General features: G+C 36.2%; 6 protein-coding genes, 2 long non-coding RNA genes and 1 other non-coding gene across 14 annotated transcripts; 3 read left to right on the top strand and 6 right to left on the bottom strand.

The window, feature by feature from the left end:
* Positions 1–39,693: 39,693 nt before the first annotated feature.
* LOC133825836 (syntaxin-81-like) lies at positions 39,694–42,345 on the top strand (the record flags this gene model as incomplete). The annotated part of the gene is made up of 4 exons (XM_062258730.1): positions 39,694–41,056; positions 41,162–41,442; positions 41,891–42,034; positions 42,271–42,345. Coding segments are annotated over exons 2-4 (294 nt in total), but the record flags the coding sequence as incomplete, so codon positions are not given.
* Positions 42,346–80,856: 38,511 nt separating this feature from the next.
* LOC133824760 (uncharacterized) lies at positions 80,857–87,357 on the top strand. Of its 5 annotated transcripts, none has more exons than XM_062257737.1 (10): positions 80,858–81,684; positions 82,453–83,610; positions 83,812–84,963; positions 85,064–85,105; positions 85,317–85,393; positions 86,046–86,130; positions 86,229–86,312; positions 86,405–86,506; positions 86,606–86,704; positions 86,852–87,357. In XM_062257737.1, exons 1-10 carry the CDS (start codon positions 80,923–80,925, stop codon positions 86,885–86,887), a joined length of 3,597 nt encoding a protein of 1,198 aa, XP_062113721.1. In that variant the 5' UTR covers positions 80,858–80,922; the 3' UTR covers positions 86,888–87,357. The 5 variants fall into 5 exon arrangements, with proteins under 5 accessions (XP_062113722.1, XP_062113721.1, XP_062113720.1 ...); XM_062257736.1 differs by having other exon boundaries at positions 80,860–81,684; positions 82,456–83,610; positions 86,812–87,357; XM_062257735.1 differs by having other exon boundaries at positions 80,860–81,684; positions 86,812–87,357.
* On the bottom strand, positions 85,572–85,670 carry LOC133827652 (U6 spliceosomal RNA). Its single transcript, XR_009890303.1, has one exon. It is a non-coding gene; the product is annotated as a U6 spliceosomal RNA (small nuclear RNA).
* Positions 87,358–89,914: 2,557 nt separating the features above from the next.
* On the bottom strand, positions 89,915–92,170 carry LOC133824759 (cyclic dof factor 3-like). Its single transcript, XM_062257734.1, has 2 exons — positions 91,490–92,170; positions 89,915–91,160 (listed from the first exon to the last, which is right to left on the bottom strand). The coding sequence occupies exons 1-2, from the start codon at positions 91,604–91,606 to the stop codon at positions 90,156–90,158; spliced, it is 1,122 nt and encodes a 373-aa protein (XP_062113718.1). The 5' UTR covers positions 91,607–92,170; the 3' UTR covers positions 89,915–90,155.
* A 1,341-nt stretch (positions 92,171–93,511) lies between these two features.
* On the bottom strand, positions 93,512–100,380 carry LOC133824758 (uncharacterized). 2 transcript variants are annotated; one of them, XM_062257732.1, is made up of 14 exons: positions 100,160–100,380; positions 98,628–98,744; positions 98,489–98,535; positions 98,321–98,391; positions 98,111–98,224; positions 97,842–98,017; positions 97,664–97,752; positions 97,089–97,206; positions 96,794–96,867; positions 96,613–96,660; positions 95,319–95,487; positions 95,098–95,223; positions 94,681–94,791; positions 93,512–93,923 (listed from the first exon to the last, which is right to left on the bottom strand). In XM_062257732.1, the coding sequence occupies exons 2-14, from the start codon at positions 98,709–98,711 to the stop codon at positions 93,741–93,743; spliced, it is 1,410 nt and encodes a 469-aa protein (XP_062113716.1). In that variant the 5' UTR covers positions 98,712–98,744; positions 100,160–100,380; the 3' UTR covers positions 93,512–93,740. The 2 variants fall into 2 exon arrangements, with proteins under 2 accessions (XP_062113716.1, XP_062113717.1); XM_062257733.1 differs by lacking the exon at positions 100,160–100,380 and having other exon boundaries at positions 98,111–98,174; positions 98,628–98,737.
* A 9,962-nt stretch (positions 100,381–110,342) lies between these two features.
* Positions 110,343–111,505, bottom strand: LOC133821713 (uncharacterized). The gene is made up of 3 exons (XR_009887750.1): positions 111,220–111,505; positions 110,568–110,715; positions 110,343–110,462 (listed from the first exon to the last, which is right to left on the bottom strand). It is a non-coding gene; the product is annotated as an uncharacterized LOC133821713 (long non-coding RNA).
* Positions 111,506–117,598: 6,093 nt separating this feature from the next.
* On the bottom strand, positions 117,599–118,052 carry LOC133821711 (uncharacterized). The gene is made up of 2 exons (XR_009887749.1): positions 117,930–118,052; positions 117,599–117,835 (listed from the first exon to the last, which is right to left on the bottom strand). It is a non-coding gene; the product is annotated as an uncharacterized LOC133821711 (long non-coding RNA).
* Positions 118,053–120,896: 2,844 nt separating this feature from the next.
* Positions 120,897–121,927, bottom strand: LOC133821710 (uncharacterized). Its single transcript, XM_062253863.1, has 4 exons — positions 121,718–121,927; positions 121,566–121,658; positions 121,379–121,483; positions 120,897–121,300 (listed from the first exon to the last, which is right to left on the bottom strand). Exons 1-4 carry the CDS (start codon positions 121,886–121,888, stop codon positions 120,959–120,961), a joined length of 711 nt encoding a protein of 236 aa, XP_062109847.1. The 5' UTR covers positions 121,889–121,927; the 3' UTR covers positions 120,897–120,958.
* A 9,046-nt stretch (positions 121,928–130,973) lies between these two features.
* LOC133825835 (uncharacterized) lies at positions 130,974–131,840 on the top strand. The gene is made up of 2 exons (XM_062258729.1): positions 130,974–131,403; positions 131,488–131,840. The coding sequence occupies exons 1-2, from the start codon at positions 130,974–130,976 to the stop codon at positions 131,838–131,840; spliced, it is 783 nt and encodes a 260-aa protein (XP_062114713.1).
* The last annotated feature ends 12,339 nt before the right edge of the window (positions 131,841–144,179 follow it).

Raw genomic sequence — 144,179 nt, 5'->3', positions numbered from 1 at the left:
ATAAAGTTCTAAATTTCATAAAATTATACACTATATGTAAGTTTTATTATATCTAACAAAAAAATTCTTATTAATTTTTTTTGTTTGAATATAAAAAAAAAAATTATTTATTGAAATTCATTTTTCCCTCCTAAAATCTAATATATCTAAATAGAGGGTTAGTGTAGTTTTGTGATTTCTATATATTTGTTTTAGTAGTTTCCTAATGCATACTTAACTTTTTGAACACAATCTACATACTTATAACTTTGGAGGAATACACATTTATTATGTAATTAAAACTATTTATAGTGTATACATCCTATCGATCCCTATATTATATTACGAGTGGTGTCATTTTACAAACATACTTTATTCCTTCTTTGACTAATCTTAATTAGTTATAATTAAGTTTGTTGAATAGCTAATTAACTCAATAATACAACTGATGCTTGTGTACTTTTTTTCTTCAACACTTCAATAAATAAGAATAAATGTTTGGTAAAATATATTCTGATTTGTTATGATTAATATGAACTTTTTTTAAGTTTAAATGCACGGATAGCGATAAATGTCAAGCTAAAAAGTTTCACAATATTGTCGTTTACACACTCCTTTTGATCTTTAGAAGAAACATCCTTTTCATTATATATATATATATATATTTATATATATATAACAAGTAGGTGGTAGTTTACTTTTAATATGATATGAGAACTACTGGTTGTGTAGACAGTCTTTCTACTGTTACTACTGGTAGATTGGTCATCAAATCATCTTATTTGCCACTTGCTCTTTTCTTTTTCATCTTTAAGACTAAAATGACTTTTTATAGTGTTTTGATAAGTTCCTATAATAAAGCCTAAATTGTTTGAAATTAATAAGAGTTTTATATTCATATGATAGAGAGTATATAATTAAGGTGATAAGGTGCAAAAAGCCTCTCTTTAATAAACACCCTCTTTTTCTCACTTTCTTTATTTCTTTTTCTTCCCCATATTTCTTAACTAGCTAGGGAAGGAAGGCAATGGTACGTACTAGGAAGGAATAAGGCAAGTCATTGATATATTTATGCATATATATATATATATATGGGAATTATCCTATAGGGGCTTCACTTTAAGCCTTATCGGTGGGGCTCTCAGTGTTCTCGACCCGTGAACAGTGCTTAAAGTGAAGCCCTTATAGAAGAATTATCCTATATATATATATATACGAAAATTTTATATAGTAGGGACATAGCTTTTGTCCCCACCGGTAGGGACATTTCTATTTTTAACACGTAGAGAAATTATAACTTAATTTTTTTTATATGACGGAGAGGAAAAGAGAAAACGAAAAGTTTTTGATAAACTTTTTGCTGGTATGAATTAATTGCCTCAGTAAATGATTACTGTGACGCCCCGAATTCCTTAATACGGTTTAATGGCTGGATTAGTAGGCTGGGAGGGCCATAACTGTTTAATTATGCCATTAACTGATAATATGCATGTTTATGTGAATTATATTATAATATGATGTTATATGCATGCATGTGAGTCTACATTTGATTATTATGATATTTTGGTAATTTGGCCCGTTGATGGCATATTGTGTATTTTGGGTGCATATTGTGATTTGTGGATGAGATCCCATTATTATGGAGATATATTCGAGCTATTCGGCATGAGACGGTCTTATATTTCAAATTAGCGGTTTTGTCATAACGGGAGTCTTTTATTGGGATATTGAGTAATGGGAATGTTATTTGATGATAAATTTGGAGTTATTGAGATCATGATGAAATTATGGAGGTTTTGACTATAATGTTCCCGGGGGTGTTTTTGGGACCTCGAGCCTTAGGTTTTATTTGAGGTTACTTAAGCTTGAAGTAGCTTGTCAGATAGAACCGTACGTTAGAAAACCTCTTTCTCTTCTCCCGTTAGTTCATTTTACCGTTCGAGCCATTTTCGAAGAAATCTTGAGTTCTAGGAGTCGGAATCAAGCGAGGATCGAGGCATAGTAATCCTAGGAAAGATTAGAAGCTTCTTGACCAAAGGATTTGACGAGAAACAACCCAATCAAAGGTAATCTAAGTTTTAAGTATTGAGTTTTTAGAGTTTCTAAGCTTAGAATTGGATTTTGTGAATCGTTGAGTTTTTGGTACGTTTGAGCCTCGGGATTTGATGGTTTTGGATCATTGGGAAGTTTGGGAACTTTGATTTTTGGATTTGGAAGTGTTTAGATGTTTTTGGAGGGTTTGGGATGAAGGAGATCGAGTTGTGGCTGGTTTTGGGTTGGGGGCCGCAGCCCTGTTCTTGGGCGCCGCGGCCCTAGCTCGAAGAAGCAGGTGTAAGGTTTTGGCTTTGCTGGGCGTCGCGGCCCTTGCTCCTGGTGTGGCTGGGGGCCATGGCTCAAGGTGCTAGTGCCGCGACTCTTGGGTGGTTTTGAGCCCTTTTGAGTGTTTTGGCGTCGGGAACTTGGTTTTAGGCCTCGGGATGGTTCCTACTACCCGGATTAGTGGGGATTGATGTCCCGGAGGCTAGATTTTGGTTTGGGAACCTTTGATGTTCATTTTATTGATGGTGTCTGATATTTGGTTATGACTAGGTGACCGCTAAAGGACTAGAAGTCAGATCGTTCTCAAGGGTCGTTATTTTATTCATTCTCGCTCAAATCAGAGGTAAGAAAACTGCACCCCATATGTGACATGTATGATTATTCATGAGGCATGTTGAATGTGTAAATGGATTGATTATTGAATGCTTAGCAAATCTTGCTCACCTGTGCATGGCACTGACTAATTAGTCAGAATTGGCAAAGGTGTCAGTATCAACTGTGAAGCTGTGACTCATTAGTCAAGTTCGGCAGTGGTACTGGGCACTGGTCACACAGTGCTGACTCATGAGTCAGGAACGGCCTTAGCGTGTTCAATGTAAGCCATTTAAGATTAGATCTAATCGACATCTGCATTAGATGACTCAACAAGAGCATTAATGCCGGACCGACCTCAAGTTCGATGAAAACCAAAAACGCTTGTGTGACTTACCCATCAGTGACTCATCTGTTTAAGGTATGACTTACCCAGCAGTCACTCATCTGTTTAGGCTAGTGACTTACCCAACAGTCACTCATCTGTTTAAGTTAGTGACTTGCTTGTCAGTCACTCAGTATGGTTTACCAGAACCTCAAGTGTTGAATCACTCATTTGATTAGAGCTATAAGCTCATCCATGGTTATTGTAAACACAAAGTGATATTCACTCATCTTTTCAGAGCTATAAGCTCTGTGTGATTATAATAATAATAATCATTTGTTGATGTTTATATGCATTACTGTGTTTTCTTGCTGGGCTTTGGCTCATGGGTGCTATGTGGTGCAGGTAAAGGGAAAGAAAAGCTCACCCAGCCTTGAGTGGAGAGCTTAGGTGGTGATGTGTACATAAGCGGCCACTTGACCACCACAGCCAAGGAATTCTCAGAGGAACTAGGGGGTTTACCCTACTTTTGCCGCTTAGGTCGGCGGGTTTGTAAATTTGAAATAGTAATGACCATTCTCAGTTGTAAATAACTTGTAAATGTTTTTTATGGGCCCATGAACAGTTTTATGTTTTAAATAAAATATATCCTTTCCTTTTGATGAGTTTTTCACCTTAGCCTGTTAATAACACTTAAAAGCACGTTTTTAACCAAAGGACTCGGGTAGTGAGTTAAATTTCCGGTTCACCGTTCACCGTAACTGTTCTGGGGTAACCAGGGCGTTACAATTACAATGATTGGAGAGTATATATAGCAATAGTACATGTACTGTTCTAACTGTAATATATTCTTTACGGCTGTATTGATTTACACGCATATGGAAATCCCACATATTGTGGAGTATGTCTATTCTGGAATGATCCACCATAGGCATATTCGATAGACATCTTTAGTATATTCATTTTTCTATTTTAATATGCTCCCTTAAGCTTGACTGTGATAGAGGTAGCACAACAAGCTTGTTCTTCAAGTAGTCAAATTGATGTATGGAAAGAGGCTTAGTGAGCACATCTGCGATTTGCTCATCGATTGGGATGTATTTGACTTCTACCACATTTCTTTGAATTAAATCTCTTATATAATGAACAATCACCTCAATATGTTTGGTTCGACTATGATATAATGGGTTTGATGACAGCTGCTTTGCCCTAGCGTTATCACACCAAATGACCACAGGTAGTTGATGTTTGAGTCCTATTTCAGTGAATAACGATTTCAGCCAGGCTACCTCAGTGGCTATTTGTGACAGGGTGCGATACTCTGCTTTTGTGGATGAGCGAGCTACTGCCTTTTGCTTTTTGGAGCACTAAGTGATCAAGTTTCCACCGAGATAAACACAGTAGCCTGTAGTCGACTTCCTATCATTAATGGATCCAACACAATCGGCATCGCTAAAACATTCAATATTAAAACTAGTCACTGGTTTAAAGAGTATACCCTGTCCGATTGTCCCCTTGAGATATCTCAGCAGTCTTTTGCAAACTTGCCAATGATGTTGAATTGGGTTGTGCATGATCTGACTTAATTTATTGACAGTAAACGCAATATCGGACCGACTAAGCGTGAGGTATTGCAATCCCCCCATCACACTTCTAAAAAGTTTTGGTTGTTCAAATGGTGCTCCATCACCAAGACTTAGTTTTTATCCTTGACAAATGGGCGTAGGACTAGGCTTACAATGTAGCATGTTGGTTTTGGTAAGAAAATCAATGGTATATGAAAGTGGGTGTGCTACTTTAATGATTGTTTCAAATTACTTACAGTAATCAAAGAACCTAATACTCAAGGAACTCAATTATTAATTGACCATGAAACACTTGTAATCTTTCAAGAAGATTTATTATAGAACTGAAATTAATCAAACAGAGTTTACAAATACAACTTACAACCAGCAATATAGAATATAGATTGACTGTACAATCAAATCAATCTATGTACACCAATTAGTAACCAATTACGATCTATAGCAAAAACTTGACAGAGATCCTTCTTCGAACTCCCTTCAAAGAATCGACTGAACTCCCTTCAGTGAATGTCTGTTCCAAGCTTTAGCTGCTCCTCTTCAAAAGCCCAAGTAGATCACTAGCTTCTTCTCCACACTTATCTCTGCACCACAAAGAAAAGTCCAAGAAACAAGATCTACAATCTAGGGTTTTTTTCTCAAAGAGTTAGTTGTTCTGTTTAGCATAATGATCTATATATAGAAGGAACAGAAACAAGTGACAAGGGCTTGTCACGTGGACTGCCAGCTGGAAAAGACCATTATTATTTTAACTAATAACTAACCTGTCAAAACAGTGATAACCCTTTATACAGTTGAGATAAAACAGATCGAAAGCTAGACAAGACAACATGCATAATTTTTGACAACAAACAGCAAGAGCTAAAACTTGACATTAACAGTATATTTTTGCTGAGATAGATCACTACAAGAAAATGAGGTCATTACCTACCAATTGTAAGTGTAGGTAAAACTAGCCTAATGGTGGGTAATATGGTTTACCTACCAATATTGAATTGGTAGAGACTGGTAGGTAAATGTTAGTGGGGAAAGAGTCTTTACCTACACTTATTAATACTGGTAGGTAAAAGAATCAGTGGACCCCACTAAGTTATAAATCAATTGATGAGTCATCAGATGACGTGTTTGATGACTTGTCATCCCACGTGTTTGCTGACATGGTTTCCATAGTAGCATACACGTGGCATCATTTTATTGGTCTACGTGGTACAATATTATTGGACCACGTGAGGTCATTTTATTAGCCCACATAGCATGATTTTATTGGTTTGTTACACAATTTATATTTTGGTCAAATTTAATGGTTATGTGTAGGTAAAAGATAATAACAGTTATTTATAAATTATATATATTAGAAATAAACTAGAAAAAAACCATACAATCATCTTGTGACTCCCGAACCGAACTCAAATAAATTATTTAACTATAATAATAAAATAAACAAACATATATTATAAAATATTCATTGCTTATTAAAGATGAGTGTTGAACTAATTACATTTCATAAAAAATATTAACAAGTCTATTACAAATCTATTCTTCACTTTGAGATTATTACACGAGAGCATCCTTTTTCTTGAACTTGTGAATGTCGATGATGACTTTGTGAGGTGGACAACGACGATGGTTGAAGGTGGGGTTCGGGTTGGCAATAATGGGAAAATATAATTAATCTCAACACAATAATTATCCCCAATTTAATCATCATAATGATTTCAGAAAATATGACTTATTATTATGGGCATTTATGACACTTGATATACCAGCATATATTAAAAAACAAATATATGAGCACATCAAGTCCCATAATCACCAACATAAAATAAAATCATTTATCAACATCACATGCCAAATTTGAAAAAAAAAACTCAAAATAAAAAGTAGATGTCTCTTCTCCTTTTTAAAAAGAAAAACAGATTCATGTATATAATCAATGAACATAATATATAACACATCTCAGAGCCTCGTAACAATTGAAACAATAATCTAGACAATGAAACAAAACTCTAGAACACAACTTAATACCTTAAACCAATAAAGCACATAAACCTCTTTAAAGTACTTAATATATCAGCATAGCCAAATTAGGCAGTTGAGTCTATACCAAATTTATAAATCTAATTCATATATGAAAAAGAGCATTGGACTTTGGATGTGCCATATATTTATTAGAAATAAAGTTTCTTAATTACATATATAGATAGGAAGCATATAAATTAGTTCAAACAAATCCAGAATTATGTCAAATTCAATAAGCATAAAGATTATGATGTTACAATCAAAGAATCTCACCAAAATCAAATTTTCACCCATACTCAGAATCTCATATTTCATTCAAGCCAATTAGTCAAGAACATACAATATAATTTGACATAAATCATTTAATAGATTTGAATAACCATAGAAAAAACTAAAAAAAAATCATAGGGCTACACTCATTAGAAACAATACATCATAAGCAAGCATGAGAAAAGATTAAGACAGTAATGAATGAGTTACTCTCATTAGAAACTAACTGAACCCCCTTTGGATGAGGAAAAAATTAACCTACATAACAGTAGAATAAACATTTAATTTCTCACTAACATATATCACCCATTGATTCATTGAATCAAAATTTTTAATTTCAAAATCACACAAAATGCAAAGAACTGATAAATGTTCACCATCACAGTAGGCAATATTACACAAATAATAAAAACTCATCAAAATATCTAGATTATAAAAACTCATCAATATTAATAGCTATTGCTTTCAAACAAGATAAAAAATGAAGATATACAAGACATTCTAGAGTCACAAACTGTGACATTTAAAGTTTTTCATCTAAACACAACCAAGCTTGTAATTCATAAATACAAGAAGTATCCAAAGCACAAATGAAGACAACAATGAAGAAAATACAAACCAGAAAGCAGAGTCCCTAATCTGAATACAAATCATTTAAAGTCCCTTAAACATGTTCCTTAGTTTCAATTTTTGTTGTCCTCTTTTAATTATATTGTTTAAACTTCATTGACTATGAAGGTAATATGTTCTTAAAAAAGTATGACACATTAAGGTAATATGTTCTGAAAAAAGATAAATCATATCCAAAAATACTCAAGCACTGAAAATTTAATCTCATAAAGAGATCAAAGACCATATCTAAAATAAACCAAGACACAAGCTGCAAAGCATTGCTAATAGACACACATATATACAAATTCAAGCTAATAGACATTTAAGGAGAAAGAAGTATTGCTTCACTAGAAAACAGTACCAAGCTGCGAAGCCACTGTCAGAAGCAAAATGCCCAAAACCAACAACATAGCAAGATGTAAACAGAACCACTCGAACTAATTGTTACATCAGATCAAACACTTGCACACAATAAATCTGAATACACATATCAGAAACAAAGTACCAAACAAAATAATTAAATCAAATCCTTTCTCAAAAGAGATCCATTTAAAACATATTCATTGCTCAAAACAGAACCATACCTTAAAATCAAAGAGCAACACTAAATCTGAATACAAATATCATAATCAAAGTACCAAACAAAATATATTATATCAAATCCTTACTAAAACAAACCCCTTCATATATAGACATTAAAACAGATTCATTGCTCAGAATAGAACCAAACCTTACAACCAAAGAGCAACACTGAATCAGAATACAATTCAAAAATCTCAAATCCAAAACATATGGCAGTACATAAACATAGAAAAAATATGCCTCAGATCAAATAACAGAACCAAAACATACTCAAACACATAAAAATTGCCTCACAAATTACAAGTCATCATTAATCATTCAGATTTTGGGGATTTTCATAAATAGTATTATGAATATACCTCAACCAACAATCCACCCAGTCATTCAATCCACCAAGCCTCATCAATCCGCTACCAGCAGTTGTAAGCCTATTCTTGCAACAACACCATCTGAAGAAAAAAAATTAACAAAAGTAAAATACAACAATTTTGAGGCAGATAACACAATAAAAATAAAATCAATGGACTTACAAATTGGTAATGGCTGAAGCAGAGAAGACCACAACAAATAAATCAATGGACTTACAAGTCGAGCAAAGTAAAGGCAAGGAACGATGACGAAACCAATAGCAAGTATTGTTGCATAGACTACAACAACTACGGCAACAGAGAGCAAGAGGGATTTGACGAAGAGCGCGGCGACGGAGAGCAATGGTTGACAGGTGCGACAAAGAGGGAGGTGACTGGGTTTGATAGTGTTCGTCGATGGGGAGGCGGCTGGGAGTGACAGTGTTCGTCGATGGGGAGGCAGCTGGGAGGGACCTGGTTCATCGATGGGGAGGCGGCTGGGATGAACTTGGTTCATCGATGGGGAGGCAGAGAAGAGAGGTGAATGCTGAAGAGAAAGAGGGATTCGAGATTTTGAGTGAGTGTTTTTAGGTTTAGGTTTATAATAGATTTATTTATGTTTTTATTAAATAATATTTATATTTATATAATTATATTTATGTTTTTTATATATATAAATGTATATGATTATGTTTTTATGAAAAGAGATTGAGTATTATAATGTTAATGTTCTCCACATTAGTATTAATTTTAATTAAAAAAAAAAGAAATTTTTAAATAAAATTGATGGGAAAAATAAGCTCCAAAATCTGAAAATTTTCCCTCCAATATATTCGTAGGAAAAACTCGTTACCTACCAATATTATTGGTACAAAAAATATAATTCTAGAAGATTTTAATAATTACCAATATTTACCTACCAATAGTGCGGACAATTAAATTTTTGGTAGGTAAAAGTAACTTTACCTACCAATATATATATGTAGGTAAGAAATTGGTAGGTAAATGTCAGATTTCTTGTAGTGGATGAATGCCATGTGAGTCTCGAACAATTTCGAAACCAAGAAAATAGCTTATGGAGTTGAGAGTTTTCAAGGAGAAGTGTTGTTGTAACTATGAGATGATAGTCTTGATTTTGGTGTGATGATTACCAGTTAAGGGGATGTCATCCACGTATACTAGGAGATATAGCTCAGCACCAGTCTCTTTGAAGTGGAACAACGACGTGTCAGGGACTGAGTTTTAAATCCTAGTGAGAATAGAACTTGTTTGAGCTTATCAAACTATGCACGCGGGGCTTATCGAAGTCCATAAAGAGCTTTGTGCAGCTTGCACACATGGTGAGGATAGGACTGATGAACGAAACTAGTCGGTTAAGACATATAAAATGCTTCAGTTAAGGTGCCATTTAAGAATGCATTGTCAATATCAACTTGTTGAATATCCCACCCACAGGCAGCAACTAGAGTAAGTATGACACGAATGGTGGATCTTTAAACAACAAGACTAAGTCTCAAAGAAATCAACACCCAGAGTTTGTTGGAAACCTTTGGCAACAAGTCGAGCCTTATAATGTTGAACCGTACCGTCTCGATTATGCTTGATTTGAAACACACATTTGTGGCTAATGATATTCATCTCAGCTTGCCGAGGTACCAATGACCAAGTTTCATTTTTCATACGAGCCGAGTACTCATTTTCCATGACTTGTTTCCACTGTGGTGAGGACAACGCTTGTGTAACATTTTTGGGTTCAAGCTCAGTTATTAAAGCAAAGGGTGGTGAATGGGTGGATGTGTAAAGTTTTGGATTCCTAATGCTGTCTTTGGTTCTTGTGATCACGGGATGAGAAGGTGGTAGTGGCTTGGTCAATGGTAGGTGAGAAACCAGATGAGAAGGTGGAGAGAGTTGTTGCGTTGGAGAGATGGGGAGATCAATATATATGGGTAGTGTGGGTGGAGATGAGGGAACGATATGGCTAGTTGGAGGACTTTTGGTTTGACTAATTGAGCTATTGGATAGTTCTTTTGCAGGGGAAGAAGAGCATTGAATTGTATCATCAATCACTTTACTATGAGCTTGTTCTGAGGTCACCACTAGAGTGTAAGGAAGCCATTGGGGATAGTGAGTGGACTGAATAGCAACATCAGATTGAGTAGAGTTGTAGTTAAAACCAGTTGCAAAGGGAAAGTCATTTTTGTCAAAAACAACACTACTAGCAACATATACACGACTAGAGGAATGGAGACATAAGTAACCTTTGTGACTTGGACTATAACCAATAAATACACATCGGACTAACCTATATTGAAGCTTATTGGTGTTGTAAGGTCTAAGATACGGGTAGCAAGCACAACCAAAGACCTTGAGAAATTTGTAGTTGGGTGTAAGACCAAAAAGCTTTTGTATAAGACTTTTATGATTAAGGACTGGCGACGCTAAGTGATTGATGAGAAAAGTGGCTGTTTGGAAGGCCTCCCACCAAAATCTTTGAGGCATACTAGAGTGTGCCAAGAGAGTAAGGCCGGTTTCGACAATGTGTCGATGTTTTCTTTCGACCTTGCCATTTTGTTTGTGTGTGTGTGTGTGTGGACATGGATGGTGAAACTTAATTCCTAAAGCTTGAAGATGAGGTTCAAAAGTGTGATACTCACCACCACAGTCGGTTTAAACCATTTTGATTTTTGAGTTGAGTTGTCACTCAACCTAAGTGTGAAAGGTTTTAAAGACATTTAATGCTTCAGCTTTATTTTTAAGGGGAAAGAACCATGTATACCGCTTGTAATCATCTAAGAAGTGAATATAATATCTATAGCCATATCGAGACACAATGGGAGTTGGCCCCCAAATGTTCGAGTGAATAAGTTCTAAGGTACACTTTGATTCTTTGAGTGAGGGAGGATATGATTTGTGATGAGCTTTGCCTAGTTGACAACTTGAGCAAAAATTTAATTGAGAAGGCAGAAACTTCTTTTCATTAGTTAAAACATGTTTCATTACATTAGTAGAGGGATGGCCTAGCCTAAGATGCCTTAAACTAGCCTCATTAATAGAAACTTGAAAGCAAGACTTGACAGACTCTAAGTTGGGACTGACTCGATGACTGTTATTTGATGACTCTTGAGCAGAGAAGCAAGCTAGGTGGTGACTGTGAGAACAAAACTTTTGGTGATGTGAGTTGATATAATCCATTGTTAACCTTCCCTTGAAGTAGAACCCTCTTCGTAGCCATGACCTTCAAAACACAAGTGTTAGGATAAAAAGTGGCATAGGAATTGTTATCTTTAGTAATCTGAGATACACTTATCAAGTTTTTAGTAATATGAAGGACACATAAAATTTGATTTAACTTCACATATTTTTCACAACCATTTGATTTAATAACTGAGCTACCAACATGAGAAATGTCAAGTGAGAGACCAGTACCAACAGTGAGTTTTGACTTGCCATGTTATTCATTTTGAGCTTGCATATTACCAGCATCAACAGATATATGATTAGTAGCCCCGCTGTCCATTTACCAGTTTGCATCTTCAATGCAGCTTGGGTGACTTGAGTTGGCAACATATGCTTCCTGACCTCAACTGTGAGACTGAGGTGTGGAGGAGTTTAGAGCTTGCGTTAATATTATTGTGCTGAGGAGTAAAAGTGAGATCAAAACAATGATAACACTTTGTAGCAGGGTAGTCTGGTTTATTGCAAAGTTGACACACAACATGACCTTGAGAACCACGACCCCGCCCCCATCCTTGGCCATGAAAGGAACCAGACCTGCCATAGTTTGAAGAAGGAAAGAACTTCTTGTTTTTGGCAACATAGTTAGCTGAGGGGGCAGTGAGATCAGCTGAGGTGGTGGAGTTGATTTGCTCTATGCGTATTTCCTGGCTTTGAAGCAAATACTAGATCTCAGGAATACTCACATGATCACCATGAGAGGCGATATTAATGACAACTGAATCATATTTAGTACATTCTCTCTCTCTCTCTCCCGTTCCCTTTTTGACATCGTTGGCATTTTCGAAGGAAACTTGATTTTTAGGACTCGGATTCAAGCAAGGATCGAGTCATAGCAATTCTAGGGAAGATTAGAAGCTTATTAGCCGGAGGATTTAATTGGAGAATGACTCAATCAGAGGTAATCCAAGCTTTAAGATTTAAGTTTTTGAGTTTTTAAGCTTTGATTGGATTTTATGTCTTGATGAGTTTTTGAGTTGTTTGAGGCTTGGGATTTAATGGTTTTGGGCCATTGGGATGTTTGGGAACTTTGTTTTTGAGATTTGGATATGTTTCGATAGGTTTTTGGAGGATTTTAAATGGGAAAAAACTGAAGAAAATGACTGGGTTCGAGGTTGGGTCGCGACCTTGTTCTACCAAGTCGCGACTTGTGTGAACCCAGAACTAGGAGGGCTCTGCCTGGGGGGCGTGCCACGACTCTATAGGACCAAGTTGCGGCCCGCACCCTGAAGCCCAGGCAGAGGGCTCTCTGTCAGGGAGGCGCGCCGCGACCCCCAAGGCCAAGTCGCGGCCCGCCTGTGCAGTTTTGGCCAGGTTGGGTTTTTGGTCGTGGGAACTTAACTCTAAGGGCTCAGGATCGATCCTACAACCTGATTGGGTAAGTTTCGACGTCCCGGAGGCTAGGACTTGGTTCGGAAGTCTTTATTTACTCATTTTTTATGGGATTCTATATTATGGTTGTGAGTAGGCTATCGCTAGGGGCTCAGAATCAGGACCGTGCTCGAGGGTCATTAATTGGTAACCTGTGCTTGGACCAAAGGTAAGAAAACTGCACCCAGTAAGTGATGCATGTGATACATGTGATTGTGGCATGGGATGAATGTTGAATATGGAATCGATCAGAGCTTGAGTCTCTGTAAATGTGCATGATCATAATTATGCTGGTGATTGTTGATGAAGCATGTCGAGTGCTTTATATTTGGATATATGTTGCATTGTGAATGCTGGAATACATTGTTTATCTGAGCTACGCATTGACTTATTAGTCATAAATGACAATGGTGTTTAGTGCTGGTCGTGAAGCTCAGACTTATCAGTCATGATCGGCAATAGTACTGAGCGTTGGTCGTATGGAATTGACTTATGAGTCAAGAGCGCCAATAGCGCATTGAACGTTGATCGATATGATTAGATCTAATCAACAAGAGCATTATATGCTCGACTGACCTATTGGTCGAAGAAAACTAAAGCGCTTGGCTATAGTTACTTAGAGCAAGGGCTAAAAGGCTCAAGTGACTGGAATGTCACATGGCTTAGGTCGCAGAACCCCATAGGCTTAATAGTCATCTATTCAGGGCGCAGGACCCCAGTTTGACTTAACAGTCATTTACTCATGGCGTAGGACCCCATAATCATTTATTTGTACTTGCATGCATGCATGAATAGGGTTATTACTGCTTGGCATGCTTATTATGATTTGGTGACATGTTATTAACTGCTTAAGAGCATGTTTGAGTTTTCTTGCTGAGCCTCGACTCACGGGTGCTATGTGGTGCAAGTAAAGGTAAAAGAAAGCTGGACCATCCTTGAGTTGGAGAGCTTAGGTGACGATATGTACATATGTTGCTGCTCGACCACCACAGCTGAGGTTTAAAGAGGAACTAGGGTTAAACCCTATTTTGCCGCTTAGGTCAGCTGGTTGTAAATCTTTTATTGTAATTAACCTTTTAAATGTATTTTGGGATCCCAATGTATACAATAAACGTTTTAGTGAAACGTTGTAACTTTGACCAAAAATTTTAACCCTAAACCGTTAATCACTTTTAGTTACATGATTATGGCCAAATGACTCATTTAGCGAGTTTAGCACTATTTAAAATACACAGTGTAATGATCCCTGGGTAGTAAGGCGTTACAGACATCCTGCAAATGTTGTTTTGAGAAAAGTTCTAAATAAAATACATGTTGATTGTTCCAAATCCAATGTTTAATGCTGTGATGCTTGTCAATATGGTAAAAACCATTTAATGCATTTTTGCAGTTCTACTCTTAAAACAACAAAATCCCTTCAATTAATTCACTCTGACTTATGGGGTCCCTCACCTAACTTGTCACCTGAAGGATATCGATACTACATCTTGTTTGTAGATGATTTTACAAAATATTCTTGGATATATCCCTTACATCAAAAGTTAGAAGCCTTTAATACATTTTTAATTTTCAAAGCTTTAGTTGAAAAACAATTTGACTTATCCATTAAGGCTCTACAAATAGACTGAGGAGGTGAATTTAGACCTTTTCAAAAACCACTTCAGCAACTAGGAATTGTGTTTAGGCACCCTTGTCCCCACACACCTTAACAACAAGGTAAAGTAGAACGTAAACATAGGCATGTTACTGAGGTTGGCCTTACCTTGTTAGCTCAAGCCAAACTTCCATTATTGTTTTGGTGGGATGCTTTTGTTTCAGCTGTCTATCTCATCAATAAACTTCCCACCATTGTCTCTGAGTACAAATAACCTTTTGAGTCTCTATATAGTCCTCGTCATAAAGGATATAGATGTCTACATCCTACTGGCCGAATCTACATTGCTCGAAGTGTAAACTTCAATGAATCTGACTTCCCCTACTGAGCTCTTTCATAAGATCACTCATCCCTCATATTTCAAACAACATCATTCACAACCCGTGTTTGTCATCCCATCTCCTCCTTCTTCATTCTCTCATCCACATACTACATCCTCTTCCACTATACCTGGTTCATCTTTTCAACCGAATCTCTCAATGGATTCTCTAATGTCTAATTATTTTTCTCATACATCATCTCCTAGCTTAGCTGGTACCCCAATCAATACTGAAGTACAATATGTTCCTCGCACTGTTCGACACTCTACATAGGTAAATGTTTCTCCTCGTACTTCCTTTCAAAAATTAGTTTCCACTAATGAAACTTCTCTTGATATTCATGAACCTGAGTTTGTTCCTAATGCTCCGCCACCATTGCCCCATGGACATTCAATACAAACAAGGTCGAAATCCAGCATTTACAAGCCAAAGGTGTACACAGTAGCCACCTCATCTCAAGTTCTTTATGTTGAACCAACTTCAATAAAGGAAGCTTTAATCATTCCTACTTGGAAATATGCTATGATAGCTGAATACAATGCTCTCTCAAGAAACAACACATGGAGTTTGGTATCAGGCCCAGATAATGTCAATGTTGTTAATTGTAAATGGATTTTTAGAACCAAATACAAGGCTAATGGCATCTTAGATAAATTCAAAGCACGCTTAGTCGCCAAAGGGTTTCAACAAACACTTGGCCTTGACTTCACCGATACCCTTAGCCTTGTTGTCAAGGCATCTACAATCAGAGTGGTGTTTTCCCTTGCAGTCAACTATGGTTGGGATATTCAACAAATCAACGTGAACAATGCTTTTCTAAATGGACAACTCCATGAAAGATTGTACATGAAGCAGCCAACTGGTTTTATTGATCAAAATCATCCAACTCATGTGTGCCTCCTTCACAAAGCACTCTACGGACTCAAGCAAGCTCCTAGAGCTTGGTTTAAGCAACTCAAATCTACACTTATTCAATTGGGTTTCAAGTGTTCTACTTCGGATACATCACTTTTTTACACCACAATGCAGGGATCTCCTCTACTCCTTTTAATGTATGTTGATGACATACTAATCACATGAGGAAATTCTGGTTTAATTGCTCAACTGATCATTGACCTGAATTCTCACTTCGCCTTAAAATCCCTTGGCACAGTCAATTATTTTCTGGGCTTTAAAGCTGTTCGTACCAAAGTTGGTCTTTATCTCACTCAAACTCATTATGCCACTAAGTTGTTAAATAAGTCCAGCCTCTAAGATTCAAAACCAGTTCCAACACCAATGCTCCTTGGCAATAAACTTTGTCATGATGATAGTCTACTCTTTGATAAACCAGAGATCTATAGAAGCATCATTGGTGCTTTACAGTACCTCACACTTAGTAGACCAGACCTTCCTTCACAGTGAACAAGTTTAGCCAATTTGTCAAAGCTCCAACTCAAAACCATTGGAATGCTTGTAAAAGAGTACTGCACTACATCAAAGGGACACTTACTCTTGGACTTCACTTCAAACCATCTCAAGTATTGACCTTAGAAGCATATTCTGATGCAGATTGGGCTTCAAGCTTAGATGATCGTAAATCCACCAGTGGATTCTGCCTATTTCTTGGCGGCAACTTAGTCAGTTGGGCATCTCGAAAGCAACAAGCAGTGGCTAGGTCAACCAATGAATCTGAATATCGTTCTCTTGCCTCCACTGCAACTGAGTTGGTGTGGTTACATGCTCTTCTCAAAGAAATAGGTATCTCTATCTCCACACAAATTCCAGTTTTGTGGTGTGACAATCAGGGAGCACAGGCTTTGGCTCTAAATCTAGTATTTCATTCTCAGACTAAACACATCGAAGTCGATGTTCATTATGTTCGCTCTTTCCTCGCTGAGAAGAAATTAGATATCCGATACATTTATTCTGAAGAGCAGCCCGCTAACTTATTTACCAAACCAATCTCATATCTACTCTTTGAATTTCTTTGTAACAAGCTGCATTTAGCTTACTTTAAGTACAACTTCAGGGGGTTGTTATGCATATACCAAAAGCCGGAATTAGTTAGTCAGTTAGGAGGTTTGTTATAAGTTGTTAGGTCTGTTCCAATTCATATCAGATTAGTTGTTAAGCTCTAACTGATTCTTTGAGTTTCTTTAAGCTTCTTGTAATTTCCATTGTAACCTATATATATCTAATTCAGTCAATGAAGAAGATCAGAATTTCCCATCATTCTCACTTTTTCAATTGCCAAACTAGTATTTTCCCATTGTTTGATATTAATGAACACTTTCAGAGCACAAAATTCCAACAAATATCACACATATTCTTCTGGATATGCATATATTTGAGTATCTATATATTCTTATTGTTTTTACACATCACATAAAGCTATCAGATGTGCTTAAGTTGTTATATGTATACCAATTAGCTCAAGTAGATGTTGATGCAAATTAAAGGCATTAATCACTACTACAAAAACAGGATTTTCTGACAATTTTTAACTGTCGATATTGAGCAACGACGACAGTCGACTAACTGTCGTATTTGGCTATGCCAGCATAGGGGTAGCTACGCCAACATTTATTATTTGTCGTGATTGACTGTCTATGGTGACAATTTTTAACTGTCGTAAAGTTTCCACACCAGAGGACACTGCAAATATGTTGTCAATGCCCTCTGGTTTCAAAATCAACGCAGCAATTGCAGTAAAAGAATGCACATAAAAAATTAAATTAAATTAACATTGGTAACATTAACTTTATATTTGATTAGTTTTAACACTTTCTAAATAAAAGAAATATATATTTACATAATTTAGTTTAATTTTCAAATTATACTATTAATTCATTATAATTTTTTATTTGAATTTTAGTGGCATTTTATGACTGTCGACGTTGGACTTTTATTAACTGTCGGCGTTGGGGTCAATAGCGACAACGTTTCACTGTCGGTATTGGTCTTGAATTAACTGTCGGCGTTGGAGTTAATAGCGACACATTTTAACTGTCGGCATTGGTCTCAAATTAAATGTCGGTGTTGGGGTCAATAGCGACATCTTTTAACTGTCGGCGTTGGGGTCAATAGCGACAGTCAAAAGCAATGGTGACAATTATTAGCTGTCGACGTTGGTCTCTATGCCTACAGTTTTTAATTGTCGGCGTAGAGTCCCGCTAAGCAATTACGACAGTCAATAGAGTTGACTGTCGTAGTTAGGTGTCGGAAAAGCCCAATTTTGTAGTAGTGAATGTGTGTGTAAATATACATATACATACATATATAATAATAATATATATAAAACATATGGGGGAGGTTGCATAGGGAAAAACCGTGAAAGGGGAGGGTCAGAAGGGTAAATTAGTTAAGGGAAGGAAAAGTACAAAAGTGGTGTGAAAATGGAATAGAAATTTAGGGTTTTGTTTCTTTGGGTGAGTAAGAAGAGGAAGAGCTTGCATGTGAAGGAATGCGTGGAAAGATGGGTCAGTGTTTGGAGAAGCAATTAAAAAAATGGGAACAATCCAAATCGATGGTGTGTAATTAATTAATTAATAATTTATTACATATATTGTGACGTTAATCAAACACATGAATTACACTGCTGTCACTGCCAAACCAAACCAAACCAAACCCTCTTTATATATATTAAACGATCGAGAGGATCAAATTTGACCACAAATGTTGGCTTATATTACTCGAGCACCTTTTTTTCCCAATAAATGACATAATTTTGTATAAAATATATGTATGTTTGTTTTAGGATATGATGTGCAGTATTGCCTCTTATGAGTGCCCTTTCGTATCATCATAAATACAAGTGTGAATTTGTGTGTCAATAAATGTAGCTTTTGTCAATAGTGGTTTTAGATTGGTTCAACATTCTCATGATGAAACATTTGTCGAGTCGGTTTAAAATAATGTTTTATAACATTAATGTAGAAAGTAACAAATATATGTATATATATATAGTGACAACATAAACAAGTTTTTTTTTATTGTGAAAAAAAGTTACATATAGTCACAAATTTATGAGTGACTACTATAATATGTTGTTACAAATATAATAACTCTTTTTGTAGTGAGAAATAGAGAAAAGAAAAAAGAGATAAATAGATGAGAGAAAAATGAAGAAAAAAAGATGAGCCTAAGGAAACAAGAAGGAAGGAAGTAGTATTGTAAAAAAAAACTTCAATTCATAAAATATATTTTTTTAATGTATTTAATTTTTAAAGTTTATGAAAAAAAATTGAAGAATAATTAATTAAATAAGAAATTTATTGGACATGCAAAAAAAAATCCTATTTATTTATATTTATATATATAGTGATATATATCTTTCTTCTTCCTTTGCAACATAATTATTTATATGCAACTTAACTCCACTTTTTTGTCATACTTTAATTTCCTGAAATCTGGGTGATAGTGACCATTCAATCTATGAGTCTATGACCACTTGACAATGAAAAATTCAGAGTTTATATATATATATATATATATAGACACTAGGCTTACATATTTCCTACTTCAATGCATATATAGACATATTACATAATTATAGAAGAATTATTATGTACTATATAACCCTACATATAACTCTACAATTTGAAAGTTGGAACATTATTTGATAAATTATATATGATATAAATAGTATCCGACCAGTTAATTATTATTAGTTCGAATTTGTGTTTGTGTTTGTGTTTAATATATATATGTACTCATTTTTACCTCAAATATATATAGATATTAGATTTTAATGATTACTCAAATGTTAATTAAACCAAATAGCTTTGAATTTGGTGTTGCAATAACCTAATTAATGTTAACTTAATTAGTAAAATGACAATTTCAGCATATATATATATCAGCATTTATGACTTAAAAACAGAAAGAAACTATCATGTAGAAATAATCGTTTTATATATATTTATATATCAACGGCTTCATATATACTAACACACGTTCATATATATAGTAATTATACACACGTGTTACATGTAAATATATATATATATATATGTGTATATTCTGTATTTCATTGATTTCAACGTTGGAATTTAGAAAGAAATAGTACAGAATAATTAATCAACCCAAGTGTCTTTGCATGTGTTTGGAACGAGACATCTAGAATTCATTTTTGGTAGTTTTGTTTTCTCAATTAATGGTTATACTAATAATTAATAGCTATATATGGATTTTATTTAATAAAAATTCCAAAGAATCTGATATAAATTAATATATATTAATAATATTTTTTCCCAAAATTGAAATGGAAACCTTTACACTATTCTTGTAAAGATTTATATATATATATATATATTTGAAAAAAAAGGATTAAATTAAAATATTTGTGAGTGACCCTAGTTGCACGTGAGCTGTTTCAACTTTGTTGAAATTCGTTTACTACAAAAGAAAATTTTCAAAAGTAAGATCGAGAGAACTAAAAGTGGATATATAAACAATTAAGAACATTAATTATATATATATATATGTATATATATATATATACATTTATAGGACATAGTCAAAAGCAAGCAATATATATAGCAATATGGTCGAGCTTTCCAAGTGAAGAACCCAATGCATGTGCCCTAAAAGCATGTCCAGATATGAATATGATGTTGGTCGATGTCTCTTTGCTCATTTCTAAAACTTTGTTAAAAAAAAACTCTCACAAAGTTTATGATAATCGATAATAATATGAAATGTATTTATTAATTAATTAAGCAATATAAATTTACTACTTGTTAATAATGAAATAATAATAATAATATAGTATGCATGGATTTATTGGATCGTAGCTAGTGTGGAGATAGAGTTTGGTGGTTTACCAGTATACATGTGTTGTGTGTGCTTTAATTACAAGGTTTTTGAGGAGATTGGACTTTAGCCAGAAATGGAAAATTGCCTACTCATCGACAGCCCAATTCAAAGGGAATCTTTTATTATTCAATATAATTTAATAGTAATTTTTGTATTTATTTAACTTTAATTATTTTCTAAGTAAATTTATTATTAATATATACGTGCCGACTTCATTATTCATCAGTTTGTGTGATTAGGATGCATATAATTAAGTCGATCTCTGTGAATGTGAATTTATGAGCTTCCCCAGTTTGTCCTTATCAGTGACAGTGTCCCAATTATATATATATATAATTATACATATCCACCGTCCGGGATCTGTTCTGATGATTCTCTTGCATATCATATATACCTTAATTATTATTATAATTCCTCTCTCGTGATTTGTCTTGCCTATACACAGAGTACCCGTGAGTTAACATCCAGTAAAAAAAGTTATGTAGGACATAACTCCCCAAACCAAATAACATAAGCATAAATAACATCTTTATAATTAATTACATACGATGTAAACACAATACCACTGTAAACATCTCATGCGTGATGTACTTATACACATACATCACAGTCTCATATCGCACACATTGTACTCACATATGATAACAACTCACATCCATGTTGATCAGACAAGATTTTGTAATTTTCTTTGCCTTGTACTATACTCACACTTGACATTCCCACGAGACATCTCATTACCATTAACTGTACTCACCCATGATAATAACTGCAAGTGTTGTGCTCACAAGTTGCACTACCTAGTCAATTTAGCACTATTCTCATGCTAACATCACTATCATAAAATAACCAATTACATAACATAAGTAAATAAAATAACAAACCATAAACAAGGTTGTATGCCTAAACATACACACTGTACGCAGATGTCCACTCTTCTTACCTCAATTGATGTGGATCCCCTTGTTCTCCCTAGAACTTCTTGCTGAGTTTCTTTGTTGAGGACAAGACCCTTGACACTCAACAATGCAGCGAGTCAGCGACATGCAACTCAAAAAATACTCAAACAAGATAACTAGGGTTTCTAACATAGAAACTCTAATCTAGAAACCCTAATTCAAAACATACACCAATTCAGCAACTAACATGCTTCTTATTTATTTATACAAATAAGAAAACACTATAAACACTCCAAAACTCATGTACAATTTACCATTATTATGTATGCATAAAATCATATTTTTTAATGTATAAAATATCACCAAATTATCATATAATCACACAACAACCTAGCATGCTTCTAAATATGTAAATTACATCCTAATATATTGTAGAGTCCAAGAACTTTACTTAGCTAGTTAGATAGTAGTAACAATAGTAATAGTTGTAGTATTTTTATGACTGTGGATTTTGGTTCAGACCGGAATTTAATTGGAAACTCGTAGTAACACTCGTAGATTTTCTAAGTTTAACCTATAGTTTAAGAATATTAATTTTAACCTAAGGTTTGATTAATAGGACTGATATTGATGGTGATATTTATTATATTATAAGGTTTAGATAGACCCAATAAGATAGTAACACTTGTCATATGTATGCTTAATGAAAATTAAGTATTTTTGAGGAATAAGTTTATTAAGATTAATTTTTGAATATCCTAGGGTCTGTCAGCAGCTTTGAAATCGTTAGAGGACTTAGTCAAGGTTGTTTACTCAATTCAAATTAAGCTGAAAATGTGCAATTTTGTGTTTAAATATTCAGCGTATGCCGATATATCGCAGCTATAGGGGCGATATATCGCAGTACGGGGATACGAAAAACACGTAACTTCGCACGATCACCTCGACGAGCCTCGGGCATGCTGGCCCAGGCGATATATCGGCTCCTTTGGTATATTTTGGAATGTTTTTGAAAACGTTCTCATTTTAATCTTTAACCTCTTGATAAGTCCAGCATCTTTCTGGCCGAGTCTTCAGCCTCTGCTGAACGATAATTCAAATAATTTTCACTTAAAAAAGCCACTATTTTATTCAAGTTAAATGAAGATCTTTTCATTCTTGAACTCTATAAATAGGACCTAGTACCCAGCCATTTATTCATTCATCAAGCGAAGTTCAGAGGCTGCAAGCTGCTAGGTTATTTTGAGAGTGTAAACACTTGGGTTGGAGATTATAAGCTTAATCATTATTAGCTTACCAAACACTTGGGAAGTAAGGTTTATAGCACATTTCGATTCAAGGGTTAGATCGGTCATAGAAGCATTCAAGGTATTCCAAACTCTAGTTTAATTTGGTATTGTTTTGCTTAAGTTCTTATAGTTTTCTACTCAGCATCCTAACTTTATTCTTTATTCTTGGTTAGGAAATCTAAGATCTTGAGCATAAGATTCTTGGTAAGTATATTTTCAATGGTATAGTTCTTTCATTCTTTTCATCCCTTTCTCTTTAGTATACTCATCTTTCTTTGATGGTTTATAGGAGTGTTCCAAAGTCCCAAATCTGTTCTCATATCTCGGTACTTTTGGTAAGGAAAATAGGATAGGATATTATGTGTTATGCCATATGTTATCTTATGATTTATGTGTTATGTTAACTTATGATTTGTGTGTTATGTATGTTTGTAGACTTGGGCATATGACCTGTACAACTAACAAGCCCCAATAAATTTATGGGCATATGACTTGTTTAGCTAGCAAGCCCCACAAATCTAATGGGCATATGACTTGTTTAGTTTACGGGACCCCAAGTAATAATGGCCATTATAGTATATGTGACATATGTTATGATATGTTTTAGTATATGTTGATATGAATTTTGTGTATATGATTTATGTGTTAGATTTTCCTTGCTGGGCATTAGGCTCACTCCTTTATGTTTATATGTGCAGGAAAATAGCTTTGGTGGCGGGAAAGGTTCTTGGAAGCTTTGGGAATGTGTATTGAGGCAAGATGGAATCGATGGACCGAGCGTTCGATTTGAGGATGAAGTCTCTTTAAATTTTATATGTATTTTCCGCACTTTGTTATGTAATCCCTTTTATTTAGAATTATGTTATGTTTTTATTTTAAAAACAATGGGATCCCATATCCTACTTTAAATTTTATGTAGTTTAACAATTTGTTTTACCAGTTTTTAATGAAGTTATGATTATTTCACTTGTAAGTACTTTTAAAATTAGTGTCTATGTATAGTAGTTATTAATGGTCCAAAGTCTAGAGTAGTTGGGTCATTACATATATTTTCTAAATCATATAAACAGCGGTAAAACAGTAAGAAACACTCAATTACCACTTAACATAATTAAATTAATTTTATACTCCATTTATGTAATTAATTACAAAAAATAAACTTAAAAATTATAACTAAGTTCAAATGAAAACTTCCAATTCTAAATTAATGTAATGTCAGTGAACAAAATCACCAAAAATAAAAAAACAGTGACCAAAACATTATTTATGCAATTTTCATATTTAATCTTAGATTTTCATGAAATAATTATAAAAATTATAAAAAAAAAACCATTCAAACACTTAATCTAAACTTCCAGAACTGATTCCTATCAATAAATAACTCATTTAAAATTATCCTTAGCATTTTACAGTAGCCTAGGTATTTATCATAATTATCTTAAGAGATTACTCAATTAATTCAAGAAAAATACAAAAACTATTAAACATTCAATCTAATCATTCCAGAACAGTTCAATATCATTAACAAATAATTTAAAATTATTCCTTGATTTTTATGTATAGTGTAGGTATTTTTTATATTTATTTCCTAAAATAAATAAAATAATTCAAGAAAATATCAAAAAATTGTCAAACTTCACCAATCATCATAAAAAATCATAGAGATTCGGAAACCACAAAAGCCTCCACAATACCCAAATCGGATTTTGCCGAAGCTCCACCGGAGTTGGCATCTTCTCCAACATCGGCGACCCTAGGGCTTCGTTTTGGCTGCGTTCCGACCCTTTCTTTCACTTGTAATCCCCTCGTGTCCAGCACCTAAAAGCAATAAACCCCACCCGAAGAGCTTGTACGTAGCCCCTCGGATCAACGTCTCCTTCTCCAACTCAAGTGTACCGCCAACAGTGGAGCTCAAAATCGGTTTTCTTGCTCTGGACCGTTTCAACCCATTTCTTCACGTCCAAAGTGATCCTTGGGGTCCCCTAAGCTTGTACACAAGCCTCCATGAATCCAGAAACAATCCAAACCTTCTCAAATCTGAAACTGTCCAAGAACTTGCATTTTTCTTGGATAAAAATGGTGAATCTTGACTTGGTGCCTTATCCTTGCTTTTCCCGTGTTCAAGACGTTTATTTTCACCTCTAGATTGATTCTAAAGCATTCAATACTACCCATAATTTCTCAAGTGCATGAACTCAAAAATTTCACTTTCTTTAAAAAAAAAACCGATAATCTTTCTCTCTATCTTTGACCTGCTGCTTCCCTCTCTGTCTCCAAGATTTCTTTCCTTTAGATACTCATGGTAAACACGTTTTAAGAAGAGCAGAGAATAAGTTGAGGGTTTGAAGTTTCTAGATCCCCTTTCCAAGGAGTTTCTTTTATATAAAAAAATTAATAATAAAAAAAATAATGTGGAACAATTTCACAACTGATATCATCAGTTGGATTTTGAAAAATTGGCCAATTCTTTGTGGCTTTTAATCATATAAAATAATTAAAAAAAAAGTCTAAAATTCTCCTTGAACCAATCCCAAACTTAAGGGCATTATGGTCTTTTCACAAATTCAATTAGCTATTATTTTTTAATTTAATTAAATTATAATAATATCATGGAAAACTAAAAATTACACATCATATGATAAAATAATTTCATGCATATTATTATTACTATTATGTCCATAATAATAATAATCAATTAAATAAATAACAACCTAACACAAGTCGCTATTTATTCACTTGACATTATACGCATGACGTGTTTCCATAAAAATTCAAACATAAGAAACCATGCATTTTATTGTCATTGGGAACCATACATATCTACTACTCCATCAAAGGAAGAGAAAAACCAAAAAACAAAAATGCCTTCAATGGAAAAATTACGAATTGACCTTTCAGGAAAATGAATATTACAAAAGGTGGCTTTTCCCGGCACACTTGAAGAATTGCGCCGGCCAATGACACTGTTGACAGTGAGAACTTGTCAACGATATAAGGTCAGAAAAGTTAAAGCTTGTAATGAAAATAACGTAGATAGAACTTAGGAAAAACTTGAAGAAGAAAAGTGTAGAACAATAATAATTGAGAAAAGACTCGTGTAGGGCTTAATTTCTTATGTATAAATGAGATTTTTCAACCCCTTTACGTTGGAATACATTGTGGTATTAGACATGTACATTATAGTGGAGCTCTAATGGCTCTTGATACATTGTGCTAATAGGGGACAAGAACGTACATAGGTACATTGTACGGGTAATGACGCAGGACGTAGTGGTGCAGAGGGCTGTGGTGTCGACCCTAGTACATGGTCAGGGGTACTCAGGTAATGCCTCCACTTTTCGTACTAATTCGTACCACCACTAATTGTTTGATATGGATGTCAGAGTCATGCTTTTTCTCAGAGTCGTACATTTTGTACTCGTATGCGTGCCTCGTACCTAATGGTTGTTCCCACATGCCCAAGATATATATTTTCTCAAAATTTCCTTGCATTTTGTTATGTGTAGGAAAGCTTGCGAGTTATCATGAATGACATACTCTGTTGTATTCACCGATTATGACCTGGCACCAAATATGTAACGACCCAAATTCCCTAATGTGGCTTAATGCCTGGATTAGGGGGGCAGGAGGGCCATAATTGATTTAAAATGTGATTATGTGAGTTATATTATTATATGATGGTAATTGCATGCATGATGGGTCATTGCTTATTAGAAGGGCATTCTCTTCATTTTGGCCCGTTAAGGATATTTGTGTATTTATGTGCATGTTTGTGATTGATGGGTGAGACCACATTATTATGTGGATATGTTTGAGCCATTCGGAATGAGACGATCTTAGGGTGCAAGTTAGCGGTGAGCCTGGGGGTAAATTGGTAATTAGTACATTACCAGGAATAAATGGGTAATGGGATAGGATTTTATAATTATTTGAGGAGATTGAGAGTAACGGGAATTGGAGGTCGTTAATTATGATTAAGGGGATAGATAAGAAATGTTAGTTTTGCCCTCGGGTGGCTCTGAGGAATTAAATGACCCTAGGGGCATTTTGGTCTTTTGACCATTAAATATGTTTAAAGGTTGGAAGGCTGTGGATTGTTTTAACTTAGGCAAAACATAGCTTTTCTCTCTCTCACTCTCGATCATCACTCCCTCTCCTTCTCGGTTTGGATTTTTGAAGCTAGGTGGAGGTTTAAACTTGAGGATTAAAGCTTGAGAGTTTAGGGTTGTGTTCAACAGTTGGAAGGGTTCAATTCAAGTTTGAGGTAAGGAATTTTAAGCCTTAGTTTCTTGTTTTTACTCTGTTTTGAAGTTATTTATAGGCTTGAGAATCTTGGTTGTAGAATTGTGAATTTGGTGATGCTTCAAGAGGTATAAAGCTTGGGTTTTGTTGTTTGAATGGTGGTAATGTTGTGGTGATGATTGGTGGTGATTTTGGGATATGTTTGGATAGGTTTATGGAGAGGTTTGGTTTGAGAAAAACAGAGAAAAAAATCTGAGTTCCAGGTCGAGTCGTGGCTCTGTTCTTGGGTGTTGCGACTCAAGCTTGACGAAGGAGAAGATGGTGTTGCTGGGCTATTTGAGCCGCGACGCCAGTTAGGAGCGCCACGACGCTAATGCAGTCAGAGAGGGCTTTGGGCCCCTGACTTGAGCAGGGCTGCGACTCAAGTGCTTGGGGCCGCGACTCAAAATGGGAAATTTGGCCAAAATGGGTTTTAAGTGACCGAAACTCGAGCCTACTACTCGGTTTAGTAGAATTCGACATCCCGGAGGCTAGGACTTGGTTCGGGAACCTTTAATTTCTCATTTTATTGATGGAATTTCATATTTGGTTATGATTAGGTGGCCGCTAAGGGACTTAAGGACCGATCGTTCTCAAGCGTCGTTCTTTTATTATTTCACGCTCGAACCAGAGGTAAGAAAACTGCACCCAGTATATGACATGCATGGTTATTAGTGAGGCATGTTGAGTTCTCTATATATATGGATATTGGTTGCATTGTAAATGCATAACAGCTTTGCTTACTTGTGAATGAGACTAACTTATTAGTCAGAAACAACATTGGTGTCAGTACTGGCAGCAAGGTTCTGACTTATCCGTCATGAATCAGGCAGTAATACTGAGCACTGGTCGTATGGTATATGCTTATGAGTCAAGATCGGCATTAGCATGTTTAACGCAGGGTCAAAATGATTAGATCTAATCAACATGAGCATTAAATGCTTGACCGACCTATTGGTCGAAGAAAACTAAAGCGCTTATCTAGTCTAAAGGCTAGTTACTCAGAGCCAGGGCAAAAAAGGCTCAAGTGACTGAAACATCACATGGCTTGGGGCACGAGACCCCAGAGAGTGACTTATTAGTCATCTATCCAGAGAGTGACTTATTAGTCATCTATCCAATAAATGACTTATTAGTCATTTATCCAGAGAGACTTATTAGTCATCTATTCAGAGACCGACCTATTAGTAATCTACCCAGAGAGACTTATTAATCATCAACCCCAGAATGACTTATTAGTCATCATCTAATTAGGTTTGCAAGCCTCAGAATGATTTATTAATCTTGTATACATGCAGTAATAAGTTTTTCTGCTGAGCCTTGGCTCACGGGTGCTATGTGGTGCAGGTAAAGGGAAAGAAAATCTCACCCAGTCTTGAGTGGAGAGCTTAGGTGGCGATGTGTACATATTCAACGAGTTGTAATTTTTATACTGTAATGACCATTTTGGATTGTAAACACTTTTATGGGCCCATGTACAGTTTAACGCTTTAAATAAAATATATCCATTTGTTTTGGCTGAGAATTTCACCCTGGCCTATTAATAACACCTAGATGCACATTTTCAACCTAATGATTCGTTTAACGAGTTAAGCACTATTTAAAGTACACAGTGTGACGGTCTTGGGCTATCTAGGGCGTTACAAAATAATTGTTGGGCCTTTTCTAATTCTCCTCGTATGTATACTTGGGAAGCTTTAGACTTTACATTTTGTGAGAAGTCGCTATGAGGATGTGCCTCGCTGGTGGCACCTACTTCAGGGGGGGCATGGGTTGCTCGCTGGTGGCACCTACTTCAGGGGGAGCCTCTCATGGACCCTCGAGCTGGACAGACATGGGACCTAGCGTGAAGCCTCGGAAGCAAGACAAGGCACCCCGCAAAGTGAGGCTTTCACATAGCGAGACCCTTGTCGCTAGACATTCTCGCGCGCACGAATGGCAAGAGGCGGCATCTTATGTGAAACCTCAAGTGTAAGGTGAGGTGCCTCGCATAGCGAGTTTAGCTTCACAAAATGGAGCCTCGCGAGTCATGCGATTTTGGTGAATTTAGTCTCGTGTATTCCCTTTGGTGCAAGATAAGGGGCCTCATTTTGTGAGGCGCTCATGGGTCGTGGCTTTGCGTATGAAACATTTGGCAGCGAGGCCCTCTTCTCTAGGTGTGATCCTTGTGCGAAGGCCTTATGCCTAAGGCGAGTTGGGCCTCACTATCGAGGTTCTCTCCCATACGGACCTTGCGCACTTGGCAATTTTAAGGGTTCGGACGTGCGGGTCTCGGTTTTCTTCTACGGCCTTGCGCCTTCATCGATAGATGCTTTAAGGGATAATTTCTCGTATTCACACTTGTCGCTTAGTCTATATGTATACTTTTAAGTGCTCTTGTAGACTCATTCTTATATTCCTCATTCAATATGTATGGCATTCGATCTTCACTTAACCTTAAGAGGTATGGAAGGCTCAACATTGGTGTTTTATCTTGTGGTGTATGAAGAAACACAGGATGCATTTGGGTGGTGTGTTTCTTTGTAGCGTATAAAGAAACACAAAAATCAAATAGCTAGGGTGGTGATCCAACTACATCCTTGTGATTGAATGAGGGCTAATCATTTTTAGGTACGTATTCCAAAGTTTCCAAGGCTCTTGATCTCCACCATTCGCCCTAGATTTGATCCAAGGGCTAGGAAATCTTGGCTCTCCTTATAAATACATCAAAGCTTGGATTCATTTTTTCACACCGAAACTTACTCAGCCTAGCGTTATCTCTTTGAAGCTTTTTCTAAGGGCTCCAAGCTTCTATCCCTCATTAAAAACACTGTTGAGGAAATTTTCGCCCTTTTTAAATTTCCTCTTATTCTTCTTTTTTTTTAAAAAAAAAAAGTCATTCTTCCTTGTCCCATGTCTACATTGTAGGAAGCATAACGTGTTTCACTTAGGAGGTCATCTTCACACTTCCAAAGGTCCGCCCTTGCATACTCAAGGATTCCTTTTCGCACATCCAAAGGTTCGCCCTCGCATATCCAAGGACCCGTCCATGTATTCCTTCCTTCATCGATGAGCTATGTATGCTTTCTTTTGCTTTTATATGAGGGTAAAGGTCGTAGGTCTACAATAATTTGTTTTCTTAAGAATTCTCTGTGTCCTAGGTATACTAAGCATGGCATAGGGTCTTATTTTACCTTAATTGCACCCTTTTCATTTTGTAGATATAAGGTTGTTTTCACGCACACACATCCGTCGAGTCTAAGTTTGCCCATGGCATATGGACGGTCCTTTAAAGTCCATCCTGGTGTTGAACCAATCGATTTGTCATCATCTAACTTTGAAACCGATACCAACAAACCCTCTGCGAACACGGGTGTGTGAATGCTCTATCTGCAGGTGTAACACCCTGGGTAGCCAAGACTGTTACACTGCGTATTTATAAAGGTACAGGACTTGCTAATCAAGTCTATTAGTTGCAAACGTGTCACTAAAACATTAATGAACTAGGGTTAAAAAAAGGTTTTGGTCATAAAAGATACATATCATATAATTAAACATTTTGTACAAGGGATCCCAAAAGAGACAATGTTTGAAAGTCAATTTACAGAATTTCAAAGTATTAACAACCGCTAGCCACTCTAAGGGCAAAACAGACATTTATGGTCCTCCTGTCCTGTCCCTCCCTCAACCGTGGAGGCCGAGCAGCTAGTCATGTACATTCCCCCTTCAGAGCTCTCCAAATTAGGGCTGATCAAGCTTTCCATTGCCTTTACCTGCACCACGTAGCACCCATGAGCCAAGGCCCAGCAAGAAAACATAACATCATATCACAAACAATAGTAACAATTAAATAACTCCTTAAGCATGTTCATACATTTAGCAAACCACATTAATCACATAACTCATAGACATAACCAAGAATCCACAAGCTAAGACTCAGCTATTCGACACGTCATATTCAACAGTTAACAATGATAATTAGATCACACAATAATTAGGGTCGACGCCCTTAGGTCGCACCCTCTATTTACTCCACTGACTCCGGTCCGCTTAAACCGAGCTCAGTGAATAATAAGCTGTACTCAGCTACTAGTGACTGAGCCGCGCCCTGTGCGCCAATGTAAACTCCAGCACTCTTGGGCCGTTGGTTTAATATTCTCATGGCATAATACCATTCTCCATAACACATATAAGAATAGGGAACCTTTAGTGCCATTATAAATTCACAACCGGGTGCAGTTCTCTTACTTGTGTCCCGAGCTTCTTGAGCACCGAAATCCCAAGCACAGTCCTCTAACCCGAGCCTTTCCGAAAACCTAGTCACAACACATACAAAGCACTCTCAATACTAACCAATTCATAATCATCTCCCGGAATCAATCACATGCTCTCGGGACCTCATGTTTCCCTACACATGGTAGCGAAGCGTCCCCCGAGCCCCCGAGCCAAAACCCTAAAAACTCAATTTTCCCCTTTCCTGAAATTAGCCTAGCGCCGCGGCATAGCCCTATATGGGCCGCGGTGCCCAGAGTGATTCCCTCCTCCTAATTCAACCTAGCACCGCAGCACGGAAGAACAGGGTCGCAACGCTCATACGCGAACCCAGAAAACTGGGTTTTTCCCAGCATTTTTCCCAAGCCAAAACTCTTCCAAATCAATACCAAGGTACACCCAAGTCCTAATTCAACCTAAAACCCCAGATAAATAGTATGGCAAGTCAGTAACCACAGCAACAAACCCAAACACACAATCAAACCCAAGAATCACCTAATGGCTCAAAATTCACAAAACTTAAACCACCCTTCAGAATATTTAAACCACGCCAACAATTAAGCTTCAGAGATGCATGAAAATCTTACCTCAAGTAGAATTTCGATCTTGATCTTCTTTCAAATTCAATTCCAAGCCCAATTCCTCTAATCCCCAGCTGAACCTTGCCAATTCTTCACTCCAATGATCCACAAAATAAACACAACTCAGCTCACACCCACAACATATCTCAACAGAATCCAATCTAGAAAGTGAATTAGAACTTACCTTTGAACCTAGCTTAGTCTCCCAAATCCTAGCCTTGAATCCCTCCATTGATCTCAAGAAAATTAGCTCTTCTTCTCCTTCCTTCTAGCTTGGTTCTCTCTAGACTTCCAGCAGGATATTCAGTTTATGCCTAAATGAGAATAACGAATTGACTTCTCCTCAGCCAAAGTTATCCTCTCCTAAGACCAAATTACCATTTTGCCCTTTCCCTTAATAAAAGTCTTATACAACCTCAATGGCAATTCCGTCATTTCACCTAAATCCCACTAAATCCTTAAGTATTCCTATAAATCCACATTTAATCCCGACACGTCTAAACCATTACTAAATGACTAACCGCTACTCAATAATTCCCGAACACATTATAATATCCCCAAAATACCCCTAAGCTCCTCCCGAGCTGGGTATTTGACCCCGTTGTGACTTTCTAGCTAAACCGCTCTCTAGGACCGTTTCAGATCGTGCATCACAATTATATCACCACTCACACGTGGTATCAATCACAGTATATACAAATATCACATTTATGCCATCATCATGCTAAAATTACAGATATGCCCCTAGCAACCAAATGGGGCCTACATGCATTTCATATATTCACATAATCATACAAGCATGGTTAAGACAGAATCATGCATTAAACTACTTAATTCATACATAAACCAATCGTACCCTCCTGGCACACTAATCAAGGCCCTTAAGCCTTGTTAGTGATTTTTGGATCGTTACAGCAGGGGCTATCCGACCTGCAGCCTCGAGTCTTAGTTCATTGATAGAGTTTGTATCGTTGTCGGTCGATATAACACCTGAAAGTATTAATATGTTAATCATTTTAAGGTTTATTTTGTTGTTTATAAACAATAAATGTTTCAATTATTGTGTTCAGGTCATTGTAATATTTTAAAATTTAGATTAAAAAAATGAAAATTTAATGACCTTTACCACTGCAATTTTACTTATGCCAGCAAAGCAATTTTTGTCGGCGCAATAGCGAAATGCACCGACAAAAGCGTAGGCGGGAAAATTCCCGTCTGTCCAATTTAAAAGCCTCATGTTAAAAAAAAATTGTCGGTGCATTCCACCTAACATGCTAGCAATAGTCCCACGTTTTATTACCGTTGGATGGTGTAATTAATTAATTAATAATTTATTATGACGTTAATCAAACACAAGACTTACACTCGTGTCACTACCAAACCAAACCCCTTCATATATATAATTTGGCCGCAAATTAATGTTGGCTTAAACCTCGAGCACTTTTTTTGTTCTTTCTTTCTGTGGTCTTCACTTCACTATATAAGACAAAATTTTATATAAGATACAGCTAGTATTGCCCCTTCAGAGTACCCTTTCGTATAATTGTAAATATATGTATGAGTTTGTGTGTCGATAAATACAGCTTTTGAAAATTGGTTTTAAAATTCACATGAAACATTTATCTATCAAGTCGGTTATGTATATATATATAAATAAATATATATGCATATAAAAAAATTAACGTAAAAATTATTGATGTAATAATTGAAACAATAGGGATTTGAGTTCTTCTCTCCTTCCTATACACATTCACATACTTAATCACTTGAGCTAATTTTACGTTTGGACCGACTTAATACTTAATACTTAACTACGTTTGAACCGACTTAATAAAATATTTTTTATGTAGTAGTATTTACATATATATAATATATAATAATTAATCATCTGTTCACATATATGTAATGCATGAGAATATTTGAATAAAATTGTATAAATAATGGTATTAAGTATTTTAATTTGTCCAAAAAAGACTATCTGAATACATGTGTATTTGTATGTTTCCTACTTTTTGCAAATAAGCCGAAGCTTAATTATTATTAATTAATATTTCAGTATATATATATATACTTACTTATTATGCAACATAATATAATTATAATTATAATTATGCAAATTAATTAATTAACTCCACTTTTTGTCATTCTTTTCCTGAAATCTGTTTGGTAGCTACCGTTCAATCTATGACCACTTGACAATAATTCTGTGTTTCTTATAGAATAATTAGAAGATGCTTTGAATATAATTAGTATTATATATTCTTTGTTTTCAATTAGAAACCATCAATGTAATTATTACCCTATACATAACTCTACGCTTGAAATGTTTGGGAATATACTTTTACATCTAATTAAAAATATATATTTATTAATTATATTAATATAAATTCAAATATTATAAAATATTATTATTATAATAATATCTAATATAAAACTATATATATAATAATTATATTAATATATTTAAATTCAAATTCATATCAGGTGTTAGAAATATAATAATTATTTACTAATTATATTAATATAAATTTAAATATTATAAAATATCATTATAACAGTAATATATAATAAATAATTTATACTTTTATTAAAAAAATTATCTTTTTATATATCTCAAATACATTGAATATATATATAATAAAAGTTTAAATAATATACATTTTTGTCTAGAGTGATCAATTGTTGCTGGACACTACTATATAATTTCTTCCTAGTTGCACGTGAGGTGTTTCAACTTTGTTGAAATTCGTTTACAAAAAAAAGTAGGAGAGAACTAATTAAAAGTGGAAAAGAAATTTAAGAACATTCTCAAGCTATATATATATTATAATAATAAAACACAAAGGTTAAAAGTCGAGCTTAATTTCCAAGTAGCCAAGAACCCTCAATTCATGTGCCCTAAAAGCACAACCAGATGTTGTTGGACTGTGTGTTTGTGTTTTGTGTTTGTGTGGAGAGAGTTTGGTGGTTTACCACTTGTGTCAGTTTTGAAAGGTTTTAAAGGGTATTAATTGGACATTAGCCAGAAATGGAAAACTGCCTACTCATTCACCCCAATGGGAATCTTTTTTAATTATATAATATATGGTTATTTATTTAACTTTACTTCTAAGTAAGATTACTATTATTATATGGACACTGCCGACTTCATCAGTTTTAAGTGAGTTGAATTTGCTTCAATAATAATAACCCTAGCTAGCTAGGTATAGGTGTGTAAATTTATTATAAGCTTCCCCAGTATGTCCCTGACAATGTTGTGATTGCGTGTGAATCCACACCTACCAATTCATTTTGTCTCAAGGCTCGTCCTATTATTATAAAGTGTTGATATTTGACAATTTAATAAATTCAACACCATAAAATATGTCATTATATGATTGATTAATAATACCTTATATACTTATTAAATTAAAATGTGTGAAACTCGATATAAATTAGATTGTATCAATAACGATATGTTACCTCATTGCACTACAAGTTCCATTAACAATATCAATAATAATATAATTAAGAATGCAACTCTGTGATTCATCATAATTATATGTATACACAAAATTCTCCATCTATAGATTTTCTCCGGTAAATATATAAAAATAGAATACAGTCTCTTTCCTTCTACATGTAATATACAACGCTACTTAATTATAACTAATTTAGGAATAATATTGTGTATTACATGCATTATGCTAAGAGGGTACTTATAACGCATGGGATAGCCAAGACCGTTGCACTGTGTGTTTATAAAAGTGTTAGACTTGCTAATCAAGTCATTTAAATAAAATCGTGATGAAACTATAGCGGAACTGGGGTTAAAAGGTTTCGGTCTCGAAAACCGCATTTCTTATAAATAAACTGTTTCCGTTTACACGGGATCCCGAAAAACAACTAAATTAAAGACTGTTACAAAAGACATAAAATTTAAATACAATAACAAGCCATATTAAGGCAAAACAGACAGTTAGGCAATCTCTGTCCTGATCCACTCCTCGCCCATGGCGACCGAACAGCTGGCTATGTACATTCAACCCCGTAGTTCTCCATCTCAGGATTGGTCCAACTTGCCTTTGCTTTTACCTACACCACGAAGCACCCGTGAGCCAAGGCCCAGCAAGAAAACACATCAACAGTGCTTAAACAACCAACATACAACCAAATATCTCATATCACTTAAGCATGTCCTCATCCATATAAACATTCACAATAATCAAGTATTTAACATACTAAACATATCATGTCACATCAATCATCCATTTACAATGATAACTAGGATTAACGCCCTAAGGCCGTACCCTCTATTTATCCCACTGACTCTGGCTCGCTTAAACCGAGCTCAGTGAATGTTAAGATGTCCTCGGCTACCAGTGGCCGAGCCGCGCCGCGCCCTGTGCGCAAATATAGATTACGGCACTCTTAGGCCGTTTATCACATGTCCCATGGCGTAATACTATCTATGATATTATACAGATATCAGGAGCACTTAGTCCCATCACAAACACATAACCAGGTGCAATTTTCTTACCTTTGAATTTGCTAGCTCTGTTCAATGAAATCCTCAAGCACGATCCTTCTCGAGCCCTAGCGCGTACCTAGTCACAATCATAGGCCAAAATCATCACCAACCCTCGAGTCCATAACCTAGCCTCGGGACCAATCCCAAGCCCTCGGGAAGTCCTAATTCCACCAAACGGGGTGGTGGAATCAAACCCCAAACCCTTGGTCGAAAACCCTTGAAAATAACCCTAAAATCACTTTATAAAGACAGGGTAGCGCTACAGCGCTCATTGGAGGGCGCTACAGCGCTACAAGCAGAACCAAAATACCCTCAGCATGCATGGCCTAGTGCTATAGTGCCCAAAGGCTAGCGCTGTAGCGCTAGTCACAGACAGACAACACCTCATTTCCCCTTCCTGCGATTTCCTCGAGCCAAACTTAACCAAAACTTCTCCAAACCTTCACCAAACTCAAAAACAAGCTTATTAACACACTCCACTCATCCCAAGCATCCCAAATACTCAAAACCCAAGCGCATGCATCCCTAATCTCAAAATTCACCATAGTTGACTCTAAAATCAGAAACTCAGCAGAAACCAGTCAAAACCTCAAAGTTTAAAGCTCAGAATTTATACCTTTGATGGAAGTTCGATTTAAAGTTAGCCTCTAGACCTCCTTAGCTTGTTCTTCCTCAATTCCTTGACTTGAGTTCCCCTAAAATCCCCATCAACTCAGCTTAGATACCATAATTCAAACTAGCCAAACCAGAAACTGAAAACTCCAAAGGCTTACCTCAAGTATTGGTGTGTTCCTGCTAACCCCTTGCCAACCCTTCAAGCTTAGCTTAGTATTCTTGTAACTCAGCTTAACCTAGCTCCCTTCTGAGTTTTGCTCCAAGAAAATTGAAGAGAAATGGTGAGAGAACCACAAACCGACCCTAAGAAAACTACTCTGTTTTCCTTCCTTTTCCTTTTCTTTCTTTTCCTTCTTTTCTTTCTTTCCTCAGCCTTCTACCTTTTTCTACAATTCCCACTAAGTATAAAGCCTGAGAATACTTATCTCTTGCAAGCCAAATGACCATAATGCCCTCCCTTTTAATTTAAACCTTTAAGTGCATCTAGGGGCATTTTGGTCATTTCACCCCAATTCCCGCTAATTCCTCGAGTGTCTCTAATATTTTTCGCTTACTTTCCGATACCTAACTAATCACCAATTATATTCCTCAATACCAAATAATTGCCAATATATCACCTAAATTCCCATTTATACCCCCAGGCTTACCCCGAGCCGGGTATAAATCCCCACCGTGACTTTTCCGCTAACTCGCTCACTAGGATCGTCTTGAAGGACAGATTATAAACATATCCACATAATAATGTGGTCTCATCAATTTATCACGATTATTAACATTTATGCCCTAGACGAGCTAAAATTACGAAAATGTCATTCTAACCTAGTCAGGGCCTACATGCATACCAATACACCTAGTCATGCATCACAAATATACAAATAACCATATAAGCATGCTTTTCACTTAATCATGCATTTAACTCATTTTAATCACACATAATTCCCATTATGCCCTCCCGACACACTAATCAAGGCCCTTAAGCCTTATTAGCAAATTTGGGTTGTTACAACTATCCCCTCCTAATGAGAATTCCGTCCTCGAAATTTACCTGAATAATTCGGGATACTGATCCCGCATCGCTGTCTCAAGTTCCCAGGTCGCCTCCTCGACCTTACTATTCCTCCATAGAACCTTAACGAGAGGAATTGTCTTATTCTGTAGTACTTTGTCTTTTCGATCCAAGATCTAAACCTGTTGCCACTACAAGAAATCTGATCTTTACCTACCAATATATATTGGTAGGGAAAGTAATGTTTTGCCTACCAATATTTATTGGTAGATAATATTAGTAGGTAAATGCTAGTCCATTATATTATATTTTTTAACAGAGTTTTACCTACCAATAATATCAGTAGGTAATGATCTTTACCTACGTATATAATGGAGGGAAATTTTTTAACCATTCCCGCTCAATTTTCCCCCCATTTTTTATTTTCATTATATTATTTTATTATTATAAATGCTTATTTGGAAGCTTATGTGGAGTAAATAAGCTGACATTTGCCTACCAATTTCTTACCTACATATATATTGGTAGGTAAAAATATCTTTTGCCCACTAATATTTATTGGTAGCGAATATTCACTACTACAAAATACCCATTACGGGTCACCTTTTTAGGACATGCATCTAAATGTAAGTCCTTAAAAATGTATCTGGTGTTTTTAGGACACTTTTTGAGAGTCCTTAAAAAACACATTTTAGGACTCGCAATGAGTCTCCTAATAAAATATGTGAGTCCTAAAAAATTATGAGGAAATAAAATTTGCTAGTAGTCCTAAAAAAAACATTAAGGGCTTCCAATGCAGGCCCTAAAACATTTAATTAAAAAAGGCACAAGGGACACAATTTTTTTCGAATTGGGACTGTTTTTTATTGAAAAACTGAATTGAGGCTTTTTAGTATTAGGGTTCATTAACTTTTTCAGCTACAAGGAAAAGAGGTTGGGTTCTTCTCATTCGGCAAGGCCCTAGCCTGAATCTCCTCGACGGCAGACGACTATGGCGCAAGGCTTCAGGTTGGGTGGTTCTCGGCGACGCAGGGGCTCAACACACTGGGTTCTTCCCGGCGAAGACTTCTGGCTCATCGACGGGTGGTTCTTGGCTGGCGGTGATTGGTGGTTCTTGGCTGGCAGTAACTGGTGGTTCTCATAGCCACGAGCATATTCTTTGCCACCTTCTAATGTGCTTCTGATCAAGTGGATTCACCAGTGGGTTCTATTCATCGAGGGTTCTCTCTTCCTCTTTCATTTTATTCCCTTTAGTTGTCAATCTCTCACTGGTTTGATTTTGTTTGAATGTTTAGTTAGAACTTGCTCTTGCATCTGAATATTATTAATCTAGGGTCTGGTGTTTGGGGTTTTTGGACTCCTTTGTTCTGATCTCTGATATTTGTTATGTTCCTCTGGGTTTTGCTTCTTTTTCAGGGGAGTGTCAGTGATGCATTGTGGCCTTGCTGATATGTGTGATCTTCTCGTCGAAAAGAGTTTGTTGTTAAATCGATGTAATTGAAAATGAGCGTTTGAGAAATTCTTGAAGGCAATGGTTAATCGTGAATAAAGAGTTATAGCACATTATTCCTTTTTTGCTTATTCTTGTGTAATGTCTGTTGACATTGGCCATTTCATTCTGTTAATGAGTAGACAACAAGAACATCATAGCAATGAATCTTTCATTGCTAGTATTATTGGCATTCATCGTTGTATATGTTTACTTGTATGAATTACTCTCACATAGCATCCTTACTAATGAAAGGTTATGCAAAATTTGAAATAAACTACTGGTTTTAATCTTTTCCATGTTGATTTTCACTCATTTATTTGTATTTTTTCTGAGAGGCTAAAAACGTGAAAATCCCACTCCCGACCCTGGACATAACTTCATTCTAGGTTACCCTTGTTAGGGCTCCTACGGGAGTTTTACATTTTTTCCAATTCCAGTGTTGTTTTTCAATGCTGTTAAAGAGGGCTGAGTAAGGTAAATGCATGATATATGTCCAATATTGCCTGATCTCATGACACAGATGTTTCTTTATGATAGATGACAAGCGCTTGGACAAATATGAGCATTGCAATCATACATAGGGATATAGAGAGGGATGGGGAGATTCAATGTGGAGTTATGGGTGTTAGTTTTTATAATTGGAGATTCTTGCTCACTCTCAGAAGATCTATACATACATCTGCTAATATTCTGGAGAGGATGAGGAGATCAAATTTTATTTCAATATATTTTTTGCTTTGGAGCATCTTGGAGCAATGGAGCTTGTGGAGCACAGCTCACCTCGAGGATTGCTCTCTGGTTTGCTTCATAGTTTTGTTTTTGCTTTACTTTAGGTTTGCTTCATAGTTTTGTTTTTGCTTTACTTTTGGTAGCATCAACAAAAGAGTACATGCTGATGATAACTGGACAGACTAGTGGCTTTCTATTTTTTGTAATTTTTGGAAGTTAAAGGCTTATTCTTCTTTAGTCACTTTGCAAGATTCATTGATCTTATCAATTTAATGTGTTGTACTCTTTGATTTTTGAATAATTTTGGATTTATTAATGCTAGCAGTGCTGTTTGAATTTACTGAGATATTAGTCATTACTTTCTGAATTAATGATTTGAGCTGTCTAGGTTTTTTTGATTAGTTATAAGAGTTGTACATTGGACAATTAGATAGATTTGTTTGAAAACATTTTTTTTACCCAGAACAATTTTTTGCATACCAGATCGAGGGATAAAAAGAAACTATAGCTCTTTTATCATTTCTTATACTCTGTCCTTGCTGAGTAAAAGTGTTTGGTGGAAATTTTTGGGTTAGGTTTTGATTGATTCTTGATGATTAAGAATGTCAAAAGTCAGAGACAGGACTGAGGATTTTAAAGATGCCGTGAGGCGCACTGCTGTTTCTTTGGGATATGATGAGGTTTGGTTTTCAAAGTTTTTGGATTTATTCAAATTAATTTATAGCTCATAATATGGTTATGCTACAGTCAAATCTTTATGATTAACATGGTTTGCTTATTGACAGTCTAAATTGGCCACCATTTTGGCAAATTTTATTATCCTCAAGCCTCACCAAAGATCAGCTTTTACTAGAGGCGCACTGAAAACAATATGTGAATCATTGCCTTGCTTATTTTATGAGGAAATTTCTTATAAATTATGTTTCAGTGTTGACTCGTTTGTTTTTCTTTTCTCAATTAGCTTGAGAGCATTAAAACACTAGAACAGTTTATGTTGAAACATCATAAAGATTATGTGGATCTACATCGCACTACTGAGCAGGAGAGAGATAGCATTGAGCATGAAGTAAGTCATATTACAGTTTTGTTAAAGTATATTTTGTCACGAGGGAATTTGCCACTTAAATTTTTATTGTCTTTACAATTTATTTTATGCTTTCAACATCTTCTTTCAAAGTTTGTTTGAAGATGATTTATTCTCTGGGATAGGTAATTTTTTGCCTTACATTCTTTTATGGTTTTTCTTCCTCATAATTTATAACTTCATTAGTGCCTGTGCAAGTTTTTTAGATGCTTTGGAAATCTCCCAACTGTGGTAATTGTTTCATTATGTGTGCATTTATGTTGTTCGGTTTACACTTGCCTGGAGCTTAGCTAATTTTCTTTTGAATATTGCTGTTATGAAAATATTAAAGTAGAATTTTGAAATAAAAAACTAGGTGTGATGTGGGTTTGTACTCATATGAAAAATATTTAAAATGAAATTGTTTATTCAATCAATCAATTTTATGCAGGTTGGTGCCTTTATTAAAGCATGCCAAGATCAAATTGATGTTTTAAAAAACAGCATAAATGATGAAGAAACAAATTCAACGGGCTGGCTTGGCATTCAGGTTGATAAATCTAATGATGATACTGTAGCACACAAACATGGGGTGGTAAGTAGCAGTTTGCATATTATTAATCATTCATGTTTATATATCATATATGTTAACTGGTGTGCTTAATGGCAGAAATCATCCACTTCAACTCCTCAATGATGTTGTGGTGATAGTGGTGATAATAGGATCTTGTCACACTTTTATATCTTACTTGAGCTTATTTAGAAACTAAGATTGATAAATATTATAATTTGGTCAATCGCTATTTTCTAAATCTAATATCTTGATTGCAGGTTTTGAGTTTGAGTGAGAAGCTTCACTCTGTGACCTCACAATTTGATGGCACCGCCTCCACCACCTCCAACAGATGCAAATTTAAGAGAGTCGCCATCTATTTCAGTTCGGGAGTCACAAGATGATTCTTAGTTTATTTACATTAATTTACTAAGGAATGAACTTTATGAAGTTTTTTTATTTTGGTAGGGGTAACTTTAAAATGATAACTTTATCACTTATTTTAGTATTGAACATTGTAAAGAATTTTAGTATTGAATGGTTTTTTTATAGTTTATTTCTAATATAGAACATTTACAAATAACTGTTATTATCTTTTACCTACACATAACCATTAAATTTGAACAAAATATAAATTGTGTAACAAACCAATAAAATAATGCTATGTGGGCTAATAAAATGATACCACATACGATGCCACGCAGAATGCCACGTAGGATGCCATGTAGGATGCCACGTAGGATGCCACATATGATGCCACGTCATCAGACATGTAAAACTACAAAAACCATGTCAGCATACACGTAGGATGCCATGTCATCAAACACGTCATCTGATGACTCATCAATTGATTTATAACTTAGTGGGGTCCATTGATTCTTTTACCTACCAGTGTTAATAAGTGTAGGTAAAGACTCTTTCCCCACTAACTTTTACCTACCAATCTCTACCAATTCAATATTGGTAGGTAAACCATATTACCCACCATTAGGCTAGTTTTACCTACACTTACAATTGGTAGGTAAAGACCCAATTTTCTTGTAGTGTGCTCTTCATAAGCCAAATCTGTCTATAACTCCAGATCTTCATACCTCAACATATGAGTCACATCTGAGACGTACTTCCAAAGCATTGAAACATGAAACACGTCATGAACTCCAGACAATGATGGTGGCAAGGCTAATCTGTAAGCCACCTGACCAATCCTTTCCAAGATTTCAAAAGGTCCAATGAATCTAGGGCTTAACTTGCCCTTCTTTCCAAACCTCCTTACTCCCAGCAATGGTGAAACTCGAAGAAAGACGTGGTCCCCAACTTGGAACTCCACGTTCCTACGCTTGGGATCAGCATAGCTTTTCTGTCTGCTCTGTGAGGCGAGCATTCTAGCTCGAATCTTTTCTATAGCTTCACTTGTTCTCTGAACCATGTCTGGTCCCAAATACTTCCTCTCACCCATCTCATCCCAATGAATGGGTGATGTACATTTCCTCCCATACAACATCTCATAGGGAGCCACTCCAATAGTTGACTGATAACTATTGTTATACGAGAATTCAATCAACAGAAGATACTTACTCCATGAACCCTCGAAGTCAATTACACATGCTCTGAGCATATCTTCCAATACCTGGATCGTCCTCTCAGACTGTCCATCAGTCTGAGGATGAAAGGTCGTACTGAACTTCAACTGAGTCCCCATAGCCTTCTGTAAGCTACCCCAAAATTTGGAGGTAAAGATAGGATCCCGGTCTGACACAATAGACTTAGGAACCCCATGGAGACGAACAATCTCCCTCACATACAACTCAACATACTGATCCACAGTATATGTTGATCTCACTGGAAGAAAATGGGCTGACTTGGTGTACCTGTCTACTATTACCCACACCGAGTCTACTAACCTTCTCATCCTGCATCAACACACAACCTAAACCCAACCTTGATGCATCGCAGTAAACAACGAACTTCCCTTCTCCCAAAGGAAGACTCAACACAGGTGCTGTAATAAGTCGTCGTTTCGATTCTTGGAAACTATCTTCGCACTTGTCTCACCAGATAAACTTCAAATTCTTCCGTGTCAATTTTGTCATCGGTGTCGCTATCTTCGAGAATCCCTCTACAAACCGTCTGTAGTAACCTGCCAAACCAAGGAAACTCCGCACCTCCGAGGCATTCCTTGGCCTCAGCCAATCCCTAACTGCCTCTACCTTAGATGGATCCACCTTAATCCCATCTGCCCCCACTATATGTCCAAGGAATGTCACTTCTGGTAACCAAAATTCACATTTCTTAAACTTGGCGTACAAATGATGCTCCCTCAACCTCTGAAGAACCTATCGAAGATGAAGCTCGTGCTCTGCCTCTGAACTGGAATACACCAAGATGTTGTCGATGAAGACAATGGCGAACTGATCCAGAAAGTCCTTGAACACCCTGTTCATCAGATCCATAAAGGCTGCTGGGGCATTGGTCAAACCAAAAGACATGACCAAGAACTCATAGTGCCCATACCTCGTACGGAAGGTCGTCTTCAGAATATCCTCGTCCTTGATCCTCAGCTGGTGATAACCAGATCGAAGATCAATCTTCGAGAATACCATCTTACCTTGCAGCTGATCGAACAAGTCATCAATCCTTGGTAGGGGATACTTATTCTTGATGGTCAATTTGTTCAATTCTCGGTAGTCTATGCACATACTCAATGTCCCGTCCTTCTTCTTCACAAATAAAACTGGAGCACCCCATGGCGAATAACTAGGCCTGATGAACCCCAAATCCAGAAGCTCTTGCAGCTGTATTTTTAATTCTTTCAGTTCTGCCGGTGATATATAATAAAATTTATCCATTCATTTTAATAGATATTTTCACCATGGCCTATTAATGACACCTAGATGCATGTTTATAACCTAATGACTCATTTAGCGAGTTAAGCACTGCTTAAAGTTCACAGTAACAGTTTTGGAGTAACTAGGACGTTACACTAATAGTTGTCGTGTGCAAAACGCGTTGCTGATCTCGAATGCAAGGTTAACGCGCTTTCGAGATCGACCAAGACTTCGAGCTCGTTATTCCAGTCAACCTCCTCTTCAGCTAGTTGTTTCATCGAACTCAAACTTCAGAGACCAATATCTTCGAGCTTACAACTAAGGCTCGTATAACACCCATATGTGTCAGAGAAGATTATTTCTTTCGAGCTTGAACCTTAAGCTCGAGTTGTGACGTCCCTAAGGTTGGGTACGTCTGCCACATACTCGTAATTCCAGGGTTTACAAGTATGTTAGGCACTTGACCAAATGAATTAAATAAAATGATACTAAGAAACACAGAAAAAATTAAAACTTTTATATAAACTTATTAATAGAAATTATTACACGTATGAATACTTTAAATTTGATGTAGCAATATGAAAAGTCCTAAACCACTATTGTATTGCTACTAAGTCTGTGCTCCACAAGTTACTCAACATCTAAAGCCACACTTGGAAAAATGTTGGAAAATAACATAATGAGCTAACTCTTAGTAAGTAAATCTCATGCATACACATACACATGAATGTCGTGAGTTTGAAACGCACATATACTAATTTGCTAACTTATATACTTATGCATTTCATTTATTGCTCATGCACTTTCAAACTTTACTTTCGTGCTTTTTCTCCTTTTACTTTCACATTGTTATGGGCTCGTTATCTTATGTGCACACTGTTCGATTTAGCCAATGCATGTAGGGCTTGTTACACATATAATATAAAATCCCATGGGTTCTCCTCCAGCTAGCCATCATCGCAGCAGGGCTCATCATAAAACTCATTTCATAGATGCCATACTTATTACACATATAAATGGAGGAGAAAGACGGAAACATGGCAAACATATCTGAACGGTCAACTCTGACCTAGCCCACACTAGTGGGCAGCCACTATAAATCTTATAGACCTCCATCTTTTGTACTGAACTTACTTAATTGCTTCATCGAAACAGTGACACTTTTTTTAAACATCTTATTATCACTTTGCTTAAGTCTTGTTGTCATTAAAATGTTCAACTTCACATAAGACTTTTCAAGGCATTTCACAACTTTTCTCATATTCATATGCATGGTCTTATATCACATAATAATGTATCACATAAATGTACATGCCATGCATACATGCTGATGCTGAGATGCTAATGTTCATGTTCATGATTCATGTTTGATGGTATTCAATCAAGGCATTGCATCACATCTCATATAACTCAAAACATCTTTAGTCATAATACATGAAGCTTTGGGTTGGTGGCGTTGTTATACCTTAACGTAGAGCTATGGCTCAGGTCTAAGGTTTCCAGCCTAAAAACTTAAAGGCTTCATATATCATAACATGTAACAAAATCATGAACATAGAAGGTAATCCACGTATTCGCCAACATGAGAACACATACTTGCACATAACTCAGATCAAACTTAACCAATTAAGACAACTTTCACATATCACAAAATTCATCTATTATATATCATATAATCCATTATGATATACACACCACATATAACTTGTATAACGATTCATAACATAATCATCATATGCATCATCATCCCATACTTAACTCATCAGACATACATAATCAATGTATTCATGCATCTCACACTTAAGCACAAAATGTGAAATTTACTTACCTTAGGTCCTTAGCTTATTTTAAAACTGTTATTCCCAAAAATTGGAGATCGATGACGTGGCGATAGAGGTGACAAGTGGCAGTACATGGTCCGTAAACGACACATTAATAGTCGATAAACATATTGGCTCCTCAGAGTTGTGATAAAGTGATCTGGCTTAGGAGTGACCCGGTAGACCAATGAAGAATTTTAACTGGCCAGTCAAGTGTCATGACCGACCAGGCATGACCTTGTCTGACCAGTCATATGATTGTCTGCCCAGTTATGACCATGTCCGACCAGTCATGACCATGTCCGACCAGTCATGACCTGTCTGCCCAGCCAAGTGCGTGTTGCCTAGCCAAGTGCATGTCTGCCCAGCCAAGTGCATGTCTGCCCAGTCAAGTGCATGTCTACCCAGTCAAGTGCGTGACTGCCCAGTGAAGGTGTATTCGACCAAGCTTGAATGAGATATGGGTCGACTAGGTAGAGCAAAGCTGCGCAAGAGATCCCAGAAACAACTTCAGCAAGAATTGGTCTTGGCTTGCGCGGGAATCTCTCATTTATCCCACGAATATAGTGTACTGTTACATTTTGAATATTAATGTAATTTAAATATAATGAGAATAATAAAATATCCCGATTATGGAGGGATATCATCTGTACGATCCTGAGCCTATACATACAAGGCTTATGGCATCATAAAGGGCACTTTTTGACTTTTGGATTTTGGAGGGGACTTTGGAACTTTTGATTCGAATTCTTATTTTCTAGAGAGAGATAGTACTTGTATTTGAGAGACTTCTTGTATTCTTGTAATCTGCACTGAAGGAACTCAGTTGACTCAGGTTCATCTGATCTTGAGTGCAGATCTATACTCACAACTCTAAGTGGATTAGGCTATTACCAACACATTGGGGCTGAACCATTATGTTATCCCCAAAATTTGAAAATGTTGATGTGGCAATAGAAATGACAAGTGGCAAGGAATGGTTGGGTGATCTGGCTTAGAAGTAGCCCAGTACATCAATGAAGAGTTTTGACTGCTTGAGAGGTGTCATGACCGACCGGGTAAGTTGCATCCGACCAGGAATGACTTAGCTGCCCAGTAGTGACTTTGCTGCCCAGGAATGGCATGTCCGACCAGCACTGGCATGTCCTACCAGCATGCATATGTCCGACCAGCACTTGCATGGCCTACCAGCAAGTGCATGTCCTACCAGCAAGTGCATGACTATCCAAGTAGAGATATGGCATGCTAAACCAGAGTGCCATGTTAGACGAGAGACATGGCATGCTAGACCAGAGTGCCATGTTAGACGAGAGACATGGCATGCTAGACCAGAGTGCCATGTTAGAACAGACTACGTCAAGATTCCCAGAAATGGCTTCAACAAGAATCGGTCTTGGCATACACGGGAATCTCTCATTCTTCCCACGAATTGGGGGGTTCTGTTAAATTTTGAATATTTTTGTAATTTAAATATAATAAATATAATGAAATATCCCGATTCTGGGGGAGAGTAGGTGTATGATCCTAAGCCTATAAATATATGGCTTACGGGATTAGAAAGGGACTTTTGGAAATTTGGGGTCTGGATTTTCTAGAGAGAGAAAGAGCTTTTTCGTGAGAGAACTTTTGTATTCTGAGAATTCACACTGAAGAAACTCAGTTGACACAGGTTCATCTGATCTTGAGTGTGAATATACAATCAAATCTCTAAGTGGATTAGGCTATTACCAACATATTGGGGCTGAACCACAATAAAAATTGCGTGTTTTATTTACTTTCTGTTAAAAACTGTCTGTGTTGTTTTATTTCTCTTGAAGGCTGTATCGTTTTTGACGTTCTCACGTCATTGGCCAAAAACGTGGTCAACATTTTGGTGCTTTCATTGAGAGCCTGAAGAGAAAAACAGATAGTCCCTGAGGCATTATGGCACCTAAGAGCACCAATGTGGCCTCCAAGAAGACGGGCTCCTCTAAAGAGCCTGCTAGATCAGAAGGTCCTAGCCTTCAAGATCGTGAAACTGAGCCTAGAGTTGTGCTCGAAAACGTAACCCCAGAGGTTGAAGAGCTCCAGGAAGCCATGAACGCCTTCCAAGATGAGATGGCACAGTTCAATGCCAGGCAGGAGGCGTTCGCTGAAGAAATAGCTAGGCAGAATGCTGCATTCGAGCAACAAAGACGGGAAATGGATGCCAGGAGTGAGGAGATCTGACGACAACAGGAGGAGGCCGACAGGCGACATCGCGAGGCTGCACTCGCTCTGGAGGCAGCTACACAGCTGACCCGGCTCAATGCCCAAGCTGCACCTGGAGTGGCTGCCACCCCAGGAGCAAGGACCACAGAAGCTGGTCATAAGAACAATGATAGACCAAGGAGGGGTGGTAATAACCCGCCTGGTCGTGAGGAAGATGGAGTCCGATCGCATACTGCCTCAACTCAAAGGGGGAACTCAAGAACCCCCTCAAGGAGCCACCGATCAGAGACCTCCAGATCAGGAAGTCGCAAGCCAGGCAACAAGAAAACACCTCCTGAGTAGGAGAACAATAGAGCTCCTTGTGGCAATGAGACTTCTCACTTCAAATATGGGCATGGGCATGATGAAGGTGACAGTCATCACACTAACCATTCGAAGGAGAAAAATAATGATAACCATCGAGGAGGAGGAAATCGCCCAGCTCAGACAGGAAGACCACCACTGCATCCCAACCAGCAAACCTTCCGAGAAGACTCGAAGTACGGTGTTTGATCGGTTGGGAAAGCACACTACCCAGAAGGATCTGAGGGACATCATTGATGATAGAAGAAGGACCGTCCCAGTCGAAGGGCAAGAACCAATCTGTCCTACCAGTCGAGTAGAAGTACTCGATGATGGTGTGCCAGATAGGAACGCCCGACCAAGCGGACCCGAAAATGAGTCCCTAGCAGTGGCCCCAGGCATTCAAGCCCAGCTTGATGCTTTGACAGCAGCAGTTCAGAGTTTGTCAAAACAACCAGCTGCGATTGATCCAGTAGACCACAGAAGTGGCAGCCCTTTTTGTGCTCGAATTAGAGCAACTCAACCACTAGCAAAAGACAAAGCACCGATACTGCCAGTTTATACAGAAAAGGCAGACCCAGTAAGACACGTTGGGAAGTTCAAAGATCAGATGGAGCTGCTCGGGGTAAGTGATGACTATCGCTGCAGAGTCTTCCCCACCACATTGTCCGACACTGCCCAGGAGTGGTACTGGAAATTCAAACCAGACTCCATCACTTCTTGGGAAAATTTTAGGAAGGAGTTTTGCAGGCAGTTTAGTACTGCTCGGACCCCTCCTGTTTATGCCAATCACTTGGTGGATATTAGGCAGGGAAAAGATGAGTCTCTCAAGAACTACATTCAAAGGTTCATGAGAGAAGCTAACCGAGCTACTACGGTTGGAGATGAGGGGAAGATGGTGGCGATATCTTCCGGCATTATCTATCGAAGTCCTTTGTGGGACAGCATCCATCGCCATCCAATTTCAACATTACAACAGTTTTTAGACCGGGCGGACAAGTATATGAAGTTGGATGATGCAATTGAGAAGGGAGAGAATGGACTGAACAATCCGAGCGGGTCGAATGATCCCCCCAAGAATGATGGAAACGATCAGAATGGTGGTAAGAAACATGGGAATAACGGGTCTGACCGCCACTATGAGAAAAAGGCTAAGTCGAGATCAAACGACAAGCCGACTAAGTATGAACCTCGATTCACCAACTACACCACTCTTTCGGCGAGTCGAGTAGAGATCTACTTGGCCAGTCATCAAGAGGTCCCTTACCGGAAACCCCCACCTATCAAGAATGAGATGAGTAAGAGAGATATGAACAAGTTATGTCGCTTCCATGGAGACAATGGTCACGACACGAATGAGTGTAATCATCTCAAAGATGAGATAGAGTTTCTCCTCCGGTCGGGGAAGCTGAAAAAGTATCGAGCAGAGAAGACCCAAGGAGAGGGGAGTAACAACAATCCTGGGTTCAAGCGGTAATGATCCCCACCTTTGCAACCTGAACCTGTGGACTTCACACTAGATACTATATGTGGAGGACCACATCTTGCTGGAGATAGAAATAAGGCTAGGGAGAGGTATGCTCGCACCCTTCGTCATGAGTTTGATGCAGCATCCACCTCCGAAATTATGACAGTAGAGGAGCGACCACCAAAGAACCCGAGATACGAAAGTGAGTCTCTCACTTTCACTGAAGAAGATGCTCGACATGTGAGATATCCTCATAATGACCCTCTTGTTGTGACGGTCCAAATTGCCAATATGAAGGTGAAGAGGTGTTTGGTCGACACTGGAAGTTCTGTAAACATTATTTATAAGTCATCCTTCGAGAGGATGAAGCTATCCATCAGTGACTTGAAGCCTTGCTCTCAAGTCATTTATGGGTTTACTGGAGATAGATTTTCACCGACTGGAACAATTAAGTTACCAGTCACAACAGGGGAAGTTCCCAAACATGAGACAATAATGACCGAGTTTTTGATTATTGTCTGCCCGTCCGCCTACAATGTAGTTATTGGTCGACCACTGCTCACAAACTTGCATGCGGTAGTTTCAATCTGGCACCTTTCCATGAAGTTCCCGACCAGTGCTGGCATAGGCTGTGTCCAGGGAGACCAGAGGGAGGCTAGGGAGTGTTACAATGCCTTAGTAGCTAAATCAAGGAAGGGGGCCAAGGAGAACAACATGATTATATGTGCTGAGAGAGAGGAGGTGGACAAAATGGAAGTCGACCAAAGTTTTGCAGTTGTAACTGATTAAGAAGAGATGACAAAAGAGTTTGACCAAGAAAGCACTCTTGGTTTAAAAGAGCAGAAAACCCCATCCGATGATGAAGTCACCAAATAGGGTGTTGCCCAAAGCGAGGAAAGGGACTTTGATCCTCGCTTTGGGGATTATGAAAGTGATGTGGGACCATCCGAAGAGTTAGAGGAGGTCCCGATAGATAAGAATGACCCGACCAGAGGGGTCAAGATTGGAAAAAATTTGAAAGTAGAGGTGAGAGCACATCTAATAGAATTCTTGCTAAGGAATCAAGATTTCTTCGCCTGGTCTCACAAAGATATGGTGGGTATCTCACCAACTGTGATCAGCCACGTGCTCAACATGGATGAAAGCTATCCAGCAGTGCAGCAGAAGAGGAGATTGCTTGACAAAGATCGAGCAAAAGCTCTTAAGGAGGAGGTAGAGCGGTTAAAGAAGAATGGGTTTATAAGGGAAGCATATTACCCTGCCTGGGTTTCAAACCCAGTGTTGGTGCCCAAACCCAATGGAAAGTGGAGGACTTGTGTAGATTTTACTGATTTGAACAAAGCATGCCCAAAGGATTGCTTTCCTTTGCCGAGAATAGACCAGTTGGTAGATGCAACCTCTGGTTAAGAAACATTGTCCTTCATGGATGCATATTCGGGGTACAACCAGATCAGCATGCATCCTCCTGATGAAGAGAATACCAGCTTCCAAACAGATATAAGGTTATACTGCTATAAGGTCATGCCCTTCGGACTGAAGAATGCAGGAGCTACCTATCAGCGTTTGGTGAATAGTATGTTTCACGACTTAATTGGCAAGAGCATGGAGGTGTACGTAGATGATATACTGGTGAAGTCAAAGGAAGCTGAAGGGCACGTACGAGACTTAGAGGAGTGCTTCGCAATACTGAGAAAGTACAGCATGAAGTTAAACCCCCTCAAGTGCTCATTTGGAGTGGGTTCTGGAAAATTTCTTGGGTTTATTGTGAGCTCCCGAGGAAAAGAGGAAAACCCAGAAAAGATAAAGGCTCTCATAGAAATGAAATCTCCGGCCAGAATAAAAGATGTACAAAGCTTGACTGGGCAGATTGCAACTCTAAGCAGGTTCGTTTCTAAATCAACGGACAAGTGTGTCCCGTTTTTTAACCTGCTTAGAGGAGGCAAGAAGTTTGAGTGGACAGCAGAATGTGAGCAAGCTTTCCAGGCCATAAAGGAGCATTTGGCCCAACCTCCTGTTCTTTCTAAGCCAGTTGATGGCGAAGACCTCTTTTTGTACCTACCAGTCACGGAGCATGCTGTTTGTGCTGCCTTAGTACGAGAGAAGGATAGAGTGCAGCACCCGGTGTACTATGTTAGCAAGCGACTAATAGGAGCAGTGTCCCGGTATCCCTTGATCGAGAAATTGGCTTATTGCTTGGTACTCGCATCTCAAAAATTGTGGCCATACTTCCAAGCACACCCCATTAAGGTCCTTACTGACCAGCCTCTATGCCAAGTCCTACAAAAGACGGAGTCGTCTGGTCGGTTGCTTAAATGGGCAGTTGAGTTAGGCCAATTCGAAATCAAGTACCAGCCGAGGACTGCTATTAAGGGTCAAGCTTTGGCAGATTTCATCGCTGAATGTACCGGGATCGCTGATGTTCCGGACCAGCGAGAGAGTGTCACTGGGCAGAAAGATGAACTTCCTACTTGGCAAATTTTCGTTGATGGGTCGTCGAATGAGCATCATTCAGGAGCTGGAATTATATTAGTCACACCAGAGAAGCACCGAATTCATTGTGCACTGAGGTTCGGATTCAATGCTTCTAATAATGAGGCGGAGTATGAAGCCCTCCTAGCAGGCTTGCGACTGGCTAGAGATGTACGTGCCCGGTCGGTGGAAGTAAATAGCGATTCCCAATTGGTGGTCTACCAATTCTTGGGAGAATACCAGGCAAGGGGCCTACGCATGGTGGCATACTTAAATAAGACCAAAGATCTGCTAGCACAGTTCGAGGACTATACCATCAAGCTAGTACCACGAGAATAGAACTCTAATGCAGATGCTCTAGCAAAGCTAGCTAGTGCAAAAGATGCCGAAACTCTGAATATAGTACCGGTAGAATACTTGGAGGAGCCGAGTATTGATGAACAGGAGGCCATGCCGATCACGATAGCTGACACCTGGATGACTCCCATCATTGCTTATCTTGAACAAGGAACCCTCCCAGACGATCGTAATGAAGCAAGGAAGATTATGAGGCAAGCTGCTAGGTACACCATAATGGATGGAGTGTTGTATAGAAGAGCGTATTCCCTACCTCTACTCAGGTGCATAACGCCCGACCAGTCAAAGAATTTATTAGCTGAAGTGCATGAAGGGTTCTGTGGAGATCATGTTGGGGGGCAGAGTCTATCTAAAAAGATCTTGCAGCAAGGATTTTTCTGGCCTACAATGAACGAGGACTCTATGGAATACGTGAAGAGGTGTGACAAATGCCAAAGATTTTCTAAAGTGCCCAGAGCACCCCCAAATGTCTTGAAGCAAATGCAAAGTCCATGGCCTTTTGCAGTGTGGGGGATTGATCTGATCGGAAAATTTCCCAAAGGGAAAGGAGGAGTGCAATTTGCAGTGGTTGCAGTAGATTATTTCACTAAGTGGACTGAGGCCGAGCCATTAGCCACGATCACATCGAAGAAAGTGTTGGACTTTGTAGTTAAGAACGTAATATGTCGATATGGTCTGCCTAAGAAGTTAGTGTCTGACAACGGCACCCAATTTGACAGCGACATATTTACCGATTTTTGCACTCGGCATGGCATCACAAAAAGTTTCTCCTCGGTAGCCCATCCACAAGCCAATGGGCAGGTTGAAGCAGTAAACAAAACACTGAAGGACACTTTGAAAAAGTGCCTAGAGCGAGCTAAGGGTGCTTGGGCGGAAGAATTTCTAGAGGTCCTTTGGTCATATAGGACTACTGCCCGGACAGCAACTGGACATACCCCATTCTCCTTGGCATATGGGTATGAAGCCATGTTACCCATGGAGATAGACCCACCATCTCATCGAAGGACCATGTACAACTAGGAGGAAAATCATCAACTACTAGCAGAATCTTTAGACTTCCTCGAGGAGAGAAGAGAGGAGGCAAACCTGAGAGTTGCTGCTCACCAGCAAAAAGTGGCGCGCTACTTCAATTCCAAAGTCTGAGATCGAAAGTTCCAGGTCAGAGATTTGGTCCTCAAAAAGGTGTTTGTCAGAGACCCAGCAGCTGGCGTACTAGGACCAAACTGGGAAGGACCATATCAAATTGAGCAAGTCTTGCCCCCCGGCACCTACAAGCTTGCTCGGTTAAATGGAGAGATGATCAGGAATAACTGGACTGGCGAGCACTTGAGGAAATATTATCAATGAATACTTCTTACAAAGCAGTAGCTTTGTATCAAGTTCTTAACTTGTTATTTAAGATTTTTGTTTGTGAACTGGCTATTTGCTAACTAGTCATGTTATTTTGAACAATGTTATTTTGTTTAGAACTCGTTGTTAGACACGTTTTGTCATTTATTATTACGAGTAATAAAAGAGATCACGCGCAGCGTGGTCGAATCTTGCTACAAAATTTTCATATGTGTTGATTATTCTTGCTTGACAGTGTTCAACTGTCATTACGATTTAAACAAAACAGGTCTTCTAAAAATACATATACATATATACCGGACAGTGTTTAACTGTTCGGTATCCATGAGATGAATGACCAACGTTTAAATAGTTGCATGTTTTTGTAGTGGTCAACTACTGAAATATGTTTGTATATTCTATGTGTTTCACGAGTAGTCACTGCTCGAACAAATTCGGTCAAGTAGCAAGTGATCAAGGATTTTTTCAACCCTCAATCACTTGGGGGGAACATAAGGTATACTGGCGTGCACATAAGGTATACTGGCATGCACTTCAACACAGGCAATATGAGCACGAGCAAAGATATCTGTTTTTAGGCTGACTTGTAAATTTTTGAAGTCTAAAAAAGCCATTAAGCTAACTTGTTTGACAAAGCTTAAGTAACTTGGAATTTTTTATTAAAAACTTTTTAAGTTAGAAGCAGATATTCGTGTGATAATAAACGTTATGCTCATAAAATGTTAGAGCAATAAGAGCGTGAGGAAGTATATTTAGTATGGACTTATGAAATGTTTAGAATTTCTAAGTTAGAAAACTAAGTACTCATGTGAAAATTGAGGGCATATAAAACTCTACTATTCACAATAAACTTGCAATGTCTTAAGTATGAGAAGACTTAAATGTTTCAAGCTAGTTAAAAAAGAAAAGTAGAGTGCAAGTGCCAAACAGCTCAATCATATGAGCAACGGTATAAAAAACCAAAATAAACTACGATAAGAGTGGTAAGACAGCAACTGGTCGTGCAAGGCTGGTACGATAGGGAATCACTGGTCGGTTTCTCTAATAGGCTGATCAACCCCCTCCTCTCGGTATCAGTTGTTCCTCCCGATCGAAATGATAGTGTAGAGGAGGCAGGTCTAACGCTGGTAGGATTTGCAGCTTCCTCAGCAGCCCTTACCTCACATCTGGCAAGCTCCTCTGCCTGAACCTCATCGGTGAGAAAGTCGAGCTTGAGAGGTTTATTCAGCTTCCACACCTGATAAAAGCAGTTGAAGCAAGCCTCCTCGTAACGGGTTATATCAGCTTCCTTCTCCTGCTTCAGCTCTTTGATGGACCCAAAACGGGTATGTTTTAAATATTTATAACTCGCAAGCGCAGGAATCGTATATGGAATATAGTGTTCGTGTAAGCACGAGATCGAACCCAAAGGAGTTGTCTAAAATCGAAAATGAAACTATTTTAAATCAAAATTAATAAATTCTAACCTAGCCCCAAATATTGATGAGAATTTGTGACAATAAAATAAACTAGAAGATAATAATAAAGATATTAAAGAAAATATATAAATATAAATTAGTAATATAAATCAAGATAGTAAAATAAGATTATTAAGGATTAGAATCCACAAAATATAAGTTCAATAATATTTATAAGTATATTGATTCCCAAGTTTTAGTGATAGTTAAAATAAATCAAACTATCATTTTCCAAATAGATTTATAATTTTAAGCACAAATTACTTCTAAAAATATAAGATTTTTCTTCACTTTTCAAAATTATAATTTCAAAGCATTTAGTGTAAATCAAGCTAATGAAATAACAAATAAATCAATGAACATTATTTATAAGGCAAAACATAATATTTTTGTTCTAAGCATGGATGTGTACAATTTAATGACATATCTTACACAAAGAATATTATGTATTTGCACTAATGAAGAACAAAGTTTAAATCTGTGCTAACAATCCAAAATACATGATATTTAAGATGGAAGAAGATATTTGAAGAAGAAAATTCCATAAACTTTGTTGCACAAAATGAGAAATCAACATACAAAATAAACACTATCTAGTTACAACTTGTTTCATCATCACCTTAATAATCATAAAAAGATTAGAAACACATAACTAGAATAGCAAATACAAACTAAAAATTACAAACATAAATAGGAAAATTTGGAGGAGAAACCCCCAAATTTTTCCTCTAAAAATACATAGAAAGTAACCAAAAAGAAGAAAAAGATGAAGAGAATTGAGAGGTTTTGAATGTGTAGAAATTATGGTATAGTAACCTTCTCTCCTAAATGGACACCCCAAATCCCTTATTTATAGCCAAAAATGATGATTAAAATAATCAAATTAAATTAATTAAATTGATTAAATTAATTATAATATGGCAAATAGGGGTAAAATATAGGGTGTAATAATGATGTTTTGGGGTAAAATGTGTAGAAAGTGGGGTAAAAATATGTCATTTTTAGACAAGGGAACATAAGGAAATTTATGGGCTCAAGAAAGTTGGAAGCATGCATGGGTGGCTGGTGTGTTGGGCTGGAGGCAAGGTGTACGAACTAGGCCAGGCGGCTGGGAAATGGGGCCAGGCGCTGGGGGCTGTTGGTGGTATTGGGGCTTAATTGTGTTGGCAGCTGGAGGGAAACATGGGTTGAGTTGAGGAGCTGACAGCTGGCTGGGGCATAACAGGAGGAAGAGGCATTTGAAGCAGGCGTGGGTGACTTGGGTGCTGGCTGGAGGATGGCAGGCGTGGGCCTGGGCCTGGGCCTGGGCCTTGGAGCTGGAGTGTGATGGGATGTGCCAGGTGGGCTGGGCTTGACATTGGGCTTCGGTGGGCTGAGGGTGGCAATGCTGAAGAGATTGGGCCTTGTGCCAATTTTTTGTTACTTCCTCTTCAAAAATACCATTTTCCTTTCTTTCTCTTGCTTTTCAATAGCCCAAAAATACAACATATTTCCTATAAAAAAAAACATAAATTAAATCAAATTCAAATATTTTCATTTATAAAATAAATCAAGCTAATTCTTTGAAAATATTAATTATAACTTAATTTATATTTAATACTTAAGCTCAATAATATAACATTTTTTTTACCACAAATTAAACTACAATAATTCAAATAATTAAACTATAATATATTACAACAAAATAACTATAAAAACACACAAAAATATATAAAATCAAAAGAAGACTAATAAATTCAAAATAACTTAAAAACTTAATAAATCAATTAAAAACTCAAGAATTAAGCAACAATTAGCACATAAAAAGTGGTAAAATAACTCTATTTTGTAGAGTTATCACTCTTCATTCTCACTAATTAGTCCCTCATTCTCGCGAGCTAACTCCTCGTTCTCATAGGTCAGCTTCTCCAGTTGATCGGTCAAGGACTTGTTGGTTTGAACTTGCAGTTGATTCTCATCTGATAGTCTCCTAAGAGACTCATCCCGTTTAGCCACGGTCCTCTCTGCCTGCTCCAACTTGGACTTGGAGTCTTTCTCCGAGGCAGTTAGAGTCTCCACTTTAGCTTGGGCGTCCACAAGTTGATCATTTAGGACCTTGATCAACTCTTTATAATCAACTGCTCGGAGCTGAGCATGACTGATGGTAACAAGCGACTGCATGAAAAACGGGAGGTTATTACAAGTAAAAATATTAATAACAAATTTTCTTAAGATAAAACACTTACATTCATCAATTGAGCAAGCCCTCTTCTTAAGACGACTTCAACGCTAAGCTGAGGAAGGGATTCAAAGCTTTGAAGCATTGAAGTATCATGGTCAATCTCCTCGAGTAGTTCTTTTCCGAGGCCACTAGCAGCGCGGAGGATCTCACTCGAGCTAGCCGAGCGGGTAGGAGTTAAGCTCACAGAGGGAGGAAACGAGGAAGGAGTCAACGGCGAGAGTGTAGTCAACCTCTCGGGTTGTCTCCCTTTGCTGGGCGGCACTACCCTCGGAACTTCCTCGGGGGCGTGGAGCCACTTCCATCGCCAGATTTCCTCTTTGGAGCAGGAAGAGCGATGCACTGCCTGAACATATCTGGATATGCAAAAGAGGAAAACACAAAATTGTTAGAAATGTAAATATAATAAAATGTAGATAATTATGTTACTACTACAATTTTATTAGTCCCAAATTACCAAGTTATCAAACATATTCCTATGACTACCAGACCTGAGTTGAGAATCTGATCAAGGAAGTCATCCTCATCATCCGAGGATGAACTGAGCTCCCTATCAGTCTGGATGGCTTTTCCTTTCCCGGACTGAGCAGGAATAGCAGATCTGTGCCGAGGCTCAGGCTGAGGCTCTCTAATGACAAGCTCGCCAAGTCTATGGGAAAATGGAGATGGCGTGTGATCGATCCAGGTGTTGAAGGATATGCTCAGAGCATGTGTGATTGATTTTGAGGGTTCATGGAGTAAGCACCTTCCGTTGATTGAATTCTCGTACAACAATAGTTATCAGTCAACGATTGGAGTGGATCCCTATGAGATGTTATATGGGAGGAAGTGTAGATCACCCATTCATTGGGATGAGATGGGTGAGAGGAGATATCTGGGGCCAGATATGGTACAGAAGACAAGTGAGGCCATAGAGAAGATCCGGGCTAGGATGCTCGCGTCTCAGAGTAGGCAGAAGAGCTACGCTGATCCTAAGCGTAGGGACGTGGAGTTTCAGGTTGGGGACCACGTCTTTCTTCGAGTTTCACCTCTGCGAGGGGTGAGGAGGTTTGGTAAGAAGGGCAAGCTAAGCCCTAGATTCATTGGACCATTCGAGATCCTAGAAAGGATTGGTCAGGTGGCGTACATGTTAGCTTTGCCGCCATCGTTGTCAGGAGTTCATAATGTGTTTCATGTCTCCATGTTGCGGAAGTATGTTTCTGATATGACACATGTACTGAGGTACGAGGATTTAGAGTTACAGACATATTTGTCCTATGAGGAGCGACCAGTTCAGATTTTGGATCGGAAGGACAAAGTTTTACGAAATAAGACAATTCCGTTGGTGAAAATATTATGGAGAAATAGCAAGGTCGAGGAAGCGACCTGGGAGTTAGAGACAGCGATGCGGGATCAGTATCCCGAGCTATTCAGGTAAATTTCGAGGACGAAATTCTCATTAGGAGGGGATAGTTGTAACGACCCAAATTCGCTAATAAGGCTTAAGGGCCTTGATTAGTGTGCCGGGAGGGCATAACTGGGTTAGAATGAATGTTATTGATTTAAATGCGTAAATATATGATTAATTGTGTGTTTATGATAATTGATGATATCATATGATGATGTGATATAAATGTTTGAGATATATGCGAGAACCACATTATGATGTGGATAATTCTGCAGCCGGCGACTCAAGGCGATCCTAGGGCTAGATAGCGGGAAAAGTCACAACGAGGTATTATAATTGACTTTGGACAAGTCAGGGGTATTTTAGGTATCAGGTAGTGATTTAAACTATCGGGTGATGAAAACGAATAACTGGAGATATATTTGAGGTTAGGATGTCTAGGCGGGATTATTGGAGAATTTTACCGTTTTGGCCTCGGGGACGTTTCCGGCACCCCGAGCTTTGGGATTAGTCTAATAAACCAAGGATATACTTGGAAGACTTAGAAGAAACTAGACAGAAAAGTGTAAACCGACCCTAACTCTCCGTCTCTCTCTTTTCTCTCTTAGCAAAGGAAGAACTACTGAACTTGAGAGGGAATTGCTGGAATTAAGCTAGAATTTGGGGAAATAGTCTGGAGGATTAGCCCAGGAACTGATTAAGGTTTGAGCTAGTGCTAAGGTAAGTTTTGAATTTTCATTTTTGGGGTTAGGAACTTAAAGAAATGGCTGAGTTTTAAATGGTTATGGTTTTGACATTCAAGGTGGAAATTGAGGCTTGAAACTTTGAAGATAGGTCAGGGGACTCTTGGAGAATCGATTCTACAGCTGAGGTAAGGTTTAATTTAAAGTTTGATGGTTGAATTTGAGAGTTTCCATGGCTGGTTTTGAGTTCTGTGGGTTTGAAATTTCAGAAGTTGGAATTGGGGTTTTGGTGAGTCTTGGGCTGGATTTGTGGTTGGATTGTGTTGCTTAAATAATTCTAATGTTGTTATTATCAATTGGTTTTGAGTTAGAGGCTTTAGGGTGGCTTAAGGTGAGGTTTAGGGATTGAAAATGGTGGTTTTTTCTGGGTTCGAAGGGTCGGGTCGCGACATGGTTCTTGGTGAGCCGCGGCCCTTCGAAGTTGTTGCTTGCTGAGGAAGGAGGGCGGGCCGCGGCATGGCCCAAGAAATGCCGCGGCCCTTACCTGTTTTTGGGCCTTAGTAGGTTCTGTTTGGGAGCCATGTCGCGGCATGGGTGGCCTATGCCGCGACGCTTAAGGGATTTTGGGATTTTAAGATTTTAGGCTTGGAAATTTAACCTAGGGTGCTCGGGGTTGAGTCTTTTACTATATTTGGTGAAGTTCAATGTTCCGAGTACTAGAACTTGGCTTGGAAACTCATTTAAGGTTGTTAATGGTGTCTTTCCTCATGGTTGTGACTAGGTGTCAAGCTAGGACTCGAGGATCGGATCGCGCTCAAGGAGTGTCGCCCGTAGCTAATTCATCTGAAAGCTAAAGGTAAGAAAACTGCACCCGGTTATATGATTGTGATGGGACTAAGTGCTCCCGTGAGTTGTATCGTGTCAATGTTGGTATCACGCCATGGGACATGTAAAAGCGGCCTAAGGGTGTCGTACATACTAATAGCGCGTAGAGCGCGATTTGGCCACTGGGAGCCATGAACACTGGGATAACAGAGGGAGCAGCCTGTGAGCGCTAGCCCTGGTTATCGTTATAACCTGTGTATGTTATGAAATGATATGCCTAGTATGAGGAATACTTGACTATATTGAATGGTTATTTGACTGAGGCTATGTGATGCAATGTGAGATATTGACTTGACTACTTAATGCTTATGCTCTGTTGTTGTTGTGTTTTCTACGTGGTGCAGGTAAAGGCAAGGGCAAGCTGGACCAAGCCTGAGGTGGAGAGCTCCGAGGTGAATTGTACATAGCCATCGGTTCGACCGCCGCGGTCGAGGAGTGGACCAGGACTGGGATCACCTAACTGCTTGTTTTGCCTTAGTATGGCCGATTGTTATACATAAACCTTGTGTCTTTTGTAAACGGTCTTTGAACTTAATAATTTTGGGATCCCATGTAACAGATGATACTTTTTAATGAAAATGTGGCTTTTGAGACCAAAACGTTTTTAACCCTAGTTCCTTTATAGTTTCAATGACACGGTTTTATTTAAATGACTTGATTAGCAAGTCTGGCACTTTACAAACACACAGTGTAACGGTCTTGGCTATCCAGGGCGTTACAACTTGGTATCAGAGCGTCCTAGGTTTATGGGTCCTGAAGACTGGCTGGATATGTACATTCACCGCGGGAGACAAGCTCAACTCAGGGTTTGGTAATTGTGTATGCATGATTATGTGCTTAAATGACTTGAATGAGATATGATTGTTGATATCTGTTTGATGAATAGGGAGCATGAGATACTGATAGGGCCTGGCCCTTGACTATTGCATGATGTTATTGAGGCGTGCTTATTAGCATTGTTGTGCATGTGGATGAATATCTGGATAAATTGCTATACTTTGATTGCTTGTGAATGAGTGGAGTTTCAGTGATGGATTATGGAAAGATTATTACCCTGTCATCATAGCCTAATTGCCGAGTCATTGATTGCAGATTGACTTGAATAGTTATGCGTTCAAGGAAATCCACACGACTAGCCGGCAGGTCAGGGGCTAGAGACGATGACCAGGGCCCGACCCCTCCGCCAATCCCTGAGAACTGGCAACAGTTAATGGCAGAAATGCAAGCTAGGCTTCAGAGCCAAGACGAACAGATCTGAATTCTGCAGCAGGCTCCATCTGGGAGTGTTGCCCCTGTTGTGCCACCGGCACTGGTACCTGTGGTACAGCCAGTTGATGTTGGGAACAGGATGGAACCGTTGTATGAGCGGTTCAGGAAGCAACAGCCCCCGACCTTTGAGGGTGGACCAGATCCACTGAAAGCTGAACAGTGGATGACTTTGATCACTACCATCCTTGATTTTATGAGAGTGAAAGGACATGATAGGGTGGACTGTTCCACCTATATGCTGAGGGATGATGCCCGAATCTGGTGGGAGGTGGCATCACAGACTAGAGAGGTCGCTACATTGACTTGGGAAGGGTTTAAGGATTTGTTTAATCAGAAGTATTATAACGTTGCCATCAGGGCAGCGAAAGTGAATGAGTTCGTGGGACTGGTTTAGGGCAGTATGACAGTTACAGAATATGCCTTGAAGTTCGATAGACTTGCAAAGTTCGCACCAGATCTTGTGCCTACTGATGCAGCCAGGCAGGACAGATTTGTTAGAGGGTTGAATGTTATGATAGCCCGCGATGTAAGAATTACCACATTTCTTGGAGTGACTACTTATGCCCAGGCTGTGGAGAGGCCTCTGACCGCTGAAGAAGCGGAAAATAGGATATGGAGGGATAGTGCAGCAAGAAGGGAGGGCCGCAGGGCGGTGCCTCCATATTCTAGTTCTAGTAGGGGCGGAGGCCCCAGTGATTTGAAAAGAAAGACTCCTGATGCTCCGATCGCTCCTGGTCCTGATAGGAGAGGTCGGGGTACTCAGGGCGGCCGTCAGGGAGGCGGTGATTCATGGAGGACTTATCCAGAGTGCACGAGGTGCAAGAGGCGCCATCCGAGCGAGTGTCGGGCTAAGGCCTGCTATGTGTGTGGGGTGGTGGGACACCTCAGGAAGGATTGCCCGACGGTGAAGAAGGGGGAGACAGGAAAGGTGGACAGCTTGACTCTAGCTCGAGTGTTCACTTTGATGCAGGCGGAGGCCGAGGCTAGTCCCTCGGTAGTAACAGGTCAGCTTTCTAGTGCCGGCACTCCCTTTACCGTTTTGAAGGTCGGGCAATGAACCAGGAAGGTTCTTCTTCTCTCCCCTTCCGTGGTTTTTGAATGGCCAAGTGCTAGACCTTGGTGGCAAACTCCTGAGAGGGTGATCTTGAAGAAGTTGCAGTGCGGGCCTCGCTATGTTCCACCACCTTTTGCACCGCTCTGTGGGCAACTTATGGATCTTGGTCCTGGGGGAGTCTATTGGATTTCTTCACCCTCATCGTCGACTGTGCAGCTTGTTGAAGAAACTGTTCCTCGTGAAGGAAGTACAAGGCTGAACGGGGAAGGATCTGTTTCAAGCGGCGAAGACGATCCTCAGGAGTACAACTGGTGGAGGATTTTGATGAGGAATCGCTGCTTTGAGGGGTCTCGATTGACTACGGGATAGAGGTATCGGAATCCGTATGGTTGTCACCCCCCTATAGTCAAAGCGATTCATCTACAAAAAAAACAATGGGGAGGTGAGTAACCATACGCATAAAATTCAACAAGAATACAATTTATTTTTCTACTTAGAAAAGTTTATCTAAATAGTAAAAATGTTGCATGCTTGGGAAAAAATAATTTTAGTGCTTGAAAGTGCCTAAAAATGTTTAAAATTTCCTAAGAGTGTTCAAAGTGCATATGGCATGGAGTATACCATGTTTGGTCTGAAAATTGTGCCTAGTGCCAAGGAGAGCCTGTGCATCCGATCGGATGCCTAAGCATCCAAGGAGATCATTCAAGGAGCCAACATTAGCCCGTTTATACGACCAGACTTCTAGTGTCCAAGTGCTTAGCGTCCGACGAGGGGCTGTTAGGGCGTGTCCGAGGAGGTGTGTGGCCAGCCATATGCATCCAAAGGGGCGTGTGCGAGGAGCTAGGGTGTGTCCGGTCGAACACCATGCGTCCGAGGAGGTGCGTGGCCAGCCATATGCATCCAAGCAGGCGAGTACGAGGAGCTATGTGAGTGCCGGTCAGACACTATGTATCTGAGGAGATGCATGCCCAGCAGTGTGCATCCAAGCAAGCCATCCGAGAGGCCAATTCAGGTGTTCGATCGGACACTCTACGCTCGAGGAGAGGCATCCGAGGAGAAGGATCGAGAGGGTGCATGCCTTATGTCCGCGAAGAGGCATGGGTTAGTCCGAGCGGACCATGATAGGCATGGTACCAGGCTGAGCGTGTCCGGTCGGACACCCTGCGTCCGAGGAGTAACAAAGGCCTGGTCCGTGTGGACCATGCCCATCCGTTTGCGTCCGAGCCAAGTGCACCCAAGGAGCCCGATGCGTGTCTGGTCGGACGCCATACATCCGAGGAGTAACATAGGCCTGGTCCGAGCGGACCGTGCCTATCCACCTGCATCCGAGTCGAGCGCATCCGAGGAGCTCCGATCGGCATCAAGTGTCCAAGGAAATGAATGCTTCTTGGCCCAAGAAGACTATATGTGGTCCGATCGGACCACATGTTTACCCAGAAAAAATAGTGGCCGATCGGCCATATCTTTAAACATACCCCATTTTTCATACCCAAACTTCACCAAAAAACCCCTATATTCCTTGAGCCGAAAATAAAAGCTTAAACTCCCTAACATAAACATGTTTCCTCATCCAAAGCCCACAATTACAAGATCAAAATAAGAAAATTGCAAAGTTCATCAATGTTCTTGAAACCCTCCATGCCATCAAAAACCTCAAAACCCACAATCATGGTTTATACTAAATTGACCTATTTTTCTTGAAATTCTTATGAAATTGAGGATAATGTTGGGTTACCCATAATACAAACATCATCAAAATAGTCACCCAACACATTGTATCTATATGATTCATGAGCAAATTCAAGAAAAAACTCTCAATGGGGTTTCGGCAACAACATGTTTTTTTTTCATGAAAATTTTTGAAAAAAATAACAACAATATGAAAGCATGGAGGAGAAGACTTACCCAACTTTGGAGAACCCTTGATTTGCTTGGAGATTGCTTGAAGGAATGAAGAGCTTCCTCTTGGAGTCCCTTGGAGTTTCGGCCAAGAGAAGGAGAAGCCTTGGAGTTTCGGCCAAGAGAGAAGAAAGAAGGAGAAGGGTTTTTAAAAGTTGATTTTTTTTTTATAAGTGGGAATGTGAGAAAGTAAGGATTATTTAAAGGAAAAAGTGGGAGTTACCACTTATTTTTAGACCCTTGGCCTTCCTGGGCTATTTTTTCTCCCCACGATCATGGACAGTTATTTACAGTGATTGTGGTCTGCTGCATGGCGGGAAGATGAACAAATTTTTTTTTTTTTTATAATCCCGTCAACTGTGGAGAAAAAAGTTTATTATGTGAAGTATCATATAATAAACTTGGGGGGCAAATGTTATCCCCAAAATTTGAAAATGATGATGTGGCAATAGAAATGAGAAGTGGCAAGGAATGGTTGGGTGATCTGGCTTAGAAGTAACCCAGTACATCAATGAAGAGTTTTGACTGCTTGAGAGGTGTCATGACCGACTGGGTAAGTTGCATCCGACCAGGAATGACTTAGCTGCCCAGTAGTGACTTTGCTGCCTAGGAATGGCATGTCCGACCAGCACTGGCATGTCCTACCAGCATGCATATGTCCGACCAGCACTTGCATGTCCTACCAGCAAGTGCATGACTATCCAAGTAGAGATATGGCATGCTAGACCAGAGTGCCATGTTAGACGAGAGACATGGCATGCTAGACCAGAGTGCCATGTTAGACGAGAGACATGGCATGCTAGACCAGAGAGCCATGTTAGAACAGACTACGTCAAGATTCCCAGAAACGGCTTCAACAAGAATCGGTCTTGGCATACGCGGGAATCTCTCATTCTTCCCACGAATTGGGGGGTTCTGTTAAATTTTGAATATTTTTGTAATTTAAATATAATAAATATAATGAAATATCCCGATTCTGGGGGAGAGCAGGAGTATGATCCTAAGCCTATAAATATATGACTTACGGGATTAGAAAGGGACTTTTGGAAATTTGGGGTCTGGATTTTCTAGAGAGAGAAAGAGCTTTTTTCGTGAGAGAACTTTTGTATTCTGAGAATTCACACTGAAGAAACTCAGTTGACACAGGTTCATCTGATCTTGAGTGTGAATATATAATCAAATCTCTAAGTGGATTAGGCTATTACCAACATATTGGGGCTGAACCACTATAAAAATTGCGTGTTTTATTTACTTTCTGTTAAAAATTGTCTGTGTTGTTTTATTTCTGTTGAAGGCTATATCGTTTTTGTCGTTCTCACATTGTTGGCGAAAAACGTGGTCAACACATTATAAAATCGTCTGTGTCGTTTATTTCTCTTGAAGGTTTTTATCATTTTTGACGTCTACACGTCGTTGGCCAAAAATGCGGTCAACATTTTGGTGCTTTCATTGAGAGCCTGAAGAGAAAGATAGACGGTCCCTGAAGTATTATGGTGCCTAAGAGCACCAATGCGGCCTCCAAGAAGACAGGCTTCTCTAAAGAGCCTGCTAGATCAGAAGGTCCTGGCCCACAAGACCATGAGACTGAGCCTAGGGTCATGCTCGAGGACGTGACTCCAGAAGTCGAAGAACTCCAGGAAGCCATGGGGGCCTTTCAGGAGGAGATGGCACAATTCCACGCCAGACAGGAGGCGTTCGCTGAAGAGATGGCCAGGCAGAAAGCCGCGTTAGAGCAACAAAGGCGCGATATGGAGGCCAGAAGCGAAGAGCTCAGACAACAACAGGAGGAGGTCAACCGGAGACATCGTGAAGCAGCACTTGCTCTAGAAGCGGCTACCCAATTGGCCCAAGCCAATGCTCAAGCCGCAGCACAAGCAGCCACCCAGGGAGCAAGAAATAATGACGCTGGTCAGAGGACCATGGACAGAGCTGATTCTCGAGGATTGGGCAGAAGCAGGAGTAACCCCCCTGGTCGGGAAGATGATGGGGACCGATCCAGAACTGCCTCGACGCAAAGGGAGCACTCTAGAACCCCCTCCAGGAGCCACCGATCAGAGACTTCTAGATCAGGGAGTCACCGGTCGGGCAGTAAAAAGACTCCACCCAGGCAGGATCAGACCAAGACTCCTCGAGAGAAGAGGACTTCACAATTCAAAGATGGGCATGGTCATGATGAGGCAGATAGTCATCACACCGATCAGTCAAAGGAAAAGGGGGGCAACGACCAACAAGGAAGGAAAGACTGCCCAGGACATACCGAAAGGCCTCCACTGCACCCCAACCAGCAGCGTAGTAGGAGAGAGCAAGTCCCGCGTAGTAAGCCCTTTGGGAAATCGAAGAGTACGGTGTTCGATCGGGCAGGAGAGCATGCTTCTCGGAAGGATCTAAGGGATGTTATCACCAACAAGAGGAGGACCGTCCCGGTCGAAGGGAAAAATCTGGACTGCCCTGCCAGTCAAGTAGAAATACTTGACGACAGCGCGCCAGATGGTAATGCCCGACCAGGCGGTCAAGATCTTGGAACTTCATCAGTTGCACCAGCCATCCAAGCCCAATTGGATGTACTAGTAGCTGCAGTGCAAGGTTTGTCAAAACGACCTTCCAGGATAGATGCGATAGACCACCGGAGTGGTAGCCCATTTTGTGCCCGGATTAGAGCAGCCCAGCCACCAGCAAAATATAAAGCACCAGTTCTGCCAGTATATACAGAAAAGGCAGATCCCATCAGACGTGTTGGGAAATTCGAGGACCAGATGGAATTGCTCGGAGTAAGTGACAATTATCGGTGTAGAGTTTTCCCGACTACATTGTCGGATACTGCCCAGGAATGGTATTGGAAGTTTAAACCAAACTCCATTACCTCTTGGGAAGCATTCAGGAAGGAGTTTTGTAGACAATTCAACACTGCCCGGACTCCACCAGTTTATGCCAACCACTTGGCAGATATCAAACAAGGAAAAGATGAGTCTCTAAAGAATTATATACAGAGATTCATGAGAGAAGCCAATAGAGAAACTGTTGTAGAAGATGAGGGGAAGATGGTTGCAATATCTGCTGGGATAACTTATCGGAGCCCTTTGTGGGATAGCATACATAGAAATCCAATTTCGACACTTCAACAATTTCTTGACCGAGCAGACAAGTATATGAAATTGGATGATGCAATCGAGAAAGAGGAGAATGACATAAACAATCCGGGCGGATCAACTGACTCTCCTAGGGATGGTGGAAAGAAACGTGAGAATAATGGGTCTGACCACCATGAGGAAAAGAAAGCAAAGTTGAGTTCAAATGAAAAGCCAACCAAGTATGAGCCTTAGTTCACTAATTACACCACTCTCTCGGCTAGCCGAGCGGAAATATATCTTGCTAGTCATGAAGAGGTTCCCTACAAGAAACCTCCACCCATCAGGAAAGAGATGAGGAAAAGAGATATGAATAAGTTTTGTCGTTTCCATGGGGATTATGGTCACGACACAAATGAATGCAATCACCTCAAAGACGAGATAGAATTTCTTCTCCGGTCGGGCAAGTTGAGGAAGTACCGGGCAGAGACACCCCAAGGAGAAGGAGGTAGCAGCAATCCTGGTTTCAAGCGACAAAGATCTCCACCCTTGCAGCCCGAACCTGTGGACTTTACCTTAGACACTATATGTGGAGGTCCACACTTTGCTGAGGAGATCAACGAAGCAAGGGAGAGGTATGCTGAGCGGGAGTGCTAGGATCAGAAACCACTGGAGTGGCGAGCATCAAAGGATATCTTATTTCTAAATACCGCTTTCAGAGTGGTAGCTTGATTTCGAGTTGTTTGACTTGTTATTTAAGTTTGGTTTATGAGCTGGTTATTTGCTAACCAGTCATTTTATTTTTGAACAATTTCGGTTGTTCAAGACTCGTTATTAGACATGATTTATCCTTTTTAATTTACGAGTAATAAAATAGACTACGCGCAGCGTGGTCGATTCTTGCTACAAATATGCATGTGTGTTAGTTATCCGAGCAGTGTTCAACTGGTCAGTAAAATCGGACAGTGTTCAACTGCTAGAATATTTTCCATATATTCTATGTGTTTCACGAGTAATTAACTGCTCGAACAGATTCGATCAAGTAGCAAGTGACTAAGGATCTTTCAACCCTCGATCACCTGGGGGGCACATGGGGTATACTGGTATATAATTTAACATAGGCAATAAGAGCACGAGTTAATATATCTGTTTTTAGGCTGACTTGTAAATTTTCGAAGTCCAAAAAGGCCATTAAGCTAACTTGTTTGACAAAGCTTAAGTAACTTGGAATTTTTTTAAAAATTTCAAGTTAGAAGCAAATATTCGTGTGACAATAAACATTATGCTCATAAAATGTTAGAGCAATAAGAGTGTGAGAAAGTATACTTAGTATGGACTTATGAAATGTCTAGAATTTCTAAGTTAGAAAACTAAGTACTCATGCAAAAATATAAGGCATACATCAGAGTGACTTCACTATTCACAAAAAACTTAAAACTTTTTAAGTCTAAAAAGACTTAAAATGTTTTAAGTTAGAAAAGAAAAGTAAAAGTACAAATGCCAACAGCTCAGTTATACAAGAATAAAGAGTAAACTACTAGCCAGGTACAAGTTTAGCTGATCAGGTGCAAAGTTTTCCTGCTCGGAAGAGCAGATACAACTTCCCTGGTCGGCTAAGCATGTATCACTGATCGAGTAGGAAACTCTGTTGTTTAGAATAAATAACATCGACGAGACCCTGGAGTGAATCAAACAAACATAAATCGATAAATGTAAAGGAAAAATATGTATGAAGGAAAAAATAAATTTTGTGCCTAAGGTGCCTAAAAAGTTCTTAAAGTCCCTAGGGTGAGCATGAATTAAAAGTTTTGGGCATAGGCAAAATTTTTGGTCCAAGTGGCGTGCCAAGTGCCTAAGGCGTGCCATGCTTGGTCCAAGGAGCCAAGAGGAGTCAAGAAATGCCAAGGAGCAGTGTGAGGGTCCGATCAGGTGCACCTGGTCCGAAGGGATACGTGCCTGTCATGTGGTGTCCGCTCAGGTGCACCTGGGGTCCTGAGGTCCAAGGAGACGTGATGTCGAGGGACACGTATGCTGTCCGAGGAGTTGTTGGTGCCGAGACGTTCGAGGAGATGCGCGCATGGAGCCGCCTGGTCCGAGGGGATGCGCGCCTGGGGTCCGAGGAGCTACGCCTTGTCCGAACAGTGCGCCTGGTCCGAGGAGGTGATGAGCCCAGCAGTGCGTGGATGTCCGATTGAATGCCTGATGTCCGAGGTGTGTGTCCAAGCTTGTCTGATGGGTCTAGTCCAAGCCAAAGCAGCATCCGGTCGGATGCATCTTGAGGCTGAGGGGCTAATGTGTGGTCCGATCGGACCATACTTTTTACAAAGGAAAAAAACAATGACCAAACGACCATATTCCATGTCTCATACCCGAACCTCACCATAAACCTTAAGCCGAGAAAAGCAAAGCCCTAAATTCCATCTAGCACAAACACCATTTCTCATCCAAATCACATACTACCACAAGATCAAAAAATAGAATTTGAAGAAATCAAAAGACAAGTTCAGTCGTGGGGGTTTACGTGAAAGTTATCAGCTGGATAGGAGCTTTTGGATGACTTCGAGAACATTTTGCTAGAAGAAAAGTTTATCATACGAGAAAATCGTATAATAAACTTGGGGGGCAAATGTTATCCCCAAAAATTGGAGATCGATGACATGGCGATAGAGGTGACAAGTGGCAGTACATGGTCCGTAAACGACACATTAATAGTCGATAAATATATTGGCTCCTCAGAGTTGTGATAAAGTGATCTAGCTTAGGAGTGACCTGGTAGACCAATGAAGAATTTTGACTGGCCAGTCAAGTGTCATGACCGACCAGGCATGACCTTGTCCGACCAGTCATATGATTGTCTGCCCAGGCATGACCTTGTCTGCCCAGGCATGACCTTGTCTGCCCAGTCATGACCATGTCCGACCAGCCATGACCTGTCTGCCCAGCCAAGTGCGTGTCTGCCCAGCCAAGTGCATGTCTGCCCAGTCAAGTGCATGTCTGCCCAGCCAAGTGCATGTCTGCCCAGTCAAGTGCGTGTCTGCCCAGACAAGTACGTGTCTGCCCAGCCAAGTGCGTGTCTACCCAATCAAGTGCGTGACTGCCCAGTGAAGGTGTGTTCGACCAAGCTTGAATGAGATATGGGTTGACTAGGTAGAGCAAAGCTGCGCAAGAGATCCCAGAAACAGCTTCAGCAAGAATCGGTCTTGGCTTGCGCGGGAATCTCTCATTTATCCCACGAATGTAGTGTACTGTTACAATTTGAATATTACTGTTAATTTAAATATAATGAGAATAATAAAATATCCCGATTATGGGGGGATATCATCTGTTAGGGGTGGCAATTCGTGTTATCGTGTCATAATCGTGTCGACACGATTATGACACGACACGATTAGAGTAAACTCGTACACGACACGATTATTTTAGCGGGTCACACGTGTCGACACGATAACACGTTTAATAAATTTGTCATTTGACACAAATCTAAAACTAACACGATTAATACACAATTAAACGTGTAATGACACGACACGAAATTGACACGACACGGAATTGACACGAAATTGACACGATTAACATAATATAAATAAATTAAAATGTTTATATAATCTTAAACGTGTCTTAAGCGTGTCATTTTCGGGTTAAGCGGGTTGACCCGAAAATGACACGTTTAATAAACGTGTTAAACATGTCGACACGATTATGACACGAAAATTAAATGTGTCACCCAAACCCATTTATTTCGTGTCGTTTTCGAGTCATGTCATCGTGTCGTATCGAAAATTGTCAGCCCTATCATCTGTACGATCCTGAGCCTATAAATACAAGGCTTATGGCATCATAAAGGGCACTTTTTGACTTTTGGATTTTGGAGGGGACTTTGCAACTTTTGATTCGAATTCTTATTTTCTAGAGAGAGAGAGTACTTGTATTTGAGAGACTTCTTGTATTCTTGTAATCTGCACTGAAGGAACTCAGTTGACTCAGGTTCATCTGATCTTGAGTGCAGATCTATAATCACAACTCTAAGTGGATTAGGCTATTACCAACACATTGGGGCTGAACCACTATAAAATCGTCTGTGTCGTTTATTTCTCTTGAAGGTTTTTATCGTTTTTGACGTCTACACGTCGTTGGCCAAAAACGCGGTCAACAAAAACTACTCACCAAGACTTAATCCATCCAATCCATACAAACCCACAATGATCGGGTTTCACAACAAGCCACACGATGATTTTTTGAAACTCAAAACGAACTCCGGAACCTCAAACACTAAGTTTTGACTGTCGATCAACGGTGGATCGCGGTGGCTCGTGGTGGGCCCACCACCCAACTATGGTAGATGTGGGAACAAGTTATTGGGTTTTGAAGCCCACAACACGAGGAACACGGTGGTGGTGACGGATCGGCAAACGGATGCCCGAGGTGGCCGAATCGTAACTTGGAAGTCGCGCAGTGGCCAAACTTAAATTGACCAGTTGAGGTGCTTAATCGGCGAGTGAGCTCTAGATTCCCGCGTGGTCGATAGTTCGGAGTCCTCTGAATCCAACGGTCCAGTGCGTGGCTATATATGGCGATCGAAAGTGGTCGTTCGTCGTCGGCAACAGTAGCACACAAAGAGGAAAAAGAAAGAGAAATAAAGATGAAGAGAATGAGAGAGAAAGAGAAGAAAAATTTTGAGGGGAGAGAGAGAGAGAGGCTACGGGTAAATAAGGCTGAAGCCTTTTTTTGAAATTATATTTGGACCCCAAAATATTAAAATTCTTTTCAAATAAGCCCTTTAGCAAAACTTTCTTAATTTGATAAAAATCCCCAATTAAAATTATATGAAATTTGGGTCCAATATTTGACTACTCAAGTTTCTCTCTCTCTTTAATCACGTTAATAACATAAAATCATATTTTAAACACTATTTTTCCATTACTATTTCTTAAATTTGTAAACTTGTACATTTTATGTATCGAAACTCTGATTTATAATAAAAAATGTATTATGAAAATGTTGAGTGTTACACGAGCTTTTTAAACTTGTGCTCGATCACCAAAAAGAACAAATCAGGAACCATGTATATACAAGTATTCAGGCACTGCTTGTTATTTTTGAGTTTACGCTTTACAAGCCTACATTTCGATACTCATTTATTCATCCTCAAAATTTGGCTGTAACAATCCACTACAACAAAATAGGTTTTTTGTGTCACTCAAATGCACCAGTCAATGCCGTTGATTGATGTTGTTGATCCTAAATTAATATTCGTGTCAGTTGGAAGGTGACACAAAAAATTGGTAATAGTGCCAATACTCATACTGACACAGTTAGTTTGCAAAGTTTGCGTCACTTGGGAGGTAACCCAAAGATTACCATTTGCGTAAAACCTTACCATTTTGCATTAGTGGCCCGTTGACGCAACAACCCATTAAAAAAAAAAGCAGGCCCATTATTGAGAGAAAACCCAATCTTCTTTTTATCTCACCCTCTCATCTGAACCCAGTTGTTCTCTCTATCACACACACACACTCTCTCTCTCTCAGACAGGTTCTGGGAAGAACAATGACTTGTGTCTGAAATACATTCTGGGATTTGAATGAACGATGAGGGCTTAAGGACGAACCGGGCTCGGGGACGAACGGTGACGACTTGAGGATACTGCTCTTAGTGGTGGTGTTTCGCGGTACTCCATCTCTTATTCGGTCTCTTTCTTTCTTTCATTCACTCTTTATTAAATTTTTCTCTGTTTTGCACATAATGCTCGTTGTGGTGGTGGTTCAGGGTGGTAGTGGCACCAGACTTTGGCTTTAGATGGTAAGTTTTAGCTCTGTTTTTTTTTTGGGGGGGTTCAAAGGCAAAAGGTTGGGGGCTTAAGCTCTTGTATTTGTTCTCCTATTTTATATTTCTTGAACATTTGATTATGATTTTGTGGTGTTCTTGTCTCATTTAGTTGTGGATTATGTACCGTGTTTGAACTGATTGATTAAAAATTTAAATTAAGACCCTTGTTTTGGATGGAAGAATGGTATTTGTTTTCACTGCAATTTTTTAGTTTAGGTTCGTTTCATTGCAAATTGAGTTGCTACTGTGCTTTTAAATTATGAAGGAGCAGTTAGAGGAAAAGAACAAGAGAAAGATAAGAAAATGGTTTGTGCTTGTAATTTTGTTCGAGTAAGCTAATAGTTCTGTTTGAAAGAGGAAGTGTGGTAATATGGCATATATGTTTGAAAGAGGGAGTGGATGGATTAATTTGGTGCAATGTTTTTCTTTTTAAATTAAAATATGGGTTTTGAGATATGATTTTTTTCTAAGTTAATATTTGCGTCAGTTTCCAACTATCACAAATACTAACATTTGCTTCAGATCTCAACTGTCACAAATGTTAGATTTGCGTCAGTTGCCAACTGTCACAAATGCTAGAAAGGATTGCGTCACTGTTGCGATTTTTATTCATGATATGCAAGTGTACATAATTGTCAAGCAAGTAATAAAGTAGTAAGCATCTTGATCGTCTCCTCAAGGATTATTTAAGCTAAATATAGTAATAATCAATGCTAGACAATTTGGGTTGCAAACAATTTGAAATAATTTAATTAATTAAAATTAAAAAACTAATGTAAAAAAATCAAATAAGCAATTCAAACTAAATCAAGGAAATAGTCAATTTGTAAAATAAGTGATGAAAATAGCTAGAAATACTAATTCCCCTTAATTAGTAGTTCAACCTTTTTTGTTGTAGGAAAGTTAATCTTGTAACTAGGATTCCCTAACAAATGTACATGTCATTTTTCCAAATGCTCATGTTAAAGTTCTAACAATTAAATCCATATATTCCTATGCTAATTTAGTTTCAATAACATAAATCTAAGCATCAATCCTTCAAGTTTGCATGTTGAATAAAATATCCCTAAACTATCCACTAATTAATAACATAGTTATCAAACATACATCAACTAAGCATATCCACTAATCTAAACCCTTATGGAATTCAAACTAGCTTGTATCTCACTCAAGTTGATGATTCTCAAGAAAAAATTAACAATAAGCATAACTTAATTGAATAATAAATAATTTGCATAAATTAAAGTCAACAAGTTGAGGTTCACTACAAATTAGGGTTTATCAATACTAGCTTTTACGAAATTAGTTTATGCACAAAATACTAAAATAACCACAAAATATCAATACCATTAAGAGAAGAAATTCAAATACTAAGTAGAAAAAGAGTAAAGAAATTCTAGCACAATGGTAGTGAGTTTCTTCTCTTCTTCCTCTTCTAGTTCCTCCTCTCCTTTCTATTCTCTTCTCCCATGTTCTTCCCTTGTTTTCTCTGGTTTTTCATGTTCTTTCTAAGTTGCAGGAATACGCTCTCCAATGGTGGTTGTGGGGGGCTAGAAATTGGTCAAGTGACTGAGTGATAAATTAAGGTTCCAATAAATAGGTAGAAAACCCTCCCTTTCCTTCCATACATAGGGTCCACTTTTTTTCCAATTGAGACCAGTTGATATCTTACTCATCCTCTCAACTCAACATACTATTCCAACTCAATTAATGAGTTGCCAAGTGAGCATGACTCAACTACTGACTGCTGACTGAACACACTTTGCTGCAACATTGTTGCAATGTTGTTTCAGCAAAGTTTCAAGATTTTAGCTCCAAAATGTTGTCTTCACAAATTTTCCACTAAGCTCTCCAAGTATCCATTCATTTTGACCTTCAAAATAGATATCACAATTTTTATCTCTTAATCCAAATATTTTCCAACATTATTTAACATTGATTAAAATAAAATATACAAACAAAATTAATAGATAAAGTGACTAAAAAAACACACTAAAAACACTAATCACTCTAATTAAATTAGATTTTAAAATTCAAAAGCTCAAATAATAACTCTAAATATATTTTAGAGTTATCAGTAACTTTTAAAACTGACACAAAAAATCATTTGTGTCAGTTGGGAACTATTACAAATGACTTATTTTGTAGTAGTAGTCATGTTTGAGAGACTGTATTTGTATAATAAAAAAAATCATATTTTTGAAAGAAAAAAAATTAAAAACCGTAAATAGGTAATCATAATTAAAAACATAAGAAATAGTCATTAAAAAAAAAACCTACACAATAACGACTCAGACCGTTCATCTGTCTCCTAAAGTCTAAAAGAATCTCCTTGAGACTGGCTATGCCAATAAGAAAAAAAAAACCTAAAAGAAAATAAGAAGCCAAAAATGGAAAGTTTACAAACATAGACATATTATATATTTTTAAGTTTTTTTTTTTCCTTGAAAAAATAAACTACATTCCCCATTAACTATTGAAAAAGTATTATTTATACCACTAGATACGAGGCTATGTAAATATTTAAATTTAAGAAAATTACTAGTAAGATATCGCCTAGGCTGACTTGGAACACTTCCATCCGTGGGTACAAATTTAGACCATTTTCTTTTATCGAATGAAATGACTTGGTTACATGCAACGAGCCATGCACATTTGACTCATGTAAAACATTCAACCAGGCGCAAAATAACATTGTTCTTAAATTAAAATATGTAAGATTCCATATCAAATTTAATGGACCATATGTTACCCAAATGTACAAAGCTTCAATGACATGAATTGTCATTTCTCTAAATATGATCTTAAATTGTGCTATATTTAAAAGAAAAAAGATGAATTTACATTAAATATGAGAAAATTTTCTAAACTTGGATAAATATGGAATTTTTTGTGTGTGCATTTTATATGATATTTTATGTTTTCTTACTTTTTTATGGGATTTATTTTCCCATATTTGTGTAATAATTTATTAGTTTTACCATATTTAATTATATGAGATTATTTTGGCTAATTTTGAATTTTTGTGAGGGTATTTCAGTAATTGGAGGTATTATTTTTAATTTATTTTTTTGTTCAGATATTGAAAAACGTTTTGTTTTCTTCTATTTTTTTTTTATCTATTTCAATTAACATTTTCTCCGATGTAACCGGTTACCACTATTATAACAATTTTTTTTTTGTGGTACTGATCATTTGCCACTGTTAATTTTTTAGTGATGTGTGGTAACTGTTATATCTACAAAAATCAGTTTGATTTTTAAATAGTGTTGTAGTAACTGGTTACAACTACAAATAAAATTGATTTTTATAGATATAACTAGTTACCACACATTTAAGTGGTGTTATATCTGAGATATTCATCACTATACTTTTTATTCTCATTTCTTCTTCTTTTCTTCCATTTTTTATCTTCTTCAATCAACATTTTATTTGCAGTAACTGGTTACCACTGTCAAAACGATTTTTATTTTTTTTGTGTGATAGTAATCTAGTGCCTCTGTATATTTTTTTAGTGATGTGTGGTAATTGGTTATAACAATAAAAATCAGTTTTAGTTTTTAAGTGGTGCTGTAGTAATTAGTTACAACTATAAAAATAATTTTGTTTTTTAGTAATGTACCATTATCAAAATATCAACTGAATTGTAACTTGTTACTTAGTGAGATTTGAAAAAAAAAATGATATGAAAAAAATAAACTAAATTGATCGTGAAGATAACTAGTTACAACTAGGTCTGAAAAACAACATAGATATGAAAAAAAAACCAGTTGCAATGGTAACTGGTTACTTTGCCAGACTTAGAAGCAAATGGGATCATAAACAAAAAAGTTAAACTGGTCATAATCGTAACTGGTTACAGATTCAGATCTAAAAAAAAAACCAATCGCCATGATACCTGGTTACTTAGTCAAGTGTGAAAACAAAATCAGATATAAACAAACAAATCTAAATTAATCGTACCTGGTTACAGCTAGATCTAAAAAAAATAGATATGAATAAAAAGAATCAGACGTCATTGTACTCAGTTACTTAAAACAAATCTGAAGAAAAAAACTCAGAAATCATAACAGATCATGATTATAACCGATTACAGTTACGTTTAGAAGGAAAAAAAATTAAATATGAAGTGCAAAAACATATTTGAAATGACAAAACCAGATGTGAAAAAGAAGAAGAACAACAAAGAAAATAAAAATGAAATTAGATCTGAAAAAGAAGAAGAAGAACCAAAAGGGAGCTACATCGTCGTCAAGGGCAGGGGCAAAGGTGCATCGCTGTCATCGGGGGCGGGAGCATCGCCGGCGGAGGCCAAATGTAGGAGGAGAGGGGAAGAAAGGAGAAAAGAAAGAGTTTTGTGTATTTATGATTATGATAATCTATTTTTTATATCATATGGAATTACCATATTTTAAACTTTTATTTTTCAAAATTTACCATATTTTATATAATTATTTTTTTTATCATAAATATAGAAACTATATTTATTTTTCTATATTTATCTAAACTTCTCAAGAAAAAAAACTATTCAACTTTAAAAAGGGGATCCAAGACCATAACAGAGGCCCAAAGTTGAAACCAAGCCCATATATAAATTAGATAGCTTTACAAAATTAAGAAAAAAATAAATTACTTTCTATATTTATAGGCATAAAACTTATGCCACAAAATATGGTAGTTCTAGCAAAAAAAAGTTTAAAATATGAATCTCACAAAATACCATAAACAAAAATACACATACTCTCTCTCTTGCTTTCCTATTTCTCTCACATGTCTTTCACTTAGTCTCTCTATTTTCTCTCACAACAATGACAGCCAATCATTTTCTCTCACAACAATGGGAGCTCTCTCACACCAACAAATGGAAGACGTACCTCCGGTCACTGCCGACACCATCTCTGATTTGTCTTCTTCTTCTTCTTTACGTTCTTCTGCGTCTTCTTTGCTGTTTCAGATCTGTTTTTTTTTCCAGATCTAATTTTCTTTTTCAGATCTGGTTTTTTTTCCCGAATCTGTTTAATTAATCAGTTACTATCATGATACTGTTTTGTTTTCAGATCTGAGTTTTTTGTGAACTTAGTTGTAACCAGTTACCTTATTTAATCTCCTTCTTCATGGTTGTTTTAAAATTTGATTTTGTTTTTTAGTTCTGGTTTTCTTTATAAAACTACCTAAGTAACCAGTTACTATCATGTTTTTATTTTGTTTTCAGATTTAAGTTTTTTTTGTGGACCTAATTGGAACCAGTTATCTTATTTAATCTCCTTCTTCATAATTATTTTTAAATCTGATTTTTTTTCTTTTCAGATTTGGTTTTCTTTATAAAACTACCTAAGTAATCAGTTACCTTCTTTGATCTTCTTCTTCTTCTTCTAGGTTATTTTCATATCTGATTTTGTTTTTCAAATGTAGTTATTTTTTTGTTTTAAAGATTTAGCTAAGTAACTAGTTACCAATTAATTGATATTTTGATAGGGGTAACCAGTTACCACCTTGTTCATCTTCTACTACTTCTCAGATTAATTTTTTATTTTTTAAGTTTTTTTCTTCTTCTAGGTTTGGCTTAGTAACTAATTATCAATCAATTTTTTTAGTAGGGCAATTGGTTACTTTCTTCTTCTTTACTGGTTATATACTGATCTATTTTTTTTCAACCAAATATGTCAGTAACCAGTTATAGTTCACTCAAGTACTTTCCATGGCAGTTAAAATTGATAGTGGTAACCAGTTACAGTCACATTACTAAAAAATCCAAAATTATTTTTATAGTAGTAACTAATTATTATTTAAAATAAAATTAAATGACATATATACATCTCCAACAATAATTCAAAACACACATATATATAATGTTAGTGAAAGCCATTCTCATTCCCTCTTATTTGAATAATATAATAACAATAATAATACATCCATATATATAAAAATGTGTACTATTTTATAATCTTATATATATATATGTATATACATATAATAATAACAATATTATATGTATATATATAATGAATGAAATTATATAGTTTATGTATTCCATTAATTATATATATATTAACCTAAATATAATTAAAAAAAATAAAGTAATAAAAATATTTCTAAAAGCAATTAAAAAAAATAAATATTAAAATTATATATTAAGTATATTTTAATAAAATTACAAAAATATAAAAAAAAATTCCATAAAAATGTAAATAAATTGTATTTATCAAAGAAAAGTCATATTTATCAAAAGTTTTACAAAACAAAAATAAAAACAAAAAATCTCATATTTTATGTAATTTCCTCAATAAATTAACAAACAAACTCTATCAAATTCTTTGACTTTCGCGAAATTTCCTTCTTCTCCAGAGAGAGAGAGAGAGAGAGATTATGATGCTTCGTCTCTGTCTCAGAGGAGCTCGTCGCCATTGCTATCACCATTTTCACGACCGTCGTCCTCGCCTCTTATCTTCCTCCAAAACCCCTATCGAATCCCCTCCAATCAATCTCCAAATTTCCCGCCAACTCCCACCACCGTCACCTCCACCGTCCTCCATTCTTCGCCCCACCACCACCACCACTCCTCCTCCTTCCTCCTCTCTCTCGCGGAAGTACCTTCTCACCTTCTCCGCTACTGGCTTGATCTCCTCTCTCGCCTTATACGCCCTCATCTCCTCCTCCGACGATGATCGTGATTATAAGACCTCGAATTCTCTCTACGCCGCCATCGAACGCGCAATTCAGAGATACGGTGACTCTATCAACAATGTTTTCCTCCACATTAAGCAAACCGGTGTTGCCGCTTCGGTCCTCTGGCAGTCCCTTAGGTCGGTGTTGTCATCGGCCAATCACGAGGTTCGTTCGGGCTTCGAGCTTAGGGTAGCGTCTCTTCTAGCCGACATTGTCGCTGCCAATGAGAGTCGTAGGGCTGCCATTGTTGGGGCCGGTGGTGGTGGTGCTGTTGTCGATTGGTTGCTTGATTCGGTGGCTGTTCAAAGAGATGGTTCAGGCGGCACTCAGGCCGAGTCGGCTAGAGCACTTGCCTACCTAATCTCTGATCCTAATGTTTCAGCCGCGGTGCTTGGGAGGCCTGGTGCTGTTCCCAAACTACTGAGGTTCATTTTCTCTTGTCAACCTCAGCGGTCGAAAAAGGTGAGATTTTCATTCAATTTTTGTATATTGATTGGGACCATTTGTGTCATCCTTATTATTTGTACTTGTAACTGAGTGACAAATATCGCAACTTTAGAACTTAATGGGTTAAGAGTAAGACTAAGTATGCTCAATTTTTAATTGAGAGAGCAAGTTGTAGGGAACCGTTAGACATTGATATGTTTAGGTCAATTTAGAATTACCAACGTTGTATAAGCTCTCTGTCTTATTTTTATCTGTAAGAGACAAAATTCATGGGGCACTCGAGACTGGACTTTTGAGGAAATATCCTTAATAAGGGGATGAAAGTATGTTTCTAATTTGAAAACTTTGAAATAGAAGCGTATATATTTCAATTCCTACCCTTATCAAGCATATTTCTTCAAAACTTTCATCAAGAATATATTTTTTAATTACTTCGTAGGAACTATGAATTAGGAAATGATTTTGGTGTCTTGAAGGAAGATGTAATAGTGTATTTATATTGGATGTAAATCCTGCAAAAGGGCTGTCGTTGTTCTAGGTTCCATTATGATGGGCTGCACGATATTGGTAGTTTATAGAAGCATTAAATTCAGTATGGTTTAATATTTAGATGCCACATAATATGATCATCTCATCATATTAATGGTTAAGCTGCAGTAATAGGCAATACCAATTTCATGGATTAAAGATTCAGGGTTAAGGTTTATGAAAGCTTCATTCTTGATCTTGTAGATGCTTTTCATAGTGTTTTACCATTAATATCAAGCGTTTCTGTGGGAGCAGCAGTCAAGGCGTAGTTCACTTGATGTTTCTGATTCTTTGAAAGGCAGGAGCATGCTTGTGGCTGCCATTATGGATATTGTCACATCCAACTGTGATGGTTTGGAAAACATTGCGTTTAAGCCATCACTGCCTGGAAATGCTGCAACAAGGGATATTGCAGCTGCCATTCAAGTTATTGAAGAAGGCGGAATGTTTCTGGATGAGTCAGTTGAACATGAAGATGATGGAGATGGCGGAGGGGGAATTAAAGGGATAGGCATTAAAGTTCTTGGGGGTACAACAGTTTTAGGCCTTTCAAGAACAAATGAGCTTTTGGAGTTGAGGAATCCCATTCCTAGACAATTGGAATTAGAAAGTACTATGAAGAGTATAGTTTTGCAACGTAAGCATGAGAATTCCCGTGCTCAAACCAACCTGAATTCTGCTGTTGTTCCTGGGTTGTGGGATGATTTGCATTGTGAACATGTTGCCGTTCCTTTTGCTGCATGGGCACTAGCTAATTGGGCAATGGCATCTGCTGTTAATAGGTCGCTTATAGAAGAACTGGATCAAGATGGAAATGCTGTCATGACTGCTTTAATGGCACCTGAGAGATCTGTAAAATGGCATGGGAGTTTGGTTGCTCGGTTACTCTTAGTGGATCATAATCTACCCCTAAATGATTATGTTTCTGATTGGAGTTCCACTCTGCTTTCTACGGTTCATCAGGCAAGTAAAAACGAGGACATACCTCTGGCTCGGTTGGCTTTATCAGCATTCTTGGTTTCTATTGAAAGAAGCCGAAGAGCACAGAAATTAGTGATGGAGAAGGGTCTTCATTTAATGAGAGACACTGCTAAAAGGACAACAAGGAATAAAAATGTGCAAGAAGCATTGGCTAAAGCATTGGAATTGTTATGTGCTGAGGACCTGCATTTTTCTCTTCAAGAGAGCCAAAAGTGGTCCGGCATATTGCTTTCATGGGTTTTTGAGAAAAGTTCCTCTGATACTTTACGTTCTTCAGCAATAAAAATTCTTTCATGCATTCTTGAAGACCATGGACCACATTCTATACCAATGTCCCAAGGTTGGTTGGCTATTCTGCTTTCTGAAGTTCTGGCTACTAGTAAGGCGGCATCAATCAAAGCAAATGTTCAGCCTAAGAATGACAAAGTGAAGGTCTGATTCTTTTCCTTATTCATTTCTGCTATGAAATGTGTTCAGGCCTACTTTACTTTGAGTCAATCATCATTATTTCAAATTGTGATTAATCTATGTGTACATGCATTATTTTCAGAAAATATATCTAGATATATCTTGTCAACCCAAGTTTAACATTACAATTATGCTATAAATATATATTGTATACTATTTTCACAGACGCAAATTGATCAGTCGAACATTGTTTCTGCTGCACAAGCTGTAAACCAATTAGCAGGCGCTGTTGTAAATATAGCAGGGAATCAGTTGGGAACAACCACTGATTCCGTAGACGCATTTCCACTAGCAGATCTCTTTTCTATGGAACCTCTTGTGGGGCCATCTAAAAATTTAAAGAAAGACAGTGTCCCTAAGTTTGATGTGGCAGATTCTGCTGTGGCAACCCTAAAGGGGATCAAAGCACTGGCTGATCTTTGCTCTGATGACTTATCTTGTCAGGAAAAAATAACTGATTATGGGGTCTTATGTCTGTTGAAACGCCTTTTGTTATCTGATGACTACGAGAAACTGGCTGCTATAACAGCATACGATGCTTCCAAGATCCATGAGGCACAGGACCGAGATGCAAATGTCCCTAGTAAGTCATCTGTATCAGGTAATAATGATCCATCTAGTGTTCGAGTTCCACCTACAGCTCACATTCGAAGGCATGGAGCTAGGCTGTTGACTATCCTTTCACTTCTTCCAAAGGTCCAAAAAATCATCATAGCAGATGAAGCTTGGTGTACATGGCTTGAAAGTTGTGCAAATGGGAAGATTCCAGGCTGCAGTGATCTTAAAATACAAAGTTATGCTAGGGCAACACTATTAAATATATTTTGTGACGAAGAAATTGACGAAGAGTCTGCAAATGGTGATATCTCCAAATCGGGCACTGCAAAAAGAAGAAAATCCTGTCCTCGTTATGATGACATAATTTATTTAATCAATCCTGAATTACCCCATTGGAAGTGTCCTGAAAACATTGATAAAGACGAATTTCAAAAGGATTCATCTTCTTCTGAGACTATTGCTATTGACCACAATGATAAATCTGTTACTAAATCTTCAACTGATGATGACTTGTCTAGTTCAGATGCACATGTTAATAGATTAGGATCAGTAGAGACACCTCTTCTTGATGTTGTTTTTATCCATGGACTCCGTGGTGGTCCTTACAAGACATGGCGCATATCCGAGGACAAGTCATCAACCAAGTCTGGCTTAGTAGAAAAGATTGATCAGGAAGCAGGAAAGCTAGGCACATTCTGGCCAGGTGAATGGCTCTCAGCTGATTTCCGTGAAGCTCGCATGTTCACACTTAAATACAAGGTGTGTTTTAGTTTATAATAGTATCTTTTAATGGTAACTAGCATGTAATGGATCTGCGAGTTAGTCCCATGTATTTACTATTTACGTGTTTTGTGCACAGACAAATCTCACACAATGGTCTGGAGCTAGCCTGCCTCTTCAGGTTTGTAATTTTGGTTCACTAACACTTTGTTTTTAAGATACATTGACTCTGACTTGAACCCCAAACCACTTGCACCATTGAACTACTTGAGCTAAACCTCAAGTGGCTTTATTATTAATGTTTATGTTTATGTCTGCATTTAATGAAATCCACAGTTCTCCTATACCAGCTATTGGTTTTCTTTACGGTAAAATTTCCTTTTGTTGTGCAGGAAGTCAGTTCCATGCTGTTAGAGAAACTTGTTGCTGCAGGAATTGGTGATCGACCTGTTGTTTTTGTGACTCACAGGTTTGTTTGGTGCTCATACACATACAGTATACGTTTTTTCTCTTTGCATTGACTGATGTGTATTTAATGGAAGTAGTTATTTCTGGGTTGTGTGGTTTCTTAGTGATGACATTTTGTGTGGCTCATGGTTTTTCATTTCCCTTCTCTTTAGAACTATAATCTCATGTATTCTATGTTGGAGACTCTGTAACTTGCTTTGTGCATGTCATCCTTGCGCAGGGATCCATGCTAATCTCCTCTGTATCGTTCCATTTTTATCAAATATCCCTGAAGGGACAACTTGCTTAGTGACTTAACTTACATTGATTTAATGTTTTTCTATGTACACCTCACATCTGTTCAAGACCTTAAAATACTGGAAGTTATGGAGTACTGCTTCATTTAGCAATTAGTAGCCGATATTAAGCAGGCATTGCTGCCACATTGTGATATTGTGCTTTTGAAGTTGCCTTCTATCCCTGTTACTTGCAGAAGGTTCTATAACAAAATATTGGTACAAGATTCAACAGCGGATTGCATGTTCTATAATAGTATTTTGGTTTGTGGAGGGAATGTTTGATAAGTCAGCTGACACCATTTTTCTTTTAGTTTAGTGTCATACAAGAAATTAGATGGTTTCAGAAGGTAATGGTTGCTCTTTGTTTGTGTGCAGCATGGGAGGCCTAGTTGTCAAGCAAATGCTTTATAAAGCAAAGACAGAGAATTTTGATAACCTTGTTAAAAACACCGTTGGAGTTGTAAGATTTACCTCAATTACTACTAAAATCTTACTTCTTGGGTTGTATTTCTTTTGTTACTGGATTATTTTTTGTAAATGTTCTCTCCTTGGTTTCAGGTATTCTACAGCTGCCCACACTTTGGAAGCAGGCTAGCAGATATGCCTTGGAGAATGGGCCTGGTTTTGCGCCCTGCACCAAGTGTGAGTATTCGATTAGCCTGGTCGTTGTAAAATAATTGCTTACTCCTGGAAACTTTGGATAAAGTTGATAGCATTTAGTACTTGTTTCTCAGATAGGGGAGCTAAGAAGTGGATCTGCAAAATTAGTAGAGCTTAACGACTTTACTCGCCATCTTCACAAGAAGGGGCTGCTTGAAGTTCTCAGCTTCTGTGAGGTAGTAGTCTTAAAGGTGTCAGTTTCTGCATCTTTTCATGCTTCTCTTTTCTTTGTCAGCTTAATTGATTGATAGGTATATGTCTGAATGTTTTTACAGACCAAAGTTACACCAATTGTTGAAGGCTACGGAGGATGGGCCTTTCGTATGGAAATAGTACCAATTGAATCAGCATATCCTGGATTTGGCGAACTAGTTGTGAGTATAAATGTCGATGATAAATCTTCAGTTTTTATGAACTTGGATGATCTGTAGTTAGCTCATTTACTTATTTGCTTCTAATTTATTATGACACTTTGGAGTAGGTGTTGGAGTCGACTGATCATATAAATTCTTGTAAACCAGTCAACCGTTTGGATCCCTCGTACACAGAAACATTAGAGTTCTTGAGGAAGCTGAAAGCCCGCTACTCGTGAATTCATCGGTTGGATTAGACTTGTGACACCAAAACTAGACAAAGGATCTTGATTCACACAGACATGAACTAATAATGTTAATATGCTATGTCGGTTCGCCATGTAGAATCGGAAGATGGGCTCAAAATCCTCATTATTTAAAACCAGAAAGAAAAAAATGGTAGTTAGAAGTGCCTCAAGATTAGTAACCTGGCTGATGAAGCTAGGCAACATTTTTTTTATTATTATTATTTTCATTTTATTTTTAGGTCCTCTCATAATTCTTTTGCTCAAGTTGTACATGTTTACGAATATTCAAACACCATTAATGTCGTTGTATTCCTTGTAGATAAAGCTTGACTACAGCGGGTTTAAAGAGATTTGTGTATAACCCAAAGAAATACATGACTCAAAAGAAAGAAAATAGAAAGAATTACCATGATTTATAGCTGAGAATCTTTATCTTCTTCCCTGTGTTTATATTTTTGTGCTTTTATTTTTATCATTCTATATTTTTTTCAGGCTTTTAACAATCTACATTGGATAGGTAACCATTTGGTGTTTTATGTTTTTCGATTTTGTATTTTGTATTTTGAAATCGTATGTATATGATATTTGTATTTTAAAATTGTATATATTTGATATACTAAATTCAAATTTATTCAATAAAATTTTACTAATTTAATCAATATGTGTCTTAAATTCAAATTTAATTACTTAATTATAAATAACTAATGATAGTTTGATCAAATTAACAAAATTTTATTTATCAAATTCGAATTTAAGGTACTAAATATGTATGCGAGCAAAAAAAAAAAAAATTTTGCATAAGGTACTACGCACAAAATCATTCAATAACTTATGGTGCCCATACTCAAAATGAGTCAAGATGGAAATTGTATTTGTATCTATGGGAAAAATGGGACAACCTTTGTTTACTACTACTACACAATGTGGGGTATATATGTTATGTCAAGATGCCCACAAACGACTAGAAAAACTACCACATGCATAGGTGGCACCAACTAAGCCTATCTCTTCACTGTCCCCCACATCAATAATTCGTTATTGAGAAAAATGAGTTTAAAACTTAATATAAATTATTATTATAAGAATATAATTGAAGTCATGCACTCTATTTACATTATTGTAGAAACTTCAATGAGATGATTTCATTTCAAATTGAGAAATGCTAAGAAGCACTACTAGTGCCCAACACCATAAGGAAGTGTCATATTGTTGTTGGTGCAATCTAATATCAGGTCCCACACATTTGAATTTAATAAGTATTATGAGGTATCGCTAACTAAGGATATAAATGGGGCGGGTCGGCCCTGCCCCGCTAAAGATCTGCCCCGCCCCGCTAAGATTCTGCCCCACCCGACCCGCCCTGTTAAGACTTTTGATCCGGGTCGAGTCAGACCCGCCCCAGATGTGATAGAGTGGGTCAGACCCGACCCAGATGTGATAGAGCGGGTCAAACCCGACCCGGCAAGGTTTTTTTTTTCTTTAATAATAGAAAGACTAATTTTTTTTTTTTAAATGTTACAATATAAAAATAAATGGCAAGAAAATCTCTCATACTAGACATAAATGAGTTGCCTAAATTTTTTTATAAATGTTTTTGCATACTAAAATAAAATAAAATTTATATACTTCAAAGCAAAACATCAATTTTCTTATCTATCTCTCTTAAATATATTTTGTTTTATTTATATATATTTTATTGTGGATCACCCTAAATAGTTGTAGTAATTAGTTTTTTTAAAAAATTCTTTTTCACAAAAAAAAAAAAAAAAAAAAAAACCGGGTCTGGTCGTGATCCGACCCACTTCAATTGCTAGCGGGTTGGGTCGGATCTCGATTCGCCCCAGTTTTTCCCCGCTTATTTTCGAATCATAGGCTGCCCTGTCGGGTCGGGGCTCCAACCTGCCCCGATCCACCAGGTTTTTTTGCCATCTCTATCGCTAACTAACCATAGGGTGCTACCTCATGTGGTGTAGAACACCTTAAGTTGTCAAATAATAACACTCAATATTGGATGGTTGACACTCACCGTCAAATAAAGAAAATAAGATAGAATGACTTTAAGAGATTGTAGACATTGGAGAATAAAGATAAAAATAGAAGAGATACCATCGATTATTGTAGTAGTAACCTACCAAAATAATAGAAGAGATATAAATGTGAATGAGAATTAGAGAAACAATGAGTAATTTCATAATGATTGCGTTCCATATAGCTTGTGCCCCAAAATTGGGACCTAGAAACTAGTATTTATAGACGTTGGTGTATAAATTGACGAGAAGGGGTCCAGTCATTTACTTCAGTTTTTATCTCCTATTTACTTTGATGGGTGATTTTTCACCATGAGCATTGTTATAGTGGTAAATTGTCAATTTATGAGAGATTCCAAATTTGAATTGTGGTTGTGCATTGGTAATAAATTTAAATTCAATTTTATGATTTTTAAAACTATAAAAAATAGAAGGACCACATGAATATGTGATTGGATATTTGTTTTCAAATTCTCAATCCAAATACTGATTCTAACTTTAAGTTATAAAATAGAAAATATTATTCTCACGTTTTCTCCAAATCCAAATCATTATATCCTAAAATCTTACAAATCTATAATTTTTTTATATTTTCAGATTATCTACCAATCACATATTCAGTTTTTTAAAATTAAAAAATAGTTTACGAATTCTGAACCAATCACATTTTTAAAAACATGTTTTAAGACTATAAATACAGATTTTCATTTCAAAAACACATTTTTTAAAAATACAATTTTTCAATCGTGAACCAATCAAACCCTAAGATTCTAAGATTTCTGATTTTAATTTTAGGATAATACCATTATTCTATAAAATAAAATATAAATAAAAACTCTAAAATTTGGAAAACTACATTTAATAATCTGAAAAATATTTCATATTTTATTAAGCCTTCCTTAATGGAAAGTCGATACCGATTTATTTACATAGGCATAGTGTACCGTTACTCTATCTTGAACAAGTAAAATTCACATTTCTAACCACGATCAAGTAACTAAGAAAATATAGTTTAAAGAACATTATCAACTGTTTATAAATTTTCTTAGAACCAAAATCTACCCTAAACAAGCAAACTAAAAACTACTACAAGATGATGCAAAGTATATATGTGTAAATAGCCAAGTTCAAGCCCTATAATCTTATCTTACCAAAATAAGAACATGTATATATTAAAACATGTAATGTAGAGCTTAATTATGTGCTCTCTTGGAATGAATGAGAGCGAGAAACCGCTGCTGGATTTGCTTCAAGGACCGGAGAAGAAGAATATAATACATGATCCTTTCCTTCTATTTTACTATGTGCCAACCTTTTGAAAACACTACCATTCACTACAGAATTTTCCTTGTCAATCTCAGAACCTAAACCAGCTCGAATTCGATTCTTCAAAGCGTCATTCTCGCCCTCGATTCCCATAGTTTTGGGGGCGAAAATACACTTCTCTGACTCTTCTCTCGAGTGCTTGCCAAGAGTAGGAGACATCGAAACATTCCCTGCTTGAGCTGCAGCCCAAACAGGCATACAACCCCAGTATGAGGCTGCTTGCACAAATTGGACAGGAACGGCTGGCGCGCATTGCCCTGGAGCAGCAGGCAAAACCGGCGCTTGAAGCCACTGAACTTGGCTTGAATCACCGGCGTTTGACACAAAAAACTGCTGAGAATGCTGTGATGCTGCAGCAGCAGCAGCAGCAGGAATACTCCAACCAGGACTCCAAGAGACAACAGGGTAGCATGGCACAGCATGAGACCGAGCAGGCGCGCCAACATCTCCTTCCAACGACGAAGATTGACACTGTGACACATCAACATTGTCTGGCACTTGCTCTTGACAAAATCTCAAGACTTTCCCAGTTGAAGGTTCATCGCTACTGATCTGTGTACCGTCCACAGAAGCCATTAGGTGGCGGAATTGAGAGGCTAAGTGCTTGTTCTTTCGCCGCCCGGCTCCTACAGGAACGTTCCTCATTGACCCCCCAGCTGTCCAATATCTCTGGCAGTTCTTGCAGAAATGCCTTGGTTGGTTGACATTGTAGTTGTTGAAGTAACAGAATTTTGTCTCCATACTCTTGCATCTTGGACATGGAATGATCTTGTCTGGTTTCTTAAACTCTTTCTCTTCTTTTTCTTCTGAATTTTCTTTTGAATTGGCTTTGACAGGGCTATCTTTCTCTGATTTTGTTATGTCACTATCACAATCCTGAAATTCAATTAAAAATTCTGAAATGAGCTGGAAATAATTATCATGTTTTCTCTATAAAATATTACCATCAAATAGTTGAAATAACAATTAGGGATCCATATTTTCTTGAACTAAAAAATTTGAATTTTTGTCTAAAGTTTTGTTCTTAAACAACCTAAAAAGTTATCCATCATCCAAAACTATATTATTCATAACAAAAATTGGTTTGTTCTATCGATTAAAATTAAAACAACCCAGAAAGTTGAGAGCTCAGAAAATTAATATATTGACATGTGAAAACATAAAAATAAATAAATATACAATTATATGATATGAAAAGGGAATACCTTGATTTGAGATTTGGTTGGAATTTGAGTGTGACGCAATGGAATTGTTCTGCCGAAGAGCTTGATACCCTGATCCGTACCAATGCAATTTTCACTAATATTTTTAATCTGAGACATGACTGACCAAATTTTCCTCACCAAACTCAAAACAACATCTCCAAAAACCCATAACCAAAAGAACAAAACCCAAACCAAACTAGAATTATAGGAAACAATAATGAATGATTCAATCTCCTTTTTGTTTCAACGACAAAACTCACAAACAACACTTAACAAAAGTACTTAAGAAAAGTCATATATATCCCAAAGCAAAAAAATAAATAAAGCACCATCAACGTGAAGCATAAAAAGTACCACAATTAATTATTCATATTCAAAAAGAAAAGAAAAAAAAACACAACACAAACAACCCTTTTTCCATCTCTCTTTTTCCCAAAGTAACTTTTTCTTTTGTCTTTTATCTTTTTCTTTTTTGGGTTGAACGTTGTTGATCTCTAATTTGTTTAATTGGAGGGATCAGAAGAAGAAAGGTAATGGGGTTGTGCCACGTGGCAGACATGTCAGCAGATGAATGATGACCACCAAGAGAAAAGATTAGATGTAATGGCCAAGGATGAAGAGGATGTCAATTGAGGAAGTGAGAAATAAAAGAGAGAGAGAGAGAGGAGAAAGTGAGGCTCAAAAAAGTACTTTTTGTGGGACCCTTAAAAGAGAAAGAAAAGAATTGAAAAAGAGAAAAAGGTGTTGCGGAAGTTGGGTGGAAAGAAGAGAAGAGGCAAAGAAAAGATAAAGAAGCTTTTCTTACGCCGCCTTCAACGTCTTTTTTTGCTTTCAACTTCTTTTTCTCAACCCTCACTTGTCCAAATTTCAAACATGATATCATTGTTTATTTCAACACGTTATTGTTCTTTGAGAAATTGGAAAAAATATTTTTTTCAAGTGATTTTATAGTCTGGACTTATTTTTTATTATTTTTTGTAAAATAATTTTTGTTTAAAATTTGTTCAGTTGTAATTATCTATCTAAATTATAAGAGATTATTCTATAAATAATTATTAAAATTATATTAAATTGCAAAATGACTTTAAGAAATATGTATTTTGCCAAAATACTTATTAAAATCTTTGCATGTTTAATTATTCTTATTTATCTTTTATTTTTTTAAAAAAATAAAAAACAAATTAAGGGTCCATGAATATGATAACTACACTTTGCTTTTGCATGAAATTTTTATTCATTTGAATTTTTTATACATGCCACATGTTTGATTACGATAACAAGTGATGGGGCTCTTGCTTGGCTTTATAATTAGTAGCATAAATTATAATTTAGAAGGGTAAAGATTCAAATCCTTATAGGAAATTCTATTCTTTATTGAACATATAAATATATATATATATTTATATAAATCTTTGCAGCAGTGTAGTGGTGGGTTCAGTCTTTTGTCAATATTCTTAATAGTTAAGTTAGTAAGCTAACTAGTTATGTCATCTTCAGTTAGGGGTAAATGAAAATTATTTCTATAGTAATGATTCTTATTTATATATTTATTAAAATTATAAATGATAGAAATTAGTAGTCACATAAAATAATAATAATAATAATAAAATGAGAATATTTATTTCTTTATTCACACGACTTATTTATTTTTTAAAAATTAAAAATAGAAAGATAATTTACCTTAATAAATTAAATTTTCAAGTAATTTTGTTTCATTTTTTACTCAATTTAAATAAACAACAAAATACACATTATGATATTTCATTATTCTCACCCTATTTTACTAAATACAAATTTTGACCCTCTAATTAAAAAAATTCCAACTTACCATTTTATTTCACAAAAGTAAGCAAAATAAACCATAAGCTTGGTTTTGGTCATGTTCTGCTGGAATTATATAATATGGTCAAGTTACCCTTATTTTAATATCCATATACAATAAATATTAACTAATCATACTTTTCTTAATATGATTAATACAGCCAAAAATGTTGTCTGCGCCAATGGTTATCAGCTGCTTCATTGGTTTCTAATCAACATTATATAATTGTATATTTTTATATTAATAGCTTCTTACATAATGGTCAGTAAAACAATTTATCACCTTTGTCAAATTTGAGCTTGTTTCAAAAGCACACATCTATAGAAACAAAAACAGTTGATTCTATCTTCTACATGAGAAGCTTTTCTCATTTTATAGTCAAAATTGAACTCTCAATGTTTTTGTGGCCAAAACAGAAGCCATCTCATCTTACCAGACACACATTTGTTTATGGATTTTGGAGTTGTAAGTGGTCTTACCACCCTTGTCCTTGTAGGAATTTCTGGAGACAGTTTTCCGTCGTCCCCTATGCACTGCCGATATAGCGTGTTTCCTCTGCTTGTTTAAGCTCCTTGCCAGTTTTGCCTCGTCTTCATCTGCAGACTCGTCCCCCTGAACAATCAAAAAACAGAGAAAACTGTAAGAGCTTTCCGAATCATGAAGAAATATTTCAAGTTTCTTTTCGGTTTGTATTGCATAACGAATGTTAACGGTAAATATGGTTATGGAACTTAAGTAGGGATATGTGCATACACAATTTACACCAAAACATTTCAGATTTATGTGTGGCAAGTCCTTTTAACTTAATGAGGCTAATCCGAAATAAATGTGATTGGTAGAAAAAACTTATCATATAGATGTGTAATGTTATAGTGTATATTTTGTGCACGCATCATTACTCTTTTACTTTTGAACCGAGGGTTACCACATGCACCGCAACGCTTGGCCCCAGACCTCACAAGTGCACATACAGAAGATAAAAATATATCGGCTTTTACTCATTACACTATATGTATGTATACTTATCTTTTCAATTCCTTTTTATCCCCAAAAAGCAGTTAATAACAGAGTTTAATGTGATTTTCAATATTGAAAGGTCCCAAAAGTTTGCTAATCCTAGGTGATAAGACATATTCATCATGTGTAATATTTACACCACGTATCAGCAAGTACCAAATTATAAGTGTACACTTACTGTCAACAAAAACATGTAGATTTAATGACATCTGGAGACTCTTAAAGATGATCAAATTAATTTATAGATAGGCAATTATAACTAAACTAAAAAATGAGGTAATTTCCAGGATAAACTCATATCAATACTCATCTATCAGATTATGCATTTAAGAAAGAGAGAAAAAAGAGAGACCTCATCGTCATTTGTATCTTCAGTTTCAGGTACGCTGCTTTCACCTGCTTGGCGATCATGTTCTTTGTCCTTGAGCTCCCCTGCCTCCGCACAATCTACCGTTTGGTCGCCCTGAATATAAAAAAAATGTAAAAAATAAGACTATCATCTCAAGGAAAATTTACTGAACTGAAATTAACGCCATTAAAAAATGTTTAAACAAAGATGAACATGTATTCTCGTTTTCACTAATGAAATTCCAGTTCTTATCAAGAAAATACAAACATGGAAATTTCCTTACATTTTGTTTTATATTTCAACTGAAATTTTGGAAAATGAGTTCCAAATTTCTTCATAATAATTCAAACAAATGTCTAACTTTGACATGAGTTTTAACAAGCAACAAGTATCATCCCAGCATCCCAAGTGTAACTTTACCTGATCTTGCAAGTGCAAGGAACCAACACCTTCGATGTTTTGTTCATTCATAACAGACACACACTCCTCATCCTCAGTTCCTTCATCAGTGTCACTATTGTTCTCCTCTACACCTTCTTCAATGAACTGTAAATTAAAGAATTTATATTTTAAGGAGACTTTAAAGGCACAAATGGTACAACCAAAATAAATAAATAAATAAAAGTGACATATCACCATACCTTTTCAATGTCTTCCTGATCCTTTCTACTAAAACCACTAGCAGCAAGTTCCTTGTCTAGAAAAACAGCTTCTTTCGATATTGAAGAAAAGCACAGTCTGTTGCTTTCATATGTCCCAACATCTTTGCCATCAGCATCCACAGTGTACTCATGAAAAGACAAATTAAACCTAACAGGAGAAAAGAAAATAGATGTGAGAGAGACTTAAGAAGCCTTTGTTCTCAACAATTTGAGCAAATTATAGCTTGCATCCTATTAGCAAAGAGAAGAAAACCACAGATAAAGAGAAACTGTAAGGTAGTATAACTTTTTTTTTTCAAAAAACTAGGTGGGGCCTAACTCTACAATAATTGGGGATCACGAAACCATAGCAATTGCTATGTAGGGACTCGGACCTCAGACCTTGTGGTAGCAAACCACATGCCTGACCATTTGAGCTATACCCCTTATGGGTGTTTTGAGAATTTTTTTAGTTAAACTACATTTCTTTGCAGTTATATCCTACATCAATGTTCAACTCATATTTTTGTTTGTGTTTTATCTATATCTTATGTTCTAGGATTAGGAGTCATCTTAATAGAGATAATCAAACAGGATTGGACATGAAAGAAAATGGAACAAGGCTCTTGGGTACTTCTAGTGTTTGGTGTAGGTTCCTTAACATTTAAAAAATCAATAAATCCTAAATAAGGAGTAACAAAAGCAACAGTGTCACACTAAATCTTCAGGAAACACTGCTGGAACCATTGGAATTAAAATATAATGGCAGCTGCATCAGGGAAACAGAAATCAAGAATTTGATTTTGAAGCTTCTCGCCAGTTGATATAAAATATGGACTAGCATCCTAGAAACACCAATGACTCAAGAAATCAAGGAAGCTGGGACAAAAAAAAAAGACTGCTGGAAAAATATATAAGAACCACATATATAAACCACTTCAACTAATTTATTGACCACAAAAGAAAATATTGAAATGACTTTCACTACCAACTAAAATTGACTGTCAAGAACAATACCGCAACAGCCAGAACAGGAACATGGCGTAGAAGCATAAACAAAAAACTACAGCTAAATTCAGGAAAAATATGATCATCTACATTTTTAAGTGGACTAGCATTATCATCCCATCAACAGTAAGCAATCAAAATTCAATACTCCATTAGTAGAAGATATGTAAGAGTTCTTTTAAGAGTAGCAGTCTCAAATAATGACACTTGGTAGATTTAAATAAGCGAGCAAGTCAGTGAAGCAGATGAGAAAGCTTCCAACACAAAAGAAAAAAATATCACTGACCTCTTTCTAAAGAACTTGAAGACACATTCAACATCGCGGTCAAAGTACCTGAGAATGAGGATATATGAGAATGAAATATACAATAACTATCAACTGAGATAATTAAATAACACATAATTACATGGACAAAAGGATATAAAGATTATGACAAGTTTTCAAGTCTTTAATAAGAGTTCCTTACATCTGTGCATTACGATGAGATACCGAAACCATTTGAGGAAAATCAATCATGGTGATTTTCTCATCATCATCAATCTAGAAGGAAAATGCACCAAACAGAGAACCCATAAGATTAAATTAGGAGATTAATTAACATTTGTAATCTAATAAATGAGAATTTATCATATTCACTCAAATTGCCAGGAGAAAAGTGCTACAAAGAACAAAAGAAGCAACTACAGGATAACCACATTTTCTATCAAATACAACACTTGAGATTAATGGCACCACAAAGTGCCAGGAGCCATGTACCATACCATTAAGTTGAATTCATTGAAATCACAATGGATGAGACCATGTTCAGCCAGTCGAACAATAAGGCCGACAATTGTCTCAAAAACTGGCTCTGGATTTTGCAATTCCTTCACCTGCACACTTCATCAGACAGCAATGACTAATATTTAAATAATTTCTAGCTCATTGGAGGACATAATATTAGTTTTCATATAAACAAAGTACAATTAAAAAAAATGCAAAATGTGTGTGTGTGTGAGAGAGAGAGAGAGAGGACAAGTAGATAGAGGGGGCTATTATTGGGATGGTGCCACATTTCAGGTCACTTGTGGACAAAACAGAGGTGGGGGCTGTTATTGGGATGACGTCACATTTCAGGTCGCTTATGGATACAAAACAGAGGTGGGGTTACAAGTTCTGACTTAGAAGGAATGAGGTACTTCAATGTGTTTCCGTGGAAGCCTTTCAGTGGGTAACCTTGTTAAGTTCTGACTTGTAATTGTCCACTTTACTTTACTTAATGTATAAAATAAATAAACTTCTTTATTTAATTTATAACATATAGAAAAATTTGCTTAATTAAAAGAGGAACACTTACAGTGGGTAACCTTGTACAAGAGACATAATCACGCAATGCCTATTACAGTCCACAGCATTTGGAACAGGAAAACCATGTTCTCCCAAGGCCTATTCAAGCAGAGAGTACAAATGTCAGTCAGGTGATACCAACATTACAAATTAACCAACACAAATTCTTAAAGAGAGCATCTAAGAACCTTCATAAAAGCAAATTCTTTGAGTGCAGCAAGCCTAGACAAATAGAGCCAATTAAAATTGCTACGATGTTTCAAATAATCCCGCTTAGATTTCACAGCCCTAAAAGAAACTCTGCCAAGTCGGTGCAACTTCATTGCCAGCACTGTACCATCTTCCGTGGCGACTTCAAATATATCTTAAAGAAGACAAAAACATAATCTATTATTATTAAAAAAAAATGCAGTTGAATATATCTAAGATGTTAAAAATCTTAGTTCAAAATATTTACCAGACTCTTTTCCGACACCAATTTGACGACCAACAGAAGCAAATACCCCACGATTGACCAAAGTCTTAATTGCAAGAAAATCATAACCAAGATAAGTGAGGCGGAATCCATCATCTAAATATGCACAAATAAACAGAAAAAAGTAAACTTAAGAAATAATTAATGGCAAAGTAAGAATTCAGAAACTGCATAATGAAAGGAAGTACCGACATTTTGAAGAGTCATGGTGCAACAACTTATGCTTGAGCAAGTTCTTCAGAACCTTATAAGTACCTCCGTGCCTATAGTTTAAATTTTCCAGATAAAGACATAATAAATAAAAGAATAAAATGGCAAAACAAAGAAAAAAGCAAGAGGAGTAAAAGAAGAAAGGCATACTTGAGGGCAGCTATACGGCTGATAAGCTCAGAAGGAACTATTTCATGCTGAAAGAAAATGATGACAAGGAGCATCATTAACACAAATAAAGAGCAAAATCACAACTGCATGGTGAAAAGGTATAAGAAAAAGTACATACATTCCTCATCCCCATCTCAACAGCAGTAAGAACCCTGAAATCTTCTTTTGATAAATATCTGAGCATGTTCACATCGAGCTTCATTGTTTACTTTTAGTTGAATCTTAGCTTCTAGTACTGTACAAAAATTAAAAAATATTTCACAGAATAGAAAAGTAATTCAAATATAATAAGTATCCATTTTTTTTCAAACTTACGACAGCTATAAACATACCCAAGTTCACACTTTCTCTATCAAATTCACAGACCTTATCATGAAATTAGGCATATATTAAACTCTAGTTTCAGTTTCGTACTCAAAGACACAATTTTAAACTAGGCAATGTACAGATCTTCAAATATGAAGTAACCAACTTTACCTCCTCATGCTTGCTGTGGTAAAGAGGAAGAGGAGAATAGACAAGATAAAAGATGAATGAGCAAAGAGGAACAAGTTTTGGTTAAGGGGGAAGGCAAGCCTAGTAGTGTTTTCTGGCTAGAAGTATATCTATGAATTTCCTTAAAATCTTGGCTCATCAGAGTATACTCCGATTTTGCTCTCCAACTAATCAACATTTTTCTCATCAAATATCTATTGTATTAAGAGGAAGTGAGATGTATACAAAGTTGCAAAGAGGGTGATTAGCTATGACAAAATTAGGTGGATTTATATATTTTTGCCACTGTACTATCCTCTAATATTAGAACAAAAGCACATGAAAAAACTTGTCAATGTCAATTCGATCAAATAATCCTATTCTACTCTCCAAATGTTCTATTAAGTTTCAGTTTCCCATCCTTAATAGGAAAAATCTAAGAGCTTTCCCACCCTTTAAATTTTGAAGAGTTCGAAGCTTTAACATAAACACAAGTACACAGCCACAAAGCTTTTCATTAAAACAAAAGGTCATTACACAACTAACAAAAAGGTCACACTTTCAACCAAATACAGCAAAAATTTTCTCTTTCCCTTGTTATCCTATTAGAGAATCTCACTTCGTTTGTCTGTTTCTATCTTTTTCTCTCTGACACTGACTTTATATAATATTGACCTAACTAATTACAATCGAACTGGTAATAGACTGATTATTATGAGAAATTCAATGAAATCGCAAACATTAATCTACTAACACACACTCAAATCCCACGGCATACAGAAGCAAAAAAATAATTACAAGATAAGAAATCACAATGCAACTATAGAAGAGCACGGATATAATTCATCCAATCCAAATTAATGTTCACAAGTCACAAAACTCAGCCATAAGAAAAAGTATATAATCTCACCAATTGAAAAATTTTAACAGAAACAAACGAATTAGAATCAAAAACTCTATCTGTATCCACGTAAGTATCCAACATTTGACAAAATTACTCAATTCCCTCAAAAGATGTAAAACTGAAACTTAATGAAAAGAAAACAAACAAAACTGAAAACTTAATCAAAAGAAAACAAACATACACAAATTTATCATTTACAATAAAAAAAAATAACAGAACACAAAAGAAATCAATAGAAAATAAATGCGATGAATGAAAGAAGAGATTTATACCTTGTGAGTGTAAATGCCGGAGGAGGAGAGGCAGGGAGAGAATGCCGCCGGAGAGTGCCGAGTTTGCCGACTGTGAGTATGAGAGTCCGAGAGAGAGAGAGTTGTCCTGTGCCGACTGTCGCCTAGGAAATCGGTGGTGGCTGTCTCAGACTAGAGAAAATAAGATTGAGAGAGAAAGAGGATTAATGGGATAATCGGTGGTGGTGCCCTAGCCAGCCCCAGCCTACGAAATCTGAAGCTTTTTTTAAAATTATATTTTTATTTAATAACTTTAATAATTAATATTTATACAATACTACTAGAGCTGTAAATGTGGCCTGGCCGGCCCACATTTTTCGTGCCTCCTTTAAATTCGGGCCGGGCCGGGCCAGCCCGCATAAAAATATATAGGCCTAGCACGGCCCACACGGGCTACGTGCCGGGCCCAGATCGTGCCAGCCCATATTTCTAACTTAGGCCAACCCATTTTTTAATATGGGCTTTTTTCGTAGGGCTTTTTTCGTACCCTAAAAATGGGCCTCAAGTCAGCCAAAATCTGGGCCTAATTTGAGCCCACTTTTTTTTACATGTTTTACTTTTTACATATATATATATTATATATATGTACTTAATTAACACAATAAAAATTCCAAATTTAAAAATAAAAATAAAATAAACATTGCCTCATTAAAAACTTTACCAAGAAAAAGTTTAAGAAATAAAATCTATAAAAATAGTATGATATTTTTACATACTATAAAAAAATGATGATATAATAATAATTTTTTTTATTTATTTGAGTTTAATTCGGGCTTTTTGTGTGCCGTGCTTTCGGGCTTTTTATATTCGTGCTTACGTGTCGTGCTTTCGTGTCGTGCCTTCGGGCTTGTCGTGCCGTGCCGTGCTAAGCCCGTGTCGTGCCCGTGCCTGGCTCGAGCCCATATTTTTTCGTGTCGTGCCTGGCCCAAGCCCATATTTTTTTGTGTCGTGTCGTGCTCGTGCCTTCCGGGCTCGTGCCGGTTTCGTGCCGTGCTCAAAAGCCCGGCCCGTATTTACAGCTCTAAATACTACTAGCAAAAATGGCACGTGCACATGCTCTTTATGAAAATTGATCATATATTCATTTTACAAGTTTTTTTTCTTTCTATTTTTATGTAATTTAAATTTTTCTATACTTTTGGTATTTATTTAAAAGTATTTATTGATTTTTTTAAAAAAAACATGCATTGAATTTTTTTTTATTGTTTTAAAGTTTAAAATTTAAAAGTTTTATTGAGGTTGTTAGGATGATTTGATTTTAATAATTTTTTTTCCTTTTTCATTCAAGATTGTATTGTGCTAAAATGTAATATTTGCATCTACTTTAATATTTTATATTCTAAATACAAATTATAAATATTTTTGAAAAGTTTTAATTTACTTTTATATTAATAGATATTTATTTAATTTAATTCTTTCTCAACAGTATTATGTGATTTCTTATAGAAAATAATGTATTTTTTTTAGTTATTTAAATTTTCTTTAATTTTATATGTAAAAAAAAATATGCAACTTTTCTATATTATAATTAAGTGATATTTTAATTAATTTAATTGAAATTTTAGTTTAAAAAAACCTAATTTTTCTACACGTGCGTTGCAAAAGAACCTTAACCCCAAACTAAACACCGTCACAATCTCTTATTATTATATTTATGCATGCCTCAACCAATTAATAGGCCATATATATAATGTATATATATATATTGAAAATAAAAATTAATACAAAATAAAAAAATATATATATATAATGTAAGGCTTGTTTTATATAAATATATATAGATAAATAAAATAAAGGTGGGACCACCAAGTCAAAAAGTCAAAGTCTATTTGTTTTTATTTCTTTTCTTCTTCCCCTTTCCTTTCTCTTCTCTCCACGGCAACACACCACCACAAAGATACAACTATTGGAGACCTCCACTTTTGACACACGACGACTCATTGGATTCACCTTGCTCTGACGATCTCAACCACCAAGCGGCGCTGCCCAACTCGCCGTCAATTGTTCAGAATTGTCAATCAAACACTACTACAAAAACACTATTTTATGACATTTTTTTAGGGCATTCACCTAGATGCGAGTCCTAAAAACAACTCCTGGACTTTTTAGAGCTCGCGTTGTGAGGTCTTCGCGAGCCCTAACAACTATGTGTGTCCTAAAAGTTTGAATTTTTTTTTAACAAACACCTTCTGGACATTTTAGGACATTCATTGTGAGTCCTTAAAGAATTTTTTTAGGACACGCGGTGCAAGCCCTAAAAACTTATGTGTGTTCTAAAAGTATGAATTTTAAAAAATTACAAATTCACTCCAATCCCTCAAATCACTTAATATTATAAAAAAACACAAAAATCACTTAAATCACACACTCTCTCTCTCCTCGGTTCTCTCTCTCTCTATCTCTCTCCTAAAGCTCCCTCTCTCTCTCTAGTTCGTCTTTGCCATGGCCAAACGGTTGCCTTGCCGTCGCTGCTGAACGCCACGCGCCGTCCCACGAGATGCGTCGCCCCCCAAAACCTCTAACCCCCGGAGCTCAGCCCCTCACGCGCGGCCTAAGGCCCTCAAAGTGCTTGTCGAAGTTTATGCGATTTGGGTTTTGCCAAACTTTTCGACCACTTTCCGGCCACCTCGAGCCACCACGAGATGAACTACCACCACCACCATATTCCTTGCATCTTGGGCTTCAAAACCCACTAAAAAATTAGACCCAATGGGCATCGTGGAGTGGTGGCGCCGCCACTTACTCCAGCTATTATTTTAGGGCTCGCGTCAATTCTTTTAGAGCTTGCAATGCAAGTCCTAACAAATATCAGTTTTTAAGGCTCTCAAATAGAGGGCTCATGCCCCGCGAGTCATAAAAAGCTTTTTTTGTAGTAGTGAAAATTTTGGTCTGTCAACTTTGACTATGTTTTTCGGCCAACTCCGACCATCTCTCAACGAGTGGTTGGTACCTTTGGAACCAGCGTGGAGAGAGGAACCAAACCCACTAAACCATTCCGGTTGACTCGCCGTTTTTCTCCGGCGAGATTTTGGGTATCTCCGCCACTTTCCGGTGAGCCTGAGCACTTTTTGGACCGATGGGTTGGCATGAATGTGATGTACTCATCGATGTGGTCTTTTGATATATCCCATGCCTACCTTTGTTGACATTTCTGATACACCGCTCATTGCTGACACTATTCACGGCTCGGGTGAGTTTCAGAACTTGAAATTTTAAATATTGTCATATTATATCTCGTTGGAAATAATTTTGAATAAGGAATACAATGATGATAATCAGTTGCTCATTTGATGCACGTAGGAAATGCGTGATATAAAAATTGGACTAAATCACTCTAGGATCATCTTTAAGCTTAGGAGAGTTGCTTTGAACTTGAATTGATGACAATTCTAAGGAGATAGGGGCTCAATTTGACTATTATACTTATTTTACTCGTATTGAATAACACTAAACGTATTTCAATTTTTATATTTATAAAATATTTGAAAAATTGAAAACTTAATCTGCATGTGTTTTTGATCTGTTCTGAGGGCACTAAGTGCCAAATATATTTTTGTTCACTTATTTATGTAGGTTATGATTTTTGAGTTTTATTCAAATGCAGTCATTATGTTGCCAAATTTTCTAAAATATAAAATGGAATATGCTTACTGTTTTTTCGTGTTTACCTGCATTTGGTTATTCTGATAAGAGTCATAGTGATCATAATTTGTGCATGTTGTTGTTTCATGACCTAGCCTCTACGTCATCATTGGTAGATCAGGTTTCCACTCACCTGTAGGTGTAAAGACTTAACATTTGTATACAGGAAGTGTTTTGAGCCTTCCCCTTGTGGTGGTTATCAAATCTGACTACCCGGTTTAGGATGTCAGTATTTCTATGGTGGGTAACGAAAACTATGGATATCTAGTGGATGGTGTGATGTGCACGTGTAGCTATGCTCTTGTGATTATGTGTGGTTTCTCTCTATTTTGGTTTATACACGATGATGTATGTTTTGTTTCCAAAGCTAACCATGCATGCAGGAGTTTTATTAAACTTTTTGGGTCCTATGATATTAGTTGCTTTCCTAGTGGGCTTCATAAGCTCACCCCCTATATCTCTTCCATACCAGGAACCCAGTGATGCGAATGTGGAAGGTGAATTATCGATGGAGCCAATGTGTTTAGCCTAGTTCTATTTAGTGTCATAGTCCGATATTTTGAACATTATATATGTATTTGATTTGGAACCTTATGGTTTGTTTCTCTAAATTGGTTATCTAAAAGTTAGGAATGAGAAATGATGGATGCTAATTATTATTTTAGTGTTTCATTACTTATTAAATCTAACTTTTTGGTGACTACATAACTGTGAAGAATATTATTGCTCTATGTATAATGATGGATGATCCTGCTTTTATCACTAATATTTTTATATATAATTATAGGAGTTAATCTTTTTTTTTTGGGTAAATCAGAAAGAGAATATTAACACCAATTGTTGTTACAACCTATACAGCACCAATAGGCCTGAGAAATCTATACAGTTAAAACCTCATCACAATTGATCATACCATTGCTTTTCACTATGTGTTAATTGCCTAGTCCAAACCCATGTAATTCTATATTTGACCGCAGATTTTATATTCTGTACAAGTGAATCTATTTGTCTACATCTGAAGTGCCACAAAGTTTCATTTCTATTTGACCATATCTGATAGACCATAGCAACAACTGTGGTAGTAAAAACTCCGTTTTTAAATCGACTATGCTTGCTATGTCTAAGATTACTTATTAAACTTTGTAACGAAGCAGCTGAAGTATTCCAGTGTAGCCATGTCTTTAAGTCGTGTAAGACCCTGCAACTATACACACAGTCAAAATATAAATGTTGTATAGTTTCCATACCATCTCCACAGACCACGCAATCTGTTTCTTGAAAAATCTGAAATCGACTTAGTCTCTCTCGAACTGGCAGCCTTCCCATCATAATTAACTAAAAAAGAAATTTGTGTCTTGGTGTACTAAGTCTTTCCCATACCACCTATTGCCAATATACTGAGTCAAGCACAGGACAAAGTATCTGATAGCCTTGCTTAATCTGATAATTCTCAATTGAGAACATTTGAGTATCTAAGCACTGTTTGATCCTGTTTTTAACAGCCACTATTTGCTTCCAGTACCAGCTACTTGACGATGGAGCTTCATAACTCCACCAATCAGCTACTCCCAAATACACATGATGAACCCATTTAATCCTGAGGTTATCCTGTTTTGCTGCAACAGCCCAAACATATTTCCCTATAGCTACTTGATTCCATTCTATTACATTCCGAAATCCTAAGCACACAAAATTCTCTGAACCTACTTCACTAAGACATGCAAGTTCTCAATCTTCCGTTATCACCACAGCACACAAAATTCTCATAACTTACTTCACTATGGATGAATATCTAAGATATTCAAACTCCACTAAAGTAATACAATTATCATTCAAAATTGTAAAATATTGAAAATTAAAAAAAAAAATCAAATACAACATACATTTTGCAATTAGCTACCGATCCAATGCTTTAAGACCAATCAAAATATTAACCTAAACATTATTATCAACATTATAAAAAATAAAAAAGTTAGATGTATGTTCCATATCATGTTATTACTCCAAGTCATGTATTGCTTCCAAAATGCTCAATATATATATATATATGTGTGTGTGTGTTCTGCCCTCACTCCAGGATTGCTTCCCCCCCAATGTTGGACATAAACTGATTGTTACAAATCATAGAACCGGAAAAATATAAACACCAAGTGTAATAAAATTGGATGAGTAAATAGTAACAGAATCTAAAAAGGAAAAAATGCTAAAAAAAACAAAAAGATGACTTCCTAATTTTTGAGAAAACTTTTATGGTCCTTGGCAAAGTACATACAACCCCAAACCATGACTTATTTTATGAAATTACCATAGGAACATGAATTTCGATAGACTAAATACTATTCAAAATGGTTAAAATTCCATGAAAAAAACAACATTCAGGTTGAAAGCAATAAACTGGGTAAAAGAATACTTAATAGGGAAAAAATGTCTATTTTTTTAATTATTATCTAGACTTAACTAGCCTAGAGCTTAATAGAAAACACACTGCTGACTACCATAGTAAAACCAAATAAATGAAGCTTCACACCAACTACTCAAGTGACTGTTTATGAGGACGTAATACTACATAATGTTAGCAATTGTACATCATAGTTCAAACAGTTAAAAAACCAGCTTCTGTTCTGAAGAAAAAAATACCAAATCACCCAGCTAGACCAATACGATGGTTACTTGTCATGTTGGTTTTCTAGCACCATATCATAAGGTAGGCCCAATTCTCATGTTGGTTTTCTAACACAATACCATATGGCAGGCCTAGTTGTAATCATACGGTATTGACATAGGGACCATTTAGCTGAGCTCCCATACAGGCAAGACTTAGTAGGGTAGCATATGACATAAGGGCAAAAGAGTCAAGTTCTGATACTATGGTAAGATTTGTTTTATGTTAAGGAGCAAGAAAATCACAAGATAGGAAATCAACTATCTAAATCTGACACGTAACATCTCAAAATAAAACCCATTCTGCATCAGAACCTAGCCCAAGCCACAATTTGTGTACTATCAAAGAGTTTAAGAAGTAGCTTTAACTTGGAGCCCATCCATGATTATTTTCATAATCTACATTTTTCAAATCTCAAAATAAGTATAATAAAGAAGAAACTAACCTGACTTGAATTGTAGGCCTCACCATGAGACCAGATCTCTACCAAGCCAAAGCTTGTGCAAGACCTAATGTAAAAGACTTGTCTGGCCATTGTATCGTTGGAGTGATGTGTGTTCCCCATTTATTCTAATACAACGTTCTAATAAAAATCTTAAAGTACGTAATCATTTTGCAAACCTTGCAAGAGAAACTAAATCTCATCTCTCCTAGATATTGACCTTGAGCTCGAAGAAGACCTCCACAAACTGGTATTCATGAACCATAAGTGATAAATTTAATAGACATGTTTCAGTCTTTCTTCAGTCAATGAACAAACTAAAGAAGTCTAGATTAAGCTCAAACCTCTTCTCGCATTTTCTCTACTGAACGTGTTCCAAGTATGCCTCGTTCTCGACAAGCTGAAATAAGCTCTTTTTCTAAAAGGGACTCCACTCCCTTAGCTTGAATCATCTTATCATCCTCCTTGATCTTGTCAAATTATGATGAATATATACATTACAGAAATGCCAAGCAATATTGTCAATTTAAAAAACTCATCATCTGAACCAAAAATATAACTATGAACGGATAATGAAAAAATTATTGTAACGCCCCAACTCCAGGGACAGTTACAGTGTGCCTTGTAAACAGTGCTAAACTCGCTAATCGAGTCATTTGGCCAAAATTGTGAACTAAGTATGATTAGCAGTTTAGGGATTAAAATTTTTGGTTAAGATGTAACGTTTCTCTAGAACGTTTAGTATATATATTGGGATCCCAAAAATATAGTTTCAGAGTCTATTTCAGAAAAATATTTACAACAGGCCGTTCTAAGCGGCAAAACAGGGTTTAACCCTAGTTCCACTTTAAACCTCGGCAGTGGTGGTCGAGCAGCTGCACATGTACACATCATCACCTAAGCTCTCCAACTCAAGAATGGTCCAGCTACTTCTTGCCTTTACCTGCACCACATAGCACCCGTGAGCCGAAGCCCAGCAAGAAAACACAATATGACATGATATAATATCAACAGTAATTGTATTGATTATTCAGGACCAACAGTTCAACAAATAGGTGACTAACATAAGAGTCACAAGTGTGGGGACAACACCCTCTAGCCATGTGACGATAGGGTCACCAAGACTTAACTAATAGGTTATCCTTTCATAAGTTCGACCAGGATAGTGCATGGTGATTGGTCACCAACATAACTTTTCTCATGACCATAGAGTCATAACCTGGGGACAGCACCCTCTAGCCATGTGATGATAGGATCACCAGGCTTAATGAATAAGTGAGCATCTCACTAGCTTTAGCAGGATAGGTGCGTGGTGATTGGTCACTAACATAACCTTCCTCCCGACCCTAGAGTCGTAACTATGGAACATCGTTCCATAGCCATGTGACATACCATCACCGGGCCATAAGCCCTGGCTCTGAATAGCTAGTCAAAGACTAGTCAAGCGCTTATAGGTTCATCGAACATAGGTCGGTCTGGCGTTAATGCCATAGAGCCATTCAACGCATGCTCATCGATTATATCTAATCTCCCGACTCTAGAGTCGTAACTATGGACAGCGTCCCCTAGCCATGTGACAAACAGTCACAGGGGCCATGTGCCTGGCTATAAACATCTGGTCTTGGACCAGGCAAGCGCTTATAAATTCTTCGACTTTAGAGTCGGTCCAACATTAATGCCATAGAGCCATTCAATGCATGATCATCGACCTTAGGGTCGGTCCCTGACTAGTCAGTGCCATAAACAGGTAAGCCATGCCACCAAACATATATCACATGTTCAATATCTATAAACAAGGTATTCATCATGCTTACTTAACAAGTGTTATACAATTAGGATCATACACAAACCCAGAGGCTCAAGCTCTGAACAATATTATACTCAGTACTCAAAGCATGTTCTAATCACATATTTCTCATGCATCACATGCATTATATTCAATAATCCAACATGCACCAATAATAGCCATGCATGTCACATATACACAGGGTGCAATTTTCTTACCTCAGATTCGAGCTAGAATGATTAAAAGAACGACCCTTGAGAACGATCAACCTTTAAGCCCTTAGCGGTCACCTAATCATAACCAAATATGGAACACCATCAATAACATGATAATCAAAGGCTTCCACACCAATATCTAGCCTCCAAGAGACCAATCCAAACTAATCCAAGTAGTAGGGACACTCCCAAAGCCCATAGCTAAGTTCCTGGGGTCAAAACGAGCAAACGGAGTGAAAACAGGGCAAGGGCTGCGGCCCTAGCACCTTGGGCCGCGGCCCCCAGGGTTCTCTGAGGCAAGGGCCGCGGCGCCCAGCAAGGCCAATTCCCTGACACCTGCTTCATCGAACTAGGGCCGCGGCCCCCAACCCTGGGCCATTCCCAAACGCGTTTTAAACATTCCAAATCTTCAAAAAACATACCCAAATCATCAAAACAAAGTTCCCAAGCTTCCCAATACTCCAAAACCCTCAAAACCCAAGGCTCAAACCGACCAAAAACTCAACAATTAACAAAGTCCAATTCTAAGCTTAAAACTTTAGAAACTAAAAACTTCAAACTTAGATTACCTTTGATTGGGTTGTTTTCCATTAAATCCTTCGGTTAAGAAGCTTCTAATCTTTCCTAGGATCGCTATGCCTCGACCCTCGCTTGATTCTGACTCCTAAAACTCGAGATTCCTTCAAAAAGGCTTCGAATGGTAAAATAAGCTATTGGGAAGGAAGAGAGAGATTTTCTAACGTATGTTCTTATCTGACAAGCTACTTCAAGCTTAAGTAACCTTAAATAAAACCTAAGGCTCGAGGTCCCGAAAACACCCCTGGGGACATTATAGTCAAAACTTTCAGAATTCCATCCTGATCTCAAATATTCCCAATTTATCACCAAATAAACATTTCTATTACCCCAAAATTGACCCCGTTATGACAAAACCGCTAATTCATAATCTAGGATCGTCTCATGCCGAATAGCTCGAATATATCTCCATAATAATAAAATCTCATTCACAAATTACAATATGCACCAAATTTACAAGTATGCCCTCAACAGGCCAAATTACCAAAATGCCCTCATAACTATAAATACTCTCATATGCATGCATTTACCATTATATAATAATATAATTCAAATAAACATGCATATGATTATTAAATACTATAATAAAATAATTATGGCCCTCCCGGCCTCTTAATCAAGGTTCTAAACCTTATTAGGAAAATTTGGGGCATTACAACTATAGTCTTTTTCGAAGCATATAACGCAAATATGCATCTGTTCCAAAGGGGCTAATACCCATATATTTGCACATATTTACTAAACGTGGCATGTATAAAACAACCTGAAATGTAAATTATCAAATCACCATAACATCACACAGACAAGGATAATATTCACCTGTAAAAGAGCAAACAACTTCCCAAATAACTTATGCTCATAAAAAAATTCAACCTGCTAATGTTGTCTAACGTAAGTTCATCACTGAATAGCTTGGCAAAGCCTAAAATCTCGTTATTAGCAACACGCTCGCCTGTTCTAACCTGTAGAATGGCAGAACACAGCCAAATGCAGAATGGTAAAACATAAATCATAAAAGCTTTCTTTTCTTATGGAATGGAGAAGAAAGATTAAGAGTTAAATCCTACCTTGTTCATAAATTCATCAAGATCTTCTGCTGTCTGCTTAATTTCTCCACTTCGTGAGGTTTTTGATTTCCTTTGCCATTTCTTTTACCGTGTCTTGAAGAAATTTTGCATATTCTATTCTGGCATTTAGCTTTCTTTTCAATTCCTCCTACAGTGTAAATTTAAAAAATGTATTATCACATTCCTAGACAAATGGAACTTGGAAAACAAAACGGATATTTCAAAGGGACGCAATGATGTTAAAATTAAACTTTGGTTCATGCTTACAGTAATGTTGATTGATGATTTGAAACCAGCATAAAAAAACATTTAAAATATACATTTATCGTAAGTTATGATTGTCAAAATGTTTCATGGACCATAAGCTAAAACCACTTATATAGAGAGGTACTGGTATTAGTTTAAAGTAAAGCTATCCCATTTTGCATTAGTTAAAAATGTATAACAAATTTGATTATAAATTGAAGCCTAAAAACAAACTGAACAGCAGCAAACACTGAAGACCAATCCACTGATAAGATTTTATTGGAAACAACAACTTAGGAAATAGTCTATGCAAAACAAAATCTTGATTATTGTTTTAGTGAAATCACCAAATTCTAGATATAACAAGGGGGTGTGTGTTCTAATAGTTGTTGTTTAGAATGTTTACCAGCTCTTTAATCTTGTCCTTGAAGGTTGATGGTAACATGTTAGGGAACAATTTAAGGAATACTGGCAGGAAGAATTCCATGAATGGAACTATAGCTTGGCATCCAGTTTCGGCATTGCGCAGTCGGATCTTCAACTTGGCATCCAGTTCTATGTGACAATAACTGTTATCGTTCTCTTTCCACCGACATGAGCAGCAATCTAAATCGAACCAAGGACCATCTTGAACATCAGGCTCAATCAAGTACAGAGTTCACGAGCTAGTGATATCCGTTTTCTTTTCACGGCCATTGTTCTACACATCAACGATACATGTAAATATATAATTATTTATATAAATACACACACATATAATTATATAAATATAGATACATCAGATTTAGGTACACTATAAACAGATTGAAAAATACATTCAAAAACTAAAGAAATGGTAGAAGAGAAATTATTAAAAAAACAATAATTAACAAAATAAACAAAATACATGGTTGTGAGTAGATCATATGAGGAAATGAAAAATAGAAGAGGTTGAGAAGGTTACCAAAAACTCAGAGAGGGAATAGAGAGCAGAATGGTTCGCAGAAATGTAGAGAAAATGAAAAGGCGATGATGAAAATGGTTTACATTTGTATGGTTACTATATATGCTCTCCCCTACTGGGCTCGGCTCGGCTTTAGGAGATCAGCTCATGGTTCGCATCTAGTTCGCTTGGTTTGAGTTGGATTGCAGAGGAGAGGAGAGGTGTAGGGAGAGAGAACAACTCCTTATATAACTGAGGTTTGGGTTTGGGTCTCTCCGGTGGGGTTTCTGCGTTTGGGGTTTGGGGGTTTCCAAGTATGGGTCTCTCCCACCATTGGGGTTTCTGTGTTTGGGGTTTGGGGGTTTCCGAGTATGGGTCTGAAAGTGAAGGGAGAGAGAGAGTGGTTTCTGTGTGAGACAGAGAGGAAGAATAAGAAGAAGATAGAGAGGGAAATTAAGGGGGTGTTTGGCACCTTAATTAAAAAACTGTTTTTTGTTTTTAAAAGCTAAAAACTGTTTTCTGAAAACAAGTGGGGGTGTTTGGCATTGTTTTCAGAAAACAATTTTTAAAAACAAAGTTACAAAAAACAGAAAATTTTGAGAACAACAAAAAGTTGTTTTCTGTTGTTCTCAAAATTTTTTTCATAACTTTACTTCTTATTTTTCATCATTTTTTCTTTCAAATTATTTTATCTCATTATTTATTACAAACTTTTAAAATATTTTTCTCTTTGTAAATATATTTGTTAATTTTTTTATTTAAGATTTAAAAAAAAATAAAACTAAAAAATTATTTTTAGAAAACATTAACCAAACACCTCTTATTTTTTGAAAACTACAAAAATAGTTTTCTGTTATCATTTCTGAGAACAAAATTTTGAAAACAAAAAACAGAAAACAATGCCAAACAGGCCCTTTGGTTTCGCGCGAAACAAGATGGCGTGTCTAAAATATTTTTTTTAAATATTCATAATTTAGTATTAATTTTTACAATATTTTTCCAAATAATAAAAAAATTCTTTTTTAACTAATACAAATTTTATATATATGTTAAAGAATAATATAGTTAATTTTATAAATATGTTCAAGAATAATAAATTTAAATTTTGATATAAAAATTATTATAAATATAAAAATTAATAATATAAGATATTTAGAAACAAAAAAAATCTAATTTTAAAATTTTTTAATAAATACATCATTTTTATAAATATATATGTTTACATAATTTAATTTATTTTTAAAATTATACTCTTCATTAATTATAATTTTAGATTTTTTATTTGAATTTTGGCAATATTTTATAACTGTTGGCATTGAACTTTTATTAACTGTCGGCATTGGGGTCAATAGCGACACATTTTAACTGTCGGCTTTGGTCTCGAATTAACTGTCGGCGTTGGAGTCAATAACGACACATTTTAACTGTTGGTATTAGTCTCGAATTAACTGTCGACGTTGGGGTCAATAACGACAGTCAAAAGCAACGGTGACAGTTATTAGCTGTCGGTGTTGGTCTCTATGCCTACAGTTTTTAAGTATCGACATAGAGTCCCGCTAAACAATTGCGGCAGTCAACAGAGTTAACTGTCGTGGTTGGGTGTCGGGAAAGCCTAGTTTTGTAGTAGTGTGTTAAATATGCAGTGTCACAAATTATCAGTTTATAAACACATTGTGTTCATGTTCATATTTTATGTGTCACATTATTTAATCGTATCGTATATTCATATTTAGTATAATAATGTTGACAAAAAACACAACATGATAACTAAAAGAGGAACTTTCACCTACAACTTGCAAATTTAATTCACTTATCAGGCTTGACTTGTCCTATAATATGCTGGTTGGTAAACTTCATTGTTTTGGTAGGTTTGGCAAGTCATTGTGTGTATTGAGTATCAATACCAACTCTTTTTAATTATGGCAACATTCCCAAATTTATAGAATGAAACCAACTGAAGCTTATCGATTTAAGTATAATGTTTGAAGGGAAGCTATCGCAATCACTTAAAATTGTAAGATGCTTGGACACCTCAATGTCGAAAGTACGTAATGTTCCTTTATTGGTTAACTAATACTAGTGTCAAATACTTAGCTTCTTGACCGAGGCTTATTTTTTTTTTAATTGTAATATTATTAATAAAATGATTGGTAATTTGGATTATAACATGATTGGGGTCTTGCAATTTTTAGAACCCTCAGCATGAGCCTAGCCTAGTGACACGCTCCGAACCCACCGAGGTTAGGGAGTGCGGCACTTCACCAGTCCGTCGGCAAAGTCAGCCTAAAAGAGTGGGTATGGACAACCACTCCGAAAGAGTGTAAGCAACTTAATGAAAGGAACAAAGCAACAAGGTACAAAGAATCCGTGCTTTGTATTGATAAAAATATGGTGTACAAGTATAGAGAAATGTAATGGCAGCCCCTAAACAAGTGAGGGTCTTGCCCTTTATATAGGAAACTAGAGAACACCCTAGGCCGACAAGTGGCAAGCTCCCCACCATCCATTTCCCTTAAAATATCTACATAAAGCATATGGACAAGCCCATAAACTAAATGGCCGGCCCATTTAGGGAGTAAACCCACTATGCTAAGTTACTTAAGAAGGAGGAGTACATCCATGCTAAGTAATCCCCAAACCGCCCAAGCCCCATGGACCCTTCATGGGCTACGTCACTGGTCGTGACTGTAACGCCCTGGCTACCCCAGAACAGTTACGGAGAACGGTGAACCGGAAATTTGACTCGCTACCCGAGTCCTTTGGCTAAAAACGTGATCTAAGTGTTATTATCAGGTTAAGGTGGAAAACCAGTAAAAGGAAAGGGTACATTTCATTAAGTAAATAAACTGCTCATGAGCCTTTTAAAATGTTTACAAGTAGTTCGTATTACAAAAGAGTCGCTACAGTTTCAAATTTACAAACTCCGCCGGCCTAAGCGGCAAAAATAGGGTAAACCCCTAGTCCCTCTGAGAACTCCTCGACCGTGGCGGTCAAGCGGCCCTGTATGTACATCACATCGCCCAAGCTCTCCACTCAAGGCTAGCCAAGCTTTTCCTTTCCTTTACCTGCATCACGTAGCACCCATGAGCCAAGGCCCAGCAAGAAAACACAATAAGATACGGTATAATATCAACAACGATCATAATAATCATCCAGGACTATCAGTCCAACAAATAGGTGACAATAGCCAAAAGTCACAGTAATGAGCATCGCTCCCTCTAGCCATGTGACGATAGGGTCACCAGGGCTTAATCGATAAGTGTTTCATTCATAAGTTTGTTCAGGACAGGTGCATGGTGATTGGTCACCAACATAACCTTCCTCACGACTCTAGAGTCGAAACTATGGACAACGTCCCTTAGCCACGTGACAAACGGTCACCAGGGTCATATACCTTGGCTATAGTCATCTGGTCGTAGACCAGGCAAGCGCTTGTAAGTTTCTTCGACCTTAGGTCGGTCTCGCATTAATGCCATAGAGCCACTCAATGCGTGATCATCGACTTTAGAGTCGGTCCCTAACTAGTCGGTGTCTTAAACAGGTGATTAGCAATCATTAGCATTTGATATGCAATCCACGTTCACATATAACAAACAACATGCCTCAATATCAAACCATGCATGTCATATACCTGTACAGGGTGCAACTGTGTCCATACACTGTTTTCTTACCTCAAGTTCGAGCAAGAAGTATGATAAAGACGACCCCTGAGAATGATCGGTCTTTTAGTTCCTTAGCGGTTACCTAATCACAACCAATTATAACCTCCATTAATGAGAATCCACAATAGTAGGGTCTTAACCTAAGCACCATCCTCGGGACCTCGAAACATGCCCACACGGTGAGTAGAATCGATCCCGGGCCTTAAGGATTGAAACCCCAAGTCAAAAACCCTTAAAAACACTCAAAACGGGGTTTGGAAGGAACAGGGTAGCGCTACAGCGCTCAACCCCTAGCGCTACAGCGCTAAACACAGAACCGCCCAAGTGCCAGAAACCCTACTGAGGAGCGCTATAGCGCCCTATGGTGGGCGCTGTAGCGCTACCTCCAGCCCAAAACTTCCCTGGACCGACCTTCTTCATCTCCTTCGATTCTAACTCGATTCCCAAGCTTCCAAAGCCTATTCTTGATGCCAAATGAACCCAAAAACCATCCCAACACATCCCAAACATCACAAGCATGGGAACCCTAGCCAAAACTCCCAACAAAACCCATGAATTCACCCTAAACATTTCAGCTGCAAAACAAAACTAAAACAGAGCAAACCAGAGAAACTATGGTTAGAAACTTACCCAAAGCTTGGCTTACGAAGCTCTTCAATAGTGGAACACACTCCCAAACTCCCAAGGCTTGCTTCCCAAGCTAGAATCCTCAAAGTTGGCTCAAAAACCACAAAGAACAGAGAGAAAAAGAAGGTACGGGAGAACTCTCTTTTTGGTACTTTCCTCCTAACTCGTTAATCATAATTAACGCTCTCCAATTCCCGTTATTCTCAATAATCTCAAACACCAATACTTCACATCTCGTTACCCCTTTATCTCCCGGTAACGCTCTAACCATCAAAATCACCCCGAGACTCAAACCAAGTCCCGACACTTAAACCTGTTGTGACTAAACCGCTAATCAATAACTACGATCGTCTCAAGTCGAACAGCTCGAACAAACCCACATCATAATGTGGTCTCACATATATCATCGACATGCATACAATTAACATTATATGATAACATAATTCTCATAAACGTGCATAAACACGTTAAATGACAAAATTAAACAATTATGGCCCTCCCGGCCTACAAATCCAGCCGTTAAACCACATTAGGGAATCCGGGGCATTACAGTGACTTTACTCAGCCCATTCGTCCGTACGAGTCCGTGCGTAGGATGCGCGCCCACTGGTCAAGGGTCACTGGTCGGGACCTAACACTAGTCTGTCTTAGGTAAGAGACAACACTACTTGGAGAATTTTGATTTAAATAATGTTGAATTTGTAATATACTATCTTTCCCACTAAGATTTTTTTCAATGGAGATTTTTTCTTTTTTTCAAAGGTGTGTTTAGCTCGTGTTAGGCCTTTATTAGGGTGCCAACATAATTGGGATATGCCTTGGTACTTCTGTATATGATGTATTTCTATTTATACTAACTCATAAATGAAGGGCCTATAATCAATTCTTTTTGTTGGAAAAAGCAATAAAGACTTAAAGGGAAAGCCACCAAAAAAGCGTTACCTATTAATGGCATATTGATACACTTTTTCTGATGCATTTTTCACGGGAAAAAGTAAGATTTTTACCGGCACAAAAAAAAACGTTAGAAAAAGTCTTGATTTTCCCAACGCAAAAACTTTTCTCAATGCAAAAATGCGTTATGAAAATATTTTTCCATAACATCGTATGTGCATTTTTTTGCCGACAATATTTATTTTCTCTGTTGCTTTAACTCGTAGGTGATTATATGTTTTGGCGGAGCGTGTCATTTTTTGCTGAGAAAAGATTCAATGGTGGCAAACTTTATCTAATGCTCTTTGCCGATGCAAAAACGTGCATGCCGGGAAATGGGTTTGAGCTTTCCCGATGCATTTCGGTTACTTTTTTCAACGCAAAAACATGCTGAGAAAAGTCTGTTTCTTGTAGGAGGGTGATCAAGAATACAGAATCACTCAATATATGATCTACAATTTACATCTTTTTTTAATCATATACATTAATTATTATTGGTGACATATAAATCTTTGTTTTCATCGTCATTGATGAGATTCCCAACTTTTTATTTTTCTTTACAAGGAGAAAGATGGTTTTACGATGCTTGCAATAGTAAAAGATTTTATTTTATTTTATTTTTTTTTAAAAAAACATAAAAATAAGTAATCAAACAGTAGTACTCAACACGTACCTTTGTCCTTGATCAAAATTAAGAAGCAATATAATTATTTTATCATGGTTGAATATAATGACTATACTAGTCTTAATTCAAATTTTACACACATACATGATTTTATGGATTTGGACCTTTAGGGGGAATGGGTGTAGCAGTGGACGGTGGTGGCGTACAGTCTTTACGGCCACTGCTGGCCTGGAGACAAGTACCCAAGTCATCCCTGCATGCATATAATTATTGGATTATTAGTATTAATTATTCAACAAACAAAGCCTAATTGATCATTATTAGTTATTTGAAATTACGAGTCTGACCTTTGGAATGAATGGTATTGACGAGCAGCTCCAAACGAGGGATGGTGGAAGACGATGAGTAGAACAATAATATTGCAGAACAAGCGCAAACCCAAACTAAACACCCTCATCATCTCTTATTATATATATATATATATGCCTTATTAACAAATTAATAGCTAGGCAATATATATATATATATGTGTATATATATATGACTGGTTTATTGTATTAGGAGTTGGATGAAGATTTTAAACAGAAAAGTCATGAATAGTAGTGCACTATGTACAATGCATATGGAAGGTGACACATAACCAAACCAGCTATTTCCTCTCATTTTCTTTGGTTATTTATTATTATTATTATTTAAAATAAAACTACATTTTCCATTGATTGACTTGACAAAATAGGACATACATATAATTATTTAATTATATATCATTGTAGACTATTTTTTGTTTTCGTAATTTTTTTTATTGCTGTTGAAAACTTCAAGTTTTATTAGTCGTTGTTACGTACATTTATTGACTGGTTCAAGTTACGTATGCGGAGTAGCAACCACGTACAATGTCAATTTCTAATTAAATTGAGAGCAATTGATGAACTTGGTTTTAATCTAAATTTGGAACCTGTAACTCCATTTGTTGGTTTCTAATTATGTGTTTGAGAATAAGGAATATCTAAATAAGTTTTATGTGGTTTAAAATGATAGGTTTGAATGCATCGATCTAAGTGTTATATCGTAAGGAAAATTAGATAGACGTAGAATATGATTTTAAGTAAATGTTATGATCCAAATGTTTCACGTATACAAGAAGATAAGTGTGATTGGACTTAAGTGATGAGGGACCTAAATGATGTCCGGTGGCTCAAACGCCAGAATTGTATGATGGACCTAAGTGATAAGTAATGTCTGGGGCTTGAATGTCATCATCTTTTTTTATAAGCACTCTATCTTCTTGATTTGTTATTAGCCATTATAATTATGACCTATGTTATGAATTGTTTATGTTATATATGATTGTATGATTGTTTGTATGCATTTTACTTACTGGGCGTAGAGTCTCATTTCTTATAGTATATTTGTGTAGATCTAGGTAATTAAATGATAGAATAGTCGGTGGCGAGTTGGACCTGGATAGTTGTTGGTGTATTTGTGAGGGTCATATAGCTACTAGAAAAGATCTAGGATTCATTACAAAAGTCGCCAATAATAATTGTCCTTATTTAAAAAAATTAAGCAAGATAATATTAGCGGCGAAAATATGGTGTCGCCGCTAATATCAGGATTATTAGCAGCGATTTTGAGTCTCCCCCAATAATGTCGTTCCTAAAAATCAATTTTCTTGTAGTGATATATATATTTTACTTCAACCTAAAGATATATATTTTTCTTTTATTAAAATCTTTACTTTTATATCATATTTTTTCTTTGTTATTAGTTTGTTATATTTTTATTATTTTACTAAAAGTTTATTAACTTGTTGTATATTTATTGTTTTGTTATAAATACTCTTTAGTTATGAGCTTTATTATAAATCTTTATTAATTATAATGATTAATTGTTAAATTATTTATCGATAGGTATAAAGCACCCACATTACATCACATTTTTGCGGTACCATTTATGTGGTCAAAGTCTACGTGGTGCGGGTTGTGATTTAAAAAATTGCTCAAACCGCATATACAGTGCAACACAATAATAAAAGGTAAAAAACCACACCGCGAACACCCGAAGTGCCAACATAATTGGGATATGACTTGATACTTCTATATTATTTGATGTATTTCTATTTATACTAACTCATAAATGAAGGGCATGTATTAAATTCTTCTTGTTCGATTTATTATTGATTATTGTCATGCATTAATGTGAAATGACGAGTCTAACCTTTGGTACGAATGAACTTGATGAGCAGCACCAAAGGAGGCATGGTAGAAGAGAAGAACAATAATGCAGAAGAAACTTAAACCTAAACTAAACAACCTCATGTTCATTATCCAGTATTGGAACAATAGAGATTAATAGATTATATTTATATTGGAATTCTCCTATAAGGGCTTCACTTTAAGCTTTACCGGTGGAGGTCTAAGTGTTATCGACCTTTGAACATTTTTTTGCGCGATTTTTTTTATGACTGTGTATATTGTAGCTATTTAGAGCATCGGCGTGATTTTCAGAAAATTCCGAATAGTTTACAGTACTGAAAACTTGGTTCAAACATGTGTTGCACGCGTGATGAATTTTTTTTATGTGCGTCGAAAGCAATATGTTTGAACCTAGTTTTCGGTACTGTAAACTATTCAGAATTTTCTGAAAATTTGCAGGATGCTCTAAATAACTATAATATACACAATCATAAAAAAATTCGCGCCGAAAACTGTTCACGGGTCAAAAACCACTAATGAAGCCCTATAGAAGAATTGTCCTATATATTTATATATGACACTCTTAATTGTACAGCATTAGAAGTCAAAGAAATTACTCATGAAGCTTAATATGAATGCATTTGTTGACTAAGATTACGTTAATTGAAGGTATATTCACACTCACTACAAAAAACAGGGCCTATACCGAGAACAAATGTCCTCGGTATAAGCCCAAATGTCCTCGGTATAGCCTCTACCGAGACAATGTCGTCGGTATAAAGTCCTCGGTACAGCCGCGTCGGTAAAACAAAACTTATACCGACGACATTAAAAATGTTGTCGGTATAAGGTTTACCGAGGATAATGTCCTCGGTAGAAAGTGACAAATGTCCTCGGTACAACAAACCCCAATTTGTCATCGTACTGGTATATACCGACATCTTGGTGGTATATACCGAGGACAATGTCCTCGGTATAGACTTGTCCCCAATTTTTTTTTTATATTTGTTATTCCCTTATTTATTTATTTTGAATTAAATATAAAAAAATAGAATAAAATTAAAACACTTATATTAAAGATATAAATAAAAACATAAGAGTATATTCGCTGAATCAAAATAAAGACTTGTCTTAAACATGATAATGTAATAGTCAATTGTAATAAAATTCATACATAAGTCCTACTGAGTCGGTGCTCCAACATCGGGATCATCGGGTGGTGGTGGGGCAGATTGAGATCCCGGGGTGATACAATGAGTCCGGACATGCTCCTCTAACTGTCGAAGACGCTCTCTCATCTCAGACAACTCTTCATCTCTAGTTTGTGAAGGACGAAAATCAAATGGAGTTCGGTCCCTTATGTTAAGGATACGTCCATATCCTTTCTGGTGGCCCCGTCGTTTTCCGAAGACATTTTGTACCAAAGATATGTCTTCATCTTCAGGCGCACTCGAAACTGGTGTGGAACTCTCAGTATCAGTTGCCTGTGTCTGCTGTGTGTCGCGGTATGCACGCAATTCCTCCTGTGATACAATGTATAATGTAATTAAAATTTTGAAACAATTAAAAATTTGAAAAATGTTTAAAAAAACTTAACGTACCCAAGTATTTTTGGCTGTCTCTGTCACCCACCCTGTGCCTGATTTATGGTGAGTATCCATCCAGCTATCCGGGATGGACTCAAGTTGCCCAGTCTCTAAATTGCGCTGTCACGTACATATATTTTTATAAAATTAATAATTAAACGTAAATAAGAAAAATAAACTAAAAAATAATTAATTAATTAACCTTTTTATAGCGTAAGGCTGGGATTGACTGAGAACCTCCATAGCTAAGCTCTTTCAGTTTCCTTCTATTTTCCTTGTTGACCACAGAACGTTTCTGCAAAAAGTTATCGGTATATTTAATTAAGATAGTTAAGTTTAGCAAGAAATTAATACCGTAATTTCTGGGCGTCGGAAAAAATCAATTGCTTTTTGCCACTGCGTATCCGTGCAACCACCATAACGATTTTGTGGCCCATTAATCGTTAAATGCTCTTTAATATCGTACTTCCAGTCAGAATACTTTTTAGCACACGAAGTATTAATGCCTCTCAAGATCCCAGGCATATGCCCTTCTCCATATCTAGCACGCCCAATATCAAACAAATCATCCTAATTTACAAACATTTATTAGTAAATATCATATATAACATAAAATGAGAATTAACATAAAAATACATAAACTACTTACTTCCAAATGTGCAAGTATTCTTTCTTTCGAGGCATTTGGTACTTTTGACCATTGAGGACAGTCCGGATCTGTGTACTGTCGAACAAGTAATCCGAGCTCTCTTGAGAAATTTGAGCTGTACTCTCCGATCTCTTTATATGTTCTCCCCCGCACATCCCACTCGAGAGGGAGAGGACGCCCCAACTGTTCCCTCTTTTCCCGCGTGTTCAATCCTTTATGGCGTCCACGTTTACTTGGAGGCGTTATTGTATGCAAATTCAATATTTTAAAATTAATATGGATTAATTGTTAAATTTTAAGGAGTATATCAATGTGTAAAGTATTACCTCGTTCACAATCAGCTGGGATATCTGACGGTCCACGTGGAGGATCGCATCCTCCACCATATTTTACTTATGCTTTATTGAATAGTTTGATTAATTTAAACAAAATTTCTAAAATTTGTTTAAAATTTATTTAACTACTTTAGGATTAATTTTTATTTTTATTAAAATTTAGTTGCCTAATGTTAATGTTAATTTTTTTTAATCTTAATTTTAAAATATATTATTTATATAAAAAAAAATAAATTATTCAAAAATTGAAAAAAAATACAGAAAAATTAAAAACAACTAACAAATATTATTAAAAACATATTTTTTTAATTTTAATTTTAATAATGATTAAAACTAACAAATATTAAATTTAATTTTTTTAATTTTAATTTTAATTTTAATAATGGTTTTCTAATAATATATTTGTTAATTTTATTTAATCAGAACTAACACATATTTTTTTTTTACATATTAATTTAGTATTTATTAAATTACATATTTTACTTATGCTTTATTGAATAGTTTGATTAATTTAAACAAAATTTCTAAAATTTGTTTAAAATTTATTTAACTACTTTAGGATTAATTTTTATTTTTATTAAAATTTAGTTGCATAATGTTAATGTTAATTTTTTTTAATCTTAATTTTAAAATATATTATTTATATAAAAAAAATAAATTATTCAAAAATTGAAAAAAAAATACAGAAAAATTAAAAACAACTAACAAATATTATTAAAAACATATTTTTTTAATTTTAATTTTAATAATGATTAAAACTAACAAATATTAAATTTAATTTTTTTAATTTTAATTTTAATTTTAATAATGGTTTTCTAATAATATATTTGTTAATTTTATTTAATCAGAACTAACACATATTATTTTTTTACATATTAATTTAGTATTTATTAAATTACATATTTTACTTATGCTTTATTGAATAGTTTGATTAATTTAAACAAAATTTCTAAGATTTGTTTAAAATTTATTTATTTACTTTAGGATTTAATTATTACTTAAATTATTTAATTAATGTTTATTTTTATTAAAATTTAGTTGCATAATGTTAATGTTAATTTTTTTAAATCTTAATTTTAAAATATATTATTTTACTTATCAATTCACTATTTATTAAATTAGAAATTTTATTGAGTACTTCTACTAATATTCACAATATCTCTAAATTTTACAATTCTAAAAAAATATTAAATATGTTTACTAATATGTTTAATACACATAAAATTCACCAAAACAACATAGAATTTATTTAAAAAAAAATACTAATTAATCATATAACAATTTTCCAATTCCTAATATCATTTTTACTAATACTTATTTTGAAAACCTAAAAATAAATACATTCTATCTAATATAATAATTTCATATTTTTATTAAAATTAATATTATATTATTTATATAAAAAAACATAAATTATTCAAAAATTGAAAAAAAATTAAAAAAATACAGAAAAATTAAAAAAAACTTACCAATACCTTCAATATCTTGCTAGCAATCTCTTTAGTCAAACAAAAACCGAATACCCAACCTTCAAACAAAAATTACAAAATATCATTATACAATTTCATAAATATATATATATAAAATGAATAAATCGTTAGAATTACTTTAAGATTTATTACTTATTTAAATAAAATTTCAGGATTAATGTTTATTTTTATTAAAATTGGTTGCATAATGTTATTGTTAATTTGATTTAATCATGATTAAAAATATATTATACAACTTATCAATTCACTATTTCTTAAATTATAAATTTTATTGAGTATTTTTAATTCTAAAAAAAATTGGGCAGCATAACGGCTGTATTTTCATATATCCCAAAATTTAAAAACCTGCAAATAACACATAAAAAAATATCCAGTCGCAGAACATACACAAAGCAATACAAATACATTGTAAATGACTATATAATTTATAATTATTACTCTAAATTTTATTAATTATTCAATTTTCTATTTAAAATATCATAATTCTACTAAAAATTAACAACAAAAACAAAGCATCAATATTCATCAACACTAAGAATAAAAAAATTAACAACAACAACAAAATTCAAATTAAATAAACAAAACTCACTCTAATAATCAAAATTTATTAACCAAATCTAATAATCTAAAACTAAAATTATTTAACCCAATCTAAAAAACAAACAATCAAATATTAAATTTTCATATAAACATATATTTATAACTAAAAGTCAAATTATATACCTAAAAAATAAATTATTAAATTAATAAATTTTCATACTAATAAATTAATTATTTATCATATGATTAAACTAACTAAATCTTAAAACTATATATGTATTTTACTAAAATACTACACAATATATTATTTCCTCTAAATTGGATATCACTAAATTTTTAACTAATTTTCATCACAAATTATTATTTTTACCTATTTTAATTACATAATCAGAAATTATATATATAATATAACAAATAACAATATATTAACAATATTAAACAAATTATAAATAAAACCCTAAATATATTTATGCAAAAAATATAAATAAAACCAAAAAATTACAAAGAAAATGTGAAATACCTCTAAAACCGCTGGTATACAATGCAAAACCTGAAAATAATACCACAAAAATCTCATTATAAAAACCCAAAACTGAATTTTTTTTTATAAATTTATACAAAAAAAAAACTGAAATATTTGTAAATAACTACCTCAATAGACCTTATATCCACTTAAATCGTCTTTGGAAGGTAAACTTTGACAAAAACCAAAGTTTGTGGGGGTCGAAATCCAGGAAAATAGAAATGGGGGGCGGAGAAAACGGTTTTCAGAATTTTTCGTTTCAGAGAGAATGAGCTCTCTGTTTGGGGAAGATGAAGATTATAAAGACCCTATACCGAGAACATGTTCTCGGTATAGGGTCCTCGGTACACAAACTAAAATGAAATAACCGCGTAAAAAAGGCGGGAGTCTAAATTATCTATACCTAGTACACGTTCTCGGTAAAGACATCGGTAAAGACCCTATACCGAGAATATGTTCTCGGTATAAGGTACTCGGTACACAAACTAAAATGAAAAAAACCGCGTAAAGGAGGCGGGTGTCTAAAAGATCTATACCGAGAACTTGTACTCGGTATTGTAGTGACTGTCTAATAACCAGCTTTTTCCTTATTTTTAATTTAAAAAAGAAAATTACGTTACCCATTGATTATTGACATATATAATTCTTTAACTAAGTTATATTTTCAGTGTAGACTATTTTGTATGTTTTTATTATTTTCTATAATTGTTTGAAAAGTTCAAGTTTTAGTAGCTTTTTGCTCGATTGACCAGTTCAAGCATTTCGTTTTCTTATTAATAATAAACTACACTATAATTAGAGAAGGAATCAACGTATGCTGATTGGAATTTAATTAATTACAAATTAATTAAGGCCTTAAGGTATGTAAGTCAACTTAATTGGTCGGGATGCTTGATTTAATAATGATATGATGAAAATACAAAATAATTTGTATTGTTCTATTGCGACGCAAGTGATCGAGGTAGTCATTTGCTCTAATATCATCATTGCACTTATATATATTTATATATCCTTATAGTAAAATTAATTATTATATATATATATGAGGCATTTTTAACAGTTACTACCCATATATATAGATGATTACTTTAATATTAATTATTGGATTAAGATCAATGATCTATATTTATAATTGTTAATTAATATTTCTAAAAATAAATATTAATTTTTTCAAATTTTTAAAAGGCTTACCCCGATGACGGTCACATATTTATTAATTAAATAATAAAAAAATCTTATTTAATATTCATTCTCCATTCCTTCTTCATTCTTGATTCATTCCTTTAATCCATTTCACGAGAAAAAAATCATTTTGGAATTAATGAGAATAATTAATGTGACCATTATCTTTACAATTAATGTTTATTGCCTTATTAATCTAAAACATTCGAAATTATTGATTTTATATATTTATTTCATCATCATTATAATCATTCATCATCAAAAACTTATTTAGTGATTTATGGTAACCATCCATGAGTAATAATTATTGAGAAGTCTTCCTTATAATTAGTTTTTGTAAACATTTATTCTTTCTTAACAGAGAGACTATCAAGCCATATTTGCACGATTTAACATTAATAATTAAAATGTCTAACATTAAAGATTATAACACAACTTTCTTTATGCAAAAATAATTCCAACAATAAATTTTAAATGATTAATCATACATTGTATCACATATAGCGGATTATTTTCTACAAAATTAAAAAAAGTATAAATGGTGAAATTGATATCCATAGATGTACCAAGGTTCAATTTCGATTCGGTCGTACTCAAATTGGATTGATTTGAATGCATGTCCAGTCTCTCGTGGAGTTGTCACTAGAGATGTTATTTCAGTTTGTAGTAGGAATCATTGCCCTAGGAAAGCCAATATATATGGCAATCTATGCTTTTGCCAAATTAGCTCTTTCTTTAGAATCCAATCATGTATGGTAGCCTAGATTCCCAAGATCAATTGTCTTATTTTGGTTGATTTCTACCTTAATATATTGGACAAATTTGGTATCCTTCAAAGTGTTACCTCATTCATTGTCATTAGTGTTAGCTTTGAATAGTACTACTATGTATAAAAACGAATTAGTAGTAATATATTTTCCGATATAATAAAAGCTCTTCATTGTCTAGTTTTTCGATAGTATTTCTTTCGTAACTTTAATGTTGCGGCTAATGAATTGGCTAAATATACCCTTAGAATAGAAGATGCGCTTTTTTGAATGAAAGAGATCCCTCCACTTATCTGTAATTGTGCTTTTTGCAATCTTCATCTAATATAGTATCTTTCGACAAAAAAAAAGATCATAGGCGTAGACAGCAGGAAGAACTTAGGAACGTTGGAAGGTATAATTACTGCGGTCTAGTTGTATAGAAAGACCGAGGAGAAGCCATCATAGTTGTGTCTCGTACGTATCGAATCCAAAAATATATAGAATAAAGCTATGTGAACCAAGCCCTTAGTGTACTGAAGGTGAGAGGCAAAAATCGCCATATCTATAATACTTTATTATTGTATCGTGATGATGATAATATTTTTGTGTTAATTTGTAGTCAGTGTCGAAGAAAAATTATGAGTGTGTTGTTTCATGATATAATTAATCCACTAAGCATTTTAGAGATTCTAAGACCTTGAATATTGCAGTTTTTAATAGCAACCTTTTCCATGGTTGGCGTTGTAAATGGCAATGAAATAAACTGAACTTTATAACAATTCTTGGATTTGGGTTGTGACAAGAACACCATACCATTGAAATAAAATCTAGCGGTCTAAATATGTTAAATATATTAATTATTTCATTAATTAAGTAGCTTTGACATATAAAATTAAATAAAACATATCTATATATATATACATGTTTATATATATACATATCGTTGACCATTTTATGGATTTGGACCTTTAGGGTGCCGGGGTGCCGGAGGGGTTGGTCTCGGCGTACAGTCTTTCCGTCCCCTACTTGTCTGGAGACAAGCCTTGCTCTCCCTGCACACCATAAGATTAGTAATTAATTATTAACTCAACAAAACCTAAATTTGTGATCAGAGCTAATATGAAATGACGAGTCTGACCTTTGGAATGAATGATATTGACGAGCAGCACCAAACGAGGGATGGTGGAAGACTAGAAGAACAACAATGCACAAGAACTTTAAACCCAAACTAAACATCCTCATCTTGATGCTTCAACCAATTAAGGCACCAATAGATTAGAACTTTATATAGGGGTTGGGGCTTTGAACATTTTGAAGAAACTCATGAAGCTTAATAAATGGATTATAATTAGTTGGCTAGTTAATTGGATGTATATCATACCAATAACCAACTTCTCCTTAATTTCACTACATTTTCTGTTATTTTAATATAACTACATTTTCCATGCATTGACAAAGTTGGACATATATAATTATTTAATTATATCATGCGTTCCATTTCTAGACTTTTGCTTTGTATATATAATTAAGTGTTTGAAAACTTAAGTTTTAGTCATTGATGCTCTATAGATTGACTAGTTCAAGCCTTTCAAGGTGTGTATGGTTTTTTCTTGGTTGATAAATAATTAATCTCTACTCGATCTATAAAGAAGGAGTCAATGTTGATGGGATCCAATGACAAATACCTTAGTCAACTTGGTCGATCGGTCTGCTTGATTTCGAAATACATATAAATTAAGTTCTTTGTAAGAGAAAATTTAATGGTATATCAAATAAAAATTTAATTATAAATAGTTTTATAATCTAATGCGACACAAGTCATCGAAGGTAGTTATTTGATGCATTCTGTGAAGTGCTAATGTAATTAAGAAAATATATAAATATATATATATACATTTTTTTCTCTCAGCGTTCTTCTTGGTGCCATGGCAAAGGGAACTAAGAAGCAGGGGAAGGGGTGGAAAATGGTGGAGATCTCGCCGGTGGTGAGGGCTATGAGGAAAAGAGGCCCAACCTCGTCTGATAAGAAGAAGACGAAGTCTATTGATGAGGTTTTGGGGGTGAATGCCTTTGAAATCTCGATTGATGAAGGAGCGGATCTGAAGGATAACAAAAAGTTTTATGCGACAGAGGAAGAGGTTCTTCCATTAACGCCAAGAGCTATACTGAAGCGAGCTCAGCAGGAGAAGGAGGTTCGAATGGAGTTTGCGAGCTACCTCAAAGCTACGAAGCGATGTGAATCGCAAGTGAAATCAAGTACTCGAGTTTCTCCCTCAATCCTGAGATCTGACAATGTTATTCAAAATTTGAGTGCAAAATTTGGGGATTCGAGATCTAAAGGTGTGAAAGTTTTGGTTGGGGTTAAGATTGATATGGATGATATTGAAGATGAAATAATGTTTTGGAATTCTGCCATAGTGTGTTATGTGCTAGGGGCGAATCCTCCTCTGAGTGTTTTTGAAGGTTTTGCTAGGCGAATTTGGAAGGAACAGAGCATTGATAAGGTGGGGGGTTTTGTCTCATGGAGTGTTTATAGTTAGATTTCAGGCTATAAACACTAGAGATGAAATCTTGAATGGTGGTTACATGTTTTTTGATAAAAAGCTTGTTGTGATAAAGGCGTGGGATGCATATACAGATTTTTCGAAAGAAAATGTGACTTCTGTTCCCACTTGGATACAGATTCATGGAATGGATTTGAAACATTGGGGGGAACGAGCTTTATTCAAAATTGTTGGGCAGCTAAGGACTCCTTCGATGGTGGATGAAATTACCAAGAATAAGGTAGGCTGAATTTTCCTAGGGTGATGGTGGAAGTAGAATTGTTTCAAGAGTTTTCTGATGAAATTTCATTTACTAATGAAATACATCAAGACATTGTTGTTCCTGTGAAGTATGAATGGCTTCCGGTAGTTTGTGGTTCCTGTAATGGGATGGGTCATACAATAGAAGTGGGTAGGAAGAAAGAAGTACCAAAGAAGATTTGGATGGAGAAGAAAAAAGATAATGGGACAGCCCCTATGGAGGTGCAAGCATAACAAGATGAGAAGGAGGATGATGGATTTAAGCAAGTTCGGAATGGTTGGAAAGTTGCTAGAACAGAAGCGGTTCCCATTGCAATAACTAATAATTTCCAAATATTGGCAGGGGAAGGTGAATGCTCAAATGTCCAGGAAGAAACGAGTACTCGAGGAGGGGGGAGTCTTCTAGTTCAAATGGATAGAATTGTTAGCTGGAATGTCAGGGGGATCAACAATGCAAACAAACAATTAGAGGTTAAGAAATAAATTTCTAAGCTTAGAGTTGGATTGGTCAGTCTTCTTGAAACAAAAATAAAGGCTCCTTGTTTGGGAGCTGTGTATAATAACCTATTTTCAGGATGGTGTTTCTCTACTAATAATGCTTGGCATCCAGGAGGGCGAATCATGTTAAGCTGGAATCCAAACATGTTTGTTGTTAACATAGGCTTGTGCACGAGCCAATTGATGCATTTGGAAGTAAGTACAATAATTGGTAATGATAAGTTTCTAGTTACATTTGTATATGCTTTCAATGAAGAAGTTGGGAGAGAAGCGTTATGGAAAGATTTGAGGGGGTTGGTACTCGGGGTTCAGAGTCCTTGGATTGTTCTAGGGGATTTTAATGATATACTGAGTGTGGATGAAAGAATTGGTAGAAGGGTGAAAGTGCATAAATTAGTGGCGTTTAGGGAGTGTGTGGAATACTGTAAACTTGAAGATGTGAAGTACTCGGGTTGTTTTTTCACTTGGAACAATAAATAGGGGAAGGAGGATAGGGTGTATTAAAAAATTGATAGAGTTTTAGCGAATCAAGCTTGGTTGAACAAATACATCACAACGGAGGTGGTGTTTCTAGCTGAAGGAAATTTTGATCATAGTCCTGCGATTTTGACTGTTTATCTGGATTTGAACTTGGGGAAAAAACTGTTTAAAATTTTCAGGATGTGGCAATAGACTCCAGGTTTTAGAGAGCTATTGGAGCATAATTGGAAGGAGAATACAGTGGGAACCCCTATGTACAAGGTGATTAGCAAGCTAAAGAAATTGAAGTTGGCATTGAAAGAGTTTAATAAGCACAATGTAGGGGATATTCAAGCAAAGGATTTGCAAGCTCAATAGAAAATGATGCATCTACAAGAGGCAATCCAACAACAACCTTTTTGTGAACTTTTGATTGAAGATGAAAGAGAAGCAAGGCAAGAGTATAAAGTGGTGTATAAGGCCTACCTATCCTTTCTGCTTCAAAATGCTAAATTGAATTGGGTTAAAGAAGGTGATACTAACACTGCCATCTTCCATGCAAGTCTTCGGGCTAGAAGGGCTAGAAATAGAATCTATTCAATAACGGATATGGAAGGGAAGTGGGTGGAGAAACAAGATCAAGTAAGTCATGATTTCTTGAATTTTTATAAAGACCTTCTAGGTTCTAAAATGGCTAAGAGGAAATCGGTATTTACTAGTCTAGTCTCCCATGGTACAATTCTGAATGAGCAACAACAAAGACTAATGGTGCAGAACTATACCAAGGAGGAGGTTAAAGAGGCAATATTTAGTATTCCTGGACATAAATCCCCTGGGCCAGATGGGTTAAGCAACTATTTCTACTAAGATAATTGGGACCTTGTTGGCAATGAAGTGTGTGAAGCTGTGCTATCCTTTTTGCATTTGGGGAAGTTGCTGAAAGAACTCAACTCATCAACACTTACTCTTATTCCTAAGAGTAAATGTCCTGAATCAGTAAGTGACTTTCGCCCCATAGCTTGTTGCAATGTTCTTTATAAAGTTGCTACTAAAATGATTTGTGCAAGAATGAGATCAGTGTTGCCAGTTTTAGTAGCTCAGAATCAAAGTGGTTTTGTGCAGGGGCGATTCATTGCCTATAACATCATGGTCTGTCAGGACTTGGTTAGGCACTATGGAAGAAAGAATGCTAAGGTCAATTGTATGATTAAGCTGGGTTTGAGGAAGGCATATGATACAATTGAATGAGGGTTTATTGAAGAGATGTTGGAAGCTTTTGCCTTTCCTAAGAAGTTTATTCAACTGGTAATGATTTGCAATAGAACGCCTCAGTCTACCATGCATGGTTTCTTTGAAGCCAAGAGGGGGTTACGCCAAGGTGATCCAATGTCACATTTGCTTTTTGTTCTTGGCATGGAATATTTGTCAAGGATAATGAATAAAGTGGGCCAAAAAAATGAGTTTAAGTTTCATGAAAGGTGTGCTGATATGAAACTCAATCATCTATGCTTTGCAGATGATGTGTTGTTATTTAGTCATGGTGATTACAAGTCAGTGTATCTTATGCTACAAGGGCTCAAACTTTTTTCTCAGACTTCGGGTTAATTTCCTAGTGTAGCTAAATTGACCATTTATTGTTGTGGCATGAAGGAAGAAGAGGTACAAAGATTGATGGATACATCAGGTTTTATAAGAAGTGCTTTATCGTTTCAATACTTGGGAATTCCCATATGATCCAAGCGGTTATTAGTAGCTGAAAGTGAGATCATAATAGACAAGATGGTGCAAAGAATCAGGGTGTGGAGTACTCGAAATCTCTCCTATGCTGGGAGAGTGACATTAATCAACTCGATTCTTATCACCATTTCATGCATATTGGGCTCAAATAATGGTGTTGTCCAAGAAAGTGCTTCATAGAGTGAATGCAGTGTGTCGTGCTTTTTTATGGAAAGTGGTGGCCGAATATGATGGCCCTGGCCTTGTCTTATGGGATAAGGTTTGTAAACCGAAAAGAGAGGGTGGTTTGGGATTTAGAAGAACAATTCAGTGGAATATGGCTGCAATTGGAAAATTTGTTTGGTCCATTGCTACCAAGCAAGATAATTTGTGGGTGAAGTGGATTCATAGTGTGTACTTAGGTGACAAAGATTGGTGGAGCTATGAAGCTCCAAACAATAGTAGCTAGTATTGGCAGCAGGTAGTGAATGTGAAGAACAAATTCAGAAGCTCACCTCAATTTCATCATCTAATGGCAGGTACATACCAAATAGCTCAAGGATACAATGCTTTACTATCTTCCCATGAGAGATTGAGAAGGCAGGAGGTAATTTGGTGTAGATTGAATATTTCCAAGCATAGTTTTATTGTATGACTGGCTGTGTTGAATAGATTACATACAAAATAGAGATTATATAGATATAATATTGCTCCAGATAAAGATTGTTGCATTTGTGGGACTGCCGAAGAGACAATTAATCATCTTTTCTTTGATTGTTGTCTAAGTACCAGCTGTCTAGAAGAATTGAAACATTGGTTGGGGTGGAGGGTGCAAAATTTCGGGTTGCTACTGCTACTTAGAAAGATAGAAAAGGCGCGAATGAACAAGTTTCGAAAGCAAGTGTAGGCTGCAACAATGACAGGTCTGGTTTATGCACTTTGGAGAAATCGTAATAAAGCGTATTGGAGTCAAAGAGTTTCTATGAAGCATTCAATTGTACATAAAGTGAAAAGAGAAGTTAAATATAGAATTGGAAATATACTGCTTAAGAAAATTAGATAGGAGGATTTGCTCCGGTTTGAAAAGTTGTAAAAAATAGAAACTTTTTCAGGCTTTTAAAAGTGCTGGTAGGTTGTAAAGGTGATTTGGTGACCAATACACATAACTGATTTATCAAAAAATATATATATATATATGAAATTTGTGGTGATTTTTTTTTTTTAAATTTTCAAACGGTCATTGCACTTATATCCCTATAGCAAAAATCCATGATCTTATAAAAAAAATATACATAAATTTAATAAGCTACTATATTGATGATTTGTCCTGTACCTTGGAACATTTGGAATTGTTTGAGCAAAGTGGTCGCGCCACTTGCTGATTTGGCAAGTACTTTTTTGGCTCAGGATTTTGTGCTTTAAAAGCTCTAATTTTATTTATTAAGCTTAATGATGATGCCTATAATATAAATGATGTATTTTTAAAGTTGAGAGCCTTGATCATACTTCATTCTCTCTCTAGTTCTCAAGAAAACACATTTTCTCTAAGAAAATCACAAAGAATTGTTTGGCTTGTGTGATTTTCAGAAAAATGATGTTTAACGACACCTAACGATATGCAGTTGCGATGCTGGTGCGATGGTGCCTTGAAAACATAATTTTTGGCAAAAACCATGCCTAAAGATGTTGGTGCGAAAGTTTCCTTGAAAACATAGTTTTTAGGCCAAAAAAAAAAAATGCCTAGCGATGTGTAACGATGCTGATGCGATGATACCTTGAAAACATGGTTTTTAGGCCAAAAAAGTGATGCCTAGCGATTTGTAGCAATTTTGGTGCGATGCCATTGCGATGGTGCATGTAAAACATGGTTATTGGCAAAAAACAATGCTTGATGATGCAATTGCGATGGTGCCTTGAAAACATGGATTTTAGGCCAAAATGATGCCTAGTGATGCTAATGCGATGTTGATGAGATGCTTTGCGATGGTGTCCTGAAAATATGATTTTTAGGCTAAAAAAATGATGCCTAGCGATGTGTAACGATCCTGATGCTATGCCATTGCAATGGTGCATTGAAAACATGATTTTTGGAAAAAAAATGATGCCTAACGATGTAGTTGTGATGCAAATGCGATCCATCTGCGATTCTTTACGCTAAAATTTGATGAGAACTTTGGTGATGCATAACTTTCCATTCATATGTAAGTTTCAGGTGATTTTTTTTTTTAGTTTTGGTATTTTTTAAGATCTACAAGTTTAGAATATATAAACCTTAAATTTTGAATGTAGAACACAAAATTTTGATGAATTCTTCAATATGTGCTTCAATGGTGGTGCTAATGGTCGCGGATGCTTCAATGAGTCTTTAATGGTTCTAATGGTCATGGGTAGAGATGAGAAGGAGATAGGAGAAAGACGATTTGTTTGAGAAAAAAAAGAACTTCAGTGGTGTTGTCATAGTAGAGAGAAAGAGTTGTTAATTAGAGGGGCACAATGGTCATGATCTTACAAAAAGGCCCATTTTTGTGATGCTTAATACTTTTGTCATATTTATAATTAGGGTATATTATTATGCATAAAGCATGAATTTTTTCTTACAAAATTATTGTGTCTAAAAAATACCTAGTCCATAACCATCAGAAACGATGGTAAATCATAACTAATAGTAACCAAATCATAAATTATAGTGATGAAATTGTGAGAATTATTATAACTAAATTGTAAGTCACAATAATTAATTGTAATTTATCATAGTATCCGGATAAATTATTATTTATTACCTATGGAGAGTTATCAATGATAACCACATCAAACAAATAAACTACTTTTTCCTTGTGCAATTTACTTATAATTAAATATATAAATATTATTTTGATTAAAAATATATTAATTATGCAAACATAAATATAATAGATAAATAATTAAAAATCAATACTAATAATTACAATAATTTTCAACATTTAAAATAAAACTTAATAAATTAGCTATGCTATAAAAAATAGTATCATTATCATTGCTACTCATAACTAGTTGTAACTATTTGTTATTATTCCGATAGATTTTAGTCTTTCGTATTATCCATAACACGTTATGTATATACTAATTTGTAACAATGTGTTATTATTGCAATAGCTGTTCGTATCTGTAACACATTGTTACCAATTTGTAACAGTTTGTTATTATTTTAGTAGTGGTTTTTTTGTCTTTTAGTATATTATTAGTAATACAATGTTACTAATTTGTAACAATTTATTATTATTTCAGTCGATGTTTGTCTTTTAGTATTACTCGTAACTTATTATTACTAACTTGTAATATTTGAAAGTGTATATATTTATGTATATATATATCACATTTATTCTTTATATATATATATTAAATATTTGAAAATTTTGTTTAAACTTTAAACCCAAGAAAGAAAAAGTATCATAAATTCACTAACATATGCTATACTAAGTTGACATACCCCAGGACCACATCAAATTTACTATTCAAAAGGACTGATTAAATCACTGTTCCATACTGGACCACAACTAAAATTATAATAACCATTCACCATTTTTGAACTTAAAGTCTTCTTCTTCTTCTTCTTCACCTTTTCTCACAACCACTCTAGCCACTCAAATTCATATCCAAACAAACAAAACCCGATGGCAAAAATGGCTTTCTTAGTCTCAGTCTCAGCCTCAGTCTCGCTACTTCTTCTTGTTCTCCATCTTTACAGCCGGCATAAAACCAGGCTCATCTCTCTACCATCTTGGCTTTCATCGCCATCGTTGCCTAAGTAATCTCCATTGACTCCGCCAGGTAGCTCACTAATTCTCTTTAATTCATTCCTGTGGAATAAATGACATCACTGTCCACTGCGGTGGCTCACTTCATTTGGTGATTACTAAAGTTGTTACTTTTGTGATCTTTCTTCTTATTAATTTATTTGAATTGCACTGTAATCAAATTACATTAATATTACTTAAATTTTTCTCATCATCATCATCATCACCAGCCCTAGCCTTTTCATCCATTCCATACCAAACACACCACAATCAGTATAAAAATAAAACTGGCCTTAATAATTTCTCACATATATTCATATATAAACTTCTGTGACGTTTCTCAATTATATAAAAACTTGCAGACGCACATGCTGCCATATACGTTTCTTCAAATAGTTTAGACATACTTTGTTTTAGTTTGTTTGTTTGTTGTTTTCATTTTTATTTAATATATATATATGTATATATACGACTGGTAAATCAAGATTTTAAGAAGATGCAAGTTTCGTTCATCTTTTTTAAGAAAAATAAAAATAAAAACAGAGTCTCAGGTTACAAGTGTTTTCTGTGTTTGATCGAGTAAGCAAAAAGGTTATCAATGACATTATGAAAAATGTTATTAAAAGATTTTTAACAACATAATTTTAATGTCATGGATAATCTTATTATTTGTTGTAGTGATGATCCCAGATCCTAAACCCATTGGTGTCTTCTTGTTAATCAGAGGTAGCTGTTCTACACAACCTTGGCTACTACTGTATGTAGTTGAAATTGAATTTTTTTCATCTTTCAAAATTGCAATATTTTCTATGGCACACTATTGAGTTTTTATTTCAGGTTGGAAAATAATACAAATTAAAATCTATGTCGGAGTGGTTTTTCAAATTGAGAATGGCATAAACATCTGTATACATATATAAAAATTAAATTAATTATTATAGGAAACATATATATATAAATAGCAATAAAAATTATGTAAAATATATAGATATTGCTTTATTTATTTATTTAATTTTCACTTCGACCTATATTATATAATCTTGTACGTCCTCCTTTAATTAATAAAATATATATTCACTATTTATTTAGTTATATATATGTGTAAGAATATGGATAATAAGAGATGTTTTGAAAACTAGCTTCTTTTTTTTAAAAATATTTTGCAATTTTTTTTATTAATAAAGTATTTGTAAAATAGTTTTCTTGACACTTTCTAAATTTACACAAATTTATGGGGTGGTTTATTTTGACAGAATAATATTTTCAAAATTATTTTCACCAATGAACAATGATGATATTATGGGGATATGTTTTTCGACTATTATTTTTAGCCTAATATTGTATATTAATATAAAATAGAGAGAATTCAGAAAATTTTCAAGATAGAATAATAAAGCACACATCAACACAACCAGAAGTTATATTATATCTCGACCCAACAAAAACAGTTCAACCAAATCCGATGACATAAAATAGTCTTGATGATAATAAGAAAACATTCAATTCTTTCAATCGAAATTTAAAAATAATTCATTGTCTGAAAATCGATCATCGGTCTTTAAAAGATCTTAAACGTAAGTAGGGATCCCAATAGATGCTCAAATCTGCTTCTCTCCCTCCTACGTACGAATCATTATTATGCCATTGATATCTGAAATCACAGCAATATGTTAAAAGTTAGACCAAACAGATAAATTTATGTGTATTTACTTGCATCAAGTATAAGGATGACAACCAAAAGTTAAAAAGTTTATAATGTAATTACACAAAATATTTATAGTGATTCGACTTCAATTGTTAATAGTGTACATGTATTCAGTCACCTTTATTATTTTGTAATTTCTATTCATTCCCATCTCAAGGGATGTTTATCAGATTTAATCAGAAGCCAATGCTCCCTATTTCTTTAGGAAATATCTTACTTTTTACGGATATATTTTACCAATTTTTTTGCCTTTGGAAATATCTTGTAGTTTATGGAGATATTTGACTCTTTCCAAGATCATTGCAAAAGAAAAAAAAAATTCATATGTTCAGTCGAACAAAATGTGACTAAAGAAACATCATTATGATTATATGTCATCACTAAAATGTAGAGTTCAACAATTTACTTAGCTAGTTAGATAGTAGTAGTAGTAATAGCTAATATTAGTTATAATATATTCATTATTGTGGATTTTGGTTCAAGTCGGGACTTAGTTGGAAACTCATACCAACAGTAATGAATTTTATAAGTTTAACCTATAGTTTAAGAATATTAATTATAACATAAGGTTTGATTAATATTGTTGGTCCTAAGTGTGTTATTTATTATACTATAAGGTTTAGATAGAATTATTGAGATCATGACAAGTGCATGTTTATTTAAGGATTAAATTATAGTTTAAATAAAAGAAAGTTCAAGAAAGCTCTAGAATCTTCTAAGATCATTAGGAGCATGACATTTGTCACAATCTTGTTTATTTGTGGATTAGATGGTTATTTAGATAATTAAATAGATTTTTCGTAACTTTAAGGTACTGTAAGTTTTGACCCAGTTATGTTATGAATTTTGAAAAATAGTATTTCTAGAAAGTTGTAGATAATTGAATTATCTTTCTAACGATATAAAGATGGTCTAAATCGGAATTCTACAGCTCTAGTTCTATTGATTTTACTACATGTGAGTTTAGAGTTATGAGATTTAGAAAGTTAGAAGTTAGGATTCTATTTTATTTAAATTTAAATTTGGATTATAGTTAGAATGAAATTAAGCATTTTTTTTAAATAGAAGAAAGATCTAGAAACTCTGGAACCTTCCAGAACCACTAAGAGCATGACACTTGTCATAATCATGTTTATTTGAGGATTTAAGTATTTTTTTTAATAGGATAATTTTACTCCTCAAACTCTATAAATATGACCTAGTACCTAGCCCTTTCACTTACTCTTCAACTGTGATCATACTCCAAGGTGTTAGTGAGAACATAAGAGTGATACACTTGGGTTGGGAAAGAAAAAACTTTATCATTCTTAAGCTTTATCAAACACTTGGGAAGTAAGGATTAGGGTATTTCAGTATTGGAGTTAGGCCAATCCTTAAGATCAACAAAGGTACCCTTATTCTTAAGTTTAATTCTTTTGATTCCTTAGTTTCTTTAGTTTTCATTCAGGTTCTAACTTTTGTTATGGTTTTGTGGTTAGGATTTTAAGTTCTTTGAACTTAAGGTGTCTTTTCGGTAAGTTTCCTCTTGGTGGTTTAGTTCTATTCTTTTCATCTCTTTCCCTTAGAGATACTCACTATTCGTATTGTTGGTTTAGGAGTGTTCTACGTCTCGCATTTATTCTCATATCCTGATTTTGGTAAGGAAAATATGATAGAATTTTGTATGCTTATATGATATGTTATGCTTATGTTATATGTTATGTTATCTTATGTTGTGTTATGATATGTTAACATTATGTATAGTATGATATTAGACCTTGGGCATATGACTTGTCTAGCTAGCAAGCCCCAATAATTTATGGGCCTATGACTTGCTTGACTAGCAAGCCCCACCAATCTATTAGGCATATGACTTGTTTAGTTTACAAGCCCCAAGTAGTATAATGGCCATTGTAGTAGTATATGACATATGTTTATGATATGCTTAAAGTATATGTTTATGATATGTTTTTAGCATATGTTATGATATAATTTTATGTATATGATCTATGCTGTTAGTTTTTCCTTGCTGGGCATCAGGCTCACTCCTTTTCTTTTTAGTGTGATGCAGGAAAATAGATGCAATGGCGGAAGGATTCTTGGAAGCTTGGTGTGTGTATGGAGGTGAATGGAGTGGATGGGCTGTGTGTCGATTCGAGGACAACATTTTTTTTTTAGTTTCTTTAAATTACGTTTTTATGTATTTTTCCGCATTTAGCTTTGTAAACAATTTTATTAAAAGTTATGTTTTATTTTAAAACAATGAGCTCATTTATGTATTACAAATATTATTTTCCAAAGTTTCAATAAAGTTATGAATTTTATTATGTATGTTCTTTTCAAAGTTGTAGTTATGTCTAGTAGGTTTAATGACCTAAGTCTCATAGATAGTTGGGTCATTACAGTTGGTATCAGAGCAACGGTCCATTTACATGAAGTTCTCCTTGATACACACGCTCAAGCTCCGAGTCTAATCGCCAATGTAAGGTTTTTATGTTATAGTTGTTATGATTATGTATTTAGTTAACGTTTTAGCCCTTATGTTTTCAGTTAAGAATATTTGTAAATTAGTTTATTTTTTGTTATTTATTTTATTTATTATCTTTGCATTTATGATTGTACATAGTGAAATTTTTTTTTTTCCAAATAAATATCATTGTTATTTTTGAATGACATGTATGAGTTTGATTTTTTTTTTACAATCATAATAAATAATGACCAAGTTCGGTGAGGGTGGATACAAATCAATGGACCAGGTTCTATATTGAGAGATAGGGGGCCATAGTAGTGGGAACGATTTTACTGATCCCAGCCCTCCCTCAATATGGTTAACTATGGAACAACGATGAGTTTCGAGCCTGAGAATTAAGTCATATAGGATAATTAGAAACACACTTAGAAAATAATAAAGATGGCTTATTTTTCTAAGTTTAGAAACACACCCTAATCATAAAGAAGGCTTACATAATTTTTTTTTCATAAGCAATCATAATTAATAGGTCCGAGTTGTGTTTGCTTAGATTAAGGTTTTGCCTTAGAGCCTATTAGGGTAAGTTCTAATATGATTTCTCGGCTATTAGAACTTTGTTGAAGATGTCGCTCAGAAGGTCTGCATGCACAAACGCTAATGTCTCCAACGCCGCTCCTGAGAGCAATGAAAACCTTGTAGTTCACAGAAAAGAAGTGCGTGCTACCACTACTGCTACTCAAAGTGCGCCAACGCCACTGATGGATATCACTGCAGAAATTGTCTGGTCACGACAACAAGTGGAGGAATTACTATAGCAACAATAACAACAGACTCAATAGGGATCCCAATAGATGTAATGGTCCCTGGGTAGTAGGGCGTTACATCCAAGGCTACCTGGAGCCTAGAAATAAGTGCTTCGTACTCAACCTCATTGTTGGAAGCATCAAACCCAAATCTCAGGGCACTGTGGACCTTGTGCCCTTTAGGGGATACCAAGACCAGACCCACCTCAGCTCCGTTCTCATTGGAAGACCCATCTACTTATAGCTTCCATGTAGGCCTGATCATTGGGGCGTTCCCAGGCCTCTCGTGATTTCCCGTGCACTCGGCGATGAAATTTGCCAGTGCCTGCCCCTTGATGGCGTTCCTTGGGTGATAGGTGATGTCGAACTAACTCACGTCAACCGCCCATTTAAGGAGTCTCCCGGATGACTCCGGTTTTTGAAAGACCTGCCGCAAGAGATGGTTAGTGAGGACCTTGATGGGATGTGCTTGGAAGTAGGGTTGTAACTTTTGAGAGGCTACTATTAGACAAAAGGTTAACTTCTCCATAAGCGGTTATCTGTACTCAGCCCTGAGGAGTCCCTTACTTGTATAGTATATGTGGTGTTGGACCTGGCCTTCCTCGTGCACGAAGGCGGCACTGATGACACTCTCCGACACAGCCATATAGAGGAGGATGGGCTCTCCATCTACGAGCTTCGAGAGGATCAGTGGGCTGGCCATGTGCGCCTTTAATGGCTAGCGCGTCTATTCACACTCCTCCGTCCATTCAAACCTCTGACCTCCTCATAGTATGTTGAAGAATGGTATGCACTTATTAGTTGCCCTGGAGACAAAGTGACTCAGGGCTGCGATTCTCTCGGTGAGGCTTTGAACATCTTTATGCTTGTGCGGGGATGAAATTTCAACCAGAGCTTTGGTCTTCTTGGGGTTTGCCTCTATACCTCGGTCTTTAAAAGATCTTAAACGTAAGTAGGGATCCCAATAGATGCTCAAATCTGCTTCTCTCCCTCCTACGTACGAATCATTATTATGCCATTGATATCTGAAATCACAGCAATATGTTAAAAGTTAGACCAAACAGATAAATTTATGTGTATTTACTTGCATCAAGTATAAGGATGACAACCAAAAGTTAAAAAGTTTATAATGTAATTACACAAAATATTTATAGTGATTCGACTTCAATTGTTAATAGTGTACATGTATTCAGTCACCTTTATTATTTTGTAATTTCTATTCATTCCCATCTCAAGGGATGTTTATCAGATTTAATCAGAAGCCAATGCTCCCTATTTCTTTAGGAAATATCTTACTTTTTACGGATATATTTTACCAATTTTTTTGCCTTTGGAAATATCTTGTAGTTTATGGAGATATTTGACTCTTTCCAAGATCATTGCAAAAGAAAAAAAAAATTCATATTTTCAGTCGAACAAAATGTGACTAAAGAAACATCATTATGATTATATGTCATCACTAAAATGTAGAGTTCAACAATTTACTTAGCTAGTTAGATAGTAGTAGTAGTAATAGCTAATATTAGTTATAATATATTCATTATTGTGGATTTTGGTTCAAGTCGGGACTTAGTTGGAAACTCATACCAACAGTAATGAATTTTATAAGTTTAACCTATAGTTTAAGAATATTAATTATAACATAAGGTTTGATTAATATTGTTGGTCCTAAGTGTGTTATTTATTATACTATAAGGTTTAGATAGAATTATTGAGATCATGACAAGTGCATGTTTATTTAAGGATTAAATTATAGTTTAAATAAAAGAAAGTTCAAGAAAGCTCTAGAATCTTCTAAGATCATTAGGAGCATGACATTTGTCACAATCTTGTTTATTTGTGGATTAGATGGTTATTTAGATAATTAAATAGATTTTTCGTAACTTTAAGGTACTGTAAGTTTTGACCCAGTTATGTTATGAATTTTGAAAAATAGTATTTCTAGAAAGTTGTAGATAATTGAATTATCTTTCTAACGATATAAAGATGGTCTAAATCGGAATTCTACAGCTCTAGTTCTATTGATTTTACTACATGTGAGTTTAGAGTTATGAGATTTAGAAAGTTAGAAGTTAGGATTCTATTTTATTTAAATTTAAATTTGGATTATAGTTAGAATGAAATTAAGCATTTTTTTTAAATAGAAGAAAGATCTAGAAACTCTGGAACCTTCCAGAACCACTAAGAGCATGACACTTGTCATAATCATGTTTATTTGAGGATTTAAGTATTTTTTTTAATAGGATAATTTTACTCCTCAAACTCTATAAATATGACCTAGTACCTAGCCCTTTCACTTACTCTTCAACTGTGATCATACTCCAAGGTGTTAGTGAGAACATAAGAGTGATACACTTGGGTTGGGAAAGAAAAAACTTTATCATTCTTAAGCTTTATCAAACACTTGGGAAGTAAGGATTAGGGTATTTCAGTATTGGAGTTAGGCCAATCCTTAAGATCAACAAAGGTACCCTTATTCTTAAGTTTAATTCTTTTGATTCCTTAGTTTCTTTAGTTTTCATTCAGGTTCTAACTTTTGTTATGGTTTTGTGGTTAGGATTTTAAGTTCTTTGAACTTAAGGTGTCTTTTCGGTAAGTTTCCTCTTGGTGGTTTAGTTCTATTCTTTTCATCTCTTTCCCTTAGAGATACTCACTATTCGTATTGTTGGTTTAGGAGTGTTCTACGTCTCGCATTTATTCTCATATCCTGATTTTGGTAAGGAAAATATGATAGAATTTTGTATGCTTATATGATATGTTATGCTTATGTTATATGTTATGTTATCTTATGTTGTGTTATGATATGTTAACATTATGTATAGTATGATATTAGACCTTGGGCATATGACTTGTCTAGCTAGCAAGCCCCAATAATTTATGGGCCTATGACTTGCTTGACTAGCAAGCCCCACCAATCTATTAGGCATATGACTTGTTTAGTTTACAAGCCCCAAGTAGTATAATGGCCATTGTAGTAGTATATGACATATGTTTATGATATGCTTAAAGTATATGTTTATGATATGTTTTTAGCATATGTTATGATATAATTTTATGTATATGATCTATGCTGTTAGTTTTTCCTTGCTGGGCATCAGGCTCACTCCTTTTCTTTTTAGTGTGATGCAGGAAAATAGATGC

Source organism: Humulus lupulus, chromosome 3 (genome assembly GCF_963169125.1).
Source record: "Humulus lupulus chromosome 3, drHumLupu1.1, whole genome shotgun sequence".
Lineage (NCBI taxonomy): Eukaryota > Viridiplantae > Streptophyta > Magnoliopsida > Rosales > Cannabaceae > Humulus > Humulus lupulus.
Note: the sequence above shows the minus strand (reverse complement) of the source record. Positions and strands in the feature narration are given on the sequence as shown.

Bases quoted from the DNA above. Each gene is read 5' to 3' on its own strand.
- LOC133821710 (XM_062253863.1), bottom strand. From the start codon at position 121,888: ATGCCTGGGATCTTGAGAGGCATTAATACTTCGTGTGCTAAAAAGTAT. The intron at 121,484-121,565 runs GTTAATTAATTA...TGTACGTGACAG, and splicing joins CAGCCTTACGCTATAAAAAG to CGCAATTTAGAGACTGGGCA. The intron at 121,301-121,378 runs GTACGTTAAGTT...ATTGTATCACAG, and splicing joins AGACAGCCAAAAATACTTGG to GAGGAATTGCGTGCATACCG.
- LOC133824759 (XM_062257734.1), bottom strand. From the start codon at position 91,606: ATGTCTCAGATTAAAAATATTAGTGAAAATTGCATTGGTACGGATCAG. The intron at 91,161-91,489 runs GTATTCCCTTTT...ATTGAATTTCAG, and splicing joins CAACCAAATCTCAAATCAAG to GATTGTGATAGTGACATAAC.
- LOC133824758 (XM_062257732.1), bottom strand. From the start codon at position 98,711: ATGAAGCTCGATGTGAACATGCTCAGATATTTATCAAAAGAAGATTTC. The intron at 96,868-97,088 runs GTATGGTACATG...TTTTCCTTCTAG, and splicing joins TCAATGAATTCAACTTAATG to ATTGATGATGATGAGAAAAT. The intron at 94,792-95,097 runs GTAAAGTTACAC...TTTTATATTCAG, and splicing joins CCTTGCACTTGCAAGATCAG to GGCGACCAAACGGTAGATTG.
- LOC133824760 (XM_062257735.1), top strand. From the start codon at position 80,923: ATGATGCTTCGTCTCTGTCTCAGAGGAGCTCGTCGCCATTGCTATCAC. The intron at 86,313-86,404 runs GTGAGTATTCGA...CTTGTTTCTCAG, and splicing joins TTTTGCGCCCTGCACCAAGT to ATAGGGGAGCTAAGAAGTGG. The intron at 86,705-86,811 runs GTGAGTATAAAT...ACTTTGGAGTAG, and splicing joins CTGGATTTGGCGAACTAGTT to GTGTTGGAGTCGACTGATCA.
- LOC133825835 (XM_062258729.1), top strand. From the start codon at position 130,974: ATGATGCATCTACAAGAGGCAATCCAACAACAACCTTTTTGTGAACTT. The intron at 131,404-131,487 runs GTATTCCTGGAC...TTGGCAATGAAG, and splicing joins GGTTAAAGAGGCAATATTTA to TGTGTGAAGCTGTGCTATCC.